The following is a 101,364-nucleotide window of genomic DNA, read 5'->3' as shown; positions in this document are numbered from 1 at the left end:
CTATTTCTTAGATAGTTTTTTTAAAATAATTACCAAGAACAACTTTGGTAAGTTTAAAACATTTTTAAGTTTAAACTTATTTAAGTTCATTTCATTTGAATATTAAATGTTTATTTCAGTCACACTATGTGACTGGTATAAACATTGTGAGGATAAAATATAAGTCACATATTTACAAATTGAGATAATATTCTAATTTAGCCGATGGATAGTGAAATTAAAAAGTTTATTGAGCATTAAAAAGGTGGAGATAAGTATTCTGTTTGGTTTTTCTTTCTCAAAGATGAAAAAGAGCATAAAGCAAAGTTTAAGAAGTGCGCAAAAATTATAAAAACAGCAGGTGGCTCAACAGGCGGCCTTCATACACATTTAAAAACAAAGCACGATATAATATTTCAAAAACGAGATGCTATTGAATCTCTTGGTAAATCTAGTTCAATATCTAATATGCCTCCTCCAAAAATTATTAAATATTAAAAAAAAACTACAGTAGACTCGCTGGCAGCAGTCATATCTAGAATGACAGCACTTGATGGGCTTACATTCAGAATTTTCAAAACATCCGATGATTTTCGAAAACCATTAAAAGCATTAAATTTAAGCTTTTAATGGTTTTTTAAGATAAACTTCCATAATCCGACACGACTATACAAAAAATTGTCACTAGTTATAGCGAAACTATTCGATAGTTAGTAATTAAAGAAATATCAGAATATAAATTAAATGGAAAAGGTTTTAGTATTACTTTTGATGAGTAGACTTCCTTAAGGAACCGGCGATACATAAACGTGAACCTTCACTCGGAGTCAAAGTTTTGGAATTTAGGACTTTTCCGAATCAATGGAGGTGTACCTGCAGTAAAACGTGTCTTACTTTTAAGTGAAAAAGTGAATCAGTATGGTTTGTCATTAGAAAAGAATATTGTTTGTTTAACAAATGATGATGCAGCTTATGCAAAAAGTAGGCAAATTAATACCGGCTGCTCAGCAGTTGTGTTTGGCCCATGAATTCAACTTGCAGTTCTATATTTTCTGAATAAAAAAGAAACAACCGAAGAAAGAACCTTTTGCTCAAATGAATCAATAGACTTCGAATCATACTCAGAAACCGAAGTGCACGGAAATTATTTTGCCTTTGAAAATATTTCAAATACATACGAGGAAACATAGTCAAATTTGTCCCCTTATACAAAAAGTAAGAAAAATTGTGCAAATATTCAAACGTTCACCATTAAAAAATGAGGTACTACAGAATTATGTAAAGCTCGAATTTCGTAAAGAATACTTCTTAATTGTAGATTCCAAAACTAGATGGAACAGCCTATTAGCATTGCTCGAACGTTTTTACAAATTGAAGTCATGCATTCAAAAATAAGATATAGATTTAAAACTTAATATAAACTTTACAGAAACTGAGTTTGAAACAGTTTCAACTACTACCTCAGCACTTTTGCAGGTAAAGTTAGCCATTGAGTCACTTTGTTGCTAACTTAATTTCTGCGGATGCAGCATTGACATTTATGTTTGACAGGCTGTGTGAAATTAAGTCATCGTTGAGCATAGAATTTATGAGTGCTTTAAAACAACGTATTATTGCTAGAAGAACGCAGTTGTCCGAATTAATTTCTTTCCTGCATAAAAGTCTAGAAGATGGTATTAGAAACTTAAGTCTATTAAGTTTTAACTTTCCACGTGCATCAAAAGCGAGTAATCTCAATTCACATTTGGGTATTGTAAATCAGAAGAGACTTTGGAATCAAAGCACTGCTGTTGAAGAACGAGCCCGGGAAATTCTTCAATTTGAGGTTAACGAAGTTAAGATTGACGGAGGTAAAAATTCTGAGAAATCGATGAAAAAAGACATGTACAAGGCCATTTGTAAACTAATAAGTTATAAGGTTGCCGGGAAACAACCACAACGCGCTATTAATATAATAAAGTGTTTAGAAAAATAAATGAGTCTCTTTAAAGATAAAGGTGTGCGAGGAAAATATCTCCAACAGGTTTATGATCTTCTATTAACGATTCGGCCAACTAGCGTTAAATCCGAAAGAGCATTTTCTGTTGTCGGTATTATTTTAAACAAGTTACGGTGCAGAATGGGCGACAAAACTCTGGATGCTCTTTGTCTTTTAAGAGTTTACTTTCATGGAATAAAAGATAAATTAAATCAAAATAATAAAATGCAAATTTACTGATTTATTACCAAATAAATCAGTAAAATTGCATTTTTTTCAAATTTTCGTGATTCTAAAATTTATTTACTTTGCTTTAAAAATTTAAAATATTTAATCCCGGTTTTAATACCGGTATTCCTGTAGTATAATTTATAATGCCGATTCACCGGTATTGATTTTTTGACCGGTATTGGATACTCAAATATAAAGTATTTTACATTTTTTTCTTACAACATTGCGCAATTATTGTGAATATTATGGCGCCAATATTGGGGATATAATACTGGCCAATATTGGTGTAATATAGTTGCCAATATTGAAAATTATATTAAGCCAATATTGAGTATTTTCAATTATCAATTTTTATTATTGAGTATAGTGCAATGTGAACATTTTGCCAATATTGGTACAATATTGTACCGCCAATATTGGCAAAATGTTCACATGGCAATATTGGCGCAATATTGTTTGCTACTTGGGGTAGTGGTAGAGCGCTCGTTCTATAAACGAGAACTTCCGTTTATTAAGCGAGAACTTCGCATTTAAAGTTGCCTCCTAGACTGTAGTGGCCTTCTTGGCCTTGGGGAGGTAAATCAAGATTAAAAAAAAGTACCGTTAACTATTATATATCTATTATTAACTATTATTGATATTAATTACCAGTAAAATTATTTTCACTAATAGATTTAGGGCAAGAAAATTCAAAAAGGTTGAAAACCGCGACGGTTTTTAACTAACTAGTAATACAAAAATTTGCTGAGAAGCTATCAACTAACAATTTTCATTATTATTTGAAAAATTGCATATGTATGGGGAGAGTGGGGCACCACGATACACTTCTGGTTTTTGTTTTGTAACTACTTTTTTAAACGCGTTTTTTTTTTTGAGCAATAAGTACAATTCGTAGATAAACTTCATACCTTCAAAATTAAATTCTTCAATTAACAAAATAAAAGAGGTCAAACTTGTAAGAACCACTTGAGTAAAATTCGAATTTTGTATCCTTGGGGTACTTTGATACAGTCTATGGGGCACCATGAAACAGGATAATAAAAGAAGTTATTAAATGTAGGTAAACATCACAAACAACTTATATAAAAAAAAGAAACAACTTTTTCTAAAGATTCACAAAATTTTTAAAAATTAAGAGTAGGAATCGTGTTCATCACCTAATTAATCACCTTCGGAAACAAATTTTTTTTTAATGATAAGATAATTGTTTCTTTATCATCCTTTTCTTTTCTTTTACTTCGAGAACAGTTTTTGTTGGTGTATCTGTCGCTATTATACTGCTCGCCTTTTCACGAGGTTTCATTTCTACTTTTTTAGCTGCCTTTCGAAATCCTTAAAACTGAGAAGAGCTTACAAAGTTAATAATTTCAGAATCAATGGCTTGACTAAAACATTAGAACTGACAAAAGACTCTTGAAGCTTTTCTGGTGAGAGTAATAAATTATTGGTATTCAGCGTTTCTCCAGTGTTTGTTTGATATTTATATGGATTGTTTCTACCTGTAACAACACTACATAAAAAATCTGCTTCTGAAAATACATTCTTGTCAAAAAGAAATGTTCCACTTTTCCTAAATCTACTTTGAATGTTTGTGATAGAAAAACTTTTTTCATATGCGATGTAAACACAAAATACAATTTTGTAAATTACTAGTCATTGTCACTCCAAGATGATTTAGAAGCCAAGATTTTACTGCGTCATTATAATAAACTTTGAATGGAGAAAATACAGAGATATCTATGAGCTGCATTTTGCGTCTACTATGTGGTGGTATAGTAAGAAAAGTAACTCCATTACTCTTTGCAAGATCAATAGTTTTTATAGATAAGTGGCTCTCGTGATTATCAAATATAAGTAGAGATGGATTTTTATTTTGACGAGAATGTTTTTGACATAAAATGTTTAATTACTACTGCAAATAACTCTGTATTCATCCATCCAGTTGGATTTGCAAGACCAAGAGATCCAGAAGATGTATTAATAAGCATATGTTGCTTCAACTTTTTTCTTGTGAACATCATTGCAGGTGGAATGGTAGCACCTGAGGCACATATAAAAAAACAACTTGTCACCAAAGCTCCACATTCTACACTTTTAGTAATGATTTTATTACACTTTTATACAGTGGTGGTAGCTGTTTCAAATTCAAAATTCGAAATCCATCATCATATTGCGATTTTTTTAATTACAATACCTCTAAATTAGTAAAAAACTTTTGTACATTGTAATTATTGAAAGATGTAACTCTTGACAAAGAACATTCTTCTGGCATTCGAACTCTTTAAAAACAAGCTCATCCATTCTATTCCAGCTTTCTTCTTTTAAACCCAGTTACTGGGACCTTTTACATCATTTATTATAGCCATATCACTATCATTTATTATAGCAATATCATAGATCTTAAATTTACATCAGACTGTCCATAACACATTTTAGAATACTTGGCAATATACTTTCTCAAAAGATTTCCTTGCTTTTCAATAAATACTTTTCTTGAAGTAAAATTGCGTTTCATGGTAATGATTTCTCCTTCTTTTGTTCCTTTTTTTCTTTAAAAACATTTAGAATTTGCTTTTAGTTACAAATTTTTACAAGTTTCATTTATTAAGTAGGACAAATACTTTTGGTGCAAAACACATAAGCACAAATTACCTGCAAAGATGCTGTAATTAAAGTTTATTTTTTTCTGCATCATTTCTTAATGAACACACTCCTGTTAAAACTAAATCAACAGCTACCTTCATTGAATTACTTGAGAAGGTTCCTTTCCTAGTTTTTCTTACATAGCACCTCATTCTACTAGACAAATATTAAAGCAATAACCAAGAGGCTATACAATGTATAAAAATTCAATTCATGGCCATATCATGATTTGATACCACGCTAATTTTAGATTTACTTAAATAGGTTTGATATATATTAATAGAAATCAGTATGAAAGCATAAATTAAATGAATGTTAGTCCTTCAACAAAAATGAGTTGAAAAATATCTTGATATTAGTATAATAAAGCAAACTTATGTTTATAAGACAAAATTCATCTTATTACTACATAAGTACATAATCATACTTCATGCATAAATACTAAATAACATAACATTTATTTTTCCTACGTAAAATCTATTTCATGGTCAACCGAATTAGGTATCAAGTTAGGTGAAACATTAAAGTATAGAAGTCAATATTTCCCACGGTAAATTATTTATAGTATGCTTGACTATCGAGTAATATACAAAATGGTACAATTAATTTAGTTTCATGGTGTCCCACTAAAACTGTTTCATGGTACCCCATACATTCTGATAAAATAATATGACTGGTTTTTATTTTTCCAAAAATTATTTTATTAAACGTCTTTGCCACACTGAATAGCTCATAAAATATAGTTTTCAAAAGAGAAGCATATTCCGAAAAAGACAGTGAATAAAACATCATAAAACGCAACCACTCCAAAAATTTATAAATTATTTTGCAACGAAAAAAGAAAAAAAAAAAATGAACCTCTCGCGATATTATTTACATGTTCTGAGTTGAATTATATGTCAAACAATACATCTAGTAGTAACTGATTACAACTCAAAAGGGTTTGTCACAATACTTTTACATCGCTGTATAATTGCTTTATTTCATGGTGCCACATTTGTCATGGTGCCCCACTCTCCCCTAAGCTCTTTTTAGTTGGACATGAGTATAGTTTGCAACGTGAACATATTATTCAAAATAGAATTAGTACTCCGTACAAATATGATTTTATAGGAAATTGGACTTAACATCCACTTGTAAAAGAAAAGTGTCAATAAAATATTTTAAACAATATTTCTTATTTAAAAAAACATACAAGAGCTAACATGATTTTCAAAAGTGCCAAATAACTTTGCTTTATTTTTAATTTGATAATCAATTAAGTTTCTAACATTTAAATAATGTTTTTCTTGCTCTTCAGAGCAGCGCTTGTCCCAACTCCAATCATAGTATTCAAATGCATATAATGACTTGTGTAGAGAGCTATTTGAGAATTCAGCGCAATAAATGTTTGGACACCACTCAATACCGAACGCCCTGCACATACCTTCCTTTATTCTTTCATTAAACAATATCATAGAATCTTTTGCCATAGGATCAACTACTTTATACGGAATAATATGTCTGGAATGAATCGCAACTCTTGGAAAAGGAACTTTTTCAGATTCTGGAAAGTCATTTTTAATGCTATTATCAGGATGCATTTGAATTCGAAAAGAGTATTCATCTCGATGGAATCGATAGATATAGTTACACATAACGGCAAACTGACACAAACAACCATCAGTTCCGCCTCCAACTCTCAAAACAGCCTCACCAAACACTTCTGAAAAATTCTTTCCGTGTAATTTTTCGATATGTGCTCGCATTAAAACTAAATGAACCACTTTTATTGTCACCGGGAAATAAGACATGCATATCATAAGCTGCTTTACTTTTAGCATAAACTCTGTGCATGAAGCATAATAAACGTTTCCGGCAATTCCTATAACAATTGGTTTATTCCCTTCAAACAAGCTCTGAGGAGTAACTGGTGTTATAAAAAGAGTATCAGTATCAACAAAACCTATAAAGTCGGCTTCTGTATATAAATCTGGAAAAAAAGCGTCATAGTACATTCTAAATCGGTCCGAATTCTTCTTATCACCGATTGCTATTGTTATTGGTTTCTCGATATAAACAACTTTTGGAAAAGGCCACATAGATGCTATTTGATCTCCGAGTAGACGATCACCAGTTAATTCTGCATTTAAAACTATTGTTAAATTATAGAGCTCTTGAGGCCAAAACAGCTTCAAGCTTTTCAAAAACCATCTTTGATAAGTCCAAAACCATCTAGGTTCAATACTTGTGAGTCTGATATTTAGTTCAAAACTTGGCAAAGAGTCCCACGGCTTTTTGGTAGTTCGGAATCTCGGAAACTTACTTTGGTTAGCATTAAAGCTGAGTGGAAATGAATTTAACTGATTTTTATTAAAAAACTTTGAAAGGTTGTTCCATAAAACTGTATAGCTGTTATTACTCCAACTTTTTAAACCTTTAGTATTTTTAAAAATTTTTTCACTTTTGTAATACTCAAGTGTACTTAATAGAATGCATAAAATTGCCGTAAAAAACAAAATACAACACATGTTTTTCCATTTAGACCAATCAGGACGACACTGGTTTATTAATTTCTCATTCATGTCAGTCTAAACATAATATTTATAAAACTAAATATTTTAAAAATAAAATATTAAATAATTAAATAAGATTCACCAACGTTCTAACAAGTTTAGAACTGTTTTGTTTTACGTTTCGTTAATATTATTACTATTTAAGTTATTTAATTTTTATGCATTTAGTGATTTGATAAGTAATTTGATACAATAAACGGAAAGAATTTTTTTGACGAAAAATTGTCAAGTGACAAGGTTGTTTTATCATTGAGGCAAAGAATTTTCATGAAAAAGTTTTGTTTTTTAAATTTCATTAAAAAGCTAAATATTATTTATTAAAATATGAAAGAATATTAAATCTTAAGTTTTTACGTTCTAAATAAAGATGATTATTAAAACGCATTTTAATTTTGAATTTAAGTACGTCACGCTAAATTTAACTACCAAATACAAGTCCCAAAGGGCTTTAAAATTCTTTACGCAACTTTACAAGTTGTCTTATTTTTTGTCTTGCTTGTTCTCTGTGATTACAAACATACAAAATTTACGGTCCGCAACATATAAATTTTACCAGAACTTTATATACATATATATATATATATATATATATATATATATATATATATATATAAATATATATATATATATATATATATATATATATATATAGATTTTTGTATATATATTTAAATATATAAATATAAATATATATATATATATATATATATATATATATATATATATATATATATATATATATTTTGCCGTTGTATATACCCTGTTAAACGCATCTGTTTTTTAGTGGTTTTTTGAATAACTAATTGGTTTTTTAAAAAATGGTATGATTTTTGGTTTCTTAAAAATCAAATTGGTTTTATACTTTACGTTTTACGTTTTACTTGAAGTACACGGTGGTTTAGTAATGGACATTTATTATGCGCATGCGTTATATTCTGCTCAAATGTTGGTAAACAATAATGTCCGCAAGTAAACAAAGAATTACTAATAAAGTTGCTAAACTTCAAATTAGATTTATTTGTAGATATTTCTAAATAGTCTATAAGAAATGATATCAAAACAATATTTTAGGTATGGTATGTGTCATCAAAGCTATCATTTAAATAATTTTACAAAGAGAAAGTGGGACTAAAGTGAAACAAAGCTGTTTTTAAGGCGAAGTTTTACTTGTGCTTACATTGTAGTCTATATTCTAAAGTTTTAAATTTTTTTTTTTAAATATAAAAGTTCGTGAATCGTTTAAAGCAAAAATCAAAAACCGGTTACTTTTTTTTGTAATAATATAATGCTTTTAAATATTGGTAAGTTTTCTTTTTATTTGAAGGGTTAAAAATACTGACAGAAATATTATATAGGCTTTAATACTGCCATTTATTTTCTTTAAACCATTTTGCAGTATTGTATCGTATTATTTTTAGTATCTACAATTTTTCTTTTTCTTGGTTGAGCTTTTTTTTGGTATTTTTTTACAGTTGGGTTGTTTTTTATGAAATGCTCATTCATTATGCTTTTTAATCTACGCACTCCTTTCATATAGCAGTAGGTACTCTTCATGCGGTTGATTTCAGCATGAAGACTTTCTCCACCTTGCTCTCCATAAGTACCTAGTCCTACTCCCCATTTTCTAATGAAAGGTAATGCATGGTACTCCAGCAAATGAAGCTTGGGTGTGATTGAAGCGTTTGGCCAGTTTTCACGGAAGTACTTCATGAAATCTTTGATTCGATTTTCTATAACCAATAATATGTATATATATATATAAATATATGCATATATATATATATATATATATATATATATATATATATATATATATATATATATATATATATATATATATATATATATAACACAATGATTTAAAAAAACAAAGATAAAGATCAAATAACAAAAATAATTTTCTCTATTTATTGTGTTCTGCCAAATTATAACATATGACATACCAAGGTCCTGTTTGTTATCTTCATTGAACTGATTGCAGGAGTTAATAAGCTTGTGACATATTCCAAATTTAGAGAAAAGTACCTTGAAGTTTTTACAAACTTTAATAGTTTCTCTATGTATATCAGTGTCGTTGAACCCAAGTTCAACTACAAGGTTTGGTATAGAGTTGCAAAGTTCAAGGATACTTATCTCCTAATTTAATATATAAAATAATTGTGAAATATGTATTATATGTAGTAACTGTTGTTAATTATGTATCTAGTTATGTCTAATGATGTTAGTATTAGCTATCTATTCCACTTAAACACACACAGACACACACACATATATATTTATACTGTATTATACATTTAAATTTAAGTAATCTTTGTTTTTGGTAAAGAGTAGATTTTATAAATTTAGGAAGTATATATTAGATATTATTTTACTTTTAACATTTTGTTAACATGTTTGAGACATTTTTTGTTTTATTACATGTAGAGCAGCATCTTCAATATTTCTTGGTATAACACTTGTTGAATCCAATGCAAATATATCTGAAAAGTTTATTTGTGAAGTTGATGACGATGATATTGATAATGTTGTTAAACTTGATATCGGAGTTGTCTGACAAGTTTTTTGATGTTTCTTTTGTTCTGACAGTTGTTTGACTTTAAACAATCTACCACAACCTTGCTTGCATACTTCTTGCAAATTTTCTATCATTTCAATGACATTGGTTGATGAAATTAATCACTTGGAATTGAAAAGGAACATTTAGGGCATTTTGTTTTTGATATTAGTTTGCCAATGATAAGTGGTAATAGACATGGTGCACAGAATGAATGAAGACAGTTTTTTATAATAATTGGTTTATGCATAATTTCGTTGCAAATAGTACACACACAAAGATGCACATGAGGGTTTAAAGTGAAGTTAATATCTTGCAGTTTAAGATTAAATTTTGTTTGAGGTAAAAGTTTAGATTGTATGTTATTTATTTTGTGTCTGGTCCAAATATTTTCACTATAACTAATACTTAAAGGTCTTCCACTTATCTTTTTCTTTTTTTTTTCTTCCTTTATTAGCTTTAAAGCAAACACATTCAGTTACATTGCAATTTTCAGGCCAAGATCGTAATTTTAGTTCAGTGTTTGAACCTTTTTCAATATTTCTTAATATTGAAAAGCATCTATAACACATTTTTTGAGGATGCTTATTTGGGTGGTCCTTATCAATTCGGATAAAAAAACAAAATTCTATTCTAACAATATGTTTTGTCAAAAGAACACTATCATTATCTAGACTTTCTCCACATATTCTGCATAATGTTTTTAGTTTTGTTTCATGTGACTCAGTCATTTTTACGTGTTTTTTTATTGCTAAAATATAAGATTTGATGTACAAAATTTTTAAACTTAAAAAAGTAACCGGACTCTGATTTTTTTTTTATTATAAAGTTAAAACCATCTTTTTTTTAAATATATATAGCTTTAAATCATAAAAATTCTAATAAATGCTTAATTATTATGTTTTAGTAGTAAGGATGACCATAAAATAATTTTCGACTTTCCTGCGTATTTTGTCACATAAAAATTAATAAATTAAGTATTTCAAATAAAATATGTTTTCCTTGGCCACACATTTTATCAGTTTATAGTTTATATCTGATTTATACATCTTCAAAGCAACGATATGACCTTTTTTATTAGGTTACGGTAAAAGACCATTACAAAAAAAAAATCAAAATTACGATGTTGTTGTTTTTAAAGTAACGCATGCGCATAATAAATGTCCGCAAATGCTTAAAATTAAACCACCGTGAGTATAGTATAACGGTTTTTCAAAAAACCGTATCTTCAAAAAATCCTATCTTAAGGCCGTAAGCTTTTTACTATTTGAGTTATGAAAATTTTGCGAAAATGGCTTGAGTTGTTGTTAACATTTTTGCCAGTAAGTTTGAGTATAAATTTTTTACCATAAACTATATTCTTTAACTTTTGCATAAAAAACTAAAAATACTTACTACAAAAATACTCAAGTTATTATTATAAAAACTCTTTAAAATTTAAAAATATTTGTTTTAGGAACAACCTGAAACTTGGTCATCTTTGGATGTTGCTCTATGGTTAAAAAATTGTGGTTTAGAAACATGTGTTGACAAATTCATTGGTAGTTTTTAAAAACAATTCAGATTTAAATAAAATGATAAATTTTTTCTATTGTTCAATGTGTTTAGCACCAGTATCAAATATTTAAAGCTATATAGGCATTACAGTAATTACCACCTACATGATTTTAATCTGAAGATTAACTGCTGCTATTCAACCTGTAATAAAAGTTTCAAAGAGCTTCACAGTTTTCAACAGCATGTGAGGAGAGCGCATGCAACTGATAATGACCCAAAACCGACAATTAGCACATCAGTTATAATTGAAGATTTTACTCCGCTATCAGAAAATTTAGTTCAGGACACCGATTTTCTAGGTCTCTTTCTACAAACAATGTCTCATTTAAAAAATTCTTTATGCCATAATTTTCTAAAATTAAGAGAAAAACATGTAGTTGCAAGCCAAGTTCATGTTGATTTAGCAAGTGACATAAGGGAAGTGTTTACTGTTTTCTTTTTGTCGTACAACAGTTTAATAAAGCAATTAATCCAACAAAACGATAATATCAGTTTAGTCCATATATTAGATAATGACTATCTTTATGATGTATTTTCTTCTTTTATTCATGAATATCAATTGATTAATTTTTGTAAGTCTAATTTAAAAATGGTAGAGCCACAAGAAAAAAAAGTTACAAGTTCAGACGGAATAACTCATAAATACCACTTAGTGTTAGTATAAAAGATAATCTGGAAAGAGTTTTAGGTATAGAAGATATATTTAATGAGTTTTGTCACATGCACGTAACTGGTATTATGTATGACTATTGTGATGGAGAAATTTACAAAAGACATTCTTTTTTTAAAAAACACCCTACTGCTATTCGTATCCATTTGTTTATTGATGAATTTGAAACTGTTAATCCTTTAGGTTCTAAAGAAGGTAAACAAAAACTGTATATTACACTATTGGAAATTTACATCCTCGTTATCGCTCAACAACGTCTCAGATACACCTCGCCATTTTGTTCAGATCTAAAATACTGCAGTTTTCTTCTTATCATGATGTATTAAAGCCGCTGATTGATAAACTAATATCCCTAATGAGTTCTTATGTAACTGTTAATCTAGGAGGAACTAAACACAATCTTCATGTTTGTATTGCTTCAGTATCTGCAGACAATTTAGGGGCTCACTCCCTTGCCGGTTTTAGGTGCTGCTTCAGTTCAGGTAGAATTTGCCGATTTTGTTTAGTTAATCATAAAGCCATATCTTTGAGATACACAGAAAACTCTTGTTCATTGAGAACAATTTCAAATTATAACACTCATCTACAAGCAGTCAAAAGTTTTTCTGCAAATAAAGCAATATTTGGAATAAATAAATCATGCAGCTTAGACAGATTGCCTTACTTTAATGTTATTGAATCCTTTCCACCAGACTTATATCATGACATTCTAGAGGGAATAGTTCCACTTCTTTTGAAATTGACAATCCAAAAACTGGTTGAAAATAAGATCATAAATTTAATCCAGTTAAACTATGAAATAAAAACATATCCATATGGATTTCATGATTCAAGAAATGTTCCATGTGAAATACGCAACCATTTGATTTCTGCTAATGGTCATCTCTCCGGAAAAGCTTCAGAAAATTGGTGTCTCTTTAGAAATTTTCCAATAATTATTATTGATTATCTTTCTATCCACCGTGACAATCTTCCATTGTTTTAGGAAGTATTTTTGCTGTTTCGTCAAATATCTGACATTTTATTTTCATTCACAATTAAACGTGATCAAATTACATATTTAACATACCTTATTGGGAATTTTCTGTATATGTTTAATATTGAATATCCTGACAAATGACTCCAAAAATGCATTATCTTATACATTACCCAAGAATGCTGTGTTTATTTGTCCCTTTAAGACATTTATGGTGTATGAATCCAAGCACTATTATTTTAAAAGATTGTGCCACATTATTTCTTTCATTATTTCAAAAATATTACCTTTACATTATCAAAGCGACACCAAATGAGACAATGTGCAGAATTAAATTCTTATGATTGTCTGCGAAACAATGAAGCTGAGAAGAATGGAGTTACAACTTTGTGTCTTCCAAAGAATATCCAAGATGAACTATTTGATTATTTTGGATATAATATTAGTAAAATATTTAAAGCTACAAGTGTATCTATTATTCATGTAACTTATTATGTTAAAGATTATCTTGTTGTATCCGTTCAAAATGACGAGATTCCTATTTTTTATGCAAATCTTATCTGTTAAAACACTCTGAAAGATGGTACTTTGTTGGAAATATTTGCACCTGCTCACAGTTTTTACACTATTGTCATTCATACTGCTTATCTGCATCCTCCACACTATGCATTCAACCTGTTGGAAGCGAAGCTTCTCCTGAACCGCTTGATGGGTATATAACATCAGCAGGATGTTTAGTTACTTTGAGAAGTCAGGTGTTATAACACTTTAAAATTAGTATTAATATTAAAATATTAATACAAACTAGACTCAAAGTATATATATTGAAACTTACTCTTAACTTATTCCCCATTATTGATTATGTATCAATTTTAAAATTAAAAATAATATATACACTGTTAGTTTTCAGTTTAAAAACTCTTAGAGATAAAGTGTAGTAAAGTGTGAAACTGGTCATTAATAATTATAAAATAAAATATAAAAAATTTTGTAAAACATTTGTTATTATATTAATATATTTCTTAATATATAATGAATATTTGTTTTATCATATGTTTACACATATATTTAATAACAACTAAATTGTTCTTTCTTTCTTGCATTCATGATTTTTTTTATAACAAATATTTTTTTATTTTTTTTTATTTTTTCTTTAAATTCTTTAAAGTCTTTCATTAAATACAGTATTATTTTAATTGTAAATATAACATTTTTGTAATTTACAAAAAGGTTATATTAAGTTATATAAAGTAAACATTTTAATTTTTTTGTATAAATCTTAGAGCAAGATATAGATGGTACAGTTTTGCTGGACATTGACGACTTTACACTAAAGGAGCTTATTCTCATTATTAAATTAAGAATTACATTCAAAAGAGAGATAGCTATTCTTAAAAGGTTATGTACCGAAGCTAGTTGTTCTGATTCACCAATTTCGATTCAGTCCTTACAATCTGTAAATGATTTTAGCCTTCCAATTTTAAATTCGACCTCAAGATAATGATTTTATAAGATTATAATAAGATATTAAAATAAGTACATATAACAATCAACATCTCTAAAAAGTTACTCTTATTGTCTAATAATCCTCTTTATTAATGGTTATTACGGCCCCCTGTTTATTAGACACTTTTTTTAGACTTTTTTGTTTATTAGACTGTCTAATAAGCAGGGGATCTAATAAACAATTTTTAAATGATGTTTTATAAAATACATTTTAGTGGTGAAGAACTTATATTACCAAATTTCTTGGTAACTGCAATTTCCTGCAAAGAATTAAACTTTGATGTTCCTGGAAAATCAAAATTGAAGACCTCGTTTTTTGATGTATTGTTTGATGTTATACAATCCAGACATGGGCTGTATGTAAAAGTTTGTTTAAATTTAATATGATTCATGAAATAAGATTGATATGATCTTTTATTTTTTTACTAGATTTTTTAAATTTTCTTAATAAGAAATCTAGAAGCGTTTTCAAGTTTTTTATTAAATTTTATTTATACAAATTTAGTAAAAATAGTGAAATGATAGTTATGAAATTTAATATTTATTAATAATATTATTTAAAAAAATATATTACATATCAATTTATCAATCTGTTTATTTTAGGTATCCAAGTAGTTCACAATTGTATCAATTAGCACATGAAGTGATGCTATGTTTTCCAAATGTTAAGCCAACACATGGAAATGGCTCAGTAAGCTAAACATTTTAGTTTACATTTTAATTTTAAAATTGTGTCAATTAATTTTTTTTAAACAACTTTAAAAAGTATTCTACACAATAGAGTGCTCAATGTTCTTAAAAGAACAGAGCAATTATTTTAGTAGTAGAAAATCACTTAACAAAAATTTTTTCCATTTAACACTGTGTTTCATGGAAAAAATTTTTGTTAAGTGATTTTCTACTACTATATATATATATATATATATATATATATATATATATATATATATATATATATATATATATATATATATATATATATATATATATATATATATATATATATATATATATATATATATATATATATATATATATAATTGTTATTCTAAGGTTAAATTTTTTTGTAGGAGTTTCTAGTTCATGCTTTCAAAGAAAAACTTAATCAAGTTAGACAACCTCTAGTTATTAATGGAATATAAAAAAAAGTATGGACATGCCAATGGAGGCCGTAAAAGGAAATCTATTGGTATAAATGAGCCAATGACTCAGATATTGCCTGCTAAGAGATTCTGCCACTCAATTACACAAGTATATATGTTATTTTGTATTTAAAAAATGAATGTAATAGAATTAGTTTATAGTTTTATATATATTCATATTTTTCATAGAGTCAAAGAAAGATAGAGATATATTTGAAAAATAGGCATTGATACTATTTATTTCCCTACTTCCAGAAAGAAAGAAATTGGAGTATACTCATATTTCTCTTTTCTTTCTGGATTTTTGGAAATTTTTGTCCCTCATCCAGTCATCCAATGTTTTAATTTTGAATTTTTTTTGCAGGATGAGTTATTCCACCAAATTATGATAACTATAACTTTTTCTAAATTTTTCTATATAAAATTAGTTTATATAAAGTTAGTTTCTAAAATTGTTTTAAGAATTATGTTAGGTAAATTATTTAATCTCACATGTTGACAGTTTCAGATGAATATAAAGTTTTATTATTTACAGACAGAACACGATGTTACTGATGACCTTTTGGCATTTTTATCTGAAGAATGCAATAGCTGCGTCCTGATGTCCATTTCTTGAAAAGCCAAGTTCATTTAATCATCGGCACGCTTAAGAAGCATTGTTAAAACAACACTGTGAAGGATATTTTAGATAAATATCCTTGTCTCAAGTTTGAAAGAGTTGTGAGCTAATAAAAAAGTTATGCAAATAATCACGCACAGTGTTTTTCTATAAATCTAGTTTGTCTACATTTAAATTTTAGTTGCTAGAGGCTTCAAATGCTTTGACCAATACAGATATTAATAGAAATTTGTTACAGCTTTTAAACAAAATGTGTGAAGGATTCTAAACTTTAGTGGAATTAAAAATGAGCCTGAAGACTAAGTGCAAGCTGCATTTAATTGATATTAATGAAGAATCAAATGAGAGTAAGTAATATATTACAAAATCCATATATATATATATATACATATATAAATATATATACATATATATATATATATATATATATATATATACATATATATATATATATATATATATATATATATATATATATATTGTTTTCTGTTATTGTTCTACCAAATATTTATATAATATATAAAATATAAAAAATTTAATATTCAAATTATTAATACAAATATTATGCTAGTTCATCTGTTCACAGAGGAGAGGAGTTTACTATATGTTTTTGATACGGTAAGAGTTTTATCGTAATTTATTGCTAGTGCAGATATTTGGTTCAGTATACCTTAATTGTAACTTGATGTTTTATTTTGATTTAGGATCCAGTTTGTCTAACTCCGATTCTCTGAATTAAAGGCCCAGTTCTTAGACCAATTTCCATTGATCTATTTGTCGATAAAATTCTTGTTGCAAAAGACATTCCAGATTTTTCATGTGGCGTTACTATGGTTATGGCAGCATATTTTTTATTTGACATTGTCTATCCTAAGCCTTTGTTAAAAACACTTAATTTTATTGAACACCACGTTATATCGGATAAAGTTAAACTTTGCAAAACAGCTAAACAAATATCTAAATTATGCAAACTTTAAATGTAAAATTGGTATGATATTTAAAACAATTAGCTGTATTTAAATTTTGTTTTTTCTTAAAAATCATCTTTCTCTACAAATGGGGTTTATGGTAACATACTACGATATTGAATTGTGGTAATCGGTAATTAGTTTATTAAAAAGCAAATATCGTTTGAATTTTGTCTAATTCTGTCGGGCGTGGGGACAATCACTGTCTTTTTTTTTGTCGTTGAAAAAATCCTCAATTTCTGAAAAAAGTCAATAAACGAAGAAAAAAAGGCGGAGGGGGACAGCACGTCTTACCAAGTTACCCCGGTGCTGTTGCCCCGGCAAAAAAACTAAATGATGGTTTTTCAAAAAACCGATATGAGTTTTTTGAAAAACGCAATATAAGGGATTTTTGAAAAACCGATTTTTTACGGTTTTTCAAAAAACCGAAAACAGTTTCAATCTGGCTTCAGTCTGAAAAACCGATTCCGGTTTTTTGCCGCACCGTTTTATTTTACCGTGTATAAAATATAAATATATACTATAATTAGGGTTGAAAATTTCTGGAAAATTTTAGTTTAATAATTTCGAAAACTTTAAAAAATCTTTAATTTCAATAAACTTATAGTTATTATTTAGTTTTATAAAATTTTTTTAATTTATTTATTTCGCCGTTTAATAACTTTTACAATTTACAAGGTTTACGAATAAATAAAAAAACTGGCGGGGCAAGTAGAAGACATTATTTTGTCTTATCACCGAGCCCCAATCGTATTTACAATAGCCGGATAATATATTTATACTTTACAAACTATTTATTAAAAATTATAAATGTAAAAATAAATAACAATTAGTTTAAGAAATACTTCAAGAACAATATTCATGTTAAGAGTAATATTCAAGTAAACAAGAAAAACTGAAAGAAAAGTAAAAAAGAAAAAGAAAAAATAAATTAATCAATTAAAGAGCACGTATTTTCTAGAGCCACACTATATACGTATATTATACAAAGTATATTATACAAATTCATTTCTTTGTTTCAAAAATATGTGTTTTATAATCGTAGAGTTTGTCATTCTTTAAATATTTCAACAAAAAATATGAAATAATTAAGACCCACAACCGAAAAATACACATATTTTGTTCAAATTTTTAAAGTCAATTTAAGAGTCGCACATTTTTTTAAAAAAGCAATAAAACGCCTAAGTTGTAAATATTACTTTTACTTAGATTAATTTTGTGAAACAACAAAAATTAGATGTTTTCCAAGTTATCTTGTCTTTTTAGCTTGTGTATAACATATTACTAGCTTTTTACGATGTATAATAACAAAATACAAAGAATAAAGTATTTTTTAGATTAACAAGATTTGTTGTGTATAATTTTTGTAGAGTATTTTAAAGAAAAAAATATTTTTTATTTGTAAAGATTCCATACAAAGACAATTTTAGGGGGAGAGTGTGTGGGGTGTTGGGCGGTGTTCTACCACCACAAAGAAGGTGATTTTTAAGTTATAGTCGTTTTTTGTTATAGATTAAACAGTTTTAGAAAATTTTGAAAACAAGTGATTGTAGTTGCTGCTTAAAGTTATAATTAAAAAACTCAACAAAATACCAAAAAAGTGTTTTTCAAAGGGGGCTTTCTAAAATATTTATAACCTACTTCACAATATTTTAACATAAAATTGTCCATAACAACTGTCTATATAAGACATAAAATTTTACCAATTAATTATAAAATAATTTTTTTGTGAAAATTTCTAAACTTTCAGGAAATATATATATATTTTTAAATAGATATATTTTAAACAATTTTTTTTTAACAATTTAAAATTTTTTTTTTTTTTCAGAGGCAATAATTTTTTAAAGGCACAACTAAACAGGGCACCATCATTTTTTTCTCGGGGGGCTCTGGCCCCCCCGGGCCCCCCGGTTCCGAGGCCCATGATATATATATATATATATATATATATATATATATATATATATATATATATATATATATACACATATTTATATATATATATATACATATTTATATATATATATATATATATATATATATATATATATATATATATATATATATATATATATATATATATACATATATATATTAAAATAATTTAAATGAAAAAATGCAACTTTATAATAGAACTTAAGGTTTCATGCCATTCGGCAATCATCAGCAATATTATTAAAATATAAAATATACACCGTTATAAAAAATACAATTTTAGCGTTGCAACGGCATCAGACGTCAAGTATGCATGATCCGATATTTGCTAATCACCGGAATCAAAGTAAGTTAGTAAAAAATTTTTCCTATGCCTACAAGCAGAAACCAATTCACTTTTGTCGTTAAGTAGTAAACGACTATCAAAAGTCATAATAAAATATTTTTTATTGATGCAAAGGTTACACTTTTATGTAGATGGGTTATAAGATTGGCATCTTTTTATTATGTTTCACTTAACTATAGGCATGTTGCCTGCGTCTTTTTGTTTCTATATTTCCTTGGAAAGTTCTGTATCATTCCTAGTCCTGGTTGCATTAAATGATTTAAGGTAGTTTGCAAGTCTGAACTTTAATGCGTTTTCACTAATACCGTTGTGAGATTTTTCCGTAAGACTGGGATTAGGTGATGCTAAAGTGGCATTATATTTATAATACCAATGTCTATGAAAAAATTACATTTTTTGATGGGCATTAGTTATTTAACGGGCATGTTGCTTTAATACAGTTGCAATTTATATCATTAGCGGTGAGTTTGTTGCGCAAAACTTGTTGGTTGTGTGAATTAATAATTGATCGAATATTTGGCAAGCAGTTGTAACTAGTTTTTATTGTGTTTCTGTTGAAAATTTTATGGAGCTTATGATGTAATGGAAAATGCGAGTCAATTAAGTTTAAGAAAAGGTGTCCAATTTTTGTTACATTTTTACTGAAAGGAGGATTAAGCCATATAATATTTCTTTTCGTTTATAAGTATTAGAAGGATTTAAATTTGAATGATATTGGAAAATTGGTGTGAAATCCAGACTTTTTCAATACGTCTTTATAAATAGGAGCAGTCTTTTGGAAGATTTTTTCGCTTGAAGAATTGGAAGATAATCTATGTTCAATTGAGGTTTTTTTTAAAGTGCTTGGTGGATGGTTGGAACTAGCATGGATATAATTTAGCGTACTATCAGGTTTATGATAAGGTTAAAAAGTGTAGTTATTAAGATTAAATGTAACATCAATGTAATTCACAATTTTCATATTAGATTGAACGGAAATACTGAGGTTGTTTTGTTTAAATATTTGAGTAAAATGCTTCTTAATTTTTTCCACTTTTGGACCGCTTGCGTTTTTAAACACGGCTAAGCCACCGTCTCTATATTATACACCGTATCTATCACCGTATATACACCGTATCTATCACCGTCTTATATTATTATATTATATTCTTATATTATTATATACACAGTATCTGTCACCGTCTCAAAACCGGATTTTTTATAAAATTACGAAATCTGAAAGAGAAGAAAAATACCAACTAACTCTACACCTCCGCTCCATCAAATGCACCCATGTTAACATCAAACAAACCGCTCGATTTTTTAATCCAAACGTGGTCATTGGTAAATAATAATGACTTACGCGCGTGGAGAATTAAAGATTTATGATCAGCATCAATGGAAATGTATTGTTCTACAATGTTTATGGAGTCGATTAGTAGCTTTTCATTATTAGAATGGTAGAAGTCAACGATATCAAAAATAAGGAATTTATAAAAATGTTTGTTATTGATGTTTTTGAACCAATTTTTTATATTTTGTGTACTATTCCACTGATTTAATTGCAAAATATTTCTTAGGTTGGCGTTAATATCTGATAAAATGTGTTTACTTATTCTACCAACTTCATTCTTAGCTGGGTTAGTTAGACAAACAGAAGATTTATTTAAAAAAAATTAGGTTTATGGTCTTTTAATGTAATGAAACAGTTGGAAGAATTGTTTATATTGATTTTGTTAAAAACATCATGATTCCTCAAAATAGTTTTTGCTTCTTTATTAATGTGATCTTTTATTATAGGGTTGGTTTTTTTATAATTAGATGTAGTAGCGTTCATTAACAACTTATTATATTCGTCTTTTGATAATTTACATAAATTTGATGTTTTATCTGCGTAAGTGTAAGTATACGTTGATTTTCGAATAGAAAAAATGTCTTTTTTTAATTTATCTAGAAGGCGCATTAAGCCATCCGAAACTGTTAATTTTTCATATATTTTGAATTGCATTCAAACGCACGCATATCTTTAATCTGTTGTGGACATTGTGATGTGCCCTATATAATATCAAATTTTAAATTTTTTTTCTCTTAAAGGGTATCTATTTTTAGAATAGTAGTCTTATCACCTTAGAAAAAGTGTAAGACTAATATTCTAAAAAAACTAAAAAAGCTTTATGGTTTAAACCTGAATAACGCCCTTCACCGCCCCCTCCTCCCCTAATTTATTAGAGTCCGGATCTACCGAATCAAAATATCGCCCCTCTTTTCCTTCCTGAATGGTCTTAATCCACCGAATGAAAAAAAATCTAAAACTTGCCTCCCTCTTTACTAGATGGTCTAGATCCGCCCCTAGCAACTCGTCATCATTTCCCCTCATCTGGTGAAATAAACCTGAAAAAAATTTATGCAACTAACTTTAGAAATAAAAATGCGCACTTACTTTAGAAAAAAATGAAAATTTATCACTAGATTTGAAACTCTATTATCGAAATACCATATGTCCACGACGTTTTGAACGAGTCTGTATTATTTATCACCTCTTTATATAAAATGTATTTTTTTTTTTTAATCTTTTGGCCGCACATTCTGGATGAATTTACAACCTTTTTTGTATTATAAAGTCTACTGAGCTCTTAAGGTATGCAAATAATAATAACTCTTCATTTGTTAGACTCCGTTTACTGTTTTCATTTTAGCTTACGTTTGTAAACACTATATCTTGTAGCACCATCAAATCCAACCTTGCATCTAAACGTCAGTTTAGTCAGTCCTTTAAGGAACTTAAGCAAATTTGCTTTGTAATTAGTACAGGAGTTTGCATATCACACAGTCTTTTAAAAGTGAGTTTTAGATGACCTTTTAGCGGTATTTGTACTGAAAAGTCATCAATGTGAATGTTCTTGAATGGGCATTTAGATTTTGAAGATCTTATACCATTATATAAAGGATATATGTAGCAGCCATTTTTTTCAGCACCATTTCTTAGAAGCTTGTACTTTGATTTTGATATACCATCATCAATAATTAAAACAAAAGCTTCATCAGATGAATATTTATTAGCAGCTTCAGAGGGGTTTTTATTTCAAATTACAGATATTTTTACTTTTTTTAGTTTCAATTTTGTTGCATGAAGTAATTTAGGGCTAGATAAAATATAAATAGCATTGTTAAGCTTATTTTTTCTGTTCTGCTTTTTTAAAAACGCAACGTGGTTTCCCAACTGTATATACTGATAATGTAGCATTTAATGTACTGTAAGTATATTGAAAATCTTCAGCTTTCCAATTTTCATTACTTCTCTCAAAAATCAGTATTACCGTTGTTTGCAACTATCCACTATTTACAATATACTTTTATAACATTTTTCGCTCAGAATCTTCTAGTTTAATATCTTCAAAAACTAGAAAAATTACATTCAATGAAAAGAATGGAATATCATAAGGAATTAATTTATTTTGTCGAATATAAAAAAAACAACAACATGTATTATTGTTTTACGGAAAAAAAAGGTTGATTTCAAGCAAATAACATAAAGTAATAAATTATTATTTCAAAATGTTAAAGAAACCCAAAAGGGGAAATTAAAGACAATGCATATAGTTCAAAAAGATTGGATTCATACTTAATATAGGTTCTCGTAGTTTCCCTAAATTATGTGACACTTTTTGTACAAAATAATAGTATTAGATGTTAAAAATTTACCTAGTTATTTTAAAGCTAGATAATAACTATATTGTAAAAGCTGATCTTTATTATATATTTTTTTCGTAAAGCCATACTGTTAAACAGTTTAAATATATAAACTAATTGCGTATGCACATAAAATTTTAAAAGTTACTGATTACTATGCATAAAAATTAAAAAGTCTTAAGCAAGACAACGCTTTTTGAAAAAAAAAAATTTATTATACATAAAACCACAACAAACTTTTGTGGTTTTAAAAGATACTATTATACTCAAAACAAAATTGAAAATAGTAAAATAGAGTAAGTATTGTTTTTAAGATTTAAACAAGGATTTAAACAGGATTTAAACCATCGCGTGTACTTCGGAAGAGTAGCAAGGTATCCACTTCGGTCACTAAGACAACTGTCAATTCTTAACACTTAAACATTTAAAAAACAAAAGATGGAATCCAATGAATAACTTAATATTTTGTTAAGCTGTTGTTATCGACCACCAGACAGGGTAAGTGAAAACTTAAGCATTTTTTTTTCAACAAAATCTTTGTAAGAAAAGAATAGAAGGAAAAAAAAAAAAATTTCTATTATTTCTAATATGAACTGTTTTCTCTATAACAACTTCAAAATTAAAAATTTCTAAGAATCAATTTTTGAAGCAGGAGCTGTACCCTTGATCAATCGCCCTAATAGAGTAACCGTATACTCAGCGACTCTGCTAGATAACATCATCACAACAGATATCTTTAACAATGATATTCAAAAAGGAATTCTAAAAACAGATATATTTGACCATTTTCTAATTTTCTTAGCAATTCAATCAGGCTCTAAAAAAAAATTTGGGCACAACAAAAAAAGAAAATACGTATCTTTGACCACACTAATGTAGAACAGTTTAAAAAAACAATTAGCGTTATTGCATTGGAAGCAAATAGACTTAAGCAGCAATGCAAACATTAATATTTTTTAAAACATTTTCTTCCATTTATGATGCTAACTTTCCAATTTGTGAAAAGACTTTAAGCCAAAAAAACTTAAATTCCCCTTGGATTGCCAAGGGTTTTAAAAAATTGTCTAAAGAAAAACAAAAACTATACATAAAATATTTAAAAACAAAATTAACCGCGGCTAAAAAATCATACAAAGATTACAAATACTTGTCTGACAAAGTTCGGAGTTTGAAAAAGCTTACAAATTTCTTAAAAAAAAACAAAGCAGTGGGAGCTGATAAAATTAATGGAAACATTATAGAGTGTTATAAACAGTTAAAAGTTGTTCTATTTAAAGTTTTTAAAGCATATATTGATCAAGGAGTTTTTCATTATCGATTAAAAATTGTCAAAAATATTCCAATTTTTAAAGGTGACAGAACTAATATTAGTAATTACCGCCCCATCTCCGTCTTTTCTACCTTCTCAAAAATTTTAGATAAAATCATGTACAATAGAATGTTCAATTATTTCAATAATATAATACACATAAATCAATTTGGTTTTAAAAAAAATAACTCAACTGAACATGCAATTATTCAGTTTGTACGCAAAATCTTTAACTCTTTTGAAAATTCTCAACTCACGTTAGAAAAAAAGAGTAATAAAATTTTTAGGTGTTTATTTACATATTTATACAATATATAATGAAATTTTATGATACAATGTTTATATTTATATTATAATATTTTTTTCTTTTTTTCTGGTATTGTAATAAGTGTTGTTTTAAAAAAAAGGTTCTGGCGATAAAATCATCCTGGAGATCATTCTGGCTGATCTGAATGATCTGGAGATCATCCTGGATCATTCTGGCGATAAGATCATTAGGATCTTCTATCAGAAACCTTTGTTTGTATTTAATTTTATATATATATATTTTTTGCTATCTAGACATTGAATTTGTAAGTCTACAGATTTTACATGTTGTAAAGGATTCTATTATGTAATACAAACACACACACATACACACAAAAAAAGTTCACTTTAATATGCTGTTACCTAACCACTTCGGCAAATAAGGCGGTATTGTTCGAGGAAAAAATTTAGCACTATTTAATAAACAAAAGACTTTATAAAATGGCACATAAATGTTATAAATCAAATATAAGGAAATGTTGCCGCAATTCAATAATAGAAAACTGTAAAACTTGACATATGTTTAACCATTACATAGTTTAAAGTTTACTTAAGTTATATATTTGCATACACTTTTGTTCACAATTCCTGATACAAAAAGTGCTGCGACTTGTCATTACTACTTGCCATTAACTCGGGTGTAATGGCTTCCGTGTCAAACACTCACAAATGAGCAACGGCAGCTTGAAATCATGGGAGTATATAACAGGTGGAAGTTCATCAAGCTGGAAACATTAAAGCAATTTTAATTCGTTTCGGGAGTATGCTTGTAATCGGCAATAAAAAAAACAACATATTTCACAGGACAAAAAATAACTAAGTTCACTGAAATGATTTTTATTAAAACAATAAAAAAAGAATTATTTTAGGATTATGGTAGATAGTTTTAACAATCAGTAATTCCATTCATTCTTGTAATACTCCATTCATTTAGTATGAAGTTTTTGAAAAAAGTTGTTAATTGCCGTTTCGTTGCGCCATTTTTAATGTTTAAGCTTGAATATTAATGGCGAGCCGTCAAAATATTATATTTTAAAATTATTATAAACGTACCTATTTGCGTCAGCGTATAAAGATTAAGCGTTTAAGTACAGTCTTGATGTCATTTTCTTTTTGTTTACGAAACAAAAGGTTACAAACATGGTCCCGAAACATTTCAATGCGATTGAACTTCCATCTGTTTTATACTTCGATGATAAAAGTCAGTATTAAAATATTATCATCAATTTAGACTACTTTTATACTAATACATTAATTAGGTGACCTAATTAATAGTATAATTTGCACATTCTAACATCTAGTGCAATATCTGTCCGCTTTCTCTGTTGTCTTTCTAACTTGAATTTTTCTGACATTAACTCTAATCCTTTCGTTCTTGTCAAAATCACTTATTCTTGGTCTGCGAAGCGGGTTATGATGCCCTTTAGTGAGCTGAACTCGTCTTTGCGGGCATTGATAATGTGTCTCTGTATGGCAACTAGCCGCAGGAGGATAAACCACTATACCAATATGAGCCCATCTGCAAAAAGGCTAAAAAATTGGTTTTGAGAAAACGGTTTTCTCAGAAAATGAGAAGTTCAGTTTTGAGAAAACTAAACTTCTCATTTTCTATTTATAGGACAAAAAAAAATTTTTAATTGGTAAAATATTTAAATAGATTATTGATTTTAGTATATAGATTGTGAAAATAGAATTAACTCAAAAAATTTATTTTTTGTCTTAGCACGTTTTACAGATAGTCTCCTCGTTGATTGTTCTTTCTGTGGCTTAATTACATTTTTATTAGGCCACAGTAAGAAAAATCAAATCAAAGAATAATCAAATTAAAAAGTTTCTGTGGCTTAATTACTTTTTAATTAAGCCACAGAAACTTTTTAATTTGATTATTCTTTGATTTGATTTTCAATTTTTACACAGCTGATTAATTTTACACATTCTTTTTTTTTTAACTGCATTTAGGTGCCCTAAGAAGTCCTTACGGTCTTATCAGAGAGCATCGCGGATTAGCATTTAATATAAAAACTCACGCCTCCTTCCTAACCGGTGTCGCTAAACTTGTCTAGAGGTGTGGTTTGAACCACGGATTCTTTGTTTCTGAGGCAAGCGCGCTACCATTGCACCACGGCTGTTCTTTTCCTAATTGCTTAAGTAAAATTGTATAAAAATGAGTAGTTTTTTATTAGTCAAATAAAATTTTTATAATTACGTATAAGTTTTATTAGTTTGTTTTTGACTTTGCGTAAACTCTGTTACTCTGAGTTGAGTATCTGCATTGTTTGTCAGTCTGCTGACTGAGTTTTTCCGTAAATTTAAAAGGAAAATTTGAAATACGGAAACCGTGAAATTTACGGAAGAAATGTTGTCTCTTTGCCTGACTTTCTCTCTAACCTTGAAAAACTATGTACGGAAATCGTGAATTTTACAGACAAAGTTCAGTTTCTTTTTTGAAAGATTATCTCCGTTAATTTTTACGGAAAATAGAAACTACGGAAACCGTTAATTTTTATGGAGAAAGTGCTGTTATTTTGCAGCCTGACATTCTCCGTTAAATCTACGGCGATTTTTTTAACAGGGTAGCCATGTAACTAACGCTGTACCGATATTTTTTATTAAATATTACTTCAAGTGATTTTGACTGTACTTTTACCAGTGCATCTCTTGCTAATCTTGTCATTTCCAGTAATTCTTCTTTTATTGGCAACGCATTTATTGTTACTTCGAAAATCTTTAGTTTGCAATAACATTATATAATACCTCATACTATACAAAATTTGTTTTTCAAAACCAAACCTTGTTTGCCTATTCTTATTATCTAACTTTCTGCACCAAGTACACATTTGAAAATATTATATTTGAAGGCCATATTTTATTTCATAACATATATTCGCCAATAAAAACACTTGTAGCATATGAACCACTCTATATAATTTGATAAGAACTGGTGCAAATGTAGCCTATAGCCACACCAAACTCTTGACAAAATTTCAGTCTAATAGGTTATCTGGTTTAGGATTTATGGTAGTTTTAGTTTAAATTTAAGTTTTGCTACTTATACCTCAAAGCGTTACCGATGGCAACTCCTCTATTTCTAAATAAAAAACAGCATTTCTAAAAAAAGAGCTTACATTTCTCAAACAAAAGGTCCTCATTAATGCATAGCGTGAACATATCAACATTTTCCAAGGTATAAACTACATCCAAAATGCTAAAAAAAGTGCAAAAACAAAAAAGCAGACCTCTTAAATTTTTTTGTATTGACTCTTGAAATCATCTTAAATACATTTACTTTCAAAATTTAGTGAACAAATAACTACTTAAACCCTATTTTTTATATTGTATTACCAAAAAAAATGGTATCTGATTACATTTTAAGACTTGTTTTTTGATTTTCTCCACAAAATATTTAATAATAAATAGCTCAATGTACTCTTTTTATACAAGTACTCTATAATACTGTTTTTAAAGATGGTGAAAATGTTCATTATAAGCCGTATGCTATGAATTTCAGCTGAACAATCTCTAATAACTCAAACTAAATCTCTAATAACTCAAACTAAGCAGTTCTTTAAAGATGCTTATTTTTTACATCAATTATGCAGCGCAACAATCTTTGTTTGCACTCTGGGTGAATATTGTGTCGCATATACTTCGACCAATGTTGATAAAAATCTTGATGAGAAGTTTCGACAGTTTGTTCACTATATGGCCCCAAGGGGGATCCTTTGTGACTGATAAAATCCTTGATGCGGTAGAAGACAGCATGAATATTAGGTGTTACGCTTCTATCCAAGCAGTTTTAAGGATCTTGAAAAGATGGTTGACAACCTTTAAGAGAAGATGCAATTCCATCGGGGGGATGATTTCCAAAATCAGAACATTGACAGGCCCGCAAAAGATTGGCTTTTAAATGACATTGCCGAACAACTTTGCATTAGCAACAACCCCGCAAGATAGCTGAAAAGACTCGAGGCTTAAGTTGATTGAGCCCAGTGTTCGCAACTTTCCAGATTTGGCAAGACACTTAGATTTGACATCACACCATGCGCAAGGGTGCGTACTTGAATGGGTTTGAAGACCACAAATTATATTTGCAACTTTTATATTACAAGCTAAAATTAGTTTGACTCCATTTGCATTAATCAATGACCAGATTTGTTCAATATTGGAGTGTGTTTCTGGCAAAATTTCTCATACCTCAACAAGAATTTGTCTCTTGACTCCAGGGTCAGAGTGAGAGGTTGTTGTTGTCGCGGTGAGCTGGTTTCATCTCATAACGCAGTATTCCACCATCGATTCCGAGCTTAAAAAAATAGCCACCAGAAATTTTGCTGCGATTTCTTTACCTGCAGTGAAATAAAAATCACGGACGGAAAAAGAGATTCTGGTACAGTTCGGGTTGTTGCTCACTGCAATGATTTATCAAATCTTGTGAAACATGTTACTCTGTCCCGCAAAATTTCTGGTGGCTATTTAATTAATAATCTGGTGGCTATTTAATGGTGGTACCATTAATAAATGGTGCAAGCGTAACACCTAAAATTCACGCTGTCTTCTACCACATACAGGATTTCATCAGTCACAATGGATCCGCCTTGGGGCCCTATGGTGATCAAACTGTCGAAACTTCTCATCAAGATTTTTATCAACATTGGTCGAGATATAAGCGACACAATAATCATCCCGAGTACAAACAAAGATTGTTGCATTGTTAGGCTGAAGTTTTGTCAAGAGTTTGGTGTGGCTGTAGGCTACATTTGCACCAATTTTTATTAAATTGTATAGAGTGGTTTATATGCTACAAGTATTTTTATTGGCGCACTATGAAGTCAAAATTTCACTTAATTTGAACATTCAAATTAAATTTTTTTCCACGGATCTCCCATATAAACGTTTGAATCTTTATGTTTTTAAGATTTAAAATCTTAAACGTTGTATATTTAAAGCCTTTTGCCTTTTTTATTTGCAAAGAGTTAAAATATAAACTATTTACCCAGCCGGTTTTTAGTCCTAAAAAAAACGTCTTTTAAACGTTCATAAGACGTCTTTTTAGGACTTTTTATGGAACCCCTAAAAAGATTGCTTGCGGCCCTCCTCTTCATAGCCATTCCCCACCACCACCACCACCACCTCCTAGTTTAAACAAGTTGTATACGACAACCGTATTAAATATTTTTAATATCTTTTTTATACAATGTATGTACTCCACCCAACAAGTTTTGACAAATAAAGTATCATTTCACTGATTCCATTACACTGATCCCCTAAGATTGAAAGTGGGTTATAGGGTTATAATAAAGTATATATATATATATATATATATATATATATATATATATATATATATATATATATATATATATATATATATATATATATATATATATATATGTAAATTATGTTAGTGTATTTTACAAATAGAGTGCTCAATGTCCTTAAAGAACAGAGCAATAATAAATTAGTAAAAGACATTCATCTAACTTTTTTCTTCAACTTGAAGTTTCACCATTGCTGGATCATATTCAAATTTATCAATTATGAATATGTCAAATATTAAAGTTTAATATATATATATATATATATATATATATATATATATATATATATATATATATATATATATATATATATATATATATATATATTTATATATATATATATATAAATTATGTTAGTGTATTCTACAAACAGAGTGCTCAATGTTCTAAAAGAACAGAGCAATATTAGGATGAATTTGGACTGGTCATTTGTTTTTATAATTTTTTAAAATTAAAAAAAATTTTTTTTTTTAAATTTTTTAAATTTTAACTGGTCTATCCTAAAAACTGCGCCTGCCTATAACAACAATTCCAAAAAATGTATACTATGTTTACAAGAAAAATTTGAAATTATTACTCATATTTACTGAATAAAAAACCAGAATTAATTTCTCAATGCAGACATGAAAATAAGTTCTTTTTAAAAAATTATAAAAAAAAAAAGACCAGTCCAAATTTATCTTAATTCTAAGGAATTCTTTTCATGATTTTTTAATTATCTAATGTAGTTGATGGTTGCAAAATACTTCAGTTGCAACTTCATGGTTGCAAAATACTACAGTTATTACATAATTAATTATAACAATTCCCAACTTCCTGTGAAATAATTTTTCTATAATTTGATAATTTTTTTATGTTTAGACATTATTCCTGATGAACCTACTGATGGTGAAACACAGTGTTGAAGTAACCAAAAATTAGATAAGTGTTTTTACTAATTTATATATACACATATATATATATATATATATATATATATATATATATATATATATATATATATATATATATATATATATATATATATATATATGTATATATATATATATATATATATATATATATATATATGTATATATATATATATATATTAAACTTTAATATTTGACATATTCATAATTGATTATGTTTTTCCGCAAGTTAGAGGATATAACCTACACTGCTCATCATTTAAATTTTGAACCCTTCTTCTTTCATATACATGATGTCAGAGAGGATGGATAAATGGAACCCACCTTAATCATTGAATAGAATATGTTGCATAATGTTATTTCATAAAATCACCATTATGCAAGTTAAATCCATTGCAGACAATTTGATTACGTTTGTACAACAGAATTCCTCAAAGATCTTCAAGAAAAAATGTTGAAGAACTCTGGCATTGGAATTCAGGGTTTTTCAGGTAAAATGAATGTTTCATCTTCCACTATGTACATACACTCGATGAAGACCTTTGCCACTACTCACACAAGCGCCACAAAGGTCAGTTGCTCACAGAAAAGGCCTTGCAAATTGTTTGATAAAAGCGAAGAAATTTTTGAGCAAGGTGAAATATCCTGCTGAACCACAAACAACCTGCAGCCGTATTCACATCCCTCAGTTAAATCCTGCGATAAGCTATCTGCTGGTTAAAAGTTAATCGGCAGTTTTTAACGCCAGCAATAAAATAGACTTGTATTCTAATGTCTTCGTTTAATTAATCGCACACAGTGGGGCATAATAGCTTCAAAATTTGCGAATCAACGAAAATGAAAATGAGTATAATAGATTATTTTTTGGTAATTATGTATTATAGAAACTCTGTTCCATCTTATGGACTTGTTTTGGTCATCTTAGGAGTAATCGTAAACCCTACAGAACCTGCGCGAGTTATTTTTACTCTTGTTTTTACAGTGTTAAAGTCGCACGTTGTTAAAAGTTGCAAATTTGTTTAGGTATTTTGCAATTTTAGGTCTGTAGCTAAAGTTAATAATCATAAAATAATATTTGCTCGCTATATTATAAGGCCTTTGAAAAAATAGCATTTTAAATATTTCATTTTTGCCTTCATTTAACCAGGTAACAAAACCAGGTCATGAACATATAAAACAGTGACGCTATTTTCATAATTGCATAATTGAGTTTTGATAAATGTTTTTTTTTTTGCGTATAATATTTTTGAGAGACTTGAGGTATGCTTAAGTAAAAAGCTCTAGGAGGGTCAAAAACATGCTCAATGACTATTGCTTATAACATATACTAATATCAATACTTTTCAAAATCATATGCGTTCTTTTTTATCTTGTAAGCAAGACAAATAATATCTTATGTTATGATTCATATATATGAATGTATGTATGTATGTATATATATATATATATATATATATATATATATATATATATATATATATATATATATATATATATATATATATATATATATATATATATATATAAATATATATATGAATACATATATATATATATATACATATATATATATATGTATATATATATATATATATATATATATATATATATATATATATATATATATTATATATATATATATATATATATATATCACTGAAGCCAATTTTGGCCTACCGAGATGGCGCTTGTTGTAACTGTTTAGTGGGATAATCTAGCACTTCACTGGGTAATCGCAATCCCGTTAACATACTCATTTTAAAAGACAAATAAAACATTTAGCAATAATGCTTAGTTCATTTTCAAGCTAAAAATACATAAAGTAACTTTAAGAAAGTATGAGTTGTTAATTACAGATCTTTTGGTAGAAAATAAATAACCGATAACATGTTAATTATATCACGGTGTAGATTCATAAAATTCCGTAAAAACTATTAACCGTAAACAATAATATATATGTATATATATATATATATATATATATATATATATATTATATATATATATATATATATATATATATATATATATATACAAATATTATATGTGTAGTTATAACTAGTACTTATAACTACTAGTTATAACTATAATAACGTTATTATATATTATATAATAACGTTATTATGCATAATAATATTATGCATAATAACGTTATTATATAATATATAATAACGTTATTATAGTTATAACACAATCATTGTGCCATAATTTTAGCAGTATGCATACCATATTATTAATATGGTATGCATACTGCTAAAATTATGGCACAATGATTGTGTACTTGACTGTACATACATTGGCTATGTACTACATAATGGTAATGTTGTAAACACATTATAAACATATTTTTTATAGTATTTAAGTTCTTTTATAATAAAATAATAATAACATTAGATGTTGTCATTAAGAATAATAGTATTATTTATATAACTGTTTTTAATACTAATTTGAAAAACTTTGATATTATTAAATCAAAATTATATCTAGTGGTATAATACTATTTCTAGATATATTTCCAGTGTTAAAAATATGAAAATATTGAAGTGTGTCTAAATAAAAAACATTTGCATTAACTGTGATTTTATAAGCAGGAATTTTGTGTTTGTTTTCCAAACAATGTTTTCAGCATTTTTCTAAGTACTCTGACTGTTGTTGCATTGAGGAGGAAGGAAAATGGGAAAATGTTTTTTTCGAATTATTGGGGTAGTTTATATCAAAGAATACTACTCCATCTTCAACTTCTTTCCACCATACATTAATGCCTTCTACTAAATAGTCAGCTGATTTTTCTAAAAGTTTTTGATAATCATTGCTATTCTTTTCAATCCAAGTAAATGATATTTTTGTGTCATTAAATAGACTATGTAATGGTTGGTAGAATTTGTGAAGTATTGAAATGCCATCACATAACTTTTTTCCTTCCTTTAAATATTTTTTTGCTTGGTTGCGGATTATTGCATTAAAAATAACATTATCTGAATGATAATTAGAAGATGTTTTTGTAGACAGTTTCAAATTTTGAAACATTGCTTCTTCTTTTTCCACATTAGACGTACGACCTGCAAACAATCTTTACTGTAGTGGAGCATGGGATGTGATTGAGTGATAGTATGCACCAAAGAATTTTCGCTTGCTATTTTTTAGATTTGCTTCTAAATGTTCTTTTATAATTATTGCATGCACAAATGTGGTATTTATTAAACGAAGAATACTGTGTGTTGATCTAGATTCTTCTGGCATATAAAGGATGTTTTGTATTTCAAGTTAGTAAAAATTTAAAAACAAAGTGACCAACCTTGTAATGTTCTAGGAACAGTTAGTAACTATTAATAAACTTTTTAAATAGTTGGCAGCATTTTTTGCTTCAATGCCATTGAAAGAGCTTTTAATTATATTTTCTACAATTTTTTTTTATCTTTTTTTTCTACTAAATATGGCAATTCATCAAATATATTTTTAATATGGTTTGAAATATCATGCATTGGTTCATTATTTTAAATTTTATAGTGTAAAAGATTTAGTTGTGTTAAAGAAAAACCTGGTTTTTTAAAAAGAAGGGCAGGCAATCCTTGCACTCTATGCATTTCATTTGCCAATAGCTCCTTTAATTTTTTGACAGATGTATTTAATGGAAATTGAATATTTCTTTCATAAAGCTCTCGTTCAATCTGATTTTTTTTAGACATGAATATAATTTTGTTTTTCCTTGGTTTACTGCCAGCTGTGAGGTGTTACTTGCATTTATATGGTCTATACGATTTTTTAAGGAAGTGTATGGGAAGCTTAGTGATATAGATATATTATTAGAAAGATCTGCATGCATGTTACATGCCCAACAAAAATAATTACCACCCTTCTGATGACCAGCTTCCAGTTGTGCTGCTGGATTGTCACCTTTGAATATTCGTGCAACATCTAAAATAGGTGTTCCCTTGAATTCTAAGGGATCGCTCAATTGCAAAATGTCATTAATCCTGTCATCGCTATACAAAAGTTGCTGGTCATTGGAAGGACATCTACCAAGTATGTATAAATAAGGCTTTTCGATCTCTGATTGAACATTTATATTCTCTCCATACTTTTGTTTATATTCAAAGCTACTTAAAAATATGGCTGTATCATACATTACGCTAACAGTAACAAGAAAGTGAGTGTGATTAGATATACTGGAGCAATCATACCAAAACATTAAATTCCTTGTTCTTTCATAAGTTTTAAGTATATTTATCAGCTCTTTTTTAGTTAGGGTGTCATATTCATCTTTATATTCCTGAATTCAAGAGCATCAACAATTTGCCTTTGAGAAAGTGCTTCTAGTTCATTATCGTTTTGAACTTTCATAAAAATCTCATGGTCTTTGAACATATTTAGTCTTATATCTTTCAAGGAAATTTTTCTGCCTTCAATATGAACCTCTTTTTTTGTAATTGTTTGATTTTCAGATGATATAAATACTTTTTCATATCTTTGGGGTACAATCTTTTCCCCTGAATTATATGTTCCATCGTCTATTTTTTTTTGAGTTGCTGCTTTATTTTTTTATTAGTTGGTTCGCATGGCAAAGATATATCTCTGATGTATGGCATGTTTAACCTATAAATGAGTTTAAACATGAATGATTAATAAAATTTGTAAAGTTTAACTTATTAATGATAAGTGAAGGAAAGGTAGTAAATACCTCCGTTTTTTTCTTCTATACTGTATATTATTAATATTAGTGCCATCAGGGTATGTATTGTCTGACATTTTTCTTTTTAGATTTAGTCTTTTTAGATCACAGTTCATAGATTCTAAAAGTCTTTTCAGTACTTGGCCTCTGTTTGCGGGTGTAATACCTAAAAATTATTTTGTTTAAAATTCTTGTTTTTTATTGGTACTTAATACAGTTAAAATGGTAAAACTAGTTTTTTAGCATAATACATTTATTATTGGTTTATTATTTTTGTAAATATACTATATCGCAGACATTTAAAACTATTACCTTTTTTGTTTGTCACAGAAAATTTACGTGCTAGTTCAGAAAAGTTTATTATAACCATTAGGGTAGGATGAAATTACATCCAAACACTCAACTTGTTTCCAGGAATATTTCTCAACAGAACCGACAGGGTTTTTTGCTTTTTTCTCTCCCTAAATTAGTGGTAGAAAAAAAAAAACTTTGTATAAGCCTCACTATATGCACCTTTCAATCCTTAATCCTTCTCTGTAGTATGCTAGAAGGTATATAACATAACTACATAAGGAATGGCTAGTACTTCTCTGTACTTAGAACACATTTGTCATATGGATTGTTAAACGAGCTCTGTGAGTGTTTCCACATCTCGTAGGTTCCTTCTAGATGTGAATAGAGTTTTAAAGTATGTGTGTATGAATATATGTATATATATATATATATATATATATATATATATATATATATATATATATATATATATATATATATATATATATATATATATATATATACATATATATATATATATATATATTGAAATATACAACTTGAAATTATAATACCAAGGCCATCTGTTGCATTTAATTAATACACATTAATTAAATGTCCAAATTATAAAAAATTCATACATCATTTATAATTAATGATCATTTGAGCTGGTAAGAACTATAATGGTGTAAGTTAAATTTTCCTCTATTTGATATTTATTAGGTTTTATTAGATTCTTTATTTGGTTTATGTAGAAAAATCCCTACATACTACTTCACCCAGGGATCACTGGATGAACTAATGACTTATGCCAGTCCTAAATTTAACATAATGACGCATTGTAATTATAAATATTGACTTAATTCAAATCTGTTTTGATGTTATACTATTCTTTTTTTAACCAACTCATTTGCTTGTACTTGACTTACATTTTTTATAGCTGATAGTTTTAATATTCTTCTTTTTTTCGCATTTTTTTGTGTTTCAAAACTATGGGTTAGGCGGAGCTTATCTCTATTGCTTAATGATACAGGAACACCAAATGCCGTAAAAAAGTTAATTTTTTATTATACTTTGTGTTATATACATATATTATACATGTAAAACAAAGTGAGAGAGAGTACATTCTCTCTCTCTCTCTGGTGCAGCAAGCACATACACACTTGTGTAGTATATACAGTATGTAGAAACAATATTTATTATGTATAGATCTAAATACTCAGGTGTTTATGAATACTTATCTGCTGAGCTTTCGTATATAAATACCTATCTGTTGAGGTTTCTTTCCATTGATTTTCAATATCATTTTTTATTTTATTTGCATCATATCTGTGTTTTTTATTTTGTGGATTAGGTATATTGATTTTCATAGCCTTTGTGAATGTGGTGAAAAATGTTTTATTAAAATACTGCTCTAGTTTGTTCAGTGTTTTATGAGTTGCGATTGAAAGTTTTTTCTGCCTATACATTCCTCTTTTTTTTTCTTTATATTTGAACCTTTTACATTTGGCAGGAAATATTTCTAACACTAATTTTAACCTTTTGTTAGCTATTCATCCTTGACAGTTAAAAAGGCTTTGAAGCATTTTTAAGCATCCTAAATTATTAAATCTTACTTTGGAAAAGGTAAGCAAAATATCTTTCAAAGACAATTTTGACCTGGTCTTCCCTAAGTTTTTTAAATGTTTAACAATAACCCGGCCTTTTCTTTTTATTTGTTCATAGCTAAAGTGAAATGTAGGATTTTTTTCAATATAAATTTTGTATTGATGATTTAGCACTCTTGATCTAAAAACTTTATAATTTTCATTTACTAAATGTTTGATTCTATGTTTTTCAGTTAAAGCTATATATACTGCAACTTTAGAGAAACCGCAAGGTAAAAGATCAGCAATTGACAGCTCTGACATAACAAAAAATTGAGTTAATTTTATTATAAATCTGTTGCTTACTTGTATTCTATATTTGGTTAAGTAAATTTATATTCTGCCCGCTATTTTACATGTTTGCATTAATCTATGGTAATTTAATAAAGGTAATTTAATGGTAAATTAATAAAGACCGGAATTTTAGTAAAATAGTTTTATGGCATTATAAAATAGGGGTGGCTCATATCACAGTAATGTTTAAATTTTGAGCTTAGACTTTTAAATAAACATTAAGAGGTTTAACTTTAAAAGTCTAACTGGTCGTATGTCAATTTGTGTGTTCTTCACACTCAAATTAATAAAAACTTTCATATAAAATGGAAAAAACAGATTTTAAACTTGAAATAACTAATTTTTTTCGACCTTTAATATGTTTGCAGACATATGACTGGTTAGAAATTAAACATATAACTTAAAACTTGTTTGAAAAAGTTGTTTTCTAAATTTAATGTTTTATCTTCATTGAGCGCAGCACCATTTTATACCAAAATATGGTTCATCAACCATAAAGAAAAATTTTATATCTAAACTTTAGTAATTTAAAAAAAAGTTAACTTTGTTTGATTTTAGACAAATTAAAGCGCTCGGAGAAAAAAAAATAATTAAAAAAAATAAATTATTTAGGCTAAAAAAATGCAGTCAAACATAACCTTTTTATAAAAACGCAAAATTCGTGTATTTTCCAGAACATGCATTAACGGCGTTGAGTATACCATACATGCATTGCATTTAACGCGTACAAGTTTTCAAGTCTTGTAAATGAATTGTTCATAAAATTTAGGTGTTTAAAGTAAGGTGGGGTAATTGAGCACTTTTATATTGGGTAAATGAGCACCTTTTGAATTTACTGTTTTTATTCTTATAATATTTTTGATAATAAAATTAATATTTAAAGATACAAATAATTTGAGTTTTTAGCTCATGTTTTATATCTTTTTATAACAGATTTGTGGAAATGGTGATAAACTATTTAAAATCAACTCAAAAACAGTCCAAAACTTACTCTGATAGTGAACTTAAAAGAGCTATCAAACTTGTTAATGATGGAGAACCTTGTAAGTGTGTGGCAAGGCTACTAAGCATACCACACAGAACTTTAAGGTGTCATATTAGTGATTTACGCAAAAGTAGTGTGGTTGGTCGAAAGAGTTCATTGCTACCAGACGAGGAGATGTCAACTGCACAATACATTGCAACTTTTAGTGATTTTGGCTATGCATTTGATGAAATAGACCTCAAACTGTTTGTACAAAGTTTTTATAACAAATCTGGAAGAAACACCCCATGTTTTAAAGAAAATTTGCCTGGTGATGATTGGGTAAAATCATTTTTAGAGTGCCATAAAAGTCTTTTGTCTTATCGAGCATGTCAAAATATTTGTAGAAAGCGAGCTGCAATTTCATGTGACTCAGTGCACGCTGTAACCGTACAAAATCTGCTTGGTTTGATGGCAACTGTTTTAAATATTGGATGCAAATATTAGTAATACCTTACTTCAGACATGTTGACAACAACACACCAAAACCTCTTATAGGTGATAATTTAGCATGCCATTTATCTATTGATGTTATCGAAATTTGTGAAGCTAACAACATTAAGATGGTCTTCTTACCTCCTAATAGTACGCAGATTTGCTACAGCCTCTTAACCTTGCAGTTTATGGATCATGAAATAAGCATGGAGAAAAGTAATTACTGAATGGAAAATTGGAGAAGGAAGATTTCATACATCCCTACCAAAAAATGTTTTTCCAAGTTTATTCCTTAATCTCTCGACTAATATGAATCACATACAAGAGTTTGCTTTAAATGGGTTCAAAACATCTGGTATCTACCCACTAAACAGAAAAAAAGTTATTGACAAGATTTTAAGGACATACATATCTAAATCCTCTCTGAACTTAGTATCCCCATTAGTTCTTGAACGTCTTGCAGAACTTCGATATGCTTCTGCTAAAAAACCTGGAGCAACAATTCATGGGGAAAAGGTTAAGGTTTTACCAGGAAAAAGTGTTTCACTAGAAGATATCGCAACAGATTCTTCTGCTTCTAAATTCCAATCAAAACACAAGCTAATCAAAATAAAAATTACCCTACTTAATGAATACTTAAATATAGATAAGATAAGAAAGAAATTCTAATTTCAGTTTAAAGAAATGATTGATTATGATATGCCTTTAAGCTCCAAGATGTATATTGAGCTACAAGAAGCCTCTGATAAAACATCTGATGGTACACAGATAAAAAAAAGTGAAATGTTAAAAAAAAGATTTATTTAATGAGAAAAGTGATTCATATGACGATGATTATGACCATGAAGATTCAATTTTCCATCAAAAACAAGCACACATACAAAATAATTTGACAACTACTCAAATGAAAGCATTTACAAATTAGATTCTCTTTGCTCTAAAGGAATATGTGATCCTGGACTGGTTTGAACCTTTGAATATTTATTAGCAGGGGGTTCTTCTGTTGTTGTAAGGTTTGAAGGAAAAAAGACACCAAATCATTTTGTGGGCCAAGTTGTAAATATAGAAAAAGATAACAATTGGAATATTAAATATATTAGACGAGATTTTGATGCTTCAAACCCAAGAGTCATTTCCTTTAAAGAACCACAAGTTCCTGATTACTTTGTTACAGAAAGAAAGTCAATCATAAAACAGCTTTCATGTTCCCTATATGAAAAAAACAGCATATCTTTTTTAAAAGAAACTATTGGTGACTTATATATGCGTTATATTAGTGTGTTTTAAATATTTAAAAATTTTTTTTATATACTATTACCTTAGTTCAAATGAATTATATATTTTGCATGGACTTTTCAATTATTTATTTTATATATATATATATATATATGTATATATATATATATATATATATATATATATATATATATATATATATATATATATATATATATATATATATATATATATATATATATATATATATACACACATATATATATTTACATATACATTTATACAATTATAAACATTTTGAAAAAAGCTATAAAAAAGATTCTCAATTACCCCACGCTATAGTAGCGGTTTGAATCGTACAAAAATTCTGACCAAATAAGAAAAATAAACTGTTATTAAGTAAAACAAGTTGGCGAAAAAAGATTATTTAATTCCTAATTATTAAAATATTCAGCTAGTATACACTTTTCAAATGCAGTTTATAATTTATGTAGCTTTTAGTTCTTAATTACCCAATGCTGCGTGCTAGAAGGTTAATAGCACAACTGTATCGTAAGCAGCAACGTTGTGTACCTACAACCTTTAAATAATTTTACAACCATGAGTTTTGTAGGTACAAACAATATTGTACAAACGCTGTATGAATTATTAGCTAAAGATTGTGAGTACAGACAACTCAAAGGTTTTTTCTAGGATTATAAAAGTCATTTTATTATTTAATACATTAACTTTCCAGACTCATTAATTAGTAAAAATATAAAACAATAGTTATATTCAAAAGTAAAAAATAATCTCTCAATGACTTAGATTCTAAGTCATTGTCAAACTCAAATGTGAATAATTATTCCTCAAAGTTTGAAGGTTAATCATTGGCAGTTTAACACATACATATTATGTAAAGATGTAACATATGTATGTTACATATACATACTATGTAAAAGTATATACATACTATGTAAATGTATATTTTTAATAAAAGTATTTTTTATTAGATTATTTAGTCAATATTACAATAAAAATAACTTTAACACAGTTATATTACAAATACTGATCTCAAAATAATAACATTTTGAGATCGGTGTGTATAACAGCACTATTAAATATTCAGGTGTTTGTTTTATATCATCACTATGCAGCATCTTTGGATGCAAAAATAGTACAGGATCAAAAAACAGTACCCAGTCGGCATATCTAGTATTGTAAATACTCGGAGTATTGATCACGTATAACATACCGCCATTGATACCAGAAAAATACGCATTTAGTTTTAAGTATCGAATTCGAGTTCAATACCACTTATTTATCAAAAATACGTATTTATAATATTTGATCAAAATCGGATATGATATTGAACCCGATTTTGATCAAATATAAACAAATAAGGGAAAAACGAGATTCTTTGCTTTTAAAGCGCATGCTTAAACTGATATAGCGAAAATAAAATTTAAATTAAAAAGGTTTCTTGAGAAATTTAGTAAATTATCTCCAGTACAGTTACAGTACTTTTTCGCACTAAAAGAGTTACTAAAACTTTATCATAAAAATATTTATTACTAATTTTAAATTTATTAATTTAGTTTTATGAAGTCCTAATTAATATAATTCAAATATACGTTAAATCCTATCATTTCATACCTTGCTTATTTTACTCCGTTGATTACTATTTTATTGACATTTCTTTTATGCTATTGTCTTTTTTTGTTCTAATTTAGAAAATTTAGAAAAATAAGTTAAATTTTTGAGCCAGCACTGACATTTTAATTGTTGCTAAGCGTTAACTTTTGTTATTAGGATTGCAGTTCTTTTATCTGTTTTTTGTTCTTTATTCAATAATTATTTGATTTAAATTAATATGATTATAATTTGATATTTTATTACGAGATATATGTCTTTATATATGAATATAATATATATATATATATATATATATATATATATATATATATATATATATATAAATATATATATAAATATATATATATATATATATATATATATATATAATATATATATATATATATATATATATATATATATATATATATATATATATATATATATATATATATGAATCTTTTTAGATTTTTTCATGTTATTTTTAAATTTTTTGTTCACGCAATTCAAGTTATATATGTTTATAGTTTGCATATATGTTTATATTATGTTCAAAATTAAAATGTTTTTGATAAATATATGTATGTGGTAATATGTGTTATATAATTGTTTTATAAATGCATTTTTAAAATAGTATAAAATGTATCTATTGTGTATATAAATATTATAAGAAGTGTTTATATATGTTATATAAATTTAAATAAATATATTGTGTTTTATAGTTAGTATATATGTTTATATTATGTTGTTTCCATGACATAGAAACAACATAATATAAACATATATACTAACTATAAAACACAATATATTTATTTAAGTTTATATAACATATATAAACACTTCTTATAATATTTATGGACCATGTTTTCAAAGTGTGTGACTTGGCAAACGTGTTGAGCAAGATTTTGCATAAAGTTGTTATTTATGTTACTAATGTTGTTACATTTGGCTTACCTTTATGTTGGTGTCTATTGTTAAAAATTATAAGTGGTTTTATTATTAAAACTCACTGCTTTTAATTGTTCAGTAAAAGCCACTCAAGAAAAATCATTTTGCCATATGTACATTTTGTTTATATCTTAATTTGAATTTTTAGAACCATGACGTACCAACATAAATTGTTTTCTAAAAGCTAACATGAAATAACAATATTTAACAACTACTACTCTCTTATCATGACATCTTATCTCTATCTGATATATTGATTTGTGATTCATATATGATGTTTTTCTTTGTATTTACTTATCCATTACATTTTTTCATTTCAGATTTATCATATGATGGATTTATGCAATATAAAAGAACTAATATATGTAAATTTTTCTGAATTTTTTATAAACATCTGCTAATAATTAGTCCAGTGAACGTTCAAACTTCAATGTTGCGTATGTCATCTTTAAGTAGTTTCTTGGCTTTTCTAAATGTGTTTCTTATTCACATGGTTTTTACAAGCAAGGTATGCAAGCAAATTTGAGCTGGAAAATTTTTTTTTTAGCCTTTAAGGAGAATTGGTGTTACACTTTTTTAAATTTAATTTGTTTAAATATAGTAGTTTTTTACAAATAAATGTTTGTTTGTTCTTTGTTTTTTTACTTATTTGTTTTCAGATTCTTAAGAACTTGGCGACTTATCTAAGTAAGTTTTTTTTTTCTTTTTAGTGCAATTGGAAAGAGCTGAAAGTTATTTTTTAGAGCAATTGAAAAGAACTGAAGTGTTTTTTAGTTACTTCCGTAAAATCGGGACATCTGGCAACCCTAGACATATAGGGGAACATGGGGCAAGATGACAACTGTTTCGAAAAACGCCTGTATCTTAGTCTCTCCCAAAAATCAAAACTTACCTTTAGCTGGTGATGTAGCGATGTAATAAATCAAGTCAAACAAGGATAAAAAGTTTTTTTCTCAATGTCGGAAAAACTTTTTTAATACTTAGCTTTCGTCACAAAAATAATATTTAAAAAGAAACCATTGATAAATCTAGTTAAATTAATCTACTTCCCTTTCAGCTAAAGTCAACTGTTATATTTAGTTTTGCTTAAGAGATAACTGTAGGTCGTCATCTTGTTCCATTCGTCATCTTGCCCCATTTGTCATTTTGCCCCATTCGTCATTTTACCCCATGTTCCCCTATATATATATATATATATATATATATATATATATATATATATATATATATATATATATATATATATATATATATATATATATATATATATATATATATATATATATATATATATTTAAATAATTAATTTAGAGTAAAATATATTGATTGACATTGCTTCATTTTTTTATACAAGATTGTGCATCTATTATTTTTGTGCATTAAGGTAAAAATAATTTTGTGCATTTTAGTCTAGATTCTTTTTTAATTAAAAATCATTGATGTAAATTAATGTTGTTTAATATTTTTAATAAACGACTAATGTATGTAAACATATAAAAAGATATGGATTTCAATAAATCTTTAGTTTAAATAAAGTCTTTGATTAGAAAAGATCACAATTTGTAAGATTCTTTTACGTTCATTTATTCAGTTGCAGCAATAGTAAGATTACTGGTAATATGTTTAATGATAATAGTTAAATTGAAATAGATAGTATTAGGCTCAACGAAGTTATTAATGTAAATGCTTATAGGCAACTTGAAAATAGTAGTCAAATGAAAAAAATAGATCATTTCTAAGAAATATTTTACGATTTGCTTGCTATTTTATGGTATAATTGTTTAAATTGTTTAACTATAATTATCCCTCGATTGTTCAAATATTGTAATAAATAAAATCTTTTCAGTCCAAGTATTTAAGTTAATAAAATATTTTATTAAGTTGTGGTATTATTTGCCAGTGTTACTACATTGTATTGTCTAGCCTTTTTATAATCTTTTTTAATTATACTGTAGTTACAGAATATATACTTTCTGTTATTATTATCCTAATTCTACTAACAATAAAATGCAAATAGTACTTTTGTAATTAAAAATTGTAATTTTTTTTTTAATTTCATTTTTTAGGTATATGCAGGCTTTACTTGACTTTCCGTTTCTGGTACCTGTGTTGTGACAGATTTTAAAAAGAACTCAACTGATGTTAATGCGGTCTTCGTCGTTAACTATAAGCAATGACGTTGCTGATAGGGAGTCAAAGTTAAAATATTTATAGATAAATTTGTATTAAATTTTTTAGATAATATATCAAGTTATTAATGTGTTTTTATTGTTATTAAAGATTTAATAACTCATAACCCGTATTACGGGTTGCTTACTGCTAGTCATTATCATTATGTTATGAATTCATATTAGTTAATAAAATTGTATTGAATATTTTCTGGTTATCGTGTTTTATACGTGTTCAAATGTGAGTTTGATACTCAATAGGCGTCGTATTGTATACCTGTCTTTATACGCATCTGATGTCTATTTTTAATGCGCGTTTGACACGATAAAATGGCTAACAAATATTCGTAAATAATGCGTATTCTGGAAAGTTTTAAATGCGCATGTAATACCAGGGAAATATCGTATTGAATATTCTCTGGTTATCGTGTTTTATACGTGTTTACAAGAGTTTCAAATGCGAGTTTGATACTCAGTAGGCGTCGTATTGTATTCCCGTCTTTATACGCATCTAATGCGTATTTCTAATGCGTATTCGACACGATAAAATGGCTAACATACATACCACATCGATACGTATTTAAAAGAGTTTCTAATGCGCATTTATAACTAAATTTGCCGACTGGGTAATCTCAATTTAAAAGAAAAGTTTTTATTTCACAGGTGGGTGAAATTTTTTACATTTTATTAAATATAAAATCTATAGAGGAGGTTTGGTTAAACAAAGCAAAAGTGTTGTTTTGGTATGCAAAGAAATTGAAAGACGTTTCCAAAGGTTTCTAGCATCAGCAGATAGTAACCTGCCTGATGATATAGGAATGAAAAATGCAGTTGCAAGTGCTGTTTTTAGATCAGTTGATTTATCAAACGTATTTACTGAACTAACTCATCATATGTTTGATTCGGCTATAACTGATAATCATTTATTTTCACTGATTAAAGTTATTTTAGAAAATTATTCAAAAATACACTTTCATCACCTACGTAAAGAAGAAGAAGAATCTAACAAATTGACTGAAAAAAAGTTTAAGAAGCAGTTGACTAAACTTGTCTTATTCAAAAATCAATGAAAACATTTATTTTCATTATACCTTATATATACAGTAAGTTCCTGATAACTCAAACCTTTAAAAAATTGAACTTCCAGTATTTGCTCGGACACTTAAAGGTTAGAAGTTATCAGGAGCTATATATGCATATATGTAATATACATACATATATATATAAATATGTACATATATATGTGTATATATATATATATATATATATATATATATATATATATATATATATATATATATATATATTTATATATATATATATGCAAGGCCGTTTTTTTGATGCTTGAGCTAAGCATCTTTGAAACATGAAGAAAACTCCATATTTAAGTATGTTCATATATATGAGGAATGAGGATGCTATGCAAAAAATTGCAGTAATTGGAGACTGGGAACTACAAAACCCCAAAACTTTTGCCTTGCCCCTCCCCCAGCTCCAAAGAGGTGGGCAATAAGTCAAATTTGTTTTCTTTTTTTCAATCATAAACTTAATATATATTTATTGACGAATTTCAAATTTGATTAAATAATATTTTGTTAATCGACTTTTATGACCTTATAAAGTTTACAGCCGCCTCAATTTGAGGGGGTGTAAACTTTAAAAGATTATATATATATATATGATCTTTTAAATTTTTAATATATATATATACATACATATATATATATATATATATATATATATATATATATATATATATATATATATATATATATATATATATATATATATATATATATATATATAGGGGCGGATCCAGGGTTTTTATTGACTGTAGCAAAAATGCCATAAATATTTTTTGATCTGAAAAAAAAAAAAAAGGTCCTCGCTTTTCACATTTGCCGACAGTACGAAAAGTCCAAGTTTGCCGACTGTACTAAATGATCTATATATGCCGATATGCTGGTTTAAAAGAGCTAATTTTGCAGACATAATGAAATAAAATTCATTGGTAGGGGGTGGGGGGAGGGAATCACACACCATTTTTGCAAGCCTTGGATATACAGTGGCTTGTAGTGATACATGAGGTCCCCTACCACTGCTTTCTTCTTTCGTCCGTTTAGAGCGGAAGAATGTTACCTGTTTTACGCGACGTTAAAACTATCAAGTCAAACTGAATACTTTATAACGAAATGGTAGTTTACTTGTTTTTTATGACTTTTAATCATGACTAATACCCTGAACAAACCCTTATTCTCAGTCGATGTATTTAAGTCGATGTATTTAAATTTAGTTCTGGGTATTCCTATTGTCAGTCAATGTATTTATGCCAAATAATACGCAAAACATTATCATATAAATTTATCTATATATTTAAATTAACAAAATATTTGTGCTTGTTAAAATGTTTTGGTCTGCAAAAAAATTGGAGGTTGATATTTGAAAATGAAAGCGACAAATTTAATCTAAATTTGTTTAAAATTCAATTTTTTTATTTAACCAAAATTTGTTTTAAAGCACATACTTTATTTAATGGCTTACCTTATGAAATATCTGAAAATTAAAATAGACACTTTAACGATTTATATAAATTTATAAAAACAATTTATAAATATTTTCATATTTTGAATAATATACTTTATTACAAAAAACTTTTTGTCAAATAATGAAAATAAGAAACAGGTTTCAAATCAAATAAAAAATACAAAATAAACGTTTTAATAAAAATATATTGTTTTAAATAAATAAGGAATGCTTTTAAAATCCCAAAATAGCAAACTCCAGGCATATTACAATTAACAACGATACAATTAACAAATGTCAGCAAATAATAAAAACAAAAGTGTCAATGAATAAATGTCAACTTAACAAGACAAACTTAATATGGTTGTTCTTCATTTAAAATAACATAGTTCTTTGTTTGATTTGGGTGTAGGAAGTTTTCAGTTTTTTATAAATGAATATAGGAAAGTATATTGTGACAATAACAATCAATTTCAATTAAGTAATGCATTAAAGCATATAAGTATTGAATATGGAAGTCAAATAAACTTTATCTTTAATCAAATTGAAGAAAAGCCATTGAACAGTATTGTCAAAAGGACATCTTAATCCACCTATTTCAAATGATTTGAGATATTGACCAAAGTTTAAAAAAATAAAACATATTATACTGGCAAAATTTCATATTCGTTAAGCAAATCATAATTTAAAAATGCATGTTAATGTAAACAAGAGACTTCTTAGGTTTTGAAGAACACTTAAAAAATATGTATTTTTTAAGTGTTCTTCAAAACCTAAGATTCTTCAATAGGTTTTTATTGTCGACAACATTTCAATATATTTGAATTTAGTTCACATTTTAAAATGTTGTTTATTTGTTTGTTTCGCCGTTTAATAACTTTCACAATTTAAAAGTTTATAAATAAAAAAAACTGGCGGGGCAAGTAGTAGACATTATTTTGTCTTATCACCGAGCCCCAATCTATCGTATTTACAATAACCGTATAATATATTTTTACTTTACAAATAACTTATTGAAAATTATAAATGTAAGAATAAATAACAATTAGTTTAAGAAATACTTCAAGAACAATATTCATGTTAAGAGTAATAATCAAGTAAACAAGAAAAACTGAAAGAAAAGTAAAAAAGAAAAACAAAAAATAAATTAATTAATTAAAGAGCACGTATTTACGAGAGCCACATTATCTACGTAAATTATACAAAGTATGTATTGAAAAATATGAAAATAAAATATATAAAAATTTGTAATAAAGTAATATTTAAATAAAAATCGGATATGTTAAAATTCATAAGGAATGATAAGGTCCACTATATTTAATTGAATATGTAATTTGTTTTGAATTATATTTAGGGTCCTAAATATTGCATATACAAAAATTGTGGACCTTATTATTAATAATGAAGTTATTATCTGAAAATTTTGTACTGAAATATTTTAGGAGATAGTCCCATCTTTATTTTATACATGAACATTAAAACTTGGTGTAAGTTGATTTTATAAACGTTTAATGCGCCTAGTATACGCAGAAGAGGCAATGAATAACAATAACAATGAATCAAAGAAAAATATAAACTTTTTAAAGATTTATTACTTAGAAATGGTTTTGCCCTATATACCATAGTAATATTTTTTGATATTTTTTTCTCTATGCTATTTATGTGTTCACTCCAACGTAAATGTTCATCTAGTTTTTCGCCCAAAATGTTAACTGAAGTTTCTCTTTTAATGTAAGCGTTAAACTGTTAGATTTGGCAGTTTAATTGGAATACTTTTTAATTTATTTACTTTATGAAATAAAATAAATTTGGTTTTATCTACATTTAGAGACAGTTTATTCCTTATAAACCATTTATTAACCTTACCCAATTCTTCGTTAGCTGTTTCAAAAAATGTTTTAATACCTCTGTGGAAATAAAAAAGATTCGATTCATCTGCAAAAAGTCTTTCTCGTCCCTGAGAATGATATTTTCATCAAAAATTTGATTATTAGGTTTTCCTCCATTTTTTGTTAAGTTGTTTTTGTTTAAAAAAAATAATAGTAATAATAATAATAGAAAATAAAAAGGATATTTGTATAAACACAAAATTGCAAATAAAACAATAAAACTTAACTCTTGCTTTCTTGGCACGGTTTTTTTGATACTCAATTGCGTATAATTAGCTTTTCATACGATATATATGCAAATTTTTCCAGGTGCCTTTCAGTTTCCATTTTTTCTTTCAAGTCTTTTCTTATTACGTTAGTTTCATAGCAAAAATCTTCATAAATGAAATACTTTCATCCTTCAATTTAAAAGAATTTTTTAAAACTTCGACTTTATCTTTGTAATCTAAAAGTTTTATCATGACTGTACGTGGCTTTTTTCATCTTTGCGTCCGCAATGATGCGCCAGTTCAATTTTAACATTTTTTACCCCTAAAGTCTGTTCAAACAGTTTGATCACCTTTCCGTCCATGTTTCATTTTCGTTTTCTTTCAGTCCATCTATCCTGAGATTATTTCTTCGTGACCGATCTTCAATTTCTCTTAGTTTTTATAAGGTTGGTAATCTCAATATTTTTATGTGCTAGAATTTTAGAAATTCTCTCTTTGTCGATAGATTCAATATTATTTTTAATCTTTTTTTCAATGAGTTCTTCGTGAAAATTCAAGCTTTCTTTTATATCAACTACATCCTTTTCGAGTCTTTTAATTTTTTCGATACTGCCGATAATACTTAATTCTGCTTTTTGTTGTCTGTCACTCGTTATCTTTGCATTTGCACTAATGAGTTTAAGAACGTTTTCTTGTACTCAGCGAACATTTCTCTAAACATATTCATTATTTCGCTTATGTTAACTGCCATATTCAACAATTATATGGATAACAAATGTTAACTTAAAATTTGCTTTAAAATTAGTAAAAAAAAAGATGTGCAAACAACGACTGACAAATAGGGATTGGTGCAAATAAATGTACATACATCGACTTTTATTAAAAAAATACTCGATAAGGTGTTGTTCATAAATTACGTTACGCAATTTTAGACCGTTTTTGATCTCCCCCTCCCCCTATCCCTTGTCACAAAATCGTAACACTATAGTAGCAAGTTTTGAATGAGTCGTCGTAAAACTACTACCCCCTCCTCCCTCAGAGCTTGACGTATTTTATGGACGACCCGTAAGAGCTAGATACAATGCCGTTAAGTTAAGAGTTTTATTAACAATAGTTTAAATAACCTATTCTTTTTCCGTTCCTCGAGTTGTTGTCGTTGTATTTTTTTATTATTTTTTTAAATTTTTGTTATTTTGTATTTCTCTCTCAGTTTGCTCAACTATTATTCAGTATATGATGGCCAGTTACAACAAATTGTCTCTGACCGATTTTATTACGAGAGCCCAGCTAGCACACTTACGTTGGGCCAACGTGTGTAAAACCATCGCAAACGTCAGCTGTTTTTTCCAATGCAAAACCAACGTTGATCCGATGTCATTTGTTTAATGATGAAATTAATACCGACGGAACTAATAACAGATGGCTTATATTCACATAAGCTCAACGTATGTAAAAACATCGCAAAAAATTGATTGTTTTTACGATGTAATCCCAACGTTGGTCCAACGTTATTAAACCGACGTTGATTTAATGTGCATAAACCAACGCTGAATTAATGTATATAAAAACATCGCAAAAAGTTGATTGTTTTTACGATCTAAACCCAACGTTGATCCATTGTATATAACCCAACGTTGATTCAATATATATAAATTAACGTTGATCCAATGTATGTAAAAAACATCGCAAGAATTTGATTTTTTTTACGATCTAAGCCCAACGTTAATCCAACGTTATTAACACGTCGTTGATTTGATGTATGTACATACATTGGATATACGTTGGATTTTATACAGTGGATTAACATTGCTTTTGCATAGAGAAAAGGCGGATATACAAATATAAATTTGTATAATTTATGAGAACTGTTTTTCATTTAGATATTTCAGTTCATCATGGAAATATATTTGCTAATATATTTTTTATGTAATAAAACATCAACCCACAAGCAACATGAATAATGTCTCTTTAATCAGATGCATCATAATAGTGTTCTATAATATATGTTTGAATACATTTATACATTTATTATAATATGCTCATTCTAACACTTCGTGCAATATCTGTTCCGCTTACTCTATGCTATCATTCTAACTCGACTTCTTCTGACTTTCACTCTAACTTACTTCGTTCTTCTCAAACTCACTTACTCTTGGTCAGCGATGCTGGTGATGACGCTCTTTGATGAGCTGAACTTGTCTTCGCTGGCCAGGGAATATGGCCTCTATATGGTAATTAGCCGGAGGAGGATAAACCACAATACCCATTTATTTTAATTTGCACATTCTAACACCTCGTGCAATATCTGTCCCGCTTACACTATGCTATCTTTCTAACTCGACTTCTTCTGACTTTCACTCTAACTTACTTCTCTCTTCTTAAATTCACTTACTCTTGGTCAGCGATGCTGGTGATGACGCTCATTGGTGAGCTGAACTTGTCTTCGCTGGCCAGGGTATGTTGCCTCTATATGGCAATTAGCCGGAGGAGGATAAACCACAATACCCACATTTATACAACTATACACGCGCTTAAATATATAATATTTTATGTTTAAATGTATATGCTTAACATAAAACAAATTAATTCGGTTCCGATGAAAGGTAAATATAAAGTTGTGCAAACGTAAAATATAACGTTGAATCAACTTAAAATACAACGTTTTGCCAACGTAAAATTCAACGTTGTGCCAACGTAAAGTACAACGTTGAATCAACGTAAAACATTACGCAATGCCGACTTAAAATACAACGTTAAACCAACGTTGTTTTTTGGTTGTTGGCGATGTCGCATTTGTAACCAAAATGATATAAAAACAACGTTGGCGGTCGATGTTGGGCCAACGCAACACACAACATTGTTCTAACGTTTTATCAATGTATGTGTGCTAGCTGGGAGTGGATTTCTTTATGAGTTTCCCCCTCGGTACAATCTCCAATTAGGTCGTAAAAGGCTGGAGGACAATCTCTAGTTATAATAGGACAAACAAGTTCAAACAAGTCTTTGGTTTTATAAAATATATGCAACAACTTTGTTGTTAGTGCATACGAGTCCACATCTTCCTCAGAGTGGGTGATATTATCAGCGAACTGAGTGGTATGAGAATTAGATCAAGTTTGAAGATCTCTAATGTAACTATTAAAAAGTTTAGGACTAATTCCACTTCCCTGAGGAAGTCCACATGATACTGGCTTCCACAGGGTTACTTGGTTGGCCTGAATGCCTCTCTGCTCCCCATCGGATAAATAGCTGTGAAACCATGATATTATGGTCAAATTACAGCCTATTTTGAATAGTTCATTAATAAGAAATTGGTGTGGAATGGAGTCAAATGCCATTGACAGGTCAATCATAATAGCACCTGCAATTAACCGATTTCTCTCTAAATTCATATTGTTCTGGAGGATTTGTCTTATTCACATCACAAAAAGTAGACAGTTGTCTAGCTATTATCTTTTCAAACATCCTTCCTTATACGGGAAGTATTGAAACAGGTCTATAATTCTCTGGCTTTGATTTCAATCCTTTATTTTTCCAGGCTGCTACCATACTTGCTTTTTTCCAAATTATTGGAAAACTATTTTCAATGCTTTTGTTAATAATTGCTGTTATGTTTGGCGAAATAGCTGCAGCTAATTTTTTTAAAACAAATGCTGGTAGACCAACGTACCCAGTAGCAGTTTTTTTCTTCAGGTTCGCTAGATGTTGGTATACTATTTTGCAATCATTTTTTTTAAGATTAAATGAATCTTTAAACCTGGAATTAAGTTTAACAAAGATATTTCAAGAGCTATCACAGAATCCGCTAAATAGGAGTGTAGGATATTTAAATCTATAACCGCTTTTTATTTTTAAAAACTTACTTCTCTTATAAATGCCCAAGCGTTGCGAGTGTCTTTTTGATTGAGGAGGTTTTGTTTGCGTTTTTTAACTGCCATCTTGATAATACATTTAATTTTTTTTTAATAGTTTATAACTTAAAACTTGTAATTTAGTTATAAGTTTTTTAGTTGTTAAATAGTTTATTTGCCATATTGTTACGGAAGTGAATCATTTCGTTAATTTCTTTATTCATCCATTTAGGCTTGTTTTTTCCAAAAAGAAACTGTTTAAGTGGAATCAAATTGTCGAATATTTTTATTATAGAGGAATACCGTGTGTCTAACATTGTGTCTAGAGATGTGTTCCGATTATTACTACTATTAATAACTATTTGGCTTGTCATCAAATTAAGTTTCGCAAAGTCAACTTTATTGAAAGATCGCTGGACAATTGGTAAAATTTTTGTACTAATAGTAAACAAATTTTGTACTAATAGACTGACAAATAGCGATTGACGAAAATAAATGTACATACATCGACTGGCAAATAGAGATTGGCGAAAATAAATGTACATACCTGACAAATAGGGATTGGCGAGAAAAAAATGTACATACATCGACTGATAAATAAGGATTGGCGCAAATAAATGTACATAGTTAGGGTAGGGTCAGAGATCAATCAGAAATACATTTTGCATTAAAGTGTCAATAGAAGCCAGGCTTTTTTAAAGTTTTTATTGAAAACGAATTTAACCATAAACGAGTAAGAAAAAGATGGTAGAATAATAGCGTTTTTAATGTGGTTTTTTTAACATCAAATTAGAGAACTTTCCTCAAGTTTTCAGACTTATGTTTTTATATGGTTCTGCATTAGTATAATGTATTCTATTATAATCAATCATAAAAACAGATTGAGGTGGGGGGGGGGGTAAATTTAAGTAGCGCCTATATATTTTCGTTGTGTCCAACGCAACGGTACCGTTGCTTTAATTTTTTTATCTCAAAGTCACTGTAGTAAAGTTTGAGTGCTTTATTTTAAGTCACGGCTGCGAATATTACTGGTTGATTTTAAAAGTTTTATTAATAGAAATTTAAAAATAATGCATCTCCAAATTGTACGTTTACTGTTGTGGTATTTCATTGGTTCATTTTCCATGGAGACCCAGGATTGCGTTCTTCACTTAGAAAAAATTTTTAAATGTTTTTTAAATAATTTTTATTGAAAATTATTATTATGGTTGTTTATTGAAAGTTACATTGATTTTTATCATTTACATACATTGACTGATATAGGGATAGGCGAAGAGGAGCGCACACACATCGATTAAAAGTTTTGGCATTCTTTAAATGAAAGAAAAAAAATCAACCAATCAGAAATCACTACCGTGAAGTTAAAGCGACGCACAGTGATTTAGAACACTTGAAATTTGGCCAAAATATAGTTTTTTGAGTAGCGAATTTTGAGCTATGTTATTAGATTACTATTTTCTACAGTTTCTTATATTTCTAACGGTACAAAAAAATAAGTGCTGAAATAATAGATTTAATTGTTAATTTTTATTTGAAAATGACCGAAAACAGCTCTTTTTTATCGTTAAAATTTTATCATTGTTAAAACTTAATCTTCTCCCTAAATACAAAACCTTTCATTTTAATTTTTATTGTGTACAAAGATAATAGATAAATTTATCTTAATTTATAAAAAAATGTAAATATGTATTAAAACATCTTATAAAAAATGCAATTTTTATAAGTTTAAACTGATTTTTATAGTGCTAGGACAATTTACCTAAGACTTCCTTCGCGATGCCAATTCTTTTTTTAAAGAGAGTTTGTATCATTCTGCTTGAAACTAAAAAAGTTAGCTGCCCCAACTTGCCTTATTTTGAAATGTCGTATTAGCTTTTCTCCAAGATTTGAAGATTTATTTAAGATTTAAAAATTACATCGTTAATTTTTAAATCTTAAATAAATCTTCAAATCTTGGAGACCATTTTGGTCAAAATTTTAATTGACGTCATTATATTATTTAATGAAAACTATTTTTTTTTTAATCCTGTATTGTCTTCTTTTTTTGACGGTTTGATTTATATAGTTTTGTAGCAATTTTTGTAACGTTTTATATATATATATATATATATATATATATATATATATATATATATATATATATATATATATATATATATATATATATATATATATATATTATATATTATATATATATATGTATGTATATATATATATATAATATATATATATATAATACATATATATATATATATATGTATATATATTATATATATATATATATATATATATATATATATATATATATATATATATTATATATATATATTTTATATATATATATTGTATATATATAAATAATTTTTTTTACTAATTTACTACTGCAATGTTCCTAAAGAACAGAGCAGTAATAAATTAGTGAAAAATAACTTATCTTCTACAGACTGTTTCTCCATTGATAGGATTATTAAAAAGCCATAACTCTTCGCTTTCTGATGATCCTGTCAGTAGAGAAACAGTCTGTAGAAGATAGATAAATGTTTTTACTAATTTATATGTATATATATATATATATATATACATATATATATATATATATATATATATATATATATATATTATATATATATTTTTTGTAGTTGTTTTAGGTGTTTCCAGAAGTCCTTACGGTCTTATCACAGAGCACCGCAGGAGAGCATTTAACAGGAAGTTCACGCCTCCTTCCGTACCAATGTCGCTTGTTAGGCTAGAGCTGGCGCCGAACCTAGAACCTCTGGGTTCTGAGCCAGAACTCTAACCACGGCTGCTCATATATATATATATAACGGCTGCTCATATATATATATATATAACGGCTGCTCATATATATATATATATATATATATATATATATATATATATATATATATATATATATATATATATATATATATGTATGCATGTATGTATGTATCTACATGTATGTATGTATGTATGTATGTATGTATGTATGTATGTATGTATGTATGTATGTATGTATGTATGTATGTATGTATGTATGTATGTATGTATGTATGTATGTATGTATGTATGTATGTATGAATGTATGTATGTATGTATGTATGTATGTATGTATGTATGTATGTATGTATGTATGTATGTATGTATGTATGTATGTATGTATATATGTATGTATGTATATATGTAAGTATGTATGTATGTATGTATGTATGTATCTATGTATGTATGTATGTATGTATGTATGTATGTATCTATGTATGAATGTATGTATGTATGTATGTATGTATGTATGTATGTATGTATGTATGTATGTATGTATGTATGTATGTATGTATGTATGTATGTATGTATGTATGTATGTATGTATGTATGTATGTATGTATGTATGTATACAGTGGTGGAATGGCCTCAGGAAGCACCGGGAGAAATTCCGGACGGCCGGTATGAAACTTGGCCGGTGGGCCTGCCTAAATCAGGTCGGTCAAAAATGAGGTCGGTTAAATTTTTTATTATTATTTGCCGTATATAAAAATTTACAATGCAATAAATCGTGTTAATAAATAAGAGAGTTGGAGCAAGCAGAAGACATAAACTGTCTTATCATCGAGCCCCATTTTCATTGAAAAAATTGTCAGTTTATATACAAAAACAAAAAGTAGCTAAGTACATAATAAGAGTTTTACACGTGTTAGTTACAATATAAATATTAATATAACATAAATATTAGTGAAATATAACTCAATATATCAAAGATTAACAACAATATAAAAGTATTAAAGTTTTTTAACAAAAAAAAAAATTAAATAAAAATAAAACCGCAACAAAAGAGAAGTAGTGTCAATAACTATTTTTTTAGATATTTATGTAATTATTATAAAAGAGATATTTTAAATCAAAGTCATTTTGTAATACGAAACTCTTAGATTCTTTCCTGAATTATTTTTTTTGTAATAAATTTGTTAAAGTGTTTCCATAGAAACGGTCCTCGGTATTGGATTTGGTAAGAACTTAGTTTTAAATTAGTTTTTGGTGCAATAAAGTTGTTAATTGAAAATTTAGTAGGATACTTGTGAGAGATTTCACTAAAGTTAGACTGAAATACAATAGGAGAAAGCCCATGTTTTATTTTAAACATGATTTGTAGAACTTGGTGTGTATTAAGTTTATAGATACTTAGGACACCAAGCTTCCTTAAAAGAGGTTCGCAATGAAAAGTTCTGTGTGCACCAAATACAATCCTGCATGCGTGTTTTAGCTTACTATAAATTTTTTTAAATTTACTATAATTAGTACTACCCCATACAATATTACAGTAAGAGATAAAACTATGAATAAATGAAGAGTGTATTTTTTTTAAGGAAGCAGTGTTAAGATATAGTTTAGTTTTATATAATATGGAAATGTTTATTGAGATTTTATTTTCTATGTATTTTATATGTGGTTTCCATGATAAATTTTCATCTAGTATTACTCCTAACAAATTAACGATTGGTTCCCTTTTAATAAATGTTTTATTGATTAAAAGATTAGGTAATTTTAGAGGAACATTATCACGTTTACTAGGTTTGGAGAACAAAATAAATTTAGTTTTTTCTACATTTAACGAAAGCCTATTACTTTTAAACCACTCGTTTATTTTTAATAGTTCTTTATTAAATATATTAAAAAGAACTTTTATGTTTTTGTTGGAATAAAAAAGATTGGAGTCGTCTGCAAACAATATTACATTTAAAATATTTGATGCTTAGTACAAATCATTTATTGACAATAAAAATAATAACGGTCCTAAGATTGAGCCTTGGGGCAACCACATGTAATGTGTTTTTCTTTTTCAATTTTTTTTATAAATAATACATTGTGACTTGTTTGCCAGGTAATCTTCAAACCAAAGGAAGTTTTTATTTTTTACTCCATAGAGTTCCAGTTTTTTTATAAGTATCTTGTGGTTAACAATGTCATAGGCTTTTGACAGACCAATAAAAACTCCTAAGGTAAAATAGTCATTATTGAATGCATCTGATACATGATTAATCAGTTCGATTACCGCATGGTTAGTTGAATTATCTTTTTTAAACCCAAATTGTTTACTGTACAGCAAACTGTTTAACATCAAACAGTTATAAAGTCTGTTGTATATAATTCGTTCCAATAATTTTGAGAAGCCAGGTAAGACGGAAATAGGTCTGTAGTTGGAAATATTAGTATATATATTTTGGTTGGATCTAGAAAACAAATTAGCAAACATAAAAATAATTCAAAAATTATTTTTTCTGTAACAACACTAACTACGAAAAATTCAGTTAAAATCCTTGGTGTCACCCTAGATTCATCGCTCTCTATGGACAAGCACATAAACAACACTATTAAATCCTGCAATTACCATATTCGTGCACTTCGTCACATTCGTCCATGTCTGACTAAAGAAGCTGAAAATACAATTGCATGTGGCATTGTGAACTATCAGCTTGATTATTGCAACAGTCTTTTATCTGGTACTTATCAAAAAAATATTAAAAAACTCCAACGAATTCAAAGTAGCTTATCTCGAATCGTTTTTCATTCTCCTATTCATTTAAATTCAGAAACATTGCTGAAATCTCTTCATTGGTTAACAATCAATCAAAGAATAATCTATAAGATATCAGTTATCACATATAAAATTTTATTAACTTCTAGAAGTCCGAACTTCATTTTAGAACTCCTAGAAGAACTTCAAAACAAAATACTAGATCATTAGACAGTTGTCAACTTACACGTCATCAACAAAAAACTTCTTTGGGCTCAAATTCTTTTTGTATGAATGCACCTCAAATTTGGAATGGTTTATCTATGAACAGGCGAAACTCAACCTCTTCAGAAACATTTAAAAAAAGACTAAAATATGAACTTTTTATAAACGCTTTTTCAAACACATAGCCAACTTGTTTTAGTGCTTCTGAATTACTTCATCGCTATTGTGATTGTTGTAAATAATGGCACTTTAATCTCTAATTATTATTATTACTATTATTGTTATCATTATTGTTGTTATTATTATCATTATTATTATTATTATTGCTATTATATATATACATATAATAACAATAGTAAAAATAATAATATTAGGTATAACTTTTTTTCAACCCCATGCTCCTGTACTGTAGTTTGATGAACTTTTACCTAAAAAGCACGAAATGAACCATTATTTGCATATCTTTTTAAAAAAAATCACCCCGCCATTGAAAAATCGATTTTGACATAAAATCGATTTTTCGATGTCGGGGTTAACTTTTTTCAAAAGATATGCAAATAATAGTTCATTTTGTGCTTCTTAGGCAAAAGTTCATCAAATTACAATACAGGAGCATGAAGTTAAAAAAAAGTCATAACCCTAGTATATATCTTAATTAAATTTAAAAATTTTAATTATTCAATTGATTAGTAAGTAAACTTGTCGCTATCATGAGAAAATCTGAATGTAATGAAATAAACAATTTCAATTTTTGAAAGTACATATTAGGAATATAACAAAATGTGAAGAAGAACATTTAAATGCATTAAATCAAGCAATGGCTTTATTTTTGCATCAGTATAAATCTCGTTGCAAAAAGTCATGTAGGATGCTCGAAAGGTTTGAAAAAAGTAACAAGTATTAGTTAAATATTTTTTTTAAATACGGAGTTTCTATCACAGAAAAGTAGTTGCAAAAATGAAAATAAGTACAAACATTTTTCTGACCGAACAATCTAAAGAAAGTCTAAAATTGAATAAATTACTACAATTTGAACTTAATGAATACAAAATTTTTTTATTAAATTTTTCTAATCAAAAAAAACTTTTTTCAACTTAAAATACTTTTCATTTTTATCTATTTATTCAAGTCTTTGATTAATTTTTTTTATTTTTGATCTGCTCTAACCAATGCCACCGAAAAAAGTTTGAGAACTGAAGGACTCTCACAGACATTATAGCTCTTGAAAGAAGCTATGTAAAGCCCAATGCGTTCAAAAAAATATAGGATGGCAAATAAAAGAATATTTGAACCACAACAACAGATGTCATGTGAAGATGCCTTAACTGTTTTGGTTGATGCGAAACTATCCAGATTTCAACATGATATTTTAAGGAAAAGTGTCCCTGAAAAGTTTCCCTTATACAAAAAAGTTCAAGCAGCTAAGAAACTCTGTTATCCTACGGATATTAATAAACAGAAACCTATGCTTCAGTTTCTTTGCAAGCTTTGTTTAAGCACACAGTAGAGTGTTTACTTCTAGTAGTGACGCCTTTTATTAAAACTCTTCAAAACAACGAATTAGATCAGATGCAATTAATTTCAAGGTCATATGGCCGTTCAGGTCATAGTTCATATAAACAGGCATTCTATGATTCCAAAGCCAGCGGTTCAGCTGTTTTTCTAACATGTATTGTTCCTCTTCGTCTTGTTTCTGGTGAAAAAATTATTTGGTCGAATACACGTCCTTCATCAACAAGATATTGCAGACCTCTAAAAATTGTGTTTATAAAAGAGTCTAAGATAAAAAAAATTGCAGAAAAATTAGGGTAGATGAGCAAATAAAAAGTATTGTAAGTACAAAGTGTCTATTTGAAGGCTGCTATAACTAAAAAAGATATAGTTTTGATTAACAAAATGCATTCGATTCTGGTAGCAGTGGCGAGCGGATATGATATTGATGTAAATTAATTCAGATTATTCGCTCTTGGCACAGCAAGATACTTTGTTGAAAAATATCCCTGGTACAATATGCCTCCTACATTGCATAAATACTTTATTCATGGTCCTGAAATTATATCCTCTGCACTATTGCCAATAGGCCAATTGACTGAGGAGGTACAGGAAGCTTGCAATAAAGGCTTTAAAAAGTATAAGGAGAAATACTCTAGAAAATGTATTCAAGATGACACATATTCAGATATTTTTAACTTGTTTTTATTGAATACTGATCCTGTTAGCTCCAGTAAGCGTATATTATATAAAAAAAATTACACCAACTTCCAAATGTTAACCTTTAGGATGATGATGTTGAGGATAAAGATGATGATGATGATTTTATTTAAATTTTATTCAGATTATAAACCAAAGTTTTTAATTTTTTAGAAAATTTACATTTTCAATTCTTAAAATACTTTTTAATTCAATAAAAGCTTTCTAGAGTTTTCAAGTTTTTCTTTATTTTTTGGAGTTATTTTTTTCATTAAATTCATATTGCTGTAATTTATTTTATTAAATCGTTTAAAATACTTTTTATTGTTATTTATTTATTCAAGTCTTTGATTTTGTTATCTTATTTTTTACTGCTAACCGGTTTTTTGAAAAAATTACTCGAAAGTACGTTTTTCTGTTTCTGTAAAAAATTAAAAAATTACTTTTCTTTGGTCTGCCAAGTCTCTTGAAATATTTATTTAACTTAAAAATTCAAAACTAAAAAAAAAATACTTTTGGCAAGTTTTAAAGCTATTTTGTCCCACTGTGCATCGGTCTGTACTTTTTAAGGATTCACCCCCCCCCCCCTCATACTATTCGTAGAATAGCCTCTGTGTATATATATATATATATATATATATATATATAAATATATATATATATATATATATATATATATATATATATATATATAATATTTCATGTTTATATTTATATATTATACGTGTTAGAGATGACTATTTAAAAACTTAGTAATAGTATATTTTACATAAACAAAGATATTGTTCATATGCATTTTTTAAATATTCTACATATATTTTAGAAAAAAAACACTTTGAACAAGAAACAGTTCTTTCACAAGATATGTTTACTAAACAAATTCTATTCGTGGGGCTTCTCAAAATATCGCTTATTAAAATTTTTTAGTTTGAAAAAATATGCTTTTTTTTTTGAGAGGCGTTATCCTTTATTTCAATGATCAAAAATCAGCAATCAAATAAAACCAGCTGTCCATTATAACTCAAAAAAATATGAATAAAACTAATAATTTATACTCATAAAATAACGACGATAAAAATTGCAAGTAACAACAACATAAATAAAAATAATTTATTTTTAACTATATCAAGGTATAAAACAACATAATCGTTATTTGAACAACTTTTTTTTTTTATAATTAAAATGGTTTAACATTTGTTTTCTTGTATTTTTAAAATTTTTATTATAAAATTTTGTACTCGTAAAAACACAAATCAAAATTCAAGTATTTTAACTTACGTATCCAAGAATATCTTCACAGAAGATTGTAATGTAATTGAGTAAAATTGGTCGCAAAAAGTAGAACAATTAAACAGTAAATATTTGTTTTTCTTAATCTAAAGAACAATAAAAAGTGTTCCAAAGCAATTTTATACTTAAATCGTATTTTACGTACGCATATTTTATTTTTACGTATGTTTATTGTATTTTACATCAAACTCTAGTCTTAATAAAAACAAGTTCATTGGTAATTAAAAACAAATGGTGCGTTATGAATTTGCTTCAAACATAACTCTGCCATAATACATAAACTACATATTGTTGGGTACAGGTATGGAGCGCGTATCAGTATTACAGATAGTCTTACAGGAGTTTAAGTTTTACATTTTTTTTATTTTAACAGATTTTGGGCTCATTTTGGCATAAAGAGTTTCATTCGTGTTCTGTGTAATAAATATTATCAACAATAGACATTATGTGTTAAAGTTGTTAATTTAGTCGCAATACAACACATAAATTTAAGTTTGTCAGATTTGTCAGATACGCGGTATTATCCAATGCTTATATTAACGCAATACAACACATAAATTTAAGTTTGTTACATTTGTCAGATACGCGGTATTATCCAATGCTTGTTACGCGGATCTGCACAATCCCCGACGATATATGAATTTTTAGGTGCCAAACCAGCCTATACAACAAAATCGAAAAAAAATGAGTTTATACTAAAAAATTATTTATGTAGTGTTTCATTGCAAACAACAATATACTATACTTGAAAAATATTAAAGTGCATCGGACAGCAAATTACATTTAAGTTGTTTAGTTTAGCGGTTTTTGTTGAAAACCTTTAAACTTTGCGTCCAATTATCTTATCTCAACATATTTATACAATCCCTAACGTAACTGTGACACATAATAAAACGATTTTGCGTTAGTTGTGTGATTAAAATATATTTTGGAAACAACGATAATAAATATTTTACCATGGTCCATTAAAATTGACGCAAAATATTTAATTATTAAACTCCGGTGTTATTAACTTATCGATTTTTTTGATTAAAAGTTGAAGAACTCGATGCTACGCAAATTGTTAAGACAGGTAAATAGGAAACTAAATTTTTTAAATATTATTTAATATATTAGAAATCAGTTTTATTTTCTAAACCAACATGCCGCATACAGTCAAGACAATTTGTAAAAGAAAACATTTTTTAATATTTAATAAAAAATAAGATGTAGCCTCTGGTGCTTTTGTTAGGCACCTCAACAATTTTTTTTTTTTTTTAATGTAAAATGAAAACAAAACAAACTCCATACGTTAGGCTAAACAAAAGCAGTTAAAAAATAACAAATCGTTATATTATTATTAGTCGGAATGCAAACTTTTAAACTTTATGCAACTTTTAAACCTCAAAGTTTATGATTTTTTTTTGTATGACTTTTGAGGTTTTTAGTGATTTAACATTTTTAAGATTCGCATCAACGTTTCCGTTCTTTTACAGAAATAATAATAAACAAGACCGTTATTATTCAAAACTAAGAATATAATACCAATGGAAACTATAGTAAATGGAGTTTTATTGACTAGGAAACGACCCATCTTTAACATAATAAACCTGTGACACAACTTTTTTTAAAAACTTTATTTAATGGTAATGCAAAAAGAGTTTTCCAGAACAATAAACTAATTTGAAAAACTAAATTTCCACCCTGAAAATTGACGAGTTGAGTCTTAAAAATTGACAAGTGCTAAGAAATTTTTTGTTACCTTTCACAAACTTTTTGGTGGGAGGCATATTTTTTGTGTGATCAACGCTTACTATTCAAAAAAATGCATACTATTCGGGTAACATAATGCTATAATTGATTTTGTTATTAAATCAAAAAAACACTAATTACTTTCAAAAATATTTGGGTTATAAAATGACCTTAATTTTTGAATCAAATTATCTCTAAAAATAAAATTCTCAGAAAAATATTTTTGGTTGTTGTTAAGCTGTGATTCTACTTTTTGCAATAAACAAATAAAAAGTAATTGTATTTTAAGTCATCGGTTGAATGATGGAAGAAAATGCACGTCAAACTATTTTGTCAGATCTTTTTTCTTTAGCTGTTTTTTATCGGTTATCGATATTACGCGCTCAGATGTTGAAGTGTCTGCTTCTGAAGGATTTTATTAATTAGAAGATTACGATCGCTTAACGCTACCCCTTAAGTTGTTAGATTTTTTTTTTTTTTGCTTTGTTAGATTTTTAAGTTTTTTTTGATTATCTAGAGAAAAACTGAATTTACAGCACACTCGGTGCAATTAAGGTAGTTTTAAAATATTATCGCGTCTGTAAGATATCTTGCTGATTAAGTCAGCAAATTATCTTACTGAGGCGACAATTAATTCCATATAACGATCAGCACTAGCATTCACTTCTCTCCGTTAAATCCTGCTTTAAGCTATCGGCTGATAGCTTAAAGCAGGGTTAGACGCAAAAAAAAAGCAAAATGTAAAAAAGAGGTTCTTTAACGTCAGCGTTAAAGTAAACTAGTATTCTCAAGACTTGTATCGTCTTCAAAAATGCTTGATCATAACTTGATTAAGTTTGTGAGTAATCAAGTTGTTTTAATTAAGTTAAATAGACTAAAAAGAACAACTGTTATTGTTAACAACAAAATAACATATGTAACATAACAATGTTTTAACATTGTTATATTACATTTGTCATGTTGCTATTATCAACTTGCATATGTAGCTTTAGGTTATGTTACATATGCAAATTGATAAACTCATAATATATACTTTATCGATTTTAATTAGTTTTTTGCCATATTTCAAGATGTTTTTGTGACAAGATGTTTTTGTTTTTTTCTTGTTTTTCTTTTACAGAAGTAAAAAAAGTAAAAAAACAAAGAATATTGAAAAAAAAGATTGCTACCAAACCTAAACCCTCAGTTAATGTAGCGACACTCCTTTGCGGCAGCAGGTTATAAGATAGTTGGTGTATGTAATGAAACCCCAGGCAGCAGGCTATTTCAGTATGACATCAGAAATCTGAACACACATTTATAGTTAATATTATTTCTTTATTTTTGTTACTAATCATTAAACTGCTTTAGGGCATTATTCCTTTTTTCTATTTTCGACACTATTCATTAAATTCATTGCGACACTATTCCTTTTTTTTGTTTTTGACACTATTCATATAATTCATTTGCGACACTATTCCTTTTTTATTTCGACATTATTTATTAAATTATTTTGCGACATTATTCTTTATTCTGTTATTCGACTATCAATAATGCGACAAATTGCGACACCATTCCTTTTTTACATTTTCGACAATCAAATTTGCGACAAAAAAAATTTGCGACACTATTCCGCCACACCATAATTTTTTCTGATGAGTCTTTATTGATGAAACACAATCTTAAATGAAAAATTGTTGTTAAGTGATTTACTATTTTTTATTGCTCTGTTCATTTAAGAAATTTGAGCACTCTAATTTATAGAATACATTTTAAAATTATATATATATATATATATATATATATATATATATATATATATATATATATATATATATATATATATATATATATATATATATATATATATATATATATATATATATATATATAGGGTAAAATAAGCACCTTGGTATTATAAGGATACTTAAAGATTTCTTATATGTAAGCATAGTTGATAATGATGCCCGGCGGCAAAGTGACTTCGCCTCCTAACTGGTTGTGGCCGTTAAATTGGAGGGTGAAATAATTGCGGCCGTCAAATCGGCGGCGGAAATTAAATATTTTAAAAGAAAAAACAGATAATTTAAAACACTTCGATCTGTCGCAAAATAAAAGCAGAGGTGCAAACTTTTGCCGGAATTAAAGGTTACCGCACTATATGGCACACATTACTACACACAAGTACGGTAGTTCGCAGTCTAACCAAAGAATTGAAAACTTGTGGCCGAACTTTAAAAAGACATATAAAACATCTTTTATTGAATATTTTAAAAGAATGGTACTTAATAATGATTTAAGACTTGGGGATCGTTTCCAAATGGAATGCGTTTGGTTTAGTTAATCTGAATTAATACAATTTGAGCTCATTAAAATGAAAGAGAAATGGAATTCCCATAATATAGAAAATCCCGACATGCGAACGCAACGGAAAACCAGACGAAATGTTTTATTTACCAGAGCTCTATGGCTATCAGCAATGTAGAGTAAATATTGACGACGACATTTTTTCTGGTATACTTAGTGAAAGAGATATTCACGCTAAAGCCTACAAAATTTTGAATAAGTGCGACTTGCAACTTGCTAACTACTTTAAAGATGTAATAAACAAAAAAGAACTAAAAATGCCGCCGAAAAACTGGAATGATACAAGAACAATTTATAACACAATTATTTATCAGGCAATATAATCTTGCTATATAAATATAGTATTTTCGAAAGCTAAAATATTTTACTATGAAATTTAAAATTTATTGATGAATATTAGTCTAGTTAAAAACAGTACAAAAAATATCAACTTGTTGCTCTCACGTTTGGGGCAGAGGGGTACAAAATTTGAGGCTTTTTTGTTCCCAGCCTCCAATCATCGCAATTTTTTGCAAAGCAATCTTATTTGACATAAGTATAAACATATAAATGTTTGGAGTTTGCTCTATGTCTGGAAGTTAGCTATCTCAAAGACCAAAAAAAGCTGGTTCCGGCTCTGATATGCGGGAATGGACGGCGAGCCAGTCAAAAACTGCGAAATATCATTTGATAAAGGATCCGCCAGTTCCAAATAATAAAAATACATCATCTACTCATTTGTATTTAAGAGTTTTATGATAAATTTAACAGTAAAAAATGGCAATACCAGTATTTAAGCTATACTCAACAACATCAAGAAAAGCTTTGTATGTAGAAATTTTAAATGATTTTTTGTTTCCTCCGGATTCGCTAAATTGCAGTTTTAACAAAAGTATAAAATCATCGAGTTTCCATTTAAAACTTTCCTTTGCACAAAATAAATTACGCATTATACTTGAATTTTTTTTGACAACTTCATAAAGGCCATACACTTGTAAACCATTCGCAATTTCTCCAATTACGGGTAAAAATTACTCTGTTTTACCTTTAAAATTAAAATTGATCTAATGAAGAAAAAAAAAGAAAAATGTCTATTGTACTCAGGAATTTATATAAAAATGAGTTAAATGAATCCAGGCTAGAAAGTTACAAAATGAAAAATTTTCTTTGGTGAACCTAATTGATTTATTCATAAGGTAACTACTAACTTACTCTAAAAGAGTTTTTTTTTTTTTTTTTTTTTGGTTTACATTTGTTAATCGTTGTACAGCTTAAAATAAAAAATAGTAAAAATAATAATATAAACTTACAATGATAAAAAAATAACAAATATAAACAAGGTATCTGAAAGAAGATCACAAGGATCTTGTCGTCAGAACCTCAAATAAGCATTTAACAAAGATAAGATAAAAAAAAAGTTAATAAACTTTTACAAAACTACAAGGTAAATAATCTGATCTGAAGAAAGATCAAGATGATCTTGTCATCAGAATTGTATACAAGAGTAAACCAATGTGGAAGTTAAAAAGTAAAAAGTATATGAACAATAAATAAAATTAGTAGGAATAAAATTCTATAAACGTAAACATGTAAATAAACAATAAAAAAGTAGACCAAAAAATATTTTTAACTTTTACTACTAATAATAACTCAAAATATTATCTAATGAAAGAATGAGATTTTTCAGTTTTTTTTTAAAAAGGCAAAAAGTAATAGGTACTTCAAAATTAAAATTCGGCAAAACAAGTTTATTCCAAAGGTGTGGCGCTCGATAGGTAATACAAAATTGGTTAAAGTTTGTTTGACAAAAAGGTTCATTTAAAAAGTTATTATTTCTCAAAGTATATTTACAGATTGGTTTAAGAGAAAAAAGATCTTTGAAAACGGCTACGGATAAGTTATTTATCCACATATATACAAAACATAAAGTATTAAATACATTTAACTCGTATATATTCAAAATTCTCATTTCCATAAAATAATGCTTCGAATGAGAGAAGCGATTTGCAAAATTGATTATACGGATTGCGCGTTTCTGACGGAGATAAAGACGTTGCAACTTACTTTTTTCAGTACTTCCCCAAGCAATATTGGCATAATTTAAATAACTATGTATAAATGAGTAATAAAGTTGTATTAAGACTTTCTTATTGAGATAGATTCGTAATTTATATAGGATCCCTATGTTTTTAGAAATTTTTGTGCTTATATAATCAATATGGTGATTCCAAGTAATATTTTCATCAAGATAACACCTAAAAATTTTGTAACAGAATCTCTTTTGATTTCCTTTTGATCGATAAAAATTTGAGGTAAATTTGTAGGGAGAAATCGTTTTTTTGTAATCGAATGAAATAAAACCCATTTTGTTTTATTAATATTTAAGGTTAACTTATTACACTTAAACCAATTAGATATATGTCTGAGCTCTTCGTTCATTGTTTTAAAAAGTTCAGCGATGTCATAGTTAGAAAGGAATAGGTTTGTATCATCTGCATACATAATGCTCATTAGTTTTGTAGCTTTATTTAAGTCATTTATATAAATTAAAAAAAGGAGAGGTCCAAGAATTGAACCTTGTGGAACTCCACAAGTATTAAGAAAAGTGGATTGATAATCATTGTTAAATAATACAAACTGTTTTCGATTAGATAGATAACTTTTAAACCATTTTAAAATTTTATTTTTTATTCCGTAGTATTTGAGTTTAAGAATCAAAATATGGTGATCGACCGTATCAAAAGCTTTTGATAGGTCAATAAAAATTCCTAGTGTATATTGTGATTTTTCAAATGATTTTGAGATTTCACGTACAAATTGGATAATAGCATGTTCAGTTGAGTTATCTTTCTTGAAACCAAATTGATTAATGTAAAGTAGATTATTATCATGAAAGTATTTGTATAATCTGTTGAACATAATTTTTTCTAGGATTTTCGAAAATGTGGAGAGAACAGAGATGGGGCGATAATTACTGATTTCAGATTTGTCCACTTCTTTAAAAATAGGAATAATTTTGGCAATTTTTAATTGTTCTGGGAATACTCCTTGATGGATAGAAGCCTTAAAGATTTTAAATAGAACATCTTTAATTTGTTCAAAGCAATCTATAATCACGTTTCCATTAATTTGATCTGCTCCAATTGCCTTATTTTTTTTAACAGATTTGAAGGCTCTTTCGAACTCATCAAAAATTAATTCGGAAGATAACTCATCTGAACAAATGCAATTATCCAGGGATTCTAAATAATCAGTAAACAAAGATTTGGTTTTAGGGATTTTTTCAGACAGTGTTGGTCCTATATGAGTGAAGTATTTGTTAAATTCTTGAGCTATAGTTTTTGGTTCATGTAAACTTTTGTTATCAACTCTAACCATTTGAGGCAGGAAACCGGAGCATGATTTTTTTTTGCCAATAATTTCCTTCATTATTTGCCACGTGCGCTTTGTGTCGTTTTTAAATGTATTGAATAATTGGGAGTAATAATTTTTCTTCAAGTTTTTGCGAATTTTTTCAAATAGGTTTTTGTAGTTCTTATAAATTTTTTCGCTTGAAGCTGTTTTTGTTTTTAAAAAATTTATATATAATTTTTGTTTTATTCTGGATGATTTTTTAAAACCTTTAGTAATCCAGGGTGTATTGATATTCTTTGTTGTTATTGCTTTTTCTATGATTGGGAAATTAACTTCATAAACAGAAAAAAAAGTTTTGAAAAAAGTTTCATAAATATTATTAGCGTTATCATCAAAATTTATATTTTTCCAATGCAGTAATGATAGTTGGTCTTTAAATAACTTAATATTAGTCTCATTATAAATGCGTTTTCTTATTACTTTTTTGGTATTGATGTTTCTTTCTGAGTTTGTTTTATTAAGTTTCAGAAATAGAGGAAAATGATCTGATATATCAGTTTTTATGATACCTAATTGTATATTATTATTGAGAATATCAGTAGTTATAATATTATCTATAAGAGTCGCTGTATCTATTGTAACTCTTGTGGGTCGATTTATTAAAGTAACTGACCCTGTTTCAAAAATTGCGTCATAAAAATTCTTAATTTTATGGTCATTATAGAGAAAACAGTTCATATTTAAGTCTCCGACTATATAGTTTTCTTTTTTATCATTATTTCCTTTTTTTATGATTTGTTGTAAGAACATGCTCAGGTTTTCGCTCACGCCGTCAGGTGGCCGATAACAACAGCTTAGTAAAATGTTTTTAGTTTGATTGTTTGTAATTTCAATAGTTACAAATTCTTTATCGCTGTCAGAAACGCTCAAATCATTCCTAAAACAATACTCAAAATTTTCGTGAACATAAATTAATACTCCACCGCCGCGCTTATTCGTTTTTCTCTCCATAGAAATTATATAAAAGTGAGGAATGTCAAAATTACTATTTATTTCATCTACTGTGATCCAAGTTTCATAAAACAAATAATATTAAAAATGCGTTTAGTTTCTTCTAATAGATCTAAAAGTTTTTCATAATTGAATTTCAAACTTCCCCAGTGGACACACGACGTAATTTCAACGTTGATTTACGGTTGATTTTTAGTCGCGACGTCATATAACCAAAAATCAACATTTTATCAACGTTGAAAATTCGTTGAAAACTATCAACTTAACGCGACGTTGAATCAACGTTAATTCAACGTCTATATTATGAGTTTCACCGTTCGATTTGCATTTTGAGAACTCAAATACGCATGCGTGACTTTACGAGTCATTGATTAGGCCATCTATTGCCATTTCATAAGGTTTTGTCAATTTAATGATACCACATTGCTTAATTTGCGATGCATTAGCGATAAATATTAAATAGATCATTTTTTTTATTTCATCAGTGTGTATTGCATAAAGAATATTTGCTTGAAATTGTTTTAGAGTTTGTTTAAGTAAGTAGTTTTTTAGAGTTTGATTAAATGTTTTACTATGTATGTTAGTATATTTGACTATACTAATTTTATATTATAAAAATATAAAATATATATTATCAATGTTATATATATATATATATATATATATATATATATATATATATATATATATATATATATATATATATATATATATATATATATATATATATATATATATATATATATATATATATATATATATATATATATATATAGTCAGATATATATATAGTCAGAAAGTCCATATTTTGTTGACAAAAAGTTAAAATTAAAAAATTTTTTTATTAGATTTATTTTTTTTATTAATTGATAGACTGCCTGCCCCAACCAAACCCTCAGTCGATGTAGCAAATTCCCTTGCGGGTCAGGCTAAAAGATAGTAGATGTAGCAGCACTCCGTTGCGAGTCACGCTATTTGTCAGTCGATATAGCAGCACTCCCTTGCGAGTCAGACTATTTGTCAGTTGATGTAGCAGCACTCCCTAGCGAGTCAGGCAATAAGATAGTCGATGCAGCAACACTCCGCGCATGATTTACAGTAAAAAATATAAAAGAAAAAAACATTTTATTAAAAAAATTAAAAATAAAAACATTTTATTAAAAAAAATTAAAATAAAAACATTGTTTATATTGTTAAAAACATTCAGAATGTTTTTAAAAACATTCTGGTCAATTAAACTTGCGTTTTTGTGGTTTTTTTAAAAAACGATCAGTTTGTTATTAAATCAATGGTTTTAACTTTCTGACAACTCGCAAATGTTGGACGAAAGTCAAAAGAAATTAAGTGACGTATGTGTTGGCGTAAGAATCACTTTTTTCCTTCCGCTCTTCCCAAATATAAAAAAAATTTAAAAATAATAATAACAATAATAAAAATACTATAATATAGTATTATGATTATTATAGTCTATATGATATATTATTAACATATCATATATTTTATGTATATATCATATGTTATATATAATAATATCATATATATATATAAATATATCATACATTATATGTATATATAAATATATAAATAAATATACATATATAATATATACCGTGCAAATGAACATCGACGCCATGTTTACTAAATGGTGAAGAATCACGCACTATATAACTAAATAGTGTGTTTTATGTTATTTTAATTTAGCTATTTTATTCTAAAAACTTCCACTTGTATATATATATATATTTATATATATATATATATATATATATATATATATATATATATATATATATATATATATATATATATATATACATACTATAACAGTGCCTTCTGTTGTTTAGGGAAATGGCTACCCGGTTAAAGCGATGGAGACGGAATAATGTTTTGGTTAATGAGCTTCTTAGTAGTGACATTGGTATTGATTGCTCAGCTTCATTAAATGAAGATGTCTGTAGCAGCAGCAATTGTGAGGCTACTGCAATAGTAGATTTTGAATATAATTCAGACTCTATCTTACAGGATGAAATTTAAAACTAAAAATAAAAGCAACTCAGATGAAAGCAAATTAAGAGGAAAAATAAGGGGGGAGGGGGCGGGAAATATTCCGGACTTTTTCCGCAAACAATTTTTCGGATTTTTCAAATTTGACCTGGATGATCTATTATATATATATGTATAATTTTTATTGAAATTGACCTATTTTTAAAAAAAAAAAAAGTCATTGAATTTTTGAAATTTTAAAACCATTCGGAATTCCGCGGTATACGCGGTGCCATTAGGCTACCTAACCTGATATTGTATCAAAGTTTAATGTATTTATAAAAATAATAACTTTTTGTTGTAGGTTGATGACCAATGGTCTACAATCAAAGTTCAACATGGCTGGCGGCAAGGGTAAAGAGAAATTTGAAGGCAAAAACATTTGTTAGGTTGTTGTTGGTAAGTCATGAGTAATGTTATCTGTTATTGAAAAACACAATTTGATGATTTGGTGCTACTTTAATTTCAAGTTCTTGCTGTACTTGTTGCAAATTACTCAGGCAATACCTTTTATTATAGAGAGCGTCATGCTTAGTAAAGCGACTGCTACGGTTGCTGAAGTCAGAACAGATATCATGAGTTTGTTGAAATATGCACCCGACAGATCCAATGGTGGCGGTCGGTGCGTAAATGACGATTTGAATATGTTAATATAAAATGTATATATAAAATGTTAACATTCTATCTATTTCTTATATAAACTCCCTTAAAATAATTTTTTGAACATGAAATTTTTAGCGCAAAATATTGCTTTTTTATTGTCTTTTTTTATCGCAATCCAAGTCGAGACAATTTAACATGTTAACGATGACAATTTAACATGGCTGCAGCCTATTGGATATAAGTTATATCCAATAGGCTGTATAATTTTTATCAAATGACCAAAATTTAATGTTGAAATTAGGTTGTTTGAACGTTGTTCTAACGTCTTATCGACAATATATCAACCATATATGGTTGATATATTGTCGATAAGACGCTAAAACAACGTAATTTCAACGTTGAACTTTTAATTTTCAGTTTATCGAAGTTGAAATATGGATGATATGAAGTCGATAAGACGTTATAGCAACGTTGAAACAACGTTTTCATCGACGTTGTTTCAACATCGTGGTTTTCAACGTCGGATTTTGTTTCCAATTCCACCAAATTTCAACGTTGTTTCAACATTGCATTTCGTCGGTTTGCGACGTTGTTTCAACGTTATTTCAACGTCATTGTGCCCACTGGGTCTTATATTAAGGTGGAGAATTACAATTGCTTATTACTTTTTTCGCGAGCATTCTTAAAAAGAAACCCTTCTAGTTGGTTCGGAAAATGATAAAAACAATCGGATAAAATACTGCGATAAAAATTATTTTCAGGGTCTAGGTTTTCTTCTGAAGAAAAGAGATTTGTTTCATATAAATTTAAAAAAAGGGATTCATAGTTATTAGTCATAGCCATGATAATAAATGGAAAGAAAAAAAAAAGGATTTCTTTTTAGAAGTGCTAGTTATTTGTTAAGATTGTTTTCAAAATTTTTATTAAAATAAACAAAGTGGCAACACTATTGATACATAAAAACAGAGTTGTTAATCCTTAACTTTTAACACAACTCCTTGGCCAGGCAACGCATTGGCCTGGTTGTTTGCCAAGTAAAATTTGACCTTAGCCTCATAATATTTTGACCTTATTAATAAAACTGCATATAAATCTAACCTGAATAAAATTCTCTTGACACTCCACCTGTATTGATTGCAAGTTCTCCAACAAATGAAAACTTGTACAATTGATTGATTTTATTCTTGGTCTAACTTTTAATAAAAAACTTGTAGAAGTCTTCAAATTCAAATTGCCGACGAATATATATCCTGACATCGACTTCTTGAATATCACTGAGCTGTTTTTTAAACACTGGAATCTTTTTTTTAAGATCTTTTATACTATGAGGTTTATCAAAATCTTGTTCTTTTTTACAACTATTACTTAAGTCAATTGAGTCATCAGAATCAATCAAATATACCATTTGCTTTTTTTTGTTTTTTAAACAGTTATCTGCATGTTGTTCAAGTACTGAAAAAGGAAACCTTTGATTACATACAGGACAAAGGCCACACCTGACCCCTAAACTTGATTGACTGGCTGTTTGTTGTAAAGAAATATCTTTAAGAGTTTTTTCAGATTTACTGTCAACAACACCAAAATAAGAAAATGACTGATTGTTTTCAATAGATACTTTTTCTGGAAAATTTTCATCTTCAAGATAATAATTTAACAAAGTGTTATTATTGAAATCGTCATTGTAAAATTGAAAACAGAAGTTATTTAAATCCGAAATAGAGATGTCATTATTTAAATCGTTAATTTCTTTATTTTCTTGATTTAAAATACTTTGCTTACATAAATATAAGTCTATCTTTGAAAATGGTTTGTTTAAACTTTCTTTATACTTTTCAACTGTAAATAAGGAGTTATTGCCGGGAACATACTCAGCTTCTTTTTTTTTATCAGCATATTGTAACATCCAGTTATCGCTATATTTGAAAAATTGGTTATGATCTGCATGTTTTCTCCAAGCGATTTTAAAAATCGTCTTTGCATTACCTTGCCTTGGGATATATATATATATATAGGCAATTTACTTTCTCCGATAATGTTAATTTTATTTTTACCATTTTCTTTCATAATACCAACATTTATCGTAACATTCTCAATAGAAAGTTTTTTTTTAGAGAGTCATTGGAAATTATTGTTGCGAAAGATTTTCTTTTAAATCTAGATGTCCTCTCGACAGATTTATATTTTTGAAATTCGCTAAGAGCAAGTTTTTTATTTATGCCATTATATACTTCCACTTCTTCTTTATTCTTTTTCTTATTTCCACAGAATGTACAGAAATTGTTCATAAGATTACGATTAGCCCCACATGAGGCACAGTATGACGCTTCTGGATTTAAAATATATTTTGCGATTTAAATTACATTTCTGGATTTAAAATATATTTTGCGATTTAAAATATACATTTCTGGATTTGAATTATATTTCTGGATTTAAAATATATTTCTGGATTTAAAATATACATTTCCGGATTTAAAAAATATATTTCTCGATTTGAAAGATATTTGTTTGATGAGCTTTATCGGCTCCATATTTATTGACCTAATTATTATCTAAAAAATATTTTTTGACAAAAAAATTATAATTTTGTCAGAGCAGTTGTTTTTTTAGGACTATTAAATAAATTAGTAATTTTTATTTCCAAACAAAAGTTAAAAATTAAAAATTTAAGCAAAAAAGTCAACAACAAAAAAAGATTATGACAAATAATTAAATTGTCAGGTTTTGATCAATGTTTGATATTTTGTTGCCCTTACGTCACGCCAAAACTTTAATTTTTGGACCATAACATTAAATTATTAATTTTAGTCATTATATATAAGAATATTTAAAAAACACAACATCTTTTAATGTTATTAAAAATTAATCAAAATAATTTATTTCGATGTCAGTTTGAATTAAACTTTTTCCATTAATCCAAGTTTTAACAAAAAATTTTTTATTGATAGTAAAATTTTTTGCTACAGAATTGAAAATGATAAACGCACTTTAAGTCTGTGCATACGGATAAAAATCATCCCGCTTAACAGGGATAAAAAAAACCACTGAGACCTAGCCTCTCCTTTAAAACTCATACAATTTTAATATTGCGTTTGTATGTAAAATTATTATCCTGCCTTAGCGAGGTCTCGCCTATGAATCACCGGGTTCCCTCTAAGGCGGGGTAAAAACGCTTCATATGAACACAAGCTAAAAATTCGATTGCAAAAAATTAAATTTCAAAAAAAAAAATTTAACTTTCGTAAAAGTTGTTATTATTGGAAAAAAATATAATTCAAGCTGTTATCAAATTAACTAAATTTGTTAATTTTTTATAGATGCAGTATTTTTCAATTATTTTTACTATACAAAATGATTAAAATTAGGAATTTAAGGAGGATGACAACAACAACAACAACAACAACAACAACAACAACAACAACAACAACAACAACAACAACAACAACAACAACAACAACAAAATTCAGATTTGTAACAAAAATTTAAAAACCATCATTTGATTCAAATTAGTTAATATATATCTTACAACGTAATTATCGCTAAATATGTCGATCTTATATAAAAAAGCTGAAAATTGTCAAAATCACGTTAGAATAAAGCTTTAATAACTGCACTTGCAACACGATTTTTGAAGTTATCGTAATGCTTAAGCTGTGAAAGCAATGCTAAGTATAATAAGCATGATATTCTTTTTTTAACTTTGACGTCATCTTTTTTAAAAATAATTTTCAAACGATTTGTATCTTTTTGATGAAACGCCAATAAACTTCTTAAGTCGAATTTTACATTAAGGAAATTAAAAACTCTGTTAAGATCGTATTTACTGTCATTGAAGTAAAGAATTGCAGAACTAACACCGACTTCGAGCAAAAATCTTGTAACAAAAATATTTTTTGATCCTAATTGACATATATTTAATTATTTGTTATAAACTCTTCTTTTCAAAATGTATAAAAATTTTTTTACTTCTTTTAAGTCCGGAATAGTATGAGGTTTTTACTTCTCTGTTTTTTATTAATAATATATTTTTATTACCCAGTAAAAAATTTCATTTTATATTTTTATTCAAATTTTTTTTTTCATTACTTTTTTTTCACTATTTTTCACCAATTTTTATTCAACCGTAAAACTTGTTTTAATTTTTTACTTTCTTCAGATTTTGACCCACGTAAAAATGTATTTTGCGACCACGTTGTATTCTGTCAATACTATTGACTTAATGGCATTGAATAAATACAACCTGCTTTTTGTAAGCAGGTTGAAAAGACAGCAATCTTTAAAATGTTTAAAATATTGAATTAATACGGTTTTTTTGTTACGTGACTCCGAATGAAATGTCTGATATATCGTATATATTTGGATATACCGTTAACAAACCGTGTCATATTCACAACTAAATACCAATTATAAGTGCTTTAGATTTTAAAGCAATTTTAATTAATAATTAATATTGCATGGGATGTATATTATTGTGCAACCTTTATCAATAAACAATATTAGATAGCTTTAAAATCGCTTAGCGCGCAAAGGGTTTGCCTGTTTGCGCAAAGGTTTTGCCTGGGGAATTTAAAAATAATCATCAAATATTTATTCATTTAATGAGATTACTATCTATAGTTCTATGGTTCATGTTAATTGCAGATTTGTTTAATACAATTATAAGATGGGTCGAAACGATCACTGTGCTGTAATTGGTTGCGTCAACAGTCGAAACAAACCCGAAAAGTAATGATGCTGTGAATGTAAAAAATATTTTATCATTTGAAAATAAGATTCACTCTTTTGACTTAAACAAATATTTATTCTAAACAGAACAACTATTTGTTTCTTTATATTTTTGTTTCCATATAATATTTGTAATTTTATAATTTTGTTATTGGTTTTGTAGTGGGGCATTTTTTTAAATTTATTATGGTCCATCTTTGTATGGGCCTTCTTGTCCTTTAGAACATGTATTTAAAGTTTCTAATAAATATCTATCTATCTGTATATATATATATATATATATATATATATATATATATATATATATATATATATATATATATATATATATATATATAAATTTATACAGATAAGTAGATATATTCTGCACATGCAACAGTTTTTTATATATGCATTTTTTTTTTCTTACGCTTAATCCATGCTGTACCTTTAAAACTATAAATACTATTACTATCATTATTAATATAACAAGTAATATTATTGTTGTTGTTAATATTTGTAGAGATTTTTTTATTTATTTAGGGTTTTGAAAAAAGACCATGTTGGGATTTTTTGATGGCATACTCCTCGAACATTTCAAGATATGAAGTTATGGGAAAAATGTTAAACAGGTAGTTTTAAAATGACTATGAGTACAAAGGTTTGTTCAAACCACTTTGCTGCAAGATATTGTTCAGATGTTTCTCCAATACCAACATTATTTCTTAAAGGGTATATTGGCAAAAAACCTTTGAAATGTAAAGTTCCAAAAAATAGAAATATGTTTTTTGAGAATGCCTACAAAAAAGTAAAATTTGTTGTTTGTGATAGGTTTGAGGTGCTTGAAGAAGATATCATCTCCACTCCCTTCAAAGGCGATCACAGTTATGATGATAGTATACCTACCAATATATGTGTAAATAGTGTAGTCGATGTAATTCTTTAGAGAAAAAAAAATGGACCTAAAAATGATTATAGATGCACAAAAAAAGCAAATTTCAGAATTAAAGCATTCTCAGAAACAAAAATGTCTTTTAATTTTGGTGATATTAGTCATAGTGATAAATGTGCTCGTATCTATACTGGATTACAAAATGCAAAACTGTTTGAATGGCTTCATAAACGCATTGATGGCGAAGCTAAAAAGTTGAATTATTACAATCAAAAAACAACTCAAAAACAGAATTAAAAGTAAAGTAGACACAAAAACTGCTATGTTTTTAGTGCTTGTCAAATTAAGATTACGACTTACAGACGATGACTTAGCATTTAGATTTAAAATATGACAATCTCTAGTGTCAAATATTTTAGATACTTGGATACCTTTTACGTCTTTACTACATAAAGATTTTATACATTGGCCAACCAAAGAAGAAAATAAAAATGCCTTTCCAAAATGCTTTGAGAAGTTTCCTAATGTAATTGGCATAATAGACTGTACTGAAGGAGAATTAGAAATACCAAGTTTAGCCAAAGCTCAAGCTCAAACTTATTTAACATACAAATCCAAGAATACCTGGAAAGTTTTACTTTGTGTCACTACAATTGGTACTGTATCCTTTATCTCAAAGGCATATGGAGGTAATGCATCAGATTGATTTATTACAGAGAGATGCGGAATTTTAGATAAAATTGTATCGGGAGATTCTTTAATGGCGGACAAAGGATTTAATATTAGTGATTTGTTTGTTGGAAAAGGGTCACAGCTTGTTATTCTGCCTTTTTTATGAGATAAAAAAAAGTTCTCTATAAGAAATACCACAAAAACTTCAAATATTGCAAAGGCACGCATTCATGTTGAAAGAGCAATTTCTCGTATAAAAAAATTTCATATATTGCAATCTGTTTTTCCTTTAAAAAGAAAAAACCAGCTTGACGATATTTTGACAATTTGTGCGGCCTTAACTAATTTAGCTCCTCCATTGGTACCATTATAAACTACCATTTTATTAGTTTAAGTAACTCATGGGACAAGTTTGATTGTGTATTTTAATATATTTATGTTTTTTCAAATATCTTATAAAAGTAAATATTTTGTGTATTTCTTGATTTTGGTTAGAAAAGTAAATATTTTGTGTATTTCAAAATACTGATTGAGAAATCAAAAAAGTAGTGGAATTGGTACAAAATAAATTGTTCAAATCTTGATTCAGTTTAGGCTAAAACAGATAATATTTTAATATAACAAACTGATTTTTTATTTATTAAAAAAAAGATATAATATATTATATTAAAATTATTATCTTTAAGAAAGCAATAATTTTACAAAAATGAATCGGTTCCGAAAATAATCAAAATGTTCATATAAATCACGACGTTTTTTTTAAAAAGTGGATATTAAACAAGATAATTCAAACGTCCTGAAATGTGTGCAACAGAATATTTATTTAAAATTTAAATACTACTAATCAAATTAAAAAGCACATGTAGCTTACAAGTTACACGTGGCTTAGTTCATTCTGTCACGTAAACACAAAGACAGAATTTTTGCAAAGGCTCAATAAATTTTTTTACCGTTTGACATTTTTGTACCCTCAATCGGCAAATGCCGATTGAGGGAAGCTTTGTTTAGATTCCCCCACTTCACACCTACTCGCGCCAGCCATCTAAAGAAGTTTATAATCTAAACCTTTTTTTTAGTTTTTCTACAGGAATAAATAAATAATTTAGATTAAGTAGATTAGTTTGGTTTGAATAAATTCTTACAAATAAATAATAACATTTCTGAAAATAAACTTAGTTTAAATCTGACAAAACAAGAGTCATTTAATCACTAATTTTGAGTAAAAAAGTAGAGTCAAAGTTATGTCTTCTCAAAAGCGTAAATGTGCCACACACAAAAAAAAAGAGAGAAAAACAAGCCTCAGCTTAACTTTAATAGACCCGTATTAGGCGAGGTAGCGCCACAATTTTTAATGCCTCTTAAGGATTGCCGCGCTGGTTTTAATCTGAGAGAGGAGGCGGTTTAAAACATAAAAATCTTAAATTTGTCTATACTTTGTATTAAATAATTTTGCAAAAAAACAAGTGTCCTCCTTTAGCCACAATCGCTGACTAATTAATATTTTCTCTTAATTAGAATTTTAATTTATTTAAATTTAGAAATTTAATATCGCATGTATATGTAAAAGGGCAAAGGATTACAGTTATTAGGCCCTATTTGAAATATATTTGACCAATACATTACATAGATAAACCGGTTTATATAAAACTTATAAACGAATTCCTAAAAAAAACAAAATTATTGCAGAATTAGAGTGAACATGTGTACCTTGTAACACACTCCACCTAACTTCGTCTAACATTACGTTTTTTATAGATAAGTTGCATTATGCATTTTTTCATAATGCATGACTATTACTCTTAGCTCTCCCAAGTGTAGTGAAGTTATTTTATTAAACAAGCATTAAAGATAATTAGACTAAAAGTAAATAAAAGTTTATGCTTCAGCATTTCAAGATATCTTTTGAATAAAAATAATTAAAAATACCCCAAAGATATAAAAATTTTAATATTAAAAAATGCATACAAGAGTAAATTAAAAATCAGTCAAACACAATTTTCAATAATAAAATCAATTTCATCATTAGTTCTTGCAATTTTTTCATCAAATGTTTCAACATTTTTATTGTATGGTTTGCATACCTTGTTTAACAAGTCATTCAGTACTTTTTCAATATCTTCTATTACTATAAAATGATACGAATTTCGAAAACATATCTTAGGCATTATTATTTGTTCATAAACAATCTTTGCGTTTGAAATTGCTTTTTTCATAAAAGAGTCATTTATACAAACACGCTCACAGAAACACGCTCATAGAAACACGCTCACAGAAACACGCTCACAGAAACACGCTCATAGAAACACGCTCACAGAAACACGCTCACAGAAACACGCTCATGGAAACACGCTCACAGAAACACGCTCACAGAAACACGCTCACAGAAACACGCTCACAGAAACACACTCATAGAAACACACTCATAGAAATGGTCTTTAGATGTGTACACAAAGAAATCACATTATTTAAACTCTGTTACATACATTTGCAGTTGCACTTGGTAATAAAAAGCATGGTCTTTTTTTAGGCAAAACTTATCCTGATAAACCTCCAAGTAGGCACCTTTTTGTGAGACAAATTCATTTATAGTAAGTCCTCTATGTGTCCATGGGCACTTTATTTCCAGTAATCCAGGTTAATGGCATTTACAAGAGACCAAACCATCAGGACTTGCTCCTAAAAAGGGCCACAATAAGCTTGTGTAAAAGCCAGCCATTTTAACCTTAAATGTTTTATGAAGTTATCTGTTAATTTTTATATAAATTTTTCGGGGTGTTAGTAATGTTGGCTCATTACTAACACCCCAATTTGTAGCTTTTGACTGAATTATTGGGCAGTACCCACATATTTTGCTTAGAAGTGATTTTAATTTGTCACGATTGATAATAATACTATTGCCATTAACTTTATTGACAGCAGATTTAAAGTTTGAGGCAGTAATTCTTTTCTATGTTGAAACCATAACTCACATGAATTTTGATTGATTGTTTTTTCCATAAGTAAAGATTGCTGCTCTTTTGTTATTTTTAAGTTCTTCATTAATATATCAAAAGTGCATGGACCAACTGTTTTAATCACTTCTGCAGTTGTTTTTGGAAAATCAATTAATAAAGATGTTGAAATTTCAACTTCTTCTTGCACATTGCAGATATTAAATTGCATACTTTTTTTACGCATTAGTGTAACTAACCCACAGTTATCATTCGTGATTTCAGCAAGTGAATCTATATATAAGTGAATCTCACTTTTATTAAGAGAATTATCAGTTACCTTTTGCCTCTTGAATTTATTACTTACGTTTTCTTCTTTTTTTGATTTTTTAAACTCTATTTTAACTAATGTGGCAGGGGCATGCAGTCGACTTTGTTTTTTAGACGGAACACTCCATTGCTGTTTCTTAGAAGTACAGGAAAAGTTATTATCTAAACTTACTTCCTTTTCAATGTACCATAACAGGGCACCAACATGCTTGCATATACCAGATGTTCTAAAAGTATACACACATCCATTTATTTTTTAAATCCTAAATGATAATTTCAAATAAAATTTTGAAAATATTATATACCCAGCTGGTCAGGAGCAATCTCCAGTTATAACATCACCTGAACCTCTATGTATAACAACCCAAACATCATATAGTGTGTTGGTTAGTTTTTGCTCTGGCAAACAAAGACCTATAAAACAGTATCTGCATGTATCATTTATTGCATGTGACATTACATGGGATAAATGACCTGAGTTAAAAAGACTTATTCCTCCTTTAAATGCTTTGCCTGAATTATTATTGTAAAGATAATCATTGGTTTGTTGCAATAATGTGTCTGGAAAATTTGCAGGTGCTTCAGTCCAACCATTTTTGAAATTCAAAGGATGAGGTATTTGCACTTTTTCAATAAAAAGTTTTTCTAAAACATCTCGTTGAATTTCATTAAGTTCTTCTATAGCGTCAGTAAAAGTGATAGGAAGATTCATATTAAATACACCTAAGGCGTGGTTCAGAAGAGTTTGCTTATTACCACTCCTATTGATACCATGATCACTTAAATACTCTTGAAGCTTTAATATAGTCCATTCTTCAAATTTTGGAGGTTTTTTCAATGATGGTATGATTGGTACTTTTGGTGTAGGAAAATTACTTTTACCTGCAAAATCAATATTTGAAGAGAGATTACAACTTGACACTATGCTATTCCAAACGTAAATAACTTATTCTAATACTTTTTCTTTATTTAAATTACTAAAACCATGATAGCTCTTCGACAATTTTAAAAAAATATCGAAGGTCACTGAGGTTCCATTTAGAAAAACAAGTTTTAGACCTTTCGCAGAAAACTCATTAATTAAAATCTTTACTAAATTTCCGCAGTCATCTTCAAAACACTCTGTCTTTAAATCCATTAACAAATTTTAAAAGTTTAAATTAATAAAAACAACATTAAACATAAGCTACTTAGAGTTGTTACGCGAAATTTGATTTTTACACTTCGTTATTCTCCAGGCGATCCCACAATCGACACTTTGCAATGACATCGCAAATGGAGGAAGCATTTTTTTAACAGTGAAAAGATGAAAAATAGATAAAAAAGCTAAAGAAAAACAAATAAAAATTTTTTCAGAATAGAAGATTTAAAAAATAAAATAAAATAAATAAAGTGAAAGCAATTAAAATATCAAAGATTTAAAACTGAAAAAAAACATTAAATAAACAGAAGAACTAAACGCGAAGTTAAAATAATAAAACTGTTCGTGAAAAATTCGAAAATAAAAAGCTTTAAATTATTAAAAGATACAAAAATAACATTTTATTAATTTTATTAATTTATGTTGTATGGATTGTTTATACTGTCGAGTATTTTTGTGTATTGTTTATAATGTCGTGTGTTTTTTTGTATTTTTTATATTGTCGTGTATTTCTATGTTTTGTTTATACTGTTGTGTAATTTTGTGCATCGTTTATATTGAAGTTTACACTTGCGTATTGTTTATGTTGACGTGCATTTATTTTGTGGTCTTGTTACTAATTGTTTTTATTATTGTTGCTTTTTATGTTTGTTGCTATTATTCAGTTCGTTTCTTATTTTTTTGTCTCACCATGATATTTAAAAATATCTTTTTTTTTTTATATTTTCTTCATTATTTTTATCATGCCTCTGATCGCCAAACGTTGTGTTATCTCATTCATTCGTTATTTACCACGTCAGTTTATTTACTTTTCCCCTTTTTTGTGTTATTTAACTTGCTTTTTTAAATATTTTTTTCTTCTTTTTATTTTGTTTTATTTTATTTTGGTCGCTATATTACTTTTTTTTTATTATTATTTGTTTATTTTATTAAGGTGTAACTCCAATGACTAGTTTTTAACTATATGAGTGACACCAAACCTAATTTTGTGAAATTATATGTCACTTCGTAATTATTTCAATTTTATGGTTAAATGAATGAATTAAAAAAAAAAAATGCATAGCGAAATGTTCTTGAAAAAGTTATCAAATATCGTCAATTACTTTAATTTGTCTATAATTATAAATCAGGTCATTCATAACAAGTAATAAGGATGACTTTATTAAAAAAGTAATATTTTTTATGAGAACTTGTTTACAACAATTTAAGCCGCATATAGAGTAAGATGCAAAACGAACGAGTTAAAGAATATTTTGAAGTGACTGAAAATAAGAAATGGAAATGCAAAGTGCGCATAGAAAAAACTTAATTCTTGCCGGTAATGTTTCTCACTTCAAAAATCATTTGCATTTAAAGCACAAGGATATTGTCATAGAAATTGGAATTTTTGAAACCAAAAAATCATAATAACGTTGAAAAAGTTGCTATTTTTGTTTCACGTGGAACGGTTAAGTATGACTTTGATATTAACTATACAGCAAGAGATTTTATAAAGTCAATTCTGATGAAAATTTTGCCAATGATGGTTGCTGAAGACATGGGGAAGAATGAAATAATTAGGAGAGCTTTTCAAACTTTTGATGTGACATGGAATCGTCAGAAAGCAAAAGAATTTTTTCTTAAAACTGCTATTCAAATTCATGAAATTATTGGAAAAGACATAGAAAATGTATATCCATCATTAATATTTGATTCAGCGTCTCGTCTCAATACGAATGTTTTTTCTGCAAGCATTCGGTTAACAAAAGACGGAAGTTTGTATGATTGAACTTTGGGAATGCTCACTCAGCACGGACGACAATTTGGGACGGTTTTAGCCGACCAGCTGATTACAATTCTTGCGAAAGTAGAGAAAGGAGTAGACGGTATTTACTCAACTTGTTCAGATCAAGGTAAGAACATAAGCAAAGCTTCTGATAGTATCAAAGAAATGCAAATTCAAATGATTATTTGTTATGAATTTGATTTGCTTTATCGAGTCTATCTCAAAGAAGAAGTTTTTGTTGAAAATTCCGAAAATATAGATGACAAAAGCGAAAGACAATCGCAAACTCTAGAACAAGAGAGAAGGTTAAATATTTTAGAAAACAATATTGGTACAATCTGCACCAAGATGTTTTGTGGAGCGCACGTTTGCCAATTAGTTGCTAAAGACGTTACCGAGCCGTTTGAGGCCACTCTTTTTGAAATAAGAAATTAATAAAAAATACACAAGCGCCTAAATATGATGCAATTTTTGCTAATCTTAAGAGACCATGCGCAGATATTGCTCCGAAATGGGGTATATTATGGTACGTATATTATGGTATCAGACATGTTTGAAAAACATGCTATATATGAAAAGATTGAGATGAATCGAAATAACCGCGACTTAAGATTAAATGATGAAATCTAGAAATTTGTTGAAGAACATACAAAAGCATTTAGACTAAATTTTTTTGCAATGAAGGATTTTCAAAGGTCAGACTATATCATGTCGGACTATTTTTTTACGATGGATGAGAATGGAATGAACTTGGAAAAAACTCCCGATGGAAAAAACAATTTCAAATCTAAACTTCTCGAAGCTTTAAATATACGTTCGCAAAAATTTTTTGAGTGCGATGCTTTCATTGCTGCAATCTTATTGGATCCTCGTTTCGCATGGAGTACTGCTGGTCACGAAGTCTTCAACGGTTTATTGAGAAGTCGAGAAGTAAATCACCTATTTAAAATTCATTATTTTATAAACTCACAAATAGAATTTGCTGAAATTGCTCGACAGGATGAAAGTGTACGAGATAAAGATGAAGACCGTTTGACTCAACTTTCAGGTATTTCAATATTATTTGATAATTGATACTTAATCAATATTTTATATATGATGATTTAAATGAAATTTTTATTAAATAGTTTAAATAAAAGAAATTTTTTTTATTTAGCATTCAAAAGTTTTCATTGTAAATCAATAAAAATTCAATACTACTTTCTACTTTTATATTAATAACTCTCATCATCAATAGAAAATTAATAACGTCAAGGGTTAGGGTCATAAATTTATCTATTTTTTCTTTTCAAATATCAAACTAAAAATTAGCATAACTTTTTATTGATTTACGAGTAAGTTTAGTTTTCAAAGCTTTTTATATTTTATTAATTTGATTAAATTTAATCAGATAAATTAGATAAAATTTGTTGCTTCATAAATAACTAATAACTAATCGATCTTCTTTAAGGAGGAGGTCAACGTCAAACCATACATGTTAAGCCAAATACAAGAACTTATCAGCAAATAGTTAATATTGTGTATAGTGTATTGGGTAAACGTATTGGGTAAATAAAAATTTTAATATTTATGAATATTGGCATTTAAAATGTGATGATTATAATTGGAATGAACTCTATAAGATTTCTGAAGTTGTTTTTGGCGCTGCATTTTCTCAGGTTAAAGTTGAACGAGATTTTAATAGTTTTGCAATGTTCTACACTCATTTGAGAGTATAACTTTCGGATGAAACATTAAACGCGATATTAGTCGTGAGACTAAATCTGGATTTGCTTGACAAAGTAAAATTCTTTCAACAACGTTAACCTTATAAAAAAAATGAATGTTCGTAACTCTATTTAATTTAAAATTACTTTTTTTATATAATAATACAAGTTTTGTCTTTAATTAACGGAAGTTAATTTCAAATTCAGTGAAATTAACTTTTAGTGTGGCCGTGGCGCAGCGGTAAGAGCGTTTGCTTTAGAAGCCGGAGATCCAGGTTTGAAACGAACCTTGGACATCGATTCGCGTCACGGTAAGGTAGGAGGCGTGAACTTCCTAGTTAAATACACTTCAGCGCTGCTCTGTGACAAGACCGTTAGGTCTTCTTGGGGCACCTAAATAACATAATAAATAAAAAAACAACTTTTAATGTTTATCAAATTGATTACTTAAATCGGGATTAAGAGGGTGTGTTGCAATTCGAAAACAATTATTACGGTGTGGCAATAAAGAAAAACGACTTAAATATGCAAAACAACACAAAGATTGGGCCCAGGAAATGTTTAATCGGGTTCTGTACACCAATGAGTCCAAATTCGAAAATTTTGGATAGAAAGGACGCCAATATGTTTGAAGAAGGATTGAAGAAGCCTATTGGCCCGAGTGTTTAAACCCTAATATTAAACACAGAGGAGGCTCTTTACAAGTTTGGGGCTGTTTATCTTCATCTGGAGTAGGTGATTTGATCAAAAGGGGCGACTCACCGGAGAACGTTATGTGGATATCCTAAGGCGCCATGATGTATCATCCGGAATGAGACTAATAGGTCATAATTTTATTCTGAAGCAGGACAAATACCCAAAACATTCTTCCCGTGAGGCAAAAAATTATTTAAATGAAATGGCAGAGGAAGGAGTACTGGAATTGATGACCTGGGCTCCCCAGAGTCGAATTTTGAATATAATTGAGCATATTTGGGATTACTTGGACAGAAAGAAGGTCGAACATGCTCCCCAAAATGCTGAAGAATGTTTTGAAGTACTTTAAAGAGAATGGCACAACATATCCCAGGATTTTATAACTATCTTGTATGAATCTATTCCCCGGCAAATATTGGCTGGGATTGAGGCAAAAGGAGGACATAGTAACTATTAGGAGTTTTTTATGAAGCTTGACATTAAAAAGTTTGTAGTTGTTCCATATTTTGGTTGAAATACATGTGTTTTAATAAGTTTGAAGTTTAGAACTACAAACTTAAATGTTAGAGAAGAATTCTCCAGGATTTTTTTGAAAAAATGTAAGTGGTCTAAAACTTATTCACAGTACTGTATATATATATATATATATGTATATATATATATATATATATATATATATATATATATATATATATATATATATATATATATATATATATATATATATTTATTTATCATTTGGTATAGTTATAATGAAATTAAACTATAATATTGAAACAAGATCAAAGTATTTATATGGAGATGTACATAGTTAAGCTGAAATTAATTTCTTTTGTTATCTTTTTGACCTGTAAAAATTTTTTAGCAGTTCAAAAAGATAACAGAAGAAATTAAGTGGCTCAAAAATCTTTTTGTGCAACTGTCGAGCAGTATAAAATAAGAGCTGCATATAATCTTGGCTATATTAGAGTAAGACTAATATATCAAAAGTTAGTAATAAAACTAGAAAGAAACTAAGTATGCTATTACTATGGGGCTTCAAAAATGCCTGTTATGGCACCACATTAAACTCTCACGCGTGAGGACCTAGTTCTATCCATATCAGCTTCTGTTCTGAAAGTTGATTTAGTACTTCTTCTTTGGGCACAACTGCTTATTTATGAGGACCAGTAGAGACCAGTAAAAGTTTCTCTACACAGAGCAGTTATCAACTTTTATCAAATCTTGATAATTGATTTTAACGGAATTCTATAAAAATATTGACTAATAAAAGAATCACCATAGTAATACCATATATGCTCTTACTCTGGTGATTTCGTTATCTTATTAGTCAATTTTTTATAGAATATATTTTAATGATATATATCATTGCTTTGTGAAATTTCTAGCTCGGTGAATCTTAACATATCTATGAAAATATAAAGCTTAACGTACCAACAAAAAGTAATATGGTGAAAATTAACGTACCTACAAAAAGTAATGCCATCAGCACAATCACTTGCATCCATAGGCAAAACAAGTCATGTCAAATAATATCTTTTCATCAACTTTATTTTTGAGCCTACACTGAGTATAAATCATGTAGAGCTAAAAAAAATAATAATTATTTAATAAATATGTATTTAGTTGTTAGTTGCTCTGTTCTTTTAAGAACACTCTATTTTGTAGTATATATGTAAAATTACCTAACTATATAAGTACATATATATATATGTAATATATATATATATATGTAATATATATATATGTAATATGTATATATATATGTAATATATATATATGTAATATATATATATATATGTAATATGGGTAGAATTCAATAAATACTGCTGCGTATAAACTTTTTTTTAAAACATATATATATTTTTTAATAATATATAATTATTTCGATGTTTCGCTGATCTATCGTGATCAGCGTCATCAGGTAAAATAAATAACATAGTTACAAAGAAATCGTTATAGTAAAAACAAACCGTTAAAAAGATAACACTAAAAAGCCAAAATATAATACAAAAAATTTTCTCAAATAACTGACGTCAGCAGATTTTATTAAAAATGGCCCCCAGGTTTTAGTTGTCACGTTATCACTGTCATCCCGATTCAGAACCACATCACCATTTCTCAACTCCTGTCGAACCCTAGCTTTGCTTATTTCGAGTGACTCTCTGATTTTCCGAGTTCGATATTCTGGGGCTACACATAATGTTTTGTGGTGCAACCAATCAAACTTACCATGGCATGTTTTGGAATGTTCAGTTGCACCCGAACTGGACCATTTTTCTTTTAAGCTGTTTTTCTGGTGTTCAATACATCTCGATATCACCTTCTTTTTAGTTTCACCAATGTATATCGAACCGCATGAACATTTTAGCTGGTATACGCCAGGGTTTGTGTTTAGTGGTAGTTTAGTTTTATTGTTGCAAAAAATATTTTTTAAATTGGGAGTTGATGTGAAAATAACCTTTATGTTTTGTTTTCGAAATTCTTTACGAAGTTTTGGACCTTTGGAATTGGTATCCAAGGTAGTTTTATAAAGGGTTGGGTATCCAATGGTTGACACGTGGTGTTTAAAAAAATAATAATACAGTAAAAAACTACTAATTCATGCTCGTAACGAAGCCAAACACAGATTATATTCAAGTAAAAAATTAATTAATGAATTAAATATATTTCTTCAGACAAAAGTAAGATTACACGATTATGAGTTAATTAATAGTATAACCAACAAATCAAAAAATTACCATTATATTAAGAAAAAAACGGAAATAAAAGAAAAATATTATAAATTACAAATTACACCGATTATAAAAAATACTTTTGATCCTCCCAATCAAGTTATTAATCCTGCTATACTCAATTTAACTAATGTTACTCTGGATAAATCAACAACTGAGCTACTCAATTTAGGTCCAAACTTTGTACCACTGCAGAAAAAAATTCCTTATATGGATATTATAACTAATATCGAAACTTGCGCTTTACAACTTGAAAAACTTGAAAAACCAACACAGGCAGAAACTCTACGACAAAACTGTTCACAAATTTTAACAAATTCACTAAAATTAAAATTAAAAGATAATATAACTAAGCAACAACGTCTTTCCATAAACAAATTAAAAAACAATTCTAATATTAAGATATACCCTTTCGATAAAGGCACAGGTTTCGCATTATTAAACCAAAATGATGCATCTCTCAAATTAGAAGAACAAATAAAAAATAGCAAAATTATTGATTATGATCCAACATCCACATTGACTACTAAATTTCAAAGACAATTGTGCAAATTAAGAAAAGAAGGTAAGCTAGACACAAATACATACTTTAAAATGTATCCATCAGATTGTAACCCACCAAGGATTTACGAAATCATTAAAGCTCACAAACCAGAAAAAGGTTACCCAATGTGCCCCGTTGTATCAATAATTAACACACCACCTTATGGAACATCTGATTATCTTGTTAAAATTATTTAACCGACTCTGAACAAAAATAAAAGTAGACTTATGGATTCTAATAGTTTTGTAAATGAAGATAAGCAATGGATAATAGATCCTAACGAAGTTCAAGTTTCATTTGATATAGTCAATTTATATCCATCCATACCCATTGACGAAGCAATTCCAGTTATTATTGATATATTGAACGCTGACATTGATGATTTAAAAACTCGAACTAAACTTACTCTTGCAGACATTCACCAATTAATTGAACTTTCATTAAGTATATGCTATTTTTTATATGAAAACAATATCCGAGTAATACCTAATTCAGGTCCTATAGGTTTATCTTTAATGGTTGTTATGGCGGAAGCGTTTTTACAAAATATAGAAAGAAAGGCTCTTAACATAGCAATTGTTTATACATCCGAACCAAAAACTTACAGGAGATATGTAGATGATTGTCACGCTCGCTTCGCTTCAATTAAACAACAGCAAATGTTCCTGAACATCCTCAAAGAACAACATCCTGCCATAAAATACACAGTTGAACTTGAAAACGACCTAAAACAACTCAATTTCCTAGATATTAATATTACAAACACAGGCTCTGTAGTTTATGAATTTCAAATACATCGAAAAGAAGCTATTACAAATGTTCGACTTAAACCTAACTCGAACATTAATCCTAACATTATTATTGGCGTTTTCAAAGAATTTTTATGTCGTGCAAAAAGAATTTGCTCTCAAAAACACCTTCAAAAAGAAATTGATTTTCTTATAGACATATTTGTTGAAAATGGCCACGACAAGAACATTCTAAATAATATTACTATAGACTATTTAAAAAACGGTTCAAAAAACACCACGTGTCAACCATTAGATACCCAACCCTTTATAAAACTACCTTGGATACCAATTGTTGGTTCAAAACTTCGTAAAGAATTTCGAAAACAAAACATAAAGGTTATTTTCACATCAACTCCCAATTTAAAAAATATTTTTTGCAACAATAAAACTAAACTACCACTAAACACAAACCCTGGCGTATACCAGCTAAAATGTTCATGCGGTTCGATATACATTGGTGAAACTAAAAAGAAGGTGATATCGAGATGTATTGAACACCAGAAAAACAGCTTAAAAGAAAAATGGTCCAGTTCGGGTGCAACTGAACATTCCAAAACATGCCATGGTAAGTTTGATTGGTTGCACCACAAAACATTATGTGTAGCCCCAGAATATCGAACTCGGAAAATCAGAGAGTCACTCGAAATAAGCAAAGCTAGGGTTCGACAGGAGTTGAGAAATGGTGATGTGGTTCTGAATCGGGATGACAGTGATAACGTGACAACTAAAACCTGGGGGCCATTTTTAATAAAATCTGCTGACGTCAGTTATTTGAGAAAATTTTTTGTATTATATTTTGGCTTTTTAGTGTTATCTTTTTAACGGTTTGTTTTTACTATAACGATTTCTTTGTAACTATGTTATTTATTTTACCTGATGACGCTGATCACGATAGATCAGCGAAACATCGAAATAATTATATATTATTAAAATATATATATATATTTTAAAAAGAAGTTTATACGCAGCCGTATTTATTGAATTCTACCCATATTTTAACGTATAACAAGAAAATGACTTTCAAAGAATATATGTAATATATATATATATATATATATATATATATATATATATATATATATGTAATATATATAACTATACATATCACGGTTTAAAAATTTTGGGGTGAGTCATCAACAAAAAACACTCGAAAAAACAAAAATATTTTCGTGCCACTTAATTTTTTCTGTTATCTTTTTAAACTGTAAAAAAATTTTTGCAGGTCAAAAGGAATGGATGGATGGTATCGATGGATGGGATGAGGATTGGAATGGATGGTATCTTTCGGAGGGATGGTACCCATAGGATATCATAAGAAGTTATTTTAAAATCTACGATAACCATCCGTGAGAGAAATTAGCATTTTTGTTTTTCTCACTGGCTAAGTTTCAAAACTATCATTTAGTACTAAAAAGCTATTAATTCATCCAATTGTGAGTTGTTTTTTTCAAAAAGTGTACTTTTAACAAAACAACTGAAAAAGCAAGAACAACAAAGCAAATTTCTGTATAATTTCACAATTTGATTCTCATAATATCATAATGGATTTAATCATATAGCTAAAACATCTGAATTCTAATAAAATCACGTTTTCCACTCTTATATGTTTTGATTTCGACTTCTATACATGTTTGCTGTCGTAGTCTACACCACAGTTAAGTAATTGCAGTCCATGTTCTGGGTGAAGTGTATGTCTCTTGAATTGTTGTCACAGAGGCTTGAAGTTTACATGAAGAGCTTCATTAGCTTGTTTACTATATATTCTAAGACTTTGATAACTCAGAGAAATGAACTAGGCCACGTGAAAGAACACAAAGAGACCCTTTGGATTGATTGAGACTGGAAAAGCTAGGTATGAAGCTTTGAAGTTTTCAATGTATTCTTGAAAACTTTCATACAGATGGGTTCCAAAACATGCAGTAACTAACTTATTAAATTGCCTGAATGCTTCAACATAATGAAATGCTACACTCATAGCTGATGCTTTAATTTTTGCTGAAGAATATCAATGTTTTTCAACAGCCTTTGACAATAATTTCCATGAAAATGTCCTCTATGAAAGGGTTGGAGGGGAACTTTTAAAAACTCTGGCCATTCTTTGACCTCTGGCCAAACTTTGCTTAGACTCTTGAAAAGTGGTTGACCACACCCATCAGTAGGTGAAGTTCCATTGGTGGTGTATCTTTTAAAATGAATGCTTCACCTAAAATATTGAGCAAGAGCGCGTTAATAACATTTCCAAAGCATTTAGCACTCTTTATATTACTTCCTTCAGCAACAAAAGCTTGGTGAGCCTTTCTGATGCTTCCAAAAGTTCTCAGTGTACCACATTTTCCAAATTTTGAAGAGTCTGCTCCACACCAACAGCAAGGATATTTGATAGCATGAGACTGAAGTCCACAAAGCATGTTAGCAACTTTCATGTCGCAAGACAAGACAAAGGAAAAACCAATTTTAGTGAATTTCAACAGGTTTTTAATGTTTTCACAGTTTTCTGTCATTTTTTTATGGTATTGCTAGAATCAGCTGTTTCTTTACTCCAGAATCTTTGAAGGAAGAACTAAAAAACTTAGAAGTCTTCAGGACGGGACTGGTTGGTTCTGAGGCTACTTTGATAATGCCCAGACTCGTCTTAAGCAAGTCACCTCCACCATCAATTCCAATCTTAAATAGATGTTGCTCGGAGACAGATTTCCGTAAAAGATCACCAAAAATTGAAGAACGCTGCCATTATCATTACAATGAACAACATCTCTTAGGTGGTCAATGTCAGAACATTTAACTTTAGTGATAGAAAAGTTATCTTTGAGCAACTTTCCTTGCTCTGCAAATTTCTTAGCAAAATTTGGTTCAACAATTTTTTGTTGGCCTGCAGAGTTAAGTGTTGAAGCAAGTTGTCTCATCTGGTTGTTGGACAAACCAGTGTTAAGTAGAACTGTCACAAGGCTTTCAGTTGGAAGAGGATCCTTAAACAGTTGTGTTAGAGAAGCTCTGCCTGAAATTTAAAACAGATTAATTGAATAAAATGTACCTATTAAATGTTGGACATTATATATGTTGGACAAATACAGTGAAAAAACACTTACCGTGTTTCAAAGGAAATTTAGGTTCCCCACTTGATTTGCTCAGTCGCACTGTACCATTTGGAGATGCATCCTGGGTTCCCTAAACAGAAGATGCAGGAATTTCTCCACTTGTTGCGTCTGTTTTTGTCAGTGCAATCATGTTTGTACTTCTCATTCCAGGGGTGCACTTGTGGGATAAACTCGGTCCAATCACAGTGAGGCATTTTGTGCATCTTTTTTCAACTTTAAATGATTTCTCTTGAGTAGTACTGCTGGACAAAGGAGATAAATTTTTGCTCTTTGACTTAACAATTTGGCAAATAATACAGTCACATGCAGGAGTATTTCTTGTTGATAGTTTCACAGCAATTGAACTGAAATCATATAATTTGGGAAATAGCTGTGATGTTTTTCCCTCATCATTTTTTTGCAGAATGAAACGACAATATGTGCACATTCCATATGGAAGACGATCATCATTAAAGTCTAATGGTTTTGGAGAGTGTTGTGCCAATCTGCTTATCAAGAAAAGTATTATACTTCGATCACATTTTAACATGCAGAGAATGCAAACTGTGTTTCGACACTCAACATGAGTTTTAGCAGAATCGGACATTTTAAATGTATTTTTTTAGTTCCTCTAACAAAATTTTATTAATTTTAATTTGAATACTAGAACAAAAATGATGAACTTAAAAAAATGTTGTGGGCTAACAAGAAATCAAGATAAAACTGATGTTCAACGTTAGAGATGTGGTGGGTTCTGGTTTTGTAGAAGAAAAAACAATTTTTTTGTTAGAATTAAAATTTTTAAAAATGTTTGTAGTTATTTATTCTATATTTACAATTAAATATCAATATAATATAATAAATATAATAAATATCAATATAAGCTTATAAAAATGTTTTTACTTCATTAAACCCTTTGAAAAAAATTCATATGGGCATTTTTACTATAAAAATATTAAAATTCTAATTTCTTTCTTGGACGGCAATGGTTGATTTTTAAACCGCTTGCAATAGTATCCCAAGGGTCCATATTATCACCCCTCCAAAGGACTTTTTTGGGTGTTTTCGTTGATGACTCACCCAAAAATTTGCAAACCGTGATACATATATAAACTCACGCACTTGTAAATATATATTTACTTTTAATTGTTTCAATATAGATAAAAAAACTCACTAACATTCGGTCTTACTTTCTCAAGAATCTTTTATACTATTTGAAAAACAATATCTTCTAGTATCGTGTTAAAATCTGTGTTAGTATCGTGTTAGTATCGTGTTAGTATCGTGTTAAAATACATTTGAATGTCGATTTCAGTATTCCGAATGTTATTAGAATAAACTGAAAAAAACAATTAGTTAACAAATAATTCTTTATAAGATAGTATAAGCTGCCAAACATAAACTGACGAATAATTCAATCATTTGGTGCAATCTTTTGACTAGAGTTTAATAAACTTTTTAGTAAAATCATAAATTCTGTGAAATGATTTGGGTTAAAATTTTAAGACGGCGGCCGTCTTAAAATTTGGCTTCAAAAAAGTCGCGTAACACCATCTCCTGTCTATTAAACCTTCTAGGTTAAAACCAATCACTATTTATTAAAACTAGAAGAAAGCAACTTGTAATACGGGTTATGGTCGGCCTGTTACATAAATAATTTATAGTGGCTGATTTCCACAATTTAAAATTGCAAAATCTTAACTAATACCCTTTTAGAAAAACGTCTTCAAATTGAAAGTATTAATCCATCTGTAAAATTAACGTAAAAAAATTTGTGGAGGTAAAATAATTTATCAATTATTATTTAACATTATTTGAGTAATTTACAACTGACATGGGTCATATCAGTGTAAGGCACAACCATTTTCCTCGACATTCCTAAGTTCAATACAATACAATTTTTAGTTGCTGACACAAAATAATAACACTTCTTCATGCTTTTTTAATATTAATTTAATTGACGAAAATATCAACTAAATTCTTGTAATATTTTTTAAAACATGAACTTTAATTAATTATTAAGATTAATATGAAGTTAACTTATATTATAGAGGAGTTATTAATGTTTTGGTATCCCCTTGATTAATTTTTCTTTAAAAAAGAAAATTGTTTTCTTAAAAACGCTAAATGCACACAACTAAATAAATTTATTAAAAATAACTAAGTTTATTATAAATAACTAAGCAATTGAGCGCAAATACGTTTCAAACAAAAAAAATTTATTTATTTTTGTTGTACACAAACATGTGTACAACAAATTTTAAAAAATATGTAAACTTTGAACTTTTATATTGCATTAATGCGTCATATGATAAACCTAAAATAAAAATTGTTACAGATAAGTAGACATGAAAGAAAAGAAAATAACTGGAAAACAATTTACCTGCTTTCTGTAACCTATGGTCATACTTCAGTTGCTGTCATGATGCAGCAGTTCTTGTCGGTGTTGTTTAATGACCATATTTCATGTTGGCTTTTAGTAAACTTTAGTTTAATTAAAAAGACATCACAATAGATTTAAAATATTTTAATTAAAAAGCAAAATATAAAATGCTTCAAGGAGTCAAACTATAAACATTAAAGATAAAAAATCAAATTGAGATGTAAATAAATTGCATTTATATAGCTAAATATATTGTCTTGGCTTATCGTAAATTTCATCATTTTGATATTGCAGTTAATAAAAACATTTATCGAAAATTTAACTAAATTCTTTCGAAAAAAAAAAAAAATCAAATTAATATATAAATTGCTTTTTAAGCAAAATGTTGTCTTGGCTTTTAATATATAAATAAAAACAGTAAGTTCTAATAATGCAACTACCTATTATTAATTTTTAACAATAGACACCACCGGGAAGGTAAGCCAAGCTGTCAAACAACACAAAACATCACAACAATAACATTACAACAATAACACATAACAATAGCACATAGCATATTTGCACCCTTGATCCTAAAATCCAGTGAAAATAACAAACCAAATTAAAATATGAAAGACAAAATTAAAAAACCACTTTATAGTTAACTATAATTATCTTTTCATTAAACTTTAGTAAAGTATATTTGTTTTTATATTCAATATTCGTTATTCAATTACTTCAAATTTAGGACAATAAAGCACCCTAGATTTAAAGATCAAGGTTGCATACCCTCTCAGACACATTACGCTAAACATTAATAGAAATTATTATGTGTTTCCAGAATAATTAGAAAAGGCTAGACAACCACAACCTAGCTCTAAAGCAGTAACAACGCCAGGCACTAAATGCTGTCAAGTCACACCTCTTCCATAAGTACATCGCTTGGCTGGCAAGGTTATCAATCTTGCTCAACATAATGCCAAGTCACACCACTTTGAAAACATGGAAACAACATAATTTAAACATATATACAACTATAAACAAATATGATTTTGTGTAACACATAAACACATTTTATAACAATATTAAATGACATATATTTATCAAAAACTATGAAAGAAGAATCAAAATAATAAATAAAGTTATGCATACAAAATGTGCTCTGCATCAATATAATTAATTTGAAGAGCAATTTTCTTTGAAAAAACTACTAGAATTCTGACCAAGATACAGTAAATAACCAGGGATTATATTTGACCAAAGCTGGGTTTGATAAAATATAGCCGGGGCCGGGTTTGTGATCGGGGCTGCATAGACATTTATACATCCTTCATGTTATACTTTGTTATACTTTGTAAATATATGCATATATAAACATCATTATGTTCAACATGATCATCTTAATCATCATCACCATCTTCTCTTTCGGCAAATACTACACCATATAAATACGAAAGTTTATATAAATATGAAAGGATATTGTATGCCAACATCTAAATAATTAGCAAACATATATGTTCATATCCAAAATATGCATGCATAAAGCACATATCTCAAGCTTTTATTCCTTCTGGAATAAAAGTTTGGAAGCTTTTATTCCTACTCATCAAGTCAAACCTCATTTTACTCCATATTTTTTCACCATCTTGAGCATTTGCTTTATTAGTTATTTCATCTTTTTTACAAGAACATCTCTCTTAACAACAAATGTCCCTTTATTATTCCAAGAAGCCAATCTAAAAAGGTCCCATCTGATGTTAAGCTCTGTTATTCTCAGTTTACTAAATCTTGTATCTTATATCAGATTTTGAGTTCTAGAGACTTTTGGTTAGTCTTCAACGATGTCATTAACTAAAGTAAGTCTAACACTAATTATTATTAAATATATAATATTTAATAATATTTAAATTTTAAAAAGTGCTAAATAAGTGGTTCCAATTTTTCAAAACTCTTAAAAACACTCTAACCTCTATTAGTTTCTTTATATAAAGGTTTTATACATAATTTTTATATATAAATGTAATGCGGTCATGGTGTAGTGGTAAAGCGCTCGCCTCGTAAGCGAGAGGTACCGAGTTCGATCCCCACCACGTATTTGGTAGTACCGTGCTCAACTTGTTTCTCTGATCAGTGGCCTTGGTTGTTATGGTTCGTGTTTCAGAGTTATATAGTTGAGAAAGGGTTATAACCACAATTAAGTAGCTTCCTTGTCTGTAGTGGTGTTTTCAGCATTGGGAAAGTGAACTAACATAAAAAAAAAATATTTATAAATTAGACCTGCTTTATCTGCCATGCTTGAGCCACTGGCCCATTGTTGTCTGGTTGCATTTTTTCTTCTAAATCTTATAGCCGGGGCCAGGTTTGAAAAAAGTCTCATTTTTAGCCAGAACCCCGGTCACTTACTACCAAGAAAAAGCTTATAATTAAGAAAAATTGCCAATGTTTATTAATCAGAATAAATCATATTATTGAATTATAATGTTTATTTCACCAAAAAAATATTTATTTAAAAATCATATTCAAATTTGAACAAGGGAGTGTGATTTTAAGAAATTTTTTTTTTCACAAAAGAATCTTAGGTCCAGGTTTTTTCGCTACAAACATTATATTTCATGATACTGCAAAATTTATCGTTTCAACTTTTTTCATCTTTTCATGATTCGCAGACCTAATTATTTAACGGTAATATGTCGTAGTCAACAAAATATTATACCGACGCTATGATATTTAAAAATTGACTTAACTACACCGAGTAATTGATTTCTTTTAAAAAATAATATAACATTACATCTTCATTGC

General features: G+C 28.0%; 4 protein-coding genes and 2 long non-coding RNA genes across 11 annotated transcripts; 4 read left to right on the top strand and 2 right to left on the bottom strand.

Moving 5' to 3' along the window:
- Nucleotides 1-3,288: 3,288 nt before the first annotated feature.
- On the bottom strand, nt 3,289-77,957 carry LOC136084796 (uncharacterized). Of its 3 annotated transcripts, none has more exons than XR_010640856.1 (5): nt 63,905-64,013; nt 63,732-63,820; nt 63,148-63,245; nt 4,841-7,401; nt 3,289-4,737 (listed from the first exon to the last, which is right to left on the bottom strand). XR_010640856.1 is itself a non-coding variant. In XM_065805750.1 (5 exons), the coding sequence occupies exon 5, from the start codon at nt 7,393-7,395 to the stop codon at nt 6,013-6,015; it is 1,383 nt and encodes a 460-aa protein (XP_065661822.1). In that variant the 5' UTR covers nt 7,396-7,401; nt 63,148-63,245; nt 63,732-63,820; nt 75,325-76,775; nt 77,750-77,957; the 3' UTR covers nt 3,289-6,012. The 3 variants fall into 3 exon arrangements, 2 of the variants coding, with proteins under 2 accessions (XP_065661822.1, XP_065661821.1); XM_065805750.1 differs by lacking the exon at nt 63,905-64,013 and adding exons at nt 75,325-76,775; nt 77,750-77,957 and having other exon boundaries at nt 3,289-7,401; XM_065805749.1 differs by having other exon boundaries at nt 3,289-7,401.
- LOC136084795 (uncharacterized) lies at nt 8,314-17,431 on the top strand. Of its 4 annotated transcripts, XR_010640854.1 has the most exons (10): nt 8,338-8,457; nt 11,397-11,481; nt 14,427-14,541; nt 14,865-15,005; nt 15,253-15,340; nt 15,720-15,900; nt 16,327-16,511; nt 16,592-16,757; nt 16,982-17,028; nt 17,115-17,431. XR_010640854.1 is itself a non-coding variant. In XM_065805745.1 (8 exons), exons 1-4 carry the CDS (start codon nt 8,435-8,437, stop codon nt 15,789-15,791), a joined length of 324 nt encoding a protein of 107 aa, XP_065661817.1. In that variant the 5' UTR covers nt 8,328-8,434; the 3' UTR covers nt 15,792-15,900; nt 16,327-16,511; nt 16,592-16,757; nt 16,982-17,028; nt 17,115-17,431. The 4 variants fall into 4 exon arrangements, 2 of the variants coding, with proteins under 2 accessions (XP_065661817.1, XP_065661816.1); XR_010640855.1 differs by lacking the exon at nt 11,397-11,481 and having other exon boundaries at nt 8,314-8,457; XM_065805745.1 differs by lacking the exons at nt 11,397-11,481; nt 14,427-14,541 and having other exon boundaries at nt 8,328-8,457.
- LOC136084794 (uncharacterized) lies at nt 43,181-45,566 on the top strand. The gene is made up of 3 exons (XR_010640853.1): nt 43,181-43,816; nt 44,019-44,692; nt 45,375-45,566. It is a non-coding gene; the product is annotated as an uncharacterized LOC136084794 (long non-coding RNA).
- On the top strand, nt 63,808-74,362 carry LOC136084797 (uncharacterized). The gene is made up of 3 exons (XR_010640857.1): nt 63,808-64,231; nt 73,425-74,022; nt 74,143-74,362. It is a non-coding gene; the product is annotated as an uncharacterized LOC136084797 (long non-coding RNA).
- Nucleotides 77,958-82,416: 4,459 nt separating the features above from the next.
- LOC136085102 (uncharacterized) lies at nt 82,417-84,693 on the bottom strand. The gene is made up of 2 exons (XM_065806424.1): nt 84,057-84,693; nt 82,417-83,978 (listed from the first exon to the last, which is right to left on the bottom strand). Exon 1 carries the CDS (start codon nt 84,461-84,463, stop codon nt 84,065-84,067), a length of 399 nt encoding a protein of 132 aa, XP_065662496.1. The 5' UTR covers nt 84,464-84,693; the 3' UTR covers nt 82,417-83,978; nt 84,057-84,064.
- Nucleotides 84,694-92,565: 7,872 nt separating this feature from the next.
- Nucleotides 92,566-94,434, top strand: LOC136085478 (uncharacterized). Its single transcript, XM_065806789.1, has 3 exons — nt 92,566-93,846; nt 93,938-93,953; nt 94,352-94,434. The coding sequence occupies exons 1-3, from the start codon at nt 92,566-92,568 to the stop codon at nt 94,432-94,434; spliced, it is 1,380 nt and encodes a 459-aa protein (XP_065662861.1).
- The last annotated feature ends 6,930 nt before the right edge of the window (nt 94,435-101,364 follow it).

This window comes from Hydra vulgaris, chromosome 09, assembly GCF_038396675.1.
Source record: "Hydra vulgaris chromosome 09, alternate assembly HydraT2T_AEP".
In the NCBI taxonomy this organism is placed as follows: Eukaryota; Metazoa; Cnidaria; class Hydrozoa; order Anthoathecata; family Hydridae; genus Hydra; species Hydra vulgaris.
Note: the sequence above shows the minus strand (reverse complement) of the source record. Positions and strands in the feature narration are given on the sequence as shown.

Coding starts and splice junctions, on each gene's coding strand:
- LOC136084796 (XM_065805750.1), bottom strand. CDS start 7,395: ATGAATGAGAAATTAATAAACCAGTGTCGTCCTGATTGGTCTAAATGG.
- LOC136084795 (XM_065805744.1), top strand. CDS start 14,839: ATGATGTTTTATAAAATACATTTTAGTGGTGAAGAACTTATATTACCA. Junction 15,006..15,252: donor ATACAATCCAGACATGGGCT/GTATGTAAAAGT, acceptor TGTTTATTTTAG/GTATCCAAGTAGTTCACAAT. Junction 15,341..15,719: donor CAACACATGGAAATGGCTCA/GTAAGCTAAACA, acceptor ATTTTTTTGTAG/GAGTTTCTAGTTCATGCTTT.
- LOC136085102 (XM_065806424.1), bottom strand. CDS start 84,463: ATGAATCTTCCTATCACTTTTACTGACGCTATAGAAGAACTTAATGAA.
- LOC136085478 (XM_065806789.1), top strand. CDS start 92,566: ATGGATTCTAATAGTTTTGTAAATGAAGATAAGCAATGGATAATAGAT.